This window comes from Gobius niger (assembly GCF_951799975.1).
Source record: "Gobius niger genome assembly, chromosome: 13".
NCBI classification, from domain to species: Eukaryota; Metazoa; Chordata; class Actinopteri; order Gobiiformes; family Gobiidae; genus Gobius; species Gobius niger.
Genome location: NC_136864.1, coordinates 31,251,426 through 31,395,604, shown reverse-complemented (window position 1 = coordinate 31,395,604; position 144,179 = coordinate 31,251,426). Strand labels below are relative to the sequence as shown.

Below are 144,179 nucleotides of genomic sequence, written 5' to 3'. Positions count from 1 at the left end.
CGGACACAAAGAGTCTGAATGAGACGGCCAGTACCCTCAGCGGTGTCCCCCCTCAAGAGTCCCCAAGTCCTACCGTTAGACTCTGCAGCCAGCGCTCGATACAGGCGCCTCCTGGTCGATATGGCTCTCCGGCATGGATTAGTCAGAGACACTCAGAGAAGAGGACATGTTTTCTGCAGAAAAGGAGACTTCGGCACACTTAACAGCGTGTTTGAAAGCGGACAAATGCAGAAGCTCCCATGAGAAAAGCTACTTGGTAAAATGTTCAGATGATACGGCGCTGTTGTCTTTTTTCAGTGGCCATGAATTACATTTTGACGCTGTCTTGATTAGAAGCGCTGTGTCGGGAAACCGAAAAAGCATGTGGCTAATTAGCATATGTAAGCATAGATGAGCTGGTTTTATGCAATCAATCCTGTTCTTTCAACAGTTACATACGCTACTGCGAGGCATTATGAGTCTTTGGCCTCAAGTCCAAGTTTAGTCTGAAATCACAAACAGCAGGTCCTGAGTCAAGTCTTTTTGGAACTTTGGTCAAGTAAGTCTCAAGTCCCGAAAATTGCAACTTAAGTCTGACTCGAGTCAAGTCATGTGACTCGAGTCTCCCACTTCTGCTTGCTGGTTTCAAAACCTTTCACTCGGGGAGAAAAACAGTCTCAATTCAGTTGTGAAAACTTGATCTAGAATGAGATCAGTTAAGGGATCTCTCTGCTTTCTGTGACCAGCGGTCTCCGGGAGCCAACACAATTCTAGCTTCATCAGAGCATGTTCTAAATTGTTCATTCTACTTGTTGCCTTCAGGATGTCATGTTTCCTTGTGCTAATGTAACCAGGTGGAAGTTAAGGGTTCGTGGTGGTTTTTTCCCAACCTAAATGTGCCCATTAACGCACCACCGAGAGGGGCCGTTCCCCTCCCGTAGTGACGTCTGACTCTCACTGATGACTACATTTATTAAAGGCGTGCACACCATGCCGTCGGGACAGTTGGCTCGTGTTGGTGCGGCGCGTGTAAGTAGGCACTTTCAAACTTACAATTTAGAACTTGAGCAGCATTTACTTCTGGCTGTTTGGTTTGTACTTGTGGGATGAAGGTGGTTGAACACAGCATGCTTGGGGGACTGGTTGCTGCTGAAGGCACCCTCAGCCCCAGCTAGAGCATGGTCGACTAAGTGTTAAGGTCAATGTGGTGGTCCTGATCATTTTCATTTTTCCGTGTGCTAGCTATTGTACTTTGCTGCTTAAGCAGTTAGCCACTGCTGCTCAGTTATGCTCTCTTTAGCTCTTGGGAACATGTTTTTCTTAGGCTCTCCCCAGTATATTTGTCTGTAGGCTATGAACTGCAAGTTGCTGTAGCCTGATGGGCTGGGTATAATGGTTGGTTGTTGCTAGTGTATATCCCTAACTGTGCGAATTTGTATATGTAGCTGAGTGGAGGTTACTATAAAATAATTAAATAAATATGTTGCCACAACGCCACCCAGTATAACTGGGAAATACCTTACAACAAGTCTAAGGCACACAAGTTCGTTAAAAGGACCGGGCAGAGGCAAATGATTTACAAAAGCGTGTTTTGTTTTATTATACAAATTAAGTTTGGTTTCTTAAAAAGTTCATTTTGGACGTTTCGTTCTTTAAAAGCTGGATCCAGGACGTACAGAAGAGAACAGGTTGACAGACATACAGGCAGGGGAGGCATGATGGTGCTGCCAAGACCCTGCAATTACATTTAACATGAGTACAGAACAATGCATTTTACAGGTGCCAAAAACAAAACCAAAAAGATCCTACCAGGTAGCGAAAGCAAAACCCTACGAGCCCGCAGACCCCGGACCACGTCCAGCTATGCGACACCACTCGGACCGGCATCAGCAGCGCTATGTGAACAGTAGGAACTTACAAAACGTACCCGCATGACAAGACACAAGCTGCGAACACGCTTACCATGGAGGCATGGAAGTTGCATACAAAGTTGAGGGCCTTAAGCCTACGTCGCCGGCTTGACGCTCCCGACACGACGCACAACCAAGCAACCCCAACTGTATGCACTGGATATAAGCACGTTTTGGCATTCTAGCTCTAGATCTTTAAGTAAAGGATATATTTTGATTGTAAAACTTAAATAAAATTGTAATTATTTTTCCACTTTCTGCCTTTCTTCACTTTTAAGCCAGACTTACCTGTTGCAATTAAAGGGGCCATAGCGCTGCGGTTACACGAAGAGGAACTTCCTTCATCCCTGAGGCTATACGACTCCTGGACTCTCTTTAATTTGAGGTTGTCTCTTACCGGTTACTTTGCAGATTGTTATCCATGAGTGAGCTCCATTTGCTTGTTCGTTTGTTTGCTGTTTGTGTGACTTTTTCTATGTTTTTTTTTTGCTGCCGCATATGAAGCATCAGAGCTATTACTGCTTTAAAGACACCTGTGTAACTATGCGGCTGCAACAATACCTCGGATATTGTCCTTTTCTTTATGTACCCAAACGTTTCCAATTCTGCTCATGCTCTGTTCAAATGTTCAGACCAAAAAGAACATTTCTCTACAAGTACATTGCAAACTCAGACATCAGTGGGGAAAAGCAACGCTGTGCCTCCAACCATAGAGCATTTGTATCAGTTTCATTCTTTCCGGCCGGGACTTAAAGGAATAGGCCACCGTGTTTACATACTGAGATATGTTCTTACCTCACTTTAGTCGAGTTAATATATCCCCGTCTGGTCTTTGTCCGTGCGCTCTGTCACGCAAACGGAGCACATACGCAGCCTCTCCCACATGTCATATAGCTCCAAAAAAGCTCACGATAGAAGCTACCAAGCTCTTCCACGTGTTCCCTATTTAAATAAAGTTACGTGAAGTGTTTTCATGCGAAGTATATTTACACAGAAAGATAAGATAAGATAAGATAAGATAAACCTTTATTGATCTCACAAAGGAGAAATTCACTTGTTACAGTTGGCGTTACTTCACAGTCTTATTGTACAGTCTGACAGCAGTGGGGATGAAGGCTTTGCGGTAGCGCTCCGTCCTGCACTGAGGGTGTCTCAGTCTGCCACTGAGAGAGCTGCACAGCTCTTCTACAGTCCCGTGCAGTGGGTGGGAGGTGTGGTCCATGATGGAGGTGAGCTTGGCTAACACCCTCCTGTCCCTCACCTCCTCCACGGAGTCCAGGGGGCAGCCCAGGACTAACCCAGCCGCACTTACTGTGGTCGGTCCGTGAGGTAGTCGATGGTCCATGCAGTGAGATGTTCATCCACTCCCGCGTCCTCCAGCTTCCCCCGCAGCAGCGCCGGCCTGATGGTGTTGAAGGCACTGGAGAAGTCAAAGAACATGACCCTCACAGCGTTCCCGGCGTGCTCCAGGTGCGTGAGCGCCCGCTCCGACAGGTAGATGACAGCGTCCTCCACTCCGATGTTGGGTCTGTAAACTGCAGCGGGTCAAGGGTGGGGCTCACCACAGAGCGGAGGTGGGTGAGGTCCGCTTCCGCGCAGTAACTCCTAAAGGTTATTGACGGAAGTGAGCGGGGGAGTCTTTAGGAGTTACTGCGCGGACGTTGTGCTCCTCGTATCATTACGCCTCACAATATAGTCCCCCTTTTTATTTGCTTATAAAATCGACACGCTACATTTCTGTGTAAATATACTTCGCATGAAAACACTTCACGTAACTTTATTTAAATAGGGAACACGTGGAAGAGCTTGGTAGCTTCTATCGTGAGCTTTTTTGGAGCTATATGACATGTGGGAGAGGCTGCGTATGTGTGAGCGCACGGACAAAGACCAGACGGGGATATATTAACTCGGCTAAAGTGAGGTAAGAGCATATCTCAGTATGTAAAAACGGTGGCCTATTCCTTTAAGTATTTGCTCATAATATTGTGTGCTTCTAGGAGCCGTTTACGTTACAATTTTTCATATAAATCTATGAAAAACAATGAATCGCTGCACTAATGAAATATGCAGTGGGTTGAAAAAGTATCTGTACCCCTTTTTTAGTCATTTTGCCACGCTATGGTCCACAGGCATAAATTACAATAGTTGAATTTTAGAGAGATTTTGATTTCTTTTTCTGAATAAAATCTGAAAAGTGGGGTGTGCACACGTATCTATACCACTTTCCTTTTAGTGCTACCAATTGCCTTCAGAAGTTCCCTGATGAGTTCTGAAAGATCACATGTTGACCCAATGACTAAACAGAGTCTACCTGTGTGTAAATCTAATGTCAGTTCAAATACAGCTGCTCTGTGATGGTCTCAGGTCTGTAAGAGACTATTGTGGAGCAGAAGCATCATGAAGTCCAAGAACACCAGACAGGTCCGGGATAAAGTTACTGAGAAGGATAAAGCTGGGTTAGGTTATAAAAAGATTTCTCAAAGTACAGTTAATAAACCATCCAGGAATGGAAAGAGTCTGACATCACTGCAAACCTACCAAGACCCGGCCGTCCTCCTCAACTTACTGACCGAACAAGGACAGCACTGACCAGAGCTGTTACCAAGAAGCCTATGATGACCCTGGATGAACTGCAGAGAGCTACAGCTCAGGTGGGGGAAACTGTCCAGTCGTACATTGCACAAATCTGACCTTTATGACAGAGTGGCATTTTTAAACGGAAACCATGAGATGTCCCGTTTTGTGTTTGCCAGAAGCCACATGGGGGACACAGCAACATGTGAAGAAGGTGCTTTGGTCAGATGAGGCCAAAATGAAACCTTTTGTCCTCAATGCAAAACGCTATGTTTGGTGTAAAAGTAACACTGCACATCACCCTGAAAACACCATCCCCACTGTCAAACATGGTGGTGGAGCATCAGGCTCTGGGGGGGCTTTTCTTCAGCAGGGACAGGGAAGATGGTTGGAGTCATGGGAAGATGGATGGGGGGTTAATACAGGGCAATCTTGGACGAAAACATGTTGGAGTCTGCAAAAGACTTGAAACTGGGCGGAGGTTCACTTTCCAGCAAGACAACGACCCTAAACAGAAAGCCAGAGCAACAATGGAATGGTTGATCTGAAAACTGCGTTCACAAGCGCTCTCCATCTAATCTGAAGAATAATTCATGATTGTGTGTCAAAATGTGGAAAAGTCAAAGGGGTACAGATACTTCTTCAATACCTCATGCTTTATCGTGTGGGACTGCCAACATGTGTTTTTGCATGCTTCTATACTTCCTGTCTCTGTCGAGTGCAGACGCGTTTTCTAACTGCTCCCGGCTTTCGTGCTTTTTTTCCTGCTTCTTTGTCTGACTTTTGTTTCTCTTTGACCACCTGCTCTCTGTCCTCCCGCACCGGAATGGAATGGAATATGGAATTGATTAAAGGGGGGGGTATTATGCAAAATTGACTTTTTCAAGCTTTACATCATGTTATTATGTCATTCCCTCATTAAAAACATGCCTGAAGTGTTGCCTTGGCACATTCACGTATTTTCGAGTAATCTGTAAAAACTCTGGTGGCGGCCATTTTAGGGATAAAACGCCTGATTCCTTCTGGGAACGCCTCGACCGCCTGGAGACGCCCCGATCCTTTCGTCACCAGCCGAGTAACCAACCACTGCCCCTCAGCAGAACCCCCTCCCCGCAGTGTCTAGCCCTAGGATGTAAACAGAACCTCCGGAGAAAGCTAATGCTAAGCTAAACCTCGAGTCACCACGTGAAAACGAGAAATATGCACACATAAAGTCAATAAAACCACCACACACATAAAGAACCGTTTAACAATGATCACACACGGAGCCAGGCTTGTTGATTTGGAAGTTTATTGCTCACATTTCATCTACAGTGAGTCGTAGCCGAGTGGTTTTCTCCCGGAGCTAACAAGCTAGCCGCGACAAGCTAACGGGAAAATTCACTGAATACAAGCAGCATATTATGCACTAAAACGTCACTAAAACAGGCAACTGCTTGAAGCAGCCTTTATGATGATCACACACGGAGCCTGGCTTGTTGATTTTGTAGTTTATTGCTCACATTTCATCTACAGTGAGTCGTAGCCGAGTGGTTTCTCCCGGAGCTAAGGCACTATTAGCCGCGACAAGCTAACAACCTTCACCTTCACAACATTCATTGAAAACAAGCAGCATATTATGCACGAATAACGTCAATAAAGCAGCAACTACTTGAAGCAGCCTTTACGATGATCACACAATGAGCCTGGCTTTACACATTTGTGGTTTATTGCAGACTTTTCATCAACAATGAGCTGTAGTCGATTATAACAAGCTAACGGGTAAACTCGAAAAACCATTGTCCACCTGCACAGATAATGTCCGTCTTTTGAGTCGTATGGGCTCCTGCAGATGGTGTCGTCCATGGGGGTATAGTTAGAGATCCATAGGGCATGGCAGTAGCAAAGAGATAGCCTCCAAACAGCAGTTATTTTTCAGGCAAGAGCCCCTTCCAAGCGTCCGGTGTGGAAGGTTCGTCTCCAAATAATATCCTGTGTGGCCATTGTTCACAAAGTGATAAACAGCAGCTCCTTTCCAATAACAAAAATTAAAATGCACCGATCGTAGTTTCAATACTGTTGAGACAACGACCGGAGTGTTGTGATGCCACAGACAGCGTGTGGAGGGGGCGTGTCGGAAAGGGTCAGGGAGCGTCTTAAAGAGACAGGGCCTATTTCAAGCCATTTGCTACAGCCATTTTGAAAGAGCAATTTTATACAAGGCAGTTATTCTAATTTACTGCATTTACAGACCAACAGAAGGTTTGGTCATCATTGTAGTGTGCTATAGACTGGTGCTATGTGGCTGAAAAAAGCATAATACCCCCTCTTTAACTGGAATCTCAGCGCAATTGATAAGGTTTTTCACAAAGTGAGGCCACAGAGGAGGTCGACTTCCCTGACTGGACTTTCACAGCTACAGTGGACGTGTGGAGTAAGTGGATCGTTTGCCTCGCGGTCCTGTCGGTCGGAGACATCAAAGATATTCACTTATTTGGACTCTTTATAACAGGGTACGGACTTGGCTTTGCCCTGGTTTATCGAAAAGTCGGAAAGTTGACAACTTGCAATCGGACCCCGCTGCAGTCGCTTGAAATGAACGAGCACTTTGGAGCAGGGAGTGAGCGAGTGATGGACTTATACAGGAAAGTAATGCACAATGATGGACTGTTCTGCACGACCTGGCAGCTCACTGTGGAGACGGACAAAAGGAGGGCGACATCTTGGCAGGAAAAGGGATGAACTGTGAAGGAACTACCTGCTCTGGAGAACTGAACTTATGCTGAGACCAAGAAAAAATAAAAAAGCAAATTTATTATAAATTGATGAAATAATACTGGAATAATTCTTTTCCTCCTTATCTCTCCTACACCGTCAGCGTTCCCCACTCCAGGTCAGTCACGGAGCTAAACCAGATACGGACTGACGCTTCTGTGACTGTATTTACAAACATTCACTCACAACATTCATTTCAAGGACTATGCAAATAACTGCACACACATCCCCTCCCTAACCACACCCCAAATGCCTCTGCGTCTGTGTTCACCAACTTGTTTTTTAACTCCCCCCCCGCCCTCCAGTCGACAGGCGGGCGCCCCTCCCCCTTTTGGGCGGGAGTTGTTTTTAATCTGTAAAGCACTTTGCACTATGTATGAAAAGCATTAAATTAAGTTTTGATTGTGTGTGTGTGTTTATGTCTGTGTGCGTGTGCTGTGGAAGAGCAGTGTGTGTGTGTGTGTGTGTGTGTGTCAGAGCGCAGTGTGTCACAGTACAGAGCCTGTGATGACTCATCAGCTGCAGTTGTGTGCAGTGTGTGCGTGTGTGCGTGTGTGTGTGTGTGTGTGTGTGTGCAGTGTGTGCACGGCTCCGTTGTTATTATTGCTCACAAACAAAACTTCCCGTGTTTGAATCCTGTCCGTGTGCAGCCTTTACGTGTTCTCTGCGTGTCCCTGGTGCTCCTCTCTGTCTCTCTCTAAAGCAGCCATGCAAACAATGAAAACACTTTGTTTCAAAGGAATGTGTGACGTTTACATACACATAGTAATGGCAGCCGGCGAAATACTGACATAAAGAAGGATGTTTGTGATTAAAGTAGGTCGTTTTAATATACATTTAGATTTCAATCTATTTTTCAATGCACTTGTTTAGTAGGAAGACTTTGGGGGCCCCTCCAGAGTCTACAATAACAATATTCTTTTGGAGGCCTCAACATGCATGCTTATGGAAGGACTGAGGGGCTGGGGTGGAAATGATGCGTTGTGCAACAGTGAAAACAAGCTTTCACTTTCAGCTAAGAGCATACTAGCAAATCTATGTGTGAACACATTAGAGCACATGTTAGTCTAACATGATGTGTTATGGGCTGTAAAAGTGTCTCAGTTAAATCCAGGATCAGAGTGCTTATGCAGAAGAAGAAGACATGGCCAGGATTACTCAAGAAAAAGTTTAAACGGGGTTTTTACGGGGTATTTAAATTTAAAACAATTCAATGAAATGTGCACAAATCAAGGCCAGGCCATAGTTTTTCCACTCTGAGATATGTTCTTACCTGAGCTTAGACGAGTTGATGTGTAGAATGGTAAATGGACGTTTTTCTGCCTTTATCAGGCCCAAAGCGCTTTACAGTAAGGAACCAGTCACCCATTCACTTCCTGATTTTAACACCAATGTTCGCAGACTCTGGAGACAAGTAGGGTGAAGTGTCTTGCCTAAGGATACAACGACAGTGTGCATTTGCTGGAGCTGGGATTTGAACCCACAACCTTTCAATCACGAGACAACCCACTCTATCAGCGCCACCATCGCCCCGCGTACCTGTCTGGTCTTTACATGTGCGCTCAGTCACACAAAAACACCACAGATGTTTCTAGCATGTAGCCTGTAGCATGTAGCATGTAGCATGAGTAGTTACACGATAGTATAGCTACACAAAATTAAACATGTGGATGAAAAGGGGTGATATATTGTAAGTGCACCTAAGGTGTTATTACAATATAATACCCCTTTTTATCCGCTTAGAAACTCAAAAAATATCTTTGAAAAAAAAAAAATCTATTGATGATAACATGTTGTCCAGGGCCTAAGGCAAAAAACAGCCCCACACTATGATTCTCCTGCTCCAGACTTCACAGTGAGGAGAGGGTTTTGATGTTGGTGCTGTTCCATTTGTCCTCCACAAAGGACGTTGTGTTTTCCTCTCAAAAAAATCAACTTTGGTTTGTGAAAGAGCTCTTGGATGCTCCACGGCACTATTGAAAAAAATGTGCTGTGGACTGATGAACCCAAAGTTGAATAGTTTGGGATAGGAATAGCCTCAGCTGTAGCATGTTGTGGCTATTGAAAAAGTAAACGCGCTGGCATTGTCCTTCAAGCATCAAGTCCCGGTGACTCGCTACAATTACTAGCGTATACTCGCTGAGTGGCGGTTTTTAGACATTATAGACTCATTACAGACCCATCTCATGATGTGGAGCCAGGCTGATGGTCAGAATCAACTGGCTGGAGGCTTCACCTATTGCACATGTTTTAAGTGGTAGGGGAAACTGGAGTACCTACGCAGACACGGGGAGAACATGGAAATTCCACAGAAAGGCCTTGTCTTTGTGGGAATCGAACCCGGGACCTTCTAGATGCAAAGCGGAAGTGCCAACCTCTGTGGTACCGTGCCTTTATGTCATCCAAATATCTTACAAACAATTGTACTGAACAGCTAAATAAAGTAACTAGTTTTTATAACTTTATGTTTCTGTCCCTTTCCGCAAATGAACTTGTGTGACTTAAATGTATGAGGATAAGTTCATTCTTGGGTTCTCTTGGCCCACAAATCAAGGGTAGTGTTGCAACAACAACTTGAGGGTCTGCATTGGTTAACTAGCCAATTCACTGCTGACACTTTAAGAAAAAACTAACCTTGCTGCCACTCGTTATGTCACTAATACAAGATGTTCTGCTCACACTGTAGATCATATGAAGTTGCTGAGAGGAACTGATTTGGTAACTATAGTTTAGATGGTGTTCATGGCTCTAATGGTCGCTGCATCTTTTAAAGGGGTCTGTTCATTTAAAATGACTCAATCTGATAACTGAGATCAATTATAGACCCTTTCCAAACCATTAGAATATATCATGGAAAAGTGTATTTATCCATAGAGTATAGATTCAGGGCCCACAACTTAAACCATTTCAAGTATTTAGTTTATTTATACATAATTTGGGCTTCCAGCTCACAAAACCCACGAAAACTGGATATCCAAAAATTAAAATAGTGTGAAGAAATCACCATTTACTTCTCAAATTTTGCAGGTAAAAAAAAAAGAAATTCAAACTTTCAAAATGATATGTCAATCTGCAATACGTTGTATGGAATCCCACTGCCTCATTCTTCTGGCGGTATGGCCGGGGGCCAGGTCCTGCTGAAGATTAAATCTGCATCTTCAAACAGATCCTCAGCAGAAGGAATCATGAAGTCCTCTAAAACACTCTGGTAGACTGATGTGGTGACCGTGGATTTAAGAAAGCAGAGTTTACCAACACCTGCACTGGACACTGCACCCCAATCCTGACTGACTGCGGATATTTCACACTGGACCTCAAGCAGCTTGGGTTCTGTTCCTCACCCGTCCTCCTCCAAACCCTTGGACCTGGATTCCTGAATGAAAGCCACACTTTACTTTCATCAGAAAAGAGGACCTTGGACCACTGGCCAACAGTCCAGTCCTGTTGGCTGGACTGTTTGTTTGTTTGTTTGTTTGTTTGTTTGTTTGTTTGTTTGTTTGTTGCAAACCTATCTGTTAGAGAATTAACAATGGTGTTTGAGAGGATAGATGAAGAATAGGCTGCAGTCTGGATGTCTTATACGAGTAGTCGCCTGAGCACCACAGTCAAGGCTATGACAGAGATAGTACGGCTGGTGCTTGGCTTTAAATGACAGTTCATACCAGTGAAAGGTAATTCCCTGCGTCCCATAGTGACTGTCCTTTGATTAAAACAGTTCCTCAGTTGCTCAGGAGTCTTTGCTCGGGTCGTGAGCCTTAAACCTCCTGCCTGTGGGCTTCAAACCCCATAACGCTAACAACCGCTAACGACCGCTGACAACCGCTAACTACATAATGAAAGGTGAAGGCGGCCTACAACACGGCCAAGCATGACATGTTTCACTGTATTTATATAATTTACTGTGATTTCTTTATCATGTACATATCATAAAATAACCATTGGATGTTTATTAGTGAATCCGACCCACAAAAAGCAGAGATGTGAATGGGATTTAGCCATTAGCATTTAGCTCGGAGGACACTTTTAGACGCTAGTTTCTATCTAAAGTAAATCCAAAGTAACACCGTTTTGAGTGACAGTGCAGGATTTTAGAGGCAGTTGTAGTGAACCGGCCTGAGCTCATTCTACGCCTTAGGACATTGTTGGAACATGTAGGGGGAGGAAAATACATAATTTTAACATTTTTAAACTCTGTATACTAGTCCCTTTAATGATATCGAACAAGGCTATGCCCCTCTAAATGTGGTTGATGGGTTGACAATAGCTGAAAACATCTGAATCGTTCATAATTTGAGATGTTTGGTGGCCAATGCTAACGGCTATAGGGAAAATACGGGGCCGGCCCATTAGTCCGACGTCTCATTGTTCCAAAAATGTCCCATTGAGTGGGGGTTGAAAAATAAAATTAGGTTCAGGCAAGAGTCCACTGACCTTAAGGTTAGGGCCAGTGTTTGTACATCTCTAATGGCACCTCTGCTCAATGGTACATTTTTGTAATGATGAGACGTCAGACTAATGGGTTGTCGGACCAATGGCATGGCACTGAAAATACATTGATCAGGCTAACAGGATCAGACAAGTCTACCAGACTAGCTCATTTGCTAGCTTAACCATTTGCTATGGATGGAATGACGCTTCTCATGTTTATGTCTATGAACCTAACTGTCCTTATTGAATGTTGACAACAATCCAACTTGGAAAGCAACAGTTGCTAATAGCCAAATCATTTTAGGGCTCAAATACAACGACTAAAACAGATCTGACACTTTAGTTGCAGGAAAATTGACAAGTATTGGAACAATTGCGGGAATGTCGCGATTTATTTTGGAATATAGCTACAGCCCCTCCTCCATCAGGGGAGGATGGATCACGCAATGGCCCAGAAACGACAAGTGTTTTTGGGACAGACGCACCGGCAGACTGCTCCTCTGAGGCTGCGCCTGGCACCAAACGTCTGTGGGGAATATGGAAGTGGAATACAAACGCTGCTCCATAAAACTAGCCCGCAGGAAAAGAGGCAACATCCTCGTTACAAATCCACAAAAACGTGTGCAGAACGTGAGAATCCAGCCTAAATATCGAAATGAGTGGACACGTATGATAAAGAAAGTGAAGTCTGAAAGAGTGGCTAAATCTCACAGTCTTTTGGTTGACATATGAAAATGAAGGTCCAGCTCCACAGGAAACTTTTTAATCAAACCACTCAAACTCACTCTAACCCGGATCAAGTGTGGTCCCGGACACAAACTCCATGTCACAGCTGAGAAATCTGATCCCGCGCAATCAGATTTGCTGATTTGCGTCATGTGTTGTTCACAAGCAGCGTCTCTCACGGGACACGGAAGTCCCTCAACACCAAACTACGAACGGCACACGAGAGAGAGAATCGGCGGTAAATGACCAAAAACACATCGACAGTAGGTGAGTTTCGTAATTCCTAAAATCCTGCGCAAATATTAACCTAAAACCGATAATAACGCCACAGCAACGGCAGATGCCCGCCCTTCGCTGATTAATTGACTTCCTTTTATATATTAAAGATATATATTAGAGAGCCGATCACACATGGGGAAATCTACATATCAATTTCTCCTTATTTTATTAATCAGTCATAAATTAAATCAATTATGTAAGGATGAAACTACTCGGAGCCGTGCATTAGACGGTCAAGAACACCACGACGCGCAGCACAGTGAAGGGATCATCTGATGTAGGTCTGAAAATAATGGTAAATGGTAAATGGTCTCAACTTATATAGCGCTTTTCCACCTACATTAGGCACTCAAAGCGCTTTACAGCAAGGATCCACTCACCCATTCATACACCAATGTACGCAGACACTGGGGGCAATGTGGGTGAAGTGTCTTGCCCAAGGACACAACGACAGTGTACACTTCCAGGAGGTGGGATTAGAACCCCCGACCTTCCGATCACGAGACGACCCGCTCTACCGTCTGCGCCACTGTCGCCCATAATGTCTATTTCCTGGTGACAACATGTGTACAAAAACACTTGTAAAGTTCAAACACATATAAACTTACAGCCATTGCTTACAAAGGTGTAAATAAAGATGTAGAACACAGGAGGTCAAGTTCTCACATAGACAGTTTGACTACTGCTTCTGCAACTCATAATGCAATGCGACTACTTAAAAAAAAAACAATGCTGATTATGTAAAATTCCTTTTGCCAAATTACCGTTTTAAGCATGAATTGTAACAGATGAATTATGACATTTATTTCAAAATAATCATGAACCATTTAATGATAATATTATTATTATTATTATTATTATTATTATTATTATTATTATTAATAATAATAATAATAATAATAATAAAGTATTTTATAATGCTGTTTTTTACCTTTTCAAGGAAACTCATAGGGCAGAACAGTGACTATTCAATATTGACAAGACATTAAATTGAACATCTCATTAGTGCACAATTTCAAGGAGGCTCTTGCACATGTGCATATTTTAAAGCAGATTAAACATATTTTGAGTTAGAAAGTTAGGCCTGGCTCACTTGACAAAAGCTACTACTTGACTCGACCAATTGACTTGACAGACTTGGAACTTGGGAATTGGAACTTCACGATTTGGACTTGACTTGAGACTTAATCCCACCTCTGACAGATACCTGAAAGCCAAAACCTTCTAATTTCTAAAAGTTCATGGGCCCGATCTTGTGCATCAAAACGGAGACGATAGCGTGACATTTTGCGCTCAGTAGGAGCACTTTGTGATCTTGCCACTCTAGACTTAGCGCATTTAAGTGGGTGGAGACACACATTTTCCTCCAACCAGATCGACTCCGCGTCCAGGACAGTGGTTGTGTGGTGTGTACATGTGCTTTTGTTTTGCTTCGCGTTCAGGCCAAGTGCGGGCCGATCCGCGCCACAGCGGACGCTGTAGCTCTTTTTCTCTCGAGACGTGAACATGGTTTAGCTCTCGATGGGGTAAATAAAGTTTTCAGTTTGACCTGTGAGAGCCTCAGGGCAAGACAGCGCAATGAAAACGAGGAAGTGAATGTCAGCCGTGTTTCCATCAGTGCATTCACCTCCTCTTGTGACGCCCCCTCACAGGTGGCGGAGGCGAATGGCACATATAGCGCCGCCACTCGGAAAATAATTCGCCAAGAGCCTGCACCGCCCCGTGCGCCGCCACAAGATCTGGCCCCATGTGTGAGGGGAACACAACTTACATCACATTTGTGACCTAATCCTAATCAGAGCCATATAATTAGGACCCCTGATCCTAAACCCAATCATAGCCCTGACCCCTGATCCTAAATCTAATCACAGCCCTAACCCCTGATCCTAAAACCCAATCATAGCGCTAACCCCTGATCCTAAAACCCAATCATAGCGCTAACCCCTGATCCTAAAACCCAATCATAGCGCTAACCCCTGATCCTAGACCTAATCATAGCCCTAACCCCTGATCCTAAACCTAATCATAGCGCTAACCCCTGATCCTAACCCTTATCACAGCCCTAACCCCTGATCCTAGACCTAGTCCCAGCCCTAACCCCTGATCCTAACCCTTATCACAGCCCTAACCCCTGATCCTAACCCTAATCATAGCCCTAACCCCTCATCCTAGACCTAATCATAGCCCTAACCCCTGATCCTAACCCTAATCACAGCCCTAACCCCTGATCCTAAACCTAATCATAGCCCTAACCCCTGATCCTAAACCTAGTCATAGTCCTATCCCCTGATCCTAACACTAATCACAGCCCTAACCCCTGATCCTAGACCTAATCACAGCCCTAACCCCTGATCCTAAACCTAATCCTAATCATAGCACTATCCCCTGATCCTAAACCTAGTCATAGCCCTAACCCCTGATCCTAAACCTAGTCATAGTCCTATCCCCTGATCCTAACCCTTATCACAGCCCTAACCCCTGATCCTAACCCTAATCACAGCCCTAACCCCTGATCCTAAACATAGTCATAGTCCTATCCCCTGATCCTATACCTAATCACAGCCCTAACCCCTGATCCTAAACCTAGTCACAGTCCTATCCCCTGATCCTAAACCTAGTCATAGTCCTATCCCCTGATCCTAAACCTAGTCATAGTCCTATCCCCTGATCCTAAACCTAATCACAGTCCTATCCCCTGATCCTAAACCTAGTCATAGTCCTATCCCCTGATCCTAAACCTAATCACAGTCCTATCCCCTGATCCTAAACCTAGTCATAGTCCTATCCCCTGATCCTAAACCTAATCACAGCTCTAACCCCTGATCCTAACCTTAATCATAACTACCTGATCTAGGGGAGCAGCAAGTAACAGTATGGGAAAGAAAGGTGGTAGAAGAGCGAGCGCATCCATCACGCTGAGTAAGTCACAGATGGCAACGGAGAGCAAAAGCAAACAAAAAAAAACACGCAAACTTTGATCTACGACTAAATCTAAGCTTGGTATATAAAGCAGCTCAAAGGTATTCTTTTCGCTGAGGTTTTTCATGCCGGTCGGGCCCGTGCAAACAATGCAGAGTGAAGAAATGTGCAGCCTCTATCCACCTTATTCCGGAGGCTCGCGTGGGCGCCGCCATGAATTGTGCCCGCCCCTTTTCTCCTATGTGTTAACTTGGGGCTGGAGAAGTCCAAATAAAATCAGTCACTACACAAAAACAAAGCCGCTTTTCGGCCGCGCAGAGAAACGGTGCAGTGTTGACATGTTGGTGCAAACGAACATTGGACATTTTAGACAAATCAATCGACTAAACATCAGATTTGAGCGGAGAATATTTTCCCTCTTTCTCCGTTAAAATGAACGGGCTTCGCGCTCGACCGGAAGTGTCTGGACAACGAGCTGCCGAGACAACGCAAAAAGTGGCAAAAGTGGGCGGGGTGGAATAAGTTGAATAACTATAACTATCTTCTTACTTACCAAGTTCAGTTGGTAAGTAAAAAGATAATCTGCCAGAGGGACAAATATGTTTGCACTCAAATTAAGAAAACAAAAATGAATCCAATAAATTAGATATGTTGCAGTGTGGACTAAATCTACACTGTAAACCCTGACAAGTTAGTTCAACTCAAATAGATTGATGAAACTTATTACATTAAAAAAAATTGAGTACAAAAGAATCTGATTTTGACTTAATAAGCAGTACATTTTTAAGTAGAATTCGCTCAAAGATTTTATGTTTTTTGTCATTAACATTTTCAATTTATTTTGACTAAAACCTTCAGGTATAAAAAACTTAAATAAAACCTTTTAACCATTAAAAAACAGAATGTTTTTGTTGATATTGACCTTAATAGTTTTACTTGTTTTTACTAATCAACAACTCAAATATTTCAAGTTAAACTAAACTAAAAAATATTACTATTAAAAAGTAAACCACATTCATTTTAAACAGCTTCTTTATTTAGCGATTTGTGTAATAAAATACAAATTCTTTACAAATACCCTCAAAAAAAGTGCAAACAAAAACAAAGAAAACAGAAAGGCCAACTAAAAACATTGGCCTACTATTGATTCTAAAAACAAAAATGGTTTGATTTCTTTAACCTAGGAACACAGAAAGTGATATCGAGGAATACAATTTTTAGATAAAACTGCTCAAAACTGCCAGCTACTCTAAACACGTCACAATGGCTTGGGTACAGCTCAGCAAAGTCCAATGATTAAAACACTGCATGAACAAAAAAAAAATGTAGTAAAAAAAAGGGTTCAAGTGCTCTTCACTCTACTCGAGGTAAAGGGCATTTCTTAAACTCAACACCCTTGGTCTCAATTTTCCAGTTTCAAGACCCATGACAACTTTTTGTATGAAGTCAAATGTGTTGGCCAGGGCATTTGGGTAACTTAAATGCAACGCATACATCAATCCAAAAAGCATGACATACCCATCAGCCAGTGAAGATACATCCATGACAATGTTACCCTCAATGACCACCGCAATTCTTTCTGGACACAAGGTCGACACGTCAGCTTCATTGGCATTGACCAATAGAAGACCCACAGACAAATTTTCAATGTCTGGTTCATCAGACACGGCTGTCTAAAGTGAAAAACAAACATGGTTTTAGCCTCAACTGAAAGCAAAAGAATAAGATGCCAATACAAATGCAATTAGGATTCTTTGCACACTTACTTCCCATGTCTTTAAAAAAGTAGAGTCGTCTTCGTGCAGGTAGCTCGGGAGAGCACGAGCATAAGAAAGAAGACAACAGAGAAAAGTTGCAGGAGAGAAGACAGAGAGGAGAGAAAGGCAGAGGGGAGGAAAAGATGCTGATGAAGGAAGAGAAGACAAAGAAAAAGCGCAGATGAGAAGGAGACACAGGTGAGAGGAGGAAAAAAGATGCAGGTGAGAAAAGGAAAGACGAAGGTGAGAGGAGAGAACGCACAGATGAGAGGGGGAGAGAAGAAACAGAGTGGAGGAGAGAAGACACAGATGAGAGGATGAGAGAAATCGCAGGTCATCTGCATCTTCTCTCCTCCTCTCACTTGCGTCTTCTCTTAACTGCTGGAAGCAGTAGAGGAGACGAGATGCAGATGAGAGGAGGAAAGATGCAGGTGACCTGTGTCTCCTCTCTTCTCACCAACGTCTCCTCTACTCTTCTCACCAATGTCTTCACTTCTCACCTGCGTTTTCTCTCCTTTACTGCTCCCTGCAGTTGAGAGGAGAGAAAATGCAGGTGAGAGGAGGAAAGACGCAGGCGAGTGGAGGAGAACGGAAGGCCAAAGGAAATAGAACAGGAACTTACCCGGCGGTCATAGATGCTGAACAACTGGGTCAGGACACCAGACACTTTACCAGACCGAGCTGCTTTCTGTCTCAGAAGGTTCAGGAGACGTCGGATATGTCGGTCAAATGCACCAGAAAAATGGTTCCTCAGATTGACATTCGTTATTCTGTGAAACTCTCCATAGATCTGCACACAAATAATACATTGAAGACATACATAATCTTAGCCATGCTAAAATACATAATATTTCTTATACCTTACCTGTGACTCTACTGTAAGCGCAGGCCATCGCTCCAAGATTTCAGCAAAAGACAGGTCATATATCACCAGTAACCACCTCTTTTTGTCGTAAGGCAAAGGTGGTCTGCATCATCTGGTTTATGTGGGTGAGGTTTTTGTCTGTCTTCTTTGTCTCATTAAGCATCTCAAGCCTTATTTTCTCCAGTGTAGTAGCGTCTTCACCTTGCAGGAAATTCTTAAATTCTTACATTTCTTAAATTCTTAAATTCTTAAGCCTTAAGTCTGGGAACACTTCTTTCAGACATTGTCTATGCTCACTGATTTTTGCCTGCATGTAGTGCAAGGAGGCGTCTGTAAAAGACGGAGATAACACCAACTGGACAATTTCCTTAAGATCCATTAATATGGTCCATGCGTCATCTTCTTCAGGGACTCTGTCTCCTATCATAAGGGGTAATAAACGCAACAGTGTTGCATTTTCGTGGCCATTTCCGCCAATGCTGAGTTTGGTTGCAAAGGTTTTGGGAATTGTTTGGGGTTTGTCAAGTCAGTCATAATGTTCATATGGAAATGTTCGTATCAAATGGTCAAAAGTAAAATACTTCTTTTGAATCATCTGACGAATGCACAAAGCAATCTCAACAGGTACTACTCCCTCAAACAGATCGTGAAGAATGTCAGGCGGAAAACCACTTATGGGATGGAAGTGTTGTAATGTCTTTCTCAAGCAACAATCCCCCGTCACGCCACAGTATGACACACTGTCTCCTTGAGTGACATTTTGCACATGAAGATCATGAATGTCTTTGGTTCTCATAATAAACTGTCCATGGGAAACCGCTGTAGTTTGAATCTCATCTGATGTACCGCAACAAAACGACACATATATGGTCCTCTGAATGACTGAACAAAACCTGCAAGACCATGAGCAGCCAAATTGTCCACTGCAACACAAAAGACAGTACCTTTGATACACTGACCAAGTGTTTCAATGAAGACCCCATCTTGCTCAAGAATCTGCAGGTCTTTCAGCAATGGAAACAACACCATTTCATAACCACATCTGCGCACATTACTCACTTTGCATAGCAGGGTCAGCTGTATCACATGTAGACTGGACCTATACTGACTTGGTAAATTGCCAAGTAACCAATATACTGCACATAGCTTATGAATCTTTCTCGATGTGCCCAATGGATTTGCAAGTTCAATATCATCTAAATACAGGATTAGTGATAACTTCAACTCATCAGCAGCAGACAATAACTGGTTTTCTTTAAAGTATGCTCCATCTTCATGAGACACATATGTTCCTTGTGACCGTTTTTTTTTCTCTGATTTTATCAAGAATGTCTGTATTTTTTAACAATACCTGAAGCATCTGTAGTATTGGAACATAGACTGCTGTGCATGCACATCACAAGTGGGTAGTGACCCCTTACAATTTTTTTCCTTCGTTTGGTTGTGGATAATTCTTCACCTTCTGCCGTAGCAGCTAAAAACACATTACTATTCATGATCACTTCAACCAACTGATTTAAGAGATCCTCACTGATGGACTGGTTGTGCTCTTGAAAAACTGTGATAACCGAGTCTCTCACTAGAGGTCTTGACAATGAAAATATAGTTACAAGACTTTCAACAATGTCTTGTGTTGCCCGCTCTGACACATGCAAAATACTGTGCATTTTCAAGAACAAAGCAGCCAGGTTATTTTTAAGTTGGGATTGCAATTCGGCAATGCCAAACGCAGGCTCAGAATGGGTACAATCAGAGGAATCCAACTCAGCTTTGCTCTGAGAAGAACCAGCTATATCAGAGCCAAATTCAATAGGAATAGGATAACCATTATCTTCTCTGACTATGATGGTATCCTTAAAATCAGTGACATCAGTGCCCGAATGACTCCTACTTTTGTGAGTATTAAAAGATGTGTATGAATTTGTGCGGTAATGGCAGTTGTTAAAAGGACAATCCACTGCTTCATTACACTTAAGATGTGTTCTCACATGGCTGAGTAGTGTGTTGTTATCACAAAACTGTGTAAATCCACAAATGGGACAGAGAAAGGACACATGTTGCATGCGATTTCCATTATTCACTACAACCTCAGTATGAACCTGTGTGACCTTTTTAATGATTTTCTGAGTTTTACCTGTATGCTATTTATTTATAGACCATCACAACTCACCTTGCCATCTATTTTTTTGCCATCCATCCCCGCTTTATCAGGGGCCGTGTCGCGGGGGCAGCAGTCTCAGCAGAGATGCCCAAACTCCCCGATCCATGCACACCTCCTCCAGCTGTTCTGGGGGGACCCCGAGGCGACACCAGGCCAGCTCGGAGACATCGTCCCACCAGCGTGTCCTGGGTCTTCCACAAGGCTTTGTCCCAATAGGACATGCCTGGAACACCTCCTGAAGGAGGCGACCAGGAGGCATCCGGAACAGATGCCCTAGCCACCTCAGCTGGCGCCCTCTGACGTGAAGGAGCAGCGACTCTACTCCGAGCTCCTCCCGGGCAACTGAGCTCCTCACCTGATCTCGAAAGGTGCGCCCAGCCACCCTGCGAAGGAAACTCATTTCGGCCGCTTGTAACTGTGATCTTGTCTCTTCAATCTTTCGATCTCATGATCATAGGTCTAAAGATCTCACCTATGTGACTCAGCTCCCTCTTCCCACAAGGCGAAGAGAGAGCTGAGTCCCTCTTCACCTTGTGGGAAGAGGGACTCAGCTCCCTCTTCACCAGTCCGATACAGCGACCGCATCACTGCGGATGCCGCACCGATCCGTCTAATGATCTCACGCTCCATCCGTCCCTCACTCGTGAACGACAAACAACACAAACCCAAACCCCGAGATACTTGAACTCCTCCACTTGAGGTAAGGACTCCCCACCGACATGAAGAGGGGAAGCACCTTTTTCCGGTGGAGACTCAGATTTGGAGGTGCTGGTCCTCATCCCGGCCGCTTCACACTCGGCTACAAACCGCCCCAGAGCAGCTGAAGGTCCTGATTTGATGAAGCCATCAGAACAACATCGTCTGCAAACAGCAGAGATGAGATCCTGAGGCTCCCAAACAGGACGCCCTGGCTGTGCTTAATTCTGTCCTTTAAGGTAATGAACAGAACCGGTGACAAAGAGCAGCCCTGGCGGAGACCAGCACGCACCAGGAACAGGTCTGACTTACTGCTGGGGCGCATTCGCCTAGCCACAGAAAACAAACATAAATTTACTTGAAATAAGTGGCAGAACTGTCAGATTGTCATAATCTAGCCAAATGAAATCGCCTTGGTCACCTTTTTTTTCATTTACCCTGAATCAGTTTTAGTTACTTTTTTGTATTTATTTGAACAGAGGGGGACCTATTGTACACATTTAAGGTACACTGCACATTAAATGGCTGCCGTGGAAGAGTGAAAGCCGACTCAAACATGACAGAGTCCAGGTATGTTTCTGATGTGGGAAGAACATGGTGGAGTTGCTCTTCGGATGAGAGGCGCGTCTGATTGTTCATTTTTAGCAGCAGAGGACGTGATGTGAGCGGCCAGTGTCTGCGCTCTCATTCAGCCTCATTTAGCCCGGGCGCCTCAGGGCCCTCTCTCTGTGTGCGGGTAATGGAGTGCACGTGGCGCCGCCAAACACGTCTCATCTCCGCATAAAACAAGCGTATGTCCCTTTTCAGAGCGCCGCGGGGCGTTCAAGTGCTGAGGGTGGGAGATGTTACCGAGCTCATATGGACCGCCTGAGGAACGTTTGAGGACACTTGACCCAAAAGCATTAGCCATCGTTTGCTTCATGTGACTTCACAACAGCAAGAGCCTGAAAAAGACTTTGAATTACATCAAACTGTGGTGCATGCCCCCCGGGTGATACTTGGGCTACTTTCAGGTGGTACTCAAGGTCATCTGCAATTATAGACTTTATTCAGGTTAAAGCCAGGTGATATTGACATGAAATGAATATCTCAATTTTTGGGGACTTTCTCGATAGCGATGATGAAGCAAACCATCAGAAATATATGCAAAAAAAAAAGCAGGAAACATCTTAATTTGCATGGCTTTGTCGCTCAAAAAGATAATTGTCCTGAAAGACAATTGTTGTCCCCATTGTTTTCTTTTCTTTCCCCATTAAAAAAAAAAAAAGAAATCCCAAATGCTTCCCCCATATTTAGCATTTTTTTCTCACATCACAAGATTTTCTTTTGTTTTTCTCCCCAACTTTCACCCCAAGTTTTACTTGTTTGATTTTACCCTGTGCACACGGTCGCTGTATCGGTCTGTCGTGGTGAAGAGGGAGCTGAGTCGGGGCAAAGCTCTCGATTTACCGATCGATCTACGTTCCCACCTTCACCTATGGTCATGAGATTTGGGTAATGACCGAAAGGACAAGATCGTAGATACAAGCGGCCGAAATGAGTTTCCTTCGCAGGGTGGCTGGCGCACCCTTCGAGATCGGGTGAGGAGCTCAGTTACCCGGGAGGAGCTCGGAGTAGAGTCGCTGCTCCTACACGTCGAAAGGAGCAGTTGGAGTGAATAAAGTATCATACTAGACCAGTGTGCATTTGAATAGGGCACAATATTATAATACAGCACCATTGTTACAGGTTATCAGTCACACTAAGAAATAAATATGCAAACAAATAATTTGTTTTATAAAATGGTGTTCGTTAGTCCACATTTAGCAACTTTTCAGTGTATTTTTTGTTTAATGACCCAATCAGGAAGGAGATACACAAGTCAACCAGCCGGTTGACTTGCCCAGTTAGGGTAATTCTCAGCATATAGTAACTAGTATTAGGCATTCATGGATTTTTTTTTCTTGTGTGCATCTGAAGTTTAATTTAATACTATTACCAACAGTAGAATATGTTAACAATATCATCAATTTATTTTAAAAACATGTTCTTATTACACATATTACACATAGAATAAAAACATTGTAAAGTGCAACAGTAAACATAATAGAAATCAAGATATATATATATATATATATATATATATATATATATATATACATATACATATACATATATATATGTATATATATATATATATATATATATATATATTTATTTATTTTTTTAAATTGACAATGTAATATAATAAATAGATCAGTGGGTACAAGTGCAATAGTGCTAGAGGTAGATCTGGGGGGTCCATAAAATGTACGGCCGTCCATTCTGTCTGAAAGAGATGGAACATAATAAACATTACTGTACAGTGTAGGGTCGCAAATCAGTGCATCAGGTACATCTATCCATAATAAATGCACAATTGTCATATTGATAAACTGTTTACACTAATTGGGCAACTCAACCGAGCGGTCAGAGCAGAGAGATCTTATCATCACATTTCTTCCATTCAACAAAAATATAATCATTAAGAAGTCTAGAACATGACATCCAACCAAAAAAAATATCTTACCTTAAATTTTCGTGCCACTCGCAGCCATTGCTTGAAGACGTGTCACGACAATACACTTCCGGTTCAGATTCAGCTCGTCTCCGCAACAAATATTATTAAATGAAATATTGCCACCCATTATGCACGGTTACGATGCATGTTAACGGGTTTTAGAAAACTTTCTAAGCACTTTTTTCTTGTTAATTCCTCTGTAATTACCAACTCTGTCCACTTGATATACAGTTATCCTTCAAGTTCAGTGAAGTGGTTCCTCTGGAGCGTCCACAGCGGTGCGGCAGATCCATACGGCTGCATTAGGAGCTGACAGTAAAGGTCTGGGTCGATGAAGGAGTCTAAAGACACACTCAAAACTCCTCAGGGTCAATATCTCCGCAGGCTCTGACATTTCAAACACTCGGTCATATGTACAAAACACTAGAAAGGGTCTCACACTGATTTACTGTCTGCATGACTCTAAATATAAATGTGCTCCCCATGTGACTCTGTCCACTTCTATCTGACTGGAAGGTTTACAGCAATGGTCATGTGGTTCTAATGTTAAAAACGAATCCTTCTGTCATCATTATAAATCATTATAAAACATCACTTAATAAAGTGTTCTCCACAAGGGCCCTATATTCAGCGTTGGTTGTTGGCGGATGCGATCTTGCGCACACTGAGCCTTTTGCATTTGCCGGTCACCCGAAGTCGTCGCTTAAAGGGACTATACAGAGTTTAAAAATGTTAACACTAAGTATTTTCCTCCCCCTACATGTTCCAGCCATGTCCTAATGTGTAGAATGAGCTCAGACCTGTTCACCACAACTGCCTCTAAAATCCTGCACTGTCACTCAGAAAGGTGTTAATTTGGGTCTGAAGTGCCGTCATGCATGAGCTTAAAGGGATATTTCAGGATTTTTGGCATAGGGCCTCATTTCCTTATCCAGAGTGTTGCTGATTTCTGGAGATATTTTTTTTGTAATTCAAGCAGTTCTTATATTTGAAGAGTTTCGTGCTGCATTCCTTCACTCGATCGCCTCCAAGGTCTCACTCTCACTTGTCCATCTGAAAGCCCCTTGACCGCGATTCATTTGTGTACCGTGAGCACAATCAAACCGTGCTCAGGTCCATCTCGGTTCCGAACTTCGGTCCATCCTTAGCCAATTGGTTCACTCCGCCTCCTGTTGGCTCGACACGCCAGAATCGTTGGTGCGCGAGTGCATCGGGATTTCCAGGCAAGAAGATGGAAGACAAACATCCACGGCTTCATCCCCCCGGTCCAGTTGTTCAATATTCAACTTTTCTTTTCCTTTTCTGTTCTTTTATTAGAAACATTGAGAGCCAGTTAACATAATGGTTAGCTGTGGTCTAAAGTCATTCCTAACTTTCACAGTCGCGCCATTGCGATTGACTGCGGAATTGCGGGAAGCGAATGCAGAAATTGCATAAACTCTTCAAATTGCATAAATTGCTTAATTTGCATAATCTAATTTGCATAAACTGGTAAAATGCATAAAATGTCATGTTGCATAAACTGTATAAACTGCATAAAGTGGTAAAATACATGAATGGGTTAATTTGCATAAATTATGTAAATTGCATAAACTCTTTAAAATGCATAAATCCTAAATGGCATAAACTCTTAAATTGCATAAACGGTTTAAAAGGCATAAAGTGGTTAATTTGCATAAATTGTTAATGTTGCATAAACTTTTATATTCCATAAACTGGTCAAACTGTTGAAATGGCCTCAGTGCTTGATTGGCAGAAGCTGCACAAATGGCTGAAAGGCCTGGAGTTTCCCCATTGGCTGGATTCCCCCCATACACACCAATGCAAAAATTTCAAACTCTCGTATAAAAAAACTGGAAAACTGCAGAAGGCCAATTTTTTCTCAAAACCCACAAGTTGCATAAGCTCAACATGCACAAAGTGCAGAAATTGCAGAAAATGCAGAAAAAAGTGCAGAAAAGCATGGATTTGCGGCAGCCCCATTATAAGTCAATGGGAAAAATCTCCGACATTTTGGCCGATTGCGGAAAAAACGTAAATTGCAGAAGTCCCAAAAGTAATAGCACCCTTCTCCTCAACATGCGGAACATTTTGATGCATAACTTGCATAAATTGCACAAAGCATGAAGGTGCTGAAAGCTGGAGAAAATCGGGAAAAAGATGGAAGAGGAATAATAACTAGAAATGCAATGGCTGTGCCATTGCGATTGACTGCGGAATTGCGGGAAGCAAATGCAGAAATTGCATAAACTGTTCAAATTGCATAAATTGCTTAATTTGCATAATCTAATTTGCATAAACTGTATAAACTGCATAAAGTGGTAAAATGCATGAATGGGTTAATTTGCATAAATTATGTAAATTGCATAAACTTTTTAAAATGCATAAATCCTAAATGGCATAAACTCTTAAGTTGCATAAACGCTTTAAAATGCATTAACTGGTTAAATCCCATAAAGTGGTTACTTTGCATAAATTATTAATATTGCATAAACTTTTATATTCCATAAACTGGTCAAACTGTTGAAAGTGCTTGATTGGCAGAAGCTGCACAAATGGCTGAAAGTCCTGGAGTTTCCCCATTGGCTGGATTCCCACATACACACCAATGCAAAAATTTCAAACTCTTGTATAAAAAAACTGGAAAACTGCAGAAGGCCAGTTTTTTCTCAAAACCCACAAGTTGCATAAGCTGAACATGCACAAAGTGCAGAAATTGCATAAAATGCAGAAAAAAGTGCAGAAAAGCATGGATTTGCGGCAGCCCCATTATAAGTCAATGGGAAAAATCCCCGACATTTTGGCCGATTGCGGAAAAACCGTAAGTTGCAGAAGTCTCAAAAGTAATAGCACCCTTCTCCTCAACATGCGGAACGTTTTGATGCATAACTTGCATAAATTGCACAAAGCATGAAGGTGCTGAAAGCTCTAGAAAATCGGGAAAAAGATGGAAGAGGAATAATAATAAAGAACATGAAAACCAATAATTGACTGCGGAAGAATTCCGCAGTTAATCAATAAAGAACATGAAAACCAATAATTGACTGCGGAAGAATTCCGCAGTCAATCAATGAAACTCATGGATGGTATCGTGTCTTGGGGCTCTATGAATCACTGACAATAATCTCAGAGACCTGGGATGATTAGTTTTCTGGTTAAGCCCAGTTAAGGGAAAAACTACTGAAAAAGGGTGTTCCACTTTATTATGCAGATCATCATTTTCAAGCAATATGGGAAAGAAAAAGGGTCTTTCTGCTGATGAAAAGCGTGAAATAGTTGAATGCCTTGGTCTAGGTATGAAAACATTCGATATTTCATGAAAGATTAAGCATAATCATCATACAGATAAGAGATTTGTGGATGATTCAGAGCACACTCTCACACACACTTTGTGCACATAATGGCACAATATGGACGGTTTCTGCCAGACAAACACATCAGATTAAGAGAACAGATGCTACAAAGCAGCAGACAGGTATTTGAAGCTGCTGGTGCCTCTGGAGTCCCCCAAACATCAAGGTGTAGGACCCTCCAGAGGCTGCAGTTGTGCATAAACCTTCTATCCGGGCCTCTCCTAAACTGTTCATTGAAGCTGATAAACAGAAACGGCTGCAGTGGCTCAGAAATACATGAAGACTCATTTTCAAACAGTCTTGTTCACTGATGAGGCCGAGTAACCCTGGATGGTCAGATCAATGGAGTGGTGGATAGTTGGTGAATGGCCACAATGTCCCAACAAGGCTGTGACCAGTCAGTAAGGAGGTGGCGGAGTCATGTTTTGGACCAGAATCATGAGGAGAGAGCTGGTCGGCCCCTTTAGGCCCTTTTAGGCTCCCTGAAGGTGTGAAAATGACCTTTGAAAAATATGTGGTTTCTGACTGACCACTGTCTTCTATGCTACAAAAAGAAGAGCCGAGCTTTCCCAAACAAAATCCTCTTCATGCATGACAACGCACCATGTCCTGCTGTAAAGAATACCTCTGCATCACTGGCTGTGGGAGGCAGTTTTCATCCAAACGGCAGCTCAGGGAGGCTATTCTAACATCCTGCAAAGAAATCCAAGCAGAAACTCTACAAAAACTCGCAAGTTTAATGGATTTAAGAATTTTGAAGCTGCTATCACACAAGGGCTCCTTTGGTAAAATATAACTTGACCTGTTAATATTTTTTTGACTGAAATAGCTTTTGATTTCAGTAAATATGACCTCCTAATGCTACAAATTCAACAAAGGACTATTTTCAGTTAATTACAAGCTTTAAAATGTATTGAAACGATGAGTTGCATAATAATTTGGAACAGTAGATTTTGAGGTTTTTACTATATTTATTTTTGAAAAAAATACTGTTATCACTAGGAAATTTTTTCCACCACATTTAAATAATCCTCTACCAGTTAAAGACTTAAAAATTATGCTGACTCTCATTTGAGTTGACAATTTAGAAAATCTTAGAAAAATGTCATTTGCATAATAATTTGGAACGCAGTGGGAGGACAGAAATAATTTCTTTGCACTACTAGAAAAAAGCTTTGGTACTTAAGCCCATGGTCCCCTGCCGATCCCTTCCTGTCACGGACCTGCTGATGGATTAGTTTCCCGGCAAACGCATCTCTCTATTTGGAGCTCTGTGTATTTTTGTTCACTGTGTGTCTGTCCCGTCCCAGTGCACCAGGGTTGGGCGGAGAACAAGCCCCGTCTGAGAGAACGACTCGAGTGTGCCCCCTGTGGGTGGAGCTCGGCAGATACCACCTCACACGTCTCTCTGCTTACAGTAATATCATTCAAAAGGTCGGATTTGACTTTGTAGCACTCAGTTACATTCATGCGCTTGGAGAACTTTCTGAAGTAACAGTCGGGGAGAGCGGTGAGGGTTGGGCCACATCAAACATTTCTTTGCTTTGCTGCCAAGGCTTTCAACATTTTTGGCCCATTACTAAGTCGGCACACTCTCCAGAATGTGCAGAGAGGCTTTAATGTTAAACAGTGATGTGAAAGCAGTAGTGTTGGTCGTTACTGAACCAGTGCAGGTTTAGTAGCTAACTTTTGGATTTTGTTTTGAAAACGAATTGAACCACCTCGAACCAGCGGGAAGCCAACCATTGCGTGTCTGGAAAATGTGTGTGAACTGTGAAACAACGGAGAAACGTGCGGTGTTGCCAATGAATGGACATTTGCCAACCTGTTTTACCTTTTTTTTTGTTTAAGGCACAAACTGAACTGGAACCGAAACAACTGAAGATTTAAACTTAACTTAAATTATAAACCTGAAAATAAATTGGATTAAATTATTGGAACGACTTCCCTCTTCAATGAACAAACCTGTGGTCCTTCTTAAAAACTGTTACTGTGCTACTCTTCCACTCTGTCACACATACACACAGATATAAAAGAAAAAAAAAACTGTATACCATTGTTTACAGTTGCCGTTTTCGAAGAATATACATGATATAAATAATATAAATGGCCTTAATATAAGTTACAGCAATCAGCTCTGATTTTGAGGCATATTAAATTTGTTTTTTCCTTTTTTTTCCTATCAACAGCCGCTGCATAATCAACGCCAATTCACAATATTCATGTACTTCCAATTTCTTTTATAAACCGTTTTTTTGTCAAAGTCAAGAAATGGAAGTTGAGTTCTTCAGTGTGAAAGCTGACTCTCACTTGACAAACAAAAGTTTTTTGCTTTGTTTTAAAGACTTTTCCGGAAGCTGCTCGAGCTTCCATCAACTGTAAGTGACATCACCCTCTATGACCGCGACCTCTCACTTTAGCCTAGGCTCCCCTATTAGCTCTAAAACACTTTAGCCTGGGCTCCCCTATTAGCTCTAAAACACTTTAGCCTGGGCTCCCCTATTAGCTCTAAACACTTTAGCCTGGGCTCCCCTATTAGCTCTAAACACTTTAGCCTGGGCTCCCCTATTAGCCCTAAAACACTTTAGCCTGGGCTCCCCTATTAGCTCTAAAACACTTTAGCCTGGGCTCCCCTATTAGCCCCTTAAACACTTTAGCTTAGGCTCCCCTATTAGCCCTAAAACACTTTAGCCGTAGCTTCCCTATTAGCCCGAAAACACTTTAGCCTGGGCCCCCCTATTAGCCCTAAAACACTTTAGCCTGGGCTCCCCTATTAGCCCTAAAACACTTTAGCCTGGGCTCCCCTATTAGCTGTAAAACACTTTAGCCTGGGCTCCCCTATTAGCTCTAAAACACTTTAGCTGTAGCTTCCCTATTAGCCCGAAAACACTTTAGCCTGGGCCCCCCTATTAGCCCTAAAACACTTTAGCCTGGGCCCCCCTATTAGCCCTAAAACACTTTAGCCTGGGCTCCCCTATTAGCTATAAAACACTTTAGCCTGGGCTCCCCTATTAGCTCTACAACACTTTAGCCTGGGCTCCCCTATTAGCTCTAAACACTTTAGCCTGGGCTCCCCTATTAGCTGTAAAACACTTTAGCCTGGGCTCCCCTATTAGCCCTAAAACACTTTAGCCTGGGCTCCCCTATTAGCTCTAAACACTTTAGCCTGGGCTCCCCTATTAGCTCTAAAACACTTTAGCCTGGGCTCCCCTATTAGCTCTAAACACTTTAGCCTAGGCTCCCCTATTAGCCCTAAAACACTTTAGCCGTAGCTTCCCCATTAGCCCTAAACACTTTAGCCTGGGCCCCCTATTAGCCCTAAAACACTTTAGCCTGGGCTCCCCTATTAGCTCTAAACACTTTAGCCTAGGCTCCCCTATTAGCCCGAAAACACTTTAGCCGTAGCTTCCCTATTAGCCCGAAAACACTTTAGCCTGGGCCCCCCTATTAGCCCTAAAACACTTTAGCCTGGGCTCCCCTATTAGCCCTAAAACACTTTAGCCTGGGCTCCCCTATTAGCTGTAAAACACTTTAGCCTGGGCTCCCCTATTAGCTCTAAAACACTTTAGCTGTAGCTTCCCTATTAGCCCGAAAACACTTTAGCCTGGGCTCCCCTGTTAGCTCTAAAACACTTTAGCCTGGGCTCCCCTATTAGCCCTAAAACACTTTAGCCTGGGCTCCCCTATTAGCTATAAAACACTTTAGCCTGGGCTCCCCTATTAGCTCTACAACACTTTAGCCTGGGCTCCCCTATTAGCTCTAAAACACTTTAGCCTGGGCTCCCCTATTAGCTCTAAACACTTTAGCCTAGGCTCCCCTATTAGCCCTAAAACACTTTAGCCGTAGCTTCCCTATTAGCCCTAAACACTTTAGCCTGGGCCCCCTATTAGCCCTAAAACACTTTAGCCTGGGCTCCCCTATTAGCTGTAAAACACTTCAGCCTGGGCTTCCCCTATTAGCTCTACAACACTTTAGCCTGGGCTCCCCTATTAGCTCTACAACACTTTAGCCTGGGCTCCCCTATTAGCTCTACAACACTTTAGCCTGGGCTCCCCTATTAGCCCTAAAACACTTTAGCCTTGGCTCCCCTATTAGCCCTAAAACACTTTAGCCTGGGCTCCCCTATTAGCTCTACAACACATTAGCCTGGGCTCCCCTATTAGCCCTAAAACACTTTAGCCTGGGCTTCCCTATTAGCTCTAAAACACTTTAACCTGGGCTCCCCTATTAGCCCTAAAACACTTTAGCCTGGGCTCCCCTATTAGCTCTAAAACACTTTAACCTGGGCTCCCCTATTAGCCCTAAAACACTTTAGCCTGGGCTCCCCTATTAGCTCTTCAACACTTTAACCTGGGCTCCCCTATTAGCCCTAAAACACTTTAGCCTGGGCTCCCCTATTAGCTCTAAAACACTTTAGCCTGGGCTCCCCTATTAGCCCTAAAACACTTTAGCCTGGGCTCCCCTATTAGCTCTACAACACTTTAGCCTGGGCTCCCCTTTTAGCCCTAAAACACTTTAGCCTGGGCTCCCCTATTAGCTGTAAAACACTTTAGCCTCGGCTCCCCTATTAGCTCTACAACACTTTAGCCTGGGCTCCCCTATTAGCCCTAAAACACTTTAGCCTGGGCTCCCCTATTAGCTCTAAAACACTTTAACCTGGGCTCCCCTATTAGCCCTAAAACACTTTAGCCTGGGCTCCCCTATTAGCTCTAAAACACTTTAACCTGGGCTCCCCTATTAGCCCTAAAACACTTTAACCTGGGCTCCCCTATTAGCTCTACAACACTTTAGCCTGGGCTCCCCTATTAGCTCTAAAACACTTTAACCTGGGCTCCCCTATTAGCTCTAAAACACTTTAGCCTGGGCTCCCCTATTAGCTCTAAAACACTTTAGCCTGGGCTTCCCTATTAGCTCTAAAACACTTTAACCTGGGCTCCCCTATTAGCTCTAAAACACTTTAGCCTGGGCTTCCCTATTAGCTCTAAAACACTTTAACCTGGGCTCCCCTATTAGCCCTAAAACACTTTAGCCTGGGCTCCCCTATTAGCCCTAAAACACTTTAGCCTGGGCTCCCTATTAGCCCTAAAACACTTTAACCTGGGCTCCCCTATTAGCCCTAAAACACTTTAGCCTGGGCTCCCCTATTAGCCCTAAAACACTTTAGCCTGGGCTCCCCTATTAGCTCTTCAACACTTTAACCTGGGCTCCCCTATTAGCCCTAAAACACTTTAGCCTGGGCTCCCTATTAGCCCTAAAACACTTTAACCTGGGCTCCCCTATTAGCTGTAAAACACTTCAGCCTGGGCTTCCCCTATTAGCTCTACAACACTTTAGCCTGGGCTCCCCTATTAGCTCTACAACACTTTAGCCTGGGCTCCCCTATTAGCTCTACAACACTTTAGCCTGGGCTCCCCTATTAGCCCTAAAACACTTTAGCCTTGGCTCCCCTATTAGCCCTAAAACACTTTAGCCTGGGCTCCCCTATTAGCTCTACAACACATTAGCCTGGGCTCCCCTATTAGCCCTAAAACACTTTAGCCTGGGCTTCCCTATTAGCTCTAAAACACTTTAACCTGGGCTCCCCTATTAGCCCTAAAACACTTTAGCCTGGGCTCCCCTATTAGCTCTAAAACACTTTAACCTGGGCTCCCCTATTAGCCCTAAAACACTTTAGCCTGGGCTCCCCTATTAGCTCTTCAACACTTTAACCTGGGCTCCCCTATTAGCCCTAAAACACTTTAGCCTGGGCTCCCCTATTAGCTCTAAAACACTTTAGCCTGGGCTCCCCTATTAGCCCTAAAACACTTTAGCCTGGGCTCCCCTATTAGCTCTACAACACTTTAGCCTGGGCTCCCCTTTTAGCCCTAAAACACTTTAGCCTGGGCTCCCCTATTAGCTGTAAAACACTTTAGCCTCGGCTCCCCTATTAGCTCTACAACACTTTAGCCTGGGCTCCCCTATTAGCCCTAAAACACTTTAGCCTGGGCTCCCCTATTAGCTCTAAAACACTTTAACCTGGGCTCCCCTATTAGCCCTAAAACACTTTAGCCTGGGCTCCCCTATTAGCTCTAAAACACTTTAACCTGGGCTCCCCTATTAGCCCTAAAACACTTTAACCTGGGCTCCCCTATTAGCTCTACAACACTTTAGCCTGGGCTCCCCTATTAGCTCTAAAACACTTTAACCTGGGCTCCCCTATTAGCTCTAAAACACTTTAGCCTGGGCTCCCCTATTAGCTCTAAAACACTTTAGCCTGGGCTTCCCTATTAGCTCTAAAACACTTTAACCTGGGCTCCCCTATTAGCTCTAAAACACTTTAGCCTGGGCTTCCCTATTAGCTCTAAAACACTTTAACCTGGGCTCCCCTATTAGCCCTAAAACACTTTAGCCTGGGCTCCCCTATTAGCCCTAAAACACTTTAGCCTGGGCTCCCTATTAGCCCTAAAACACTTTAACCTGGGCTCCCCTATTAGCCCTAAAACACTTTAGCCTGGGCTCCCCTATTAGCCCTAAAACACTTTAGCCTGGGCTCCCCTATTAGCTCTTCAACACTTTAACCTGGGCTCCCCTATTAGCCCTAAAACACTTTAGCCTGGGCTCCCTATTAGCCCTAAAACACTTTAACCTGGGCTCCCCTATTAGCCCTAAAACACTTTAGCCTGGGCTCCCCTATTAGCTCTTCAACACTTTAACCTGGGCTCCCCTATTAGCCCTAAAACACTTTAGCCTGGGCTCCCTTATTAGCTCTAAACACTGAGTGACCCAACGCTCCCTGCTCTCCAATACTTCGTACAGTGTAGTTTTACTGTACTGTACTTTACTTCTGAAAGAGCAATATCAGAAAGAAAAGTTGTTCCACTGTGAGTGAATCAATACATCGCAAAAGTTTCAGGTCGACAGAAGAAATATATTCTCTATTCTTTGGAATGTTAGGCATTTCTGAAACATATTGTTGCTCAGTCATTATTGTAGTTGTATTTATTTCACTTCCACTTGAGTAAAAGGATTTTAAAGTGATGTTTTTCTTACTTGAGTAAACATTTCTTTGCTCTATACCCACTTTTGCTTGTTTCTTGTCCACGGATGTGCTGTATTATGTGAATAAAAATGAAAGGGAAAACACGAAGGCTTAAACCTGGCTTAAACCAGTTTGCAATCAACATGAAAGGACTGTCTCTGAGCTGAATAATCAGAGGCTAAAGCTGTCAGTCAAGTGCAGGCAGAACACATTCTCTATCCAAATCTATTTCCTTTTGAAAAGTGTTATGTGTCTTTGTGAGTATATAGTACACCTCATGTTTTTCATTGTTGTCAATTAGTATCTGTTTGACCTAAACCACTTTTGGTTTGGTCCCGAACGGTGAATGCTGGAGCCGTTCAAGATGCTTCTCTTGTGTTTGTGAACAAGTACTGCTAGAATTCAGCTTTCAGTTTTCGTTTTTGAGTACAAAATGTCATAAAAATGCCAACAGTCGCCCTCCTTACACTTAAAAGACAAATCACATTAAAAATTACACTCTATAGAAGTCAATACTGATCAGAACACTTTCTGTAGAAGAAGAAATGACCATGGGCGTAGGTCCACTTTAAATACTGTGTACTTCCTGGTGCAGTATACGCTCTGGCTCACACTGAGGCTGAGCCGAGAGCGTCTGAGGCTACCGCTCGTCTGCTGCAGTCTGGTCCTCTCTCCGGGGAGCCCCGCTCTGTTTCAGCCCGGGCCGGTGCATCAATCCTGGGGCTATTTCTGCCCGCAGCCCTGGGACCCTCTCCTCCCGCTCCAGTGTCACTCCGCCCCTCCCGCTAAACCCAGACAGGCCTGAAATAGAACCCAACCAGAGACCGACGCCGGGATTAAGACCGTCCCACACCAGCAGCAGAGGGGCGTGTGCAATAGTGCTTATAACGGTCAATATGTTATCGCCAAAGGAACACAAAATATGATTGTAATATAAACCAGCTCATTTATCTTTAGAAAGTTAGTTCTTTATGAAATGAAACCAAATCCATGTTCTCAATCAACCCAGTCCAGTCGACGAGTTTTTCACGTTTCACTGATACTCAAATACAAGATAAATCTCTTATATACAGGTCATTTCCTCTCCCTCCCCTGTCTTTTTTCTCTCTCTCCCTCCCTCCCTTCTCACTCCTCTGCCTCCCTCTTTTTCATTCTCTCTTTCTTTCTACAGTGCCTCTCGAAAGTATTCATACACCTTGAACTTTTGCACATTTTGTCATGTTTACAACTCTAAACATAAAGATTTTATTTTGATTTTTTTACTGAACGTTCACACACAAGTAACAGACAACTGTGAAGTGAAAGCAAAATGATACATGATTCTGTTATTTTTAAAAAAATAGAAAACCGAAAAGTGGGGCGTGCATAAGTATTCATACAGCATGAATGAATACTTTGTGGAACCCCCTTTTGCTGTAATAACAGCAGCAAGTCTTTTGGGGTTTGACTCTACAAGATTTACACATGTAGAGACTGACATTTTAGCCCATTCATCTTTACAAAACAACTCCAGCTCTGTCACATTAGAAGGAGAGCGTTTGTGAACAGCAGTTTTCAGACCTTTCCACAGATTTTCAATAGGATTTAGGTCAGGACTTTGACTGGGCCATTCTAACACATTAATATGTTTTTATTGATCCATTCCATTGTAGTTTTATCTTTGTGTTTAGGGTCATTGTCCTGCTGAAGGTGAATCTCCGCCCCAGCCTCAGTTCTCTTGCTGACTCCAGCAGGTTTTCCTCCAAAATGTCTCTGTATTTGGCTCCATCCATCTTCAAAACTATTCTCACAATCTCCCCAGTCCCCGCTGAGGAAAAGCAGCCCCACAGCATGATGCTCCCCCCCGTATATTTGACACTGGGGATGGTGCACTCAGGACGATGAGCAGTGCCAGGTTTGCTCCATACATAACGTTTTGCATTTGGGCCAAAAAGTTCAATTTTTGTCTCATCTGACCAAAGCTCCTTCTTCCACATGGAGCTGTGTCCTCCATATGACTTCTAGCAAACTTCAAACAGGATTTCTTATGGCCTCCTTTCAGTAATGGCTTTCTTCTTCCACTCGTCCATGAAGGCCAGATTTGTGTAGATACGACTTATAGTTGTCCCATGTACAGATTCCCCAGCTCAGCAGCAGGACTTCACAGCTCCTCCAGAGTTATCTTGGGGCACTTGGTTGTATTTCTTACCAGTGTCTCCTTGTTCAGTTTGTTAGTTTACGTGAACAGCCGTGTCTTGGTAAGTTGGCAGTGGTGCTTTACTCTTTCCATTTCTGAATGATGGATTGAACAGTTGCTCCGGGAGATGTTTAAATCTTGGGAAATCTTTGTATAACTTAACGCTGCTTTAAACTTCTCCACAGCTTTATCCCTGACCTCTCTGGTGCTCCTTGACCTTCATGATGTTGTTTAATGACCAATACACTCCGACCACAGCTCTGAGGGCCTGAAAGAACAGCTGAAATTATACTGAGAGTAGATTACACACAGGTAGCCTCTATTTAACCGTTAGGAAGTCATTAGGAATGTTATAAAGGCAATTTAATGCACTCAGAAAATGCTGTATGAATACTTATGCACGCCCCACTTTTCACTTTTCTATTTTTTGAAAAATAACAGAATCATGTATCATTTTGCTTTCACTTCACAGTTGTCTGTTACTTGTGTGTGAACGTTCAGTAAAAAAATCTAAATAAAATCTTTATGTTTAGGGTTGTAAACATGACAAAATGTGCAAAAGCTCAAGGTGTATGAATACTTACGAGAGGCACTGTATCTATCCCCTCTCCTCCCTCTCTTTTATCTCCCTCTTCTCTATCTTTCAGTCTCTCCTTCTTTCCCTTTCCCTCTCCCCATCCTCTCTCTCCTCCCTCTCTTTTCTCTTTCACTCTCTCCGTCTGTCCCTGCCCCTCTCTTTTCTCTCTCTCTCCTCCCTCTCTTCTCTCTCTCTACCTCCTCTCTCACCTCCCTTTCTTTTCTCTCCCTCTCTTTCACTCTCTCCTTTCCCCCCCCTCTTTTCTCTCTCTCCTCCCTCTCTTCTCTCTACTTCCTCTTGTCTCCCTTTCTTTTCTCTCCCTCTCTTTTCTCTCTCTCCTACCTCTTCTCTCTCTCTACCTCCTCTCACCTCCCTTTCTTTTCTCCCCCTCTTTTACTCTCTCCTTCTTTCCCCCTCTCTTTTCTCTCTCTCCTCCCTCTTCTCTCTCTCTACCTCCTGTCTCACCTCCCTTCCTTTTCTCTCCCTGTCTTTCACTGTCTTTCTTCTTCCCCCTCTCTTTTCTCTCTCTCCTCCCTCTTCTCTCTCTCTACCCCCTGTCTCACCTCCCTTCCTTTTCTCTCCCTGTCTTTCACTGTCTTTCTTCTTCTCCCTCTTTTTTCTCTCTCTCCTCCCTCTACCTCCTCTCTCGCCTCCCTTTTTTTCTCTCCCTCTCTCCCCTCTCTTTTCTCTCTCTCGCTCCCCCCGTGTCATGTGCACATCAGTATTAGCGTATTACTATAAAAGTGTAAACATGCAGCAGTAGTGCCGTGTGTGTGCCATCTGTGCGCTCGGCTGTAATGAGCTCAGAGTTCACTGGCCAAACAGCAAAGGGCCTTAAAGGCTTAGGCCCCGCCCCCCAGCCGCTCAGGCTGAGCTGGACTGAACACTGGGCAGTTTGTCTCACTGTAGAAGAACGGGGCCCCACAGTTCTGATCATTATTTAAAGGAAAGTCTATGCCTGAAAAACTTTGGCCTGGAGCGCCCACCGCTGGCTGAAGTGGGAATGACTTGTGAATAAATGGTAAGCTTTCACTTTAAGCCATGGGCATGCTCACAAATCAAGGGTGCCGCGATGAATGGATTCAACTGAACTTAAAGGGTCTGGCCATGATTTAGTGGGCTTTAAAACGTAAAGAGCAGGGTGTTTTCATTTTGAAATCAGAGCACTTTTGCTGCTGAACATGAAACTTTCTTCTTTTATTTATTTATTTGTTTTTGCTATGCTCTGCTATACTTGAATCTTCTTTGTGACAAATTAACTTTCTTTTGTGATCAGTAACACCAATGGGGAGAGTATGGTAAGTCAAGCCACTGGGTCAGAACCACTCATTTTCTGTTGGAAATAAAACATTTGTATTTAATTAAGATTACAGATATGATTTGAACAGGCCTTTTAAAGCATGTTTCTGCAACCCAAAGTGTGTGTTATGATCTCAAAGACAATAGTTACAATAAAAAAAATAAAAAAAATACAGGTCATGTATTTTTCAGATGTTGGTTGGTCATTTTGTTAAAAGCAGATAAATAGTTTAAGTTCTTCTTAAGAATGGGCTGTTTGACCTGGGGGTTCGGGAACATAAGAAACAATAAACCCTTTGCAGTATTGTTTTTACATTGTTTTTTGGTGTTGTGGGTTTGGCAGAGACACACTAATTCAAATTAAATATGACACTTAAATTTGCTGTTTGTATTTTATTATTTAAATTCAAATTTCACCTTTAAATCTGTTGGCTTAACTGACCCTGCTCCAGGTGTAAAGCCAGGTCTGAGCCACACAATTATGTTTTATTTCTTTAAAACCATATATTCCTGAAGATTTTTTTGTGAGATGCCGACGAACAGAAAACACCCCCAAACGTATGTAAATATACCTTTTCTATGTGTACTGTCTTTACACAATAACCACCAAAGCAAATAGGAGGCTTAATTTACCCCACTCTCCCCTATTTATTAAATCTAGATGTACAGGTAATGTTTATTGAATAACAAAAAGAACATGGAAGCAATGCAAGTGCAACATGTTGGTATGTGCAGTCGTGTGCTCTGTCTGCCTGTGCCTGTCTGTACAAGCTTATACCTATGTGCGTGTGTATGTGTATGTCTGTGTATGTGTATGTCTGTGTATGCCTGTCTACATGTACAGTCTGGCCTATAAATATTGGGACATCGACTCACTTCTTGTTTTTGGCCCTATAAACCACCACAAGCGATTTCAAATGAAAGGCTATTTACATCCAAATCAGATGAACGGTGTAGGAATTACAAGTGTTTGTATGTGAGCCAGGCTCTCCAGGCCTCTGCTGTAAATGTCTTCAGTTCCTGCTTGTTCTTGGGACATTTTCCCTTCAGTTTGGTCTTCAGCAAGTGAATGCTGCTCAGTTGGATTCATGTCAGGTGATTGACTTGTTGCCTGGCTAACTCCAGGCTGCTGTGTGCGCTCGAATCATTTGGAACTGCACAGCAGCCTTGGGACCATGGCCGAAATCTTCGCCTGGATTTGGGAACCAATCACAGAACGAGGAGGGACGGTAAGACGATGATGTACTATTCAATATATGGAAGCTTGTAGTTCATATACGGATTTTAAAAAAAAGTGTATTTACGGATCCAACATGACAGCTGCAGACGCAACGTCATTTTTTGATCAAGCTTTAGGCCGTGTTCTAAATAGTTTAGCTTAAAGGTTTACAGCAGGTACGTCATACGTCATCGGATGTGATGATACGATGGCTATGGCTACGTGCAGACACATGACAGACATTTAGCGCCCTATAAACGACTATGGGTGATCGTAAACCACACCTCTCCAACGACAAAATTAATTGATGGTCCCAAGACTAAATATAACTTGTGATATTTAGTCTGGCGTTAGCCTAATTGACTTGGCCATTGAATAACATTTGGACAACTTTGGCAGTAGCTTCGGGTCATTGTCCATCTGTACTGTGAAACGGCGTCTGAGCGTTTAGCTGAATATGAGCTCATAATATTGTCCCAAACACTTCAGAATTCATCCTGCTGCTTTTGTCGACAGTCACATCAGTAATAAACACAAGGGAACAGTTCCATTGGCCCAAACAAGCCCAGGCCATGATGCTGCACCACCATGTTTCACTGATGAGGTCGATGTTTTCAATCATGAGCAGATCCTTTATTTCTCCATATGTTTCTCTTCCCGTCACTCTGGCACAACTTTGTCTCGTCTGTTCTAGGATGTTGTTTCAGAACTGTAAAGGCTTTCTTAGATGTTTTTTTCCTGCTGTTTTTGAGGCTCACCAGTGGTTTCCACCTTGTGGTGAATGGTCTGTATTCGCTCTGGTGAATCTTCTCTTGATTGTTGACTTTGACTCACACACACCACCTCCTGGAGAGCGTTTTTGATCTGACCTATTGTTGTGAAGCGGTTTTCTTCACCAGGGAATCAATTCTCCGCTCATTCACCACATTTGTCATCCGTGGTCTTCTGGGTCTTTCGGTGTTTTTCAGCTCACCGGTGTGTCTTTCTTTTTTATAATGTTCCAACCTGTTGATTTGGCCACACCTATGGTGTTTGTGTTTGCTATCTCTCTGATGGGTTTGTTATGATTTCTCAGCCTAATAATGGCTTACTTCACTGATAGTGATAGCTCTTCAATTCATATTGAGAATTAACCGCAACATTATCCAAAATGCAAATATCACACTTGAAATGAACTCGCATACAAACGCTTAATTCCTGCACCGTTCATCTGATTTGAATATTTCTGGAGCTCATGCCTAGTGTATGTGTCTTCTTGTGTTTACCCGTCTGCCTTTGTGTCTGTCTGCCTGCCTGCCTGCGTGTCTGCGCCAATCGCCTGCTGCAGAGAGGGGTGTGCGCGCCACACGCTTCCTTCCGTCTGCACTCTGACCGCGCACCAGCAGCCAATCAATGCGGTGAGTGTTTAGGATCAGCGAGCCCGTCCTGCTACCGCCTGCCCGCAGGTATGTGCCTCTGCCTCCTATCCTTCCCCCTCCCTGCTGCCCCCCCGCCGCTGTCGCCCCAATGCCCCCTGGAACGTCCTCCCCATGTCCCACCGCGTCCGCACCAGCCGTGAGCGCGGGACTCCGGCAGGGACTTTAGTGTCGTTAGCTGCCGAGGCTAATTCCACTGCGGCTAACTCCAGCTCGCAGGCGCAATGTCAGCCCGTCTCGACCTCATCTCGTTCGGAAACGCGCTTCACGAGCACCGACGCGGTCACGGGGGCTAATCATGTGCCTGTTTGTTGACGCAGGGTCGTCGTCTCACGGACACCAGCGATGCTAAGCGGAGGCTAACCGGCCCGGAGTGGACCAGGACCGACCAGGATGCCCGCGGGTAAGCGGCGAAGGCGCGCGGCTGATAACGCTCTGTGTGGGGGGGTGTAGGAGTGGGGTTGGGGGGGGGGGTTGGCCCCGTTTCCCACGAAAGGACCGCACGAGCCACTGAAGTTTGACACGAGTGACATGCTGAGTTCACGGCCGCTGTGTGACTGACTGCGCTGCATTCACGTGCTCGTGTTTACCTGGGTGTTTCCTGTGCTGTCGGTGTTGTTGCTGGTGGTGCCTGGTAGTTTTCAGTCTAATCTCATGTGAGAGGGTCCGGAGTGTTGCGCAGTTAGAGTCTCGTGATGGTGCCATTCAAGTGAAGGTCGTTGTAGGCAGATTAAATTGGCATTCCATCATGGCAACAGCATAGCAACAGAGACAAATGAGTGGTCAGCCTATTGCTGGGGTAGGCAACGTCAGGCCCGGGGGCCAAATTCGGCCGTCCAGCATAAAACCTTTGGCCCCCAAGAGAATTTTGAAGAAACATTTATTCATAAATCAGAGACCAAATACATGAAAATGACTCTAAAATGTGGAAAATACTGTCAATATTTTCACATTTCCCAGCAAAACACCCCCTTAGGTCATATATCATGAGCAAAACGTATATTTGTGGAGAAAAAGTGCGTTACTTTGGGCTAAAATTGTGAGTTTTGGCCCTTGGTGTTTTGGAAATGAAGAAAAACGGCCCTCCATGACACAAACTTGCCTATACTATTATATAGAGGAAAAATTATTTTGTTTTTGAGGAAACGTTTGGTCTTGTACAGAGAGATCATGGACCCAGTGACTGATATTAATGATCATTTTTGTAATTCATACATTTTCTTTTGTGCTACAACTTGTGGAAAAACTGGCTCCTGCCCCCCGCTGGGTCCAATGACATCATCACATTCTAGAACCTGCAACTCAGCAATTTGATTTGATACGGAATGAATATTTCGATCGTTCTCATAGTGTAGAGTGTTTTTTTCGGTTGTGGAATGATCAGCTCCTGTCTCTAAAGCCACACTGCGGAACATTCAAGGTTAGACGGTATATAACACTGTGCGTTGGTCAAGCCAAGTTGACGATCTGAAACATGTCCACTTGTGTTACTGAGTGTGTTTAGAAGCACTCGATTTTCCCGTTTTTTAGCCATATTCCGGTTAGAGCAGTTTATGGGATACAGTGTGTGTCACTGAGAAACGGAGAAAACTCAAATCCCCTGTTTACATGATCAAATAAGGAACCAGCTTCTCGTATTTAAGCCACATCATGCACATACATTATATTTTTGAGCACAATACGTGGTTGTATAAGCTACGCAGCGGCGGAGGGATCTGCTAGAAAATAGTCCCTCAAAATGCGATCATTCATGTGGAGCAAGGTCAGTTATGTTCCAAACCTGATTCTATCAATACAGACATTTCTATGGTTAGTCTGGTGTTATAAGTGATTTGCCTCAGGTGCTGCGTGGAGCGGGTCAGGCTGTTTTTAATGCGGGCTAGCTGATACCATAGAAATGCACTAGCCTAGCGCCACGTAACTCTTCAAATATAAGAACTGCATGAATTACAAAATAAAAAAATCTCCAGAAATCAACAATACTCTGAATAAGGCCCTATGTCAAAAATAGAAAAAGAAGAAACAGGAGCTCTTCGGACGTGTCTCTGCCGCCATGTTTGTTTACGATTAACGGCACAAGCGCAAAAAATGGGACGTTTTAAGTCGTCTCATGAATCGGGAGGTGGGGGGTTCGAGTCCCGGCTCCAGCAGGTGCATGTGGTCATTGTGTCTTTTGCCTCCAGTGTATGTTAGTGAATGAGTGAGTGGTCAGTTTTGGTGAATGGCCGGCAGCAGCTGAGGCATCCAGGCCTCGAGCGCTGTTTTATAACATCACCAATCTGTGACAGCACAAGAGAAGCAAAGCCAATCACAGAACTATTATTCTGATTTATTTAAGACATCAGCCCCCCGGTCTTATCACAATACTTTTATCAGTAACTTTTATCAAATTAAACATTGTGTTTTATATTTATTCATTATTATGAATTTGTTATTGTGGGTTTATTTAAATATTTCCATTCAGTTTGACAATTACCCCAATAAACACCCACAGCTTGTGCTCGAGTAACTCATGAGTCCAAAGGGCGAGTACTCCTTTGTTTAAGAGTACGCAGCCCTCGTGACACTAACACTTTATTGCTGTTCCATGTCCTTTGTAAAATCTTTATTGTGCTATTACAAGGTGATTGACTTCATTACCATTGGAAAGTGGATGTATTGTATATTAACTGGGAAGGGGACCGCCCCCTCAGACGGTTCTTATTACTAAACACGTGTTCTTTCTAAGTCATCTATTCGGATTAAGATAAGATAAGATGATACTTTATTGATCTCACAGATGGAGAAATTGCAGAAAGAGTACAAAGAGTAACAAAATAAAAGCATTAAAATCTGATGTAAATTCTTCAGCAAAATACAGGTCCTGTCCTGTTCAGGTTTAAAATAAGCATCGGGCCATCGATACTTGTTACATGTCTTTAACTGTACACAGCCAGATGACAGATGAAGGGGAAAGGGGAAGTGAGTGACTGGAGGAAGTTGGCTCAGCTGAACCCAGAGCGAGATCAGGATGAGTTCAGGTTTAATGTGACTTTTGAGTTTTCTGTTTGACAAAAGAGGTTTGGTGTTGATAAATCCTATGAAAATTACAATTTGTTTTCCCACTCTTTTAGTTTTCAGGTTTCCCCTACCACTAAAAACATGTACAATAGACCAGGGTGAAATAGTGGATGTGTTTAATACGGATCAGTATAATGTGTCTTTATCAAAGTCGTGGTCTGTAAGTTTAAATGTTTTACAAATGTCATGGATTACACATTATTTGAACGCCTGGGTCTGAAACCTGATGTAAACCATTTTTTTTTCTCTCAAGTCCCTCCCCCTTTGCTGATTTTAGCAACTAACTAGAATCCCTGGGCTGTCAATTTGACCAATGAGATGAGCTTATCCTGTGAACTGACCTATCAGGTCCAATCAGGAGGAAGGGGGAGGAGCTTGAGTGTAGGACTGTGAGAGAGAATAGATGGAGCAATGGCTACGTCACATCAGTGGCGCCAAAAGGTTAACGCCCCTTTTTGGGGGCAAACAGAAGCTCCCGTACCTTGGAGTGAATGAGGAAAGATCGTCTCAGAACCTTTAATTTACATATAAAAAAAGTTTTCTTTGTTTAATTTATTAATTAATTTATTGAAATGAAAAGGAGGCCATGGAAGTGACCTGTTGCTTCAGATAATTCACAGAGGAAACATTTGAAAACTGAGCGAAACCCACTGTGATCATGACTTGTCAGTGACATTTGCCTTTTCGCTGGTTGCTTTATAATGCCATTACAGCTTTTAGTCGTTTTATATTGTTATTGAATTAAAATCATGCAGCGATGTCGTTTTGTAGCTTATGAGAGCAAGTGGTTCATGGTTCATTCTGCAGCTAGCCTACTGCTGCTAATGCTAACGTTAATGACATGGCCCTGACAGATGTTAGCAATCGATAAACTCGCTCAAATATGTTTCCACAAAAAAAAAAAAATCTTCCAATCGTTTTCTTACAGTGAGTTGATGTGTCCGTAATCCAGAACGGCCATTTTCCTTGGGTTCTTATCACTGGTTTAGAATATTTTAGCTCCAGAACGAGAAATATTCCTTTTTCCACATACACACTAATGCAATTTTTAGCTCTCGATTCCTCCAAAAGGGGGCGCTGCGCAGTAAAAGTTCACGGATGTTGCTCTCCTCTATGGGAATGCATCTTTGTCTTTGTAGGCTGCTGAGTGTCATTATGTGTTCATGATTGTCTTTGTAGGCTGCTGAGTGTCATTATATGTTCATGAGTGTCTTTGTAGGCTGCTGAGTGTCATTATATGTTCATGATTGTCTTTGTAGGCTGCTGAGTGTCATTATGTGTTCATGATTGTCTTTGTAGGCTGCTGAGTGTCATTATATGTTCATGATTGTCTTTGTAGGCTGCTGAGTGTCATTATGTGTTCATGATTGTCTTTGTAGGCTGCTGAGTGTCATTATATGTTCATGAGTGTCTTTGTAGGCTGCTGAGTGTCATTATATGTTCATGATTGTCTTTGTAGGCTGCTGAGTGTCATTATATGTTCATGATTGTCTTTGTAGGCTGCTGAGTGTCATTATGTGTTCATGATTGTCTTTGTAGGCTGCTGAGTGTCATTATATGTTCATGAGTGTCTTTGTAGGCTGCTGAGTGTCATTATATGTTCATGATTGTCATTGTAGGCTGCTGAGTTCCTAGTTGTACTGAATAAATGTTGCAAAATAAGCAAAAGCTGCATGTTTTGGTAGTTATGGAAGCTCGTTTCCGCCATGTTTAAAAAATGAAAACCCAACAGGAAGTCGAAATTACGAGATTTAAAGTCATAATTCCTTGTTTAAAACACAAAATGTTGAGTTTAAATCTCGAAATTATGAGTTTAAATCTCGAAATAACAAGTTTAAATCTCAAAATTACGATTTTAAATCTTGAAATGACGACTTTTAAAACTAGAAATTTCAAGACTTAAACTTGGAATTACAAGTGATAATAGCTGGCTGGGCAGCCAAACCCTCTTGTGGTGAAGAGGGAGCTGAGTCGGGGCAAAGCTCTCAATTCACCGATCGATCTACTATGTTCCCACCCTCACCTATGGTCCTGAGACCTTTTAATTACTGAAAGGACAAGATCGCGTATACAAGCGGCCGCAATGAGTTTCCTTCGCAGGGTGTCTGGGCGCACCCTTCGAGATCGGGTGAGGAGCTCAGTTACCCGGGAGGAGCTCGGAGTAGATTCCCTGCTCCTTCATGTTAGAAGGCGCCAGCTGGGGTGGCTCGGGCATCTGTTCCGGATGCCTCCTGGTTGCCTCTCTCCTATTGGGAGGAGGCCTCGTGGAAGACCCAGGACACGCTGGTGGGACTATGTCTCCGAGCTGGCCTGGTGTGGCCTCGGGGTCCCCCCAGAACAGCTGGAGGAGGTGTGTGTGGATCGGGAAGTCTGGGCATCTCTGTTGAGACTGCTGCCCCCGCGACCCGGCCCCGGATAAAGCGGAAGAAAATGGATAGATGGAACTGATTCCAGTTTGGCCTCTGATCGTTTCAAAAACACAACTTGCAATGACTAAATACAAAAAAGTGTAGCTTGTAGCAGCATGCTAATGCTAGTGGCAACTAATCAAGGCTGGGCTAGGAACTATGGTTCACCTAAAGCAGGGATGTTCAAAGTGCGGCCGCGGGGTAAAATGTGTCCCTCAGACCAAGTTTTGGTGGCCCTCAGGCTTCTTGTTGAATTGGCACGCGCCAGAGAAGACACACTTTACGCATGTTTCTTAAGTACACAATTATAACCTCAAAAACGAACATTTTATTATGAGAAAGAGCTGGTTTTAAAGTTCCATGTTCCATTAAAGGGACTAGATGGAATTTAAAAATGTTAAAATTCTGTATTTTCCAGTTGCTCCAGCAATGTCCTAATGCGTAGAATGAGCCTGCACTGTCACTCCACACTAGGGCTGAAATATATATCATATCGCATCAATATCGAGATATCTGGCATGAATATGGAGATATGAAATTTTGTCCACATCGTTGAGGCCTACTCCACACACCATATACCAATGAGTTTGGACACCCTTGATAAATAATAATATTGGCCAGCAGGTCTCTATGTTTGTATTTTAGTTCATGAAATTTGTAATGCACAGTTGATCAGATCACTTTATGTGACTTGTTTATATTATTGTAACCTAATAGCCTCATGTAGCCAAGGATATTTAGTCCAACATAACATGGTGTTAAATAAAGGGAACATAAGAAAGATAACAACAACAAAAAGTACAACATAACTATTCCTTCTTTCACTGATAGCAAGCAAGCTACCTATAGAAAGTCTTGTATCAGTTAATATCGAATATTGGTATATCCTCAAACTCCCAATAATGGTTTTGGAAGCAAAAAAAATGGATCGGTACCGCTCTACTATACTTCTACTTCTCTTACCTGTGAATGTGCATAGGGCCTCAGGTGAAAGGCCCCTCGAGTTGGTTGTAAGTGTGAAAGACTGCTTTTCCCATAAGGCCTTGTGTGCCTAATTACTACAGGTGTGAAGAGCTGATTCCATTAGTGCTAATGCGATGGCCCTGTGCGGTCCCCAGGCCGCTGCAGTCTTTCATTCATAGTTTTCATCCGACCTCATTGCTAAATGTCAGTGCTCTTGGAGGGCGTATTTAAATGACAACATTTGCCTTGAGGCCCCAGCTGGAGGGCAACAACGCCACTGGAATGCCAAGCGATGTCCCTGAAAACCATGAATGTGACGGCCAAAAGAGAACGGAGGAATGGATGGAATGGTTGTGTGAATCAATACATTCACAAAAGCTTGTTTTGATGGGGAGCGAGGGAGGCGGGTCTTATGTGTAGGCCTGGGTACCGTCAAAGGCTCATTTCTGCTCCCATTTCATATGTATAGATCCGTGCATTCCAAGCGGAGTTACTGTCTCTGCATTTATGCTTCCACACGTTCCTAATGTCCAGACTGTGTTATCGATACTTACCTCCGGTGGGTGCTGGACCTGCGTCAGAAAATACAAAACAGGAGAAGAAATGTAAACAGTAAGGCACAACCTGCGAGGCTTTTACCCCACATTTACTGGAGAATAGACACGAGGACAAGGTGAAGCAGTGATGGTTTCTGATTGACAGTAGGTTACGTTCATGTTCTAGAATGTGAAGATGTCATAATGTCAGGTGGTGGGCAGGTGCCAATTCAACCCTATGGGACAAATACAGTTTTTGTAAGAAATCTCCAAAACAAAAGTTGACAAATGTTGTACCTCATCATTATTTGATAGTGACTGGATTCACAAACCTGCCACATTAATCCTATGGCTGAAAGTCCTTTCTACTGCACAATATCACACTCATGTTTTAGAATTTTGTCTCCACTTTTGGACGCCTTTCAGAGAAACTAATTGGACATTAGTTTATTTGTGCTGACAGAGAAGTCAATGAACTTTCATGTGGATTCTCCAGTAATGACTGAGATAAGAGCCAAAAACGAATACAAAAAAATCTGCAGTTCGTCAGTTGTCCTCCCAATCAATTTTAAAGTATTGGCTTTTTAGAATGTTGTGATGTCACGTGAACGTTGTAGAAGTTTAGCTGTTCTGCTTCACCTGTTGATCTGTGCAGTAGTATCCCCAGTGGTTAGATGCTCTCAGGTTGCCCGGCCTGCCAGACACTCCTCCTTTCTGTTCAAAAGAAGAACCGTCTGGGCGGCTACTCTCAGCCAATCATTTCACCATTTTACCCACATCGGTCCAATCATGTACCAAGAGACGGAAGCCGTCACCTGTCACCACCACGCGGGGTTGCCAGGTCTGGGCAGCCAAACCCCCCGGCTGCAGGCGGGCGGCTGCATGTCGGCCTGATGCTCCCCAAGAGAATGGTGCCTGCAGCGCCTTAGTCTGCCTGGCTCCGCTTAAACACACCTACTGTTTTCATCTGTTCTTTTGTCTGTTTAAATCATTTGGAAAATATGAAATCCCTAAAACTGGAGCAAGAAACAGCGTTCGAAGCGTTCCTTGTAGAAAAGGATGTTTTTGAAAAGGCTTCCTGCCGCTTGTTACTGCGACTTATCTAGTGTTGCTCTAATTCAGGGCTCCTCAAACTACGACCAAATCCGGCCCGCGAGACGATTTAATCCGGCCTCTGACTTGCAGAGCACAAATCCATGAGTATGTCAAAAAAAAAGTCTCTAGCCCATTCCTGTGCGGAGTAATTTTTTGCTTTATTGCAGTGGGTTAGTGCAAATGGATATCGAATATTATTTTTTTGTCCCATATCGTGCAGCGCTAGTTTTATGCCATTTATTTTGGATAGCTCTTGTTGAGAGTGGATTTTGATCTTTGTTTGAACCCGGTGTAGTACACACAAAATGAAACCAAAGAGCATCATGAAGATTCCAGAAGGCTCTGTGTACTGTGACGATAAGAAAGCTCCAAAAAGTCTCTTCATGGTCTTTTTAGAAATACTGTCCGATCACAAGCAATCCCAATCATTGTCAGAGAAAGTGGCGCGCAGACGTACGCCAGAACAAAGTGCCAGCTCCTTCATGCGCCGCGATAGCGCCGGGTCTCTGATGAAGAGGGAACACAGAGGAGCCGCGCTTTGAAGCTATATTTAGGTCCAAATCCTCCTTCACACCGCGGCACGCCGACTTGATCTCCCACACAATTAGCCCCGCATCACAACATTGCAGCCAGAGCCGGGGCAGAGCTGCGGGCCGGAGCACACTGCACATTCACCACAGCAGATTTCAGCCCATTTGGCAAATATGCTATGTAAATAAACATAACCTGAAGTTTAACAAATAGGGACACCACAATTTGAAATCTTTGTTTCTCAAAGGTCATGTTAAAAAGAGTTCTATTTATTTGATGAAATGTATTGAGCGTGAGGTCCAGTAAACCATAGAAATGCCTTAAGCTACCTGAACCTGTTCTTACAAATGCATACATTTTGTATCTGTCTCTACAAGCCTTCTGAGTGAGACAAAACCAGGCTAAAATGGAAGTAGACTGGGACAAACATGACCAAGACTTATGTAAATAGGCCTATGAGTGACAGTAACAATTTAAATAGACTAACCAACAGTTGATACAATTACTTTTAAACCAATTATTGACCTTTTACAAATAAGGAAATAAGCCAGTATGTTCTTTGTAGAGAGAAACAGTTGAGATTATTGCATGCCATCGACACTTGGATTACATTTTCCAAACAGCAGATGGCGCTGTCTTGAAGAACAAAGATCCTAAATCTCTAGCGGTCCTGAGTGCGCAGCTGCTCCGGTCTGCAGGCTCATGGTTTTGAGCAGCTAGCCCACTCCGACTGACAGACTTTGATTCAGCAAACACCACCTGGGACACAGATGCATGCTGGGTAGTATAAAAAAAAGTCTCGCTCTTCAGCACTTTGAAGTTTTTACATGCAAAGTGGGCGGCTCTCTCACAATCCGTGTAACTGGGTGAAAACAAAAGAGGAATCAAAAGGGCTTAAGTGCCACTGTTACACAACGCTCAAGAAGAGATGTGAAAGCAGAGAGGATCGCCACGAACTTTCATGGGGAACAAAAAGTGGTGGGACGAGGGTGGCCACGTGAGTCTGCACTGTCAGCCCAGGCACTAGGGCTGCACCATTTTCACAAAAAACTGATTGCGATTCGATTTGCAATTTTAGCATTTTATATATTACATTTTATTTTTAACACAACTGAGCTACATATAAACTTATATAAACATCCTGGTGCTCATTTATTACAGTTCAGTCTCATGCAGCAACAAGGTAAAGAGGCATTTTCTGGAGTTGTCAGAAAAACATGCTTAGTTTGAATAATTCTCTAATAAACGTGGGGCTCTCTCACTCTTTCTCTCTATTCACTATTTATAGTTAAGAAATCTGAGAAATCCATAGCTAAACAGAGGCTAATTTAATCAAAATCACTTCTTTTTTTTTTAGATTCGGAGATAATTAGTGTTTTATGCAACACTCTCCTTTCTGATTAACTCCTCTCACCCCTCTTCTCTCTGGACGGACACTAACATTATAGGACGAGGCAAATGCCTAAATATATTTGTTTCAAGTCAATTTTCAACAACAACATTGTTGACACGTTTTGAACCACCGCGTGTTGCCGCAGATCGATCGCCTTTTATGGCGTGTGCATTCAAACAGCCTGGTTCTCGACTTGAAGACTTACCCGGATGTTTCTCAGTCGTCCTTGGACCGATTTTGACCATTTAAAAATTGAGAGAACCGTTGAAATTTCAACTGTTTGGATCTGTCCATGGGAAGCCGCTCTGCTTTGTCAAACATGCTCCAGAGAGCGAGAGATAAGTGTCGGGTTTACAGCTGTTCACTACACAGCACCACGCCCGCTCAGACTAAAAAAAAGAAAAAAAAAGCAACAATATATATAAAATGTCCATTGTGACTCTTCACAAGTTTTTGATCGTCATTTGTTTCCCTTCTGTTCATCACAGAGCTGCCAAAATCACTCACATACAGTGTATTAGTGTCTAGTTTCTTAACTCATTGACTTATGCAATGACGTCTATAGACGTCTATTGTAATCCAAACGTTGACTGCCAATGACGTCTATAGACGTCGATTGGGATTTCGAATGAGAACAGCTGCAGCGAAGACTCAATAAAATGACTAAAAGTTCTGTTAATGAGTCACTAGGTGGCAGCAGTGCTCTTTCATTTTCTCAGCTATTTTGTCAGAAAACTGCATTTTGGGTGATTTCACCTATTTTCTACGGACGATTACTAAAGAATGGAAAGAGGTACAAACAAACTCCTTATTTTTAGATGAAAGAAGAGAGTCTAATCTTTCTTTTGGTGGGTTTCGTGTTGACATAGACCTAGACCAACATTTTCTGTGGGTCTTGAAAAAACAGTCAATATCCTGAAAAAACTCTGACCGTGGGGAGCTCTCTGATTTGAAAATGGCTGGCAGTCAATGAGTTAATAATAATAAATAAAAAAAGAAAACGAAATGAAAATGCAAAGTTTTTCCGATTTTTTCTGTTTTGGCGCTCAATTTGTTAAAAGTAAACAAGCTAGCATTTGCTAAAGACATTTGAGGTATACTGAGTTCTTCTTCTGAAACACTGAAATCTTCTCTCCTACCTTCATGGCTAATGTTTGTTCCCTGGAGAATAAGATGGGTTATATCTGTCTGCCTAGTCGCCTGTTCCAGGCATGTCCTAGTGGGACAAGGCCTCGTGGAAGGCCCAGGACACGCTGGTGGGACTATGTCTCCGAGCTGGCCTGGTGTTGCCTCGGGGTCCCCCCAGAACAGCTGGAGGAGGTGTGTGTGGATCAGGAAGTCTGGGCATCTCTGCTGAGACTGCTGCCCCCGCGACCCGGCCCCGGATAAAGCGGAAGAAAATGGATGGATGGATATTTGTCTGCTACGCTCTTCCTAGTAGATGGTGAAAGACTTTTGTATTTTTTGGCTCAACTGTGGTGGCGGCGTTTCACAGTTGACGCGTTTGTTAGTGGGGCTGAGAATAGTTTGCGCTGAGCGAGACACACATGGAGTTTGTTTACTGTATAGAGACAAACATGATTGTTCTGCACCTCTTCTGATTGGCCGGCAGCCTAAGGAAGCGAGGCTTGATAATTCCGATTGGCAAACATGTCTTTCACTCAAACAGCGGACGTGCAAAGCAGGAAAAAAACAGACACAACCTCAGCCCCTTGAGGCTCGGTGACTGCAGCTAAAACCGCAGTTTTGATTTGATAAAGGTTAATCCAGCAGCAGATCTAGCGTGCACGCGTGTCAACATGGAACGTCCCACATCCTGGCTCTCAAAAAAGACTTGCGAGGAGGGGTGTGTCATCCTTGATTCACCACCTGAATGTAGTGCGAGGATGTGTCAGCAGGAGGACGCTGTATATTAGTGAGAGACGCACTCAAGTTCCAACATTTGTTTCTTTCCCCGCCTCTGCACAGCTCTCCGTCCAGCTCTTGAGAAGGAGACGGACAAAACGCTCCACCCCGTCATGCTTTTACAAGGAAAAACATGACATTGTTCAAAGATGAATGTCACTACAGAACCCAGACAGGACGGAATAGCAGAACACAGAAACGGACTTGTAAACTCGAATGTGGCGCACTCATTGCTCATGCTCAGCGTTGTTTCTGTTCATAAGTGGTTTATCTGGCCGCTCGGATGTCGCTGTGTGGCTGCAGTGTGGTGCAGTGTGAAGGGCAGTGTGACCTCCCAGGCTTCTGCCCCCTCTCCGCTCTGAACGCTCTGCGCCTGACCCGAGGCTCGCACATCCAGGAGCGTTAACATGCTCGCCTAACACACGAGTCCAGGGCATTACAGAACATGGTTGCGGAGGTCTGAAGGGTTTACAGTTGGAGACACAGATCAGGGAGTGGGAGGGACACGCGGTGGAAACATCACCTCAGGGGCAGAGCCATGGACTCGGAGAGCGGCTGGTCTGGTAAGGCAGTACAAGCTGATATCCGTCCTGCATTAGCATTAGCACCGCGGTGTATGCAATGTGTTATTCTCACCGGATCCGCTGTTTATTGCAGTATAGTTGGGAGTTTTGCGGTTTTGCAGTTGCCCTGATGAACCTATTTCTGACATTTGGACAAATCCTGCAATATGTGGGTCATAAACCTGCTTTTTTTGTAAAATAATGTGTGTGTGTGTTGATTTGGATCTCAGTGTGAACTTGGATCACCCAGTGGAATTTCTACATGCGGAAGAGTTTATCCGAGCAGTAACTTTTAGCTAATGGCATACTTACAAATGGATACCTCTGTAATAAGTGCTGTTTGAGCGAAGAACTCCACACTCTCTTACTTTAGACAAGTGTAAAATAATGATGGAAGCTCCTTTGTATGGTAACTCATAACCATAAAACACAAAATGAAAAGCTGTGAGCATTTAGCTGTAGTTTGTTGGCTGGAGCTCTCTAATGAAGGGGTTATATGGTCCTACACTGTACCATGCTTCTGTGTGGTTTGGTGCTTGACAGTACAATACAATGGTGCTCCTCTTGACACCCAAATAAACATATTCCTCATGGAGACATTTTAAGATAAGATAAGATAAACCTTTATTGATCTCACAACGGAGAAATTCACTTGTTACAGTCGGCGTTCGAGAAGAAGAGTTAATAAAGTGCAGCTGATGCAGAGATTATTGCACATGTTACTTCACAGTCTTATTGCACAGTCTGACAGCAGTGGGGATGAAGGCTTTGCGGTAGCGCTCCGTCCTGCACTGAGGGTGTCTCAGTCTGCCACTGAGAGAGCTGCACAGCTCTTCTACAGTCCCGTGCAGTGGGTGGGAGGTGTTGTCCATGATGGAGGTGAGCTTGGCTAACACCCTCCTGTCCCTCACCTCCTCCACGGAGTCCAGGGGGCAGCCCAGGACGGAGCTGGCCCTCCTGACCAGCTTGTTCAGTCTGTTCTTGTCCCGCTCTGTGCTGCCCGGGGCCCAGCACATGGCAGCGTAGTGGAGAGCAGAGGCCACCACAGAGTCATAAACAGTCCTGAGCAGAGGCCTGCTCACTCCGAGGGACCTCAGTCTCCTCAGAAGGTGAAGGCGACTTTGGCCCTTCTTGTACAGGGCGTTGGTGTTGTGGGACCAGTCCAGTTTATTGTTGAGGTAAACACCCAGGTACTTGAAACTGTCCACCTCCTCAATGTCCTCCCCCTGGATGTTCAGCGGTGTGTGCGGTAGTGGCTTCCTCATGAAGTCGATCAGCATCTCCTTCGTCTTACTGATGTTCAAGCACAGGTGGTTGCGCTCACACCAGTCCACAAAGTCTAGGATGACTGACCGGTTCTCCAGGTCGTTCCCCTTAGACACACAGCCCACGATGGCGGAGTCGTCGGAGAACTTCTGGAGATGACAGCTGTCCGTGTTGTATGTGAAGTCCGATGTGTAGATGGTGAAGAGAAACGGTGAGAGGACGATGCCCTGAGGGACTCCGGTGCTGCAGACGACCACCTCAGACTCACAGCTGCGCAGCCGCACATACTGTGGTCGGTCTGTGAGGTAGTCGATGGTCCATGCGGTGAGATGTTCATCCACTCCCGCGTCCTCCAGCTTCCCCCGCAGCAGCGCCGGCCTGATGGTGTTGAAGGCACTGGAGAAGTCAAAGAACAAGACCCTCACAGCGTTCCCGGCGTGCTCCAGGTGCATGAGCGCCCGCTCCGACAGGTAGATGACAGCGTCCTCTACTCCGATGTTGGGTCTGTAGGCAAACTGCAGCGGGTCGAGGGTGGGGCTCACCACAGAGCGGAGGTGGGTGAGGCTGAGCCACCCACCTCCATAATAATCCAGAAATCACAATGAGCTGCTAAATGTTTTCAACTGCAGCAAGAAAATAAAGTCAGCGACGTGTATTCCAGCAGCTCCGATGAGTGTGTTTGTTTTTCTGAGAGCAGCAGCATGGTGCTCTTCCTGGGTACACAGGGTGGCGGCTGGTACATTAGATAGACCTGTTCAAACGAGCACACAATGCACAAAGGCAGCGCAGGATTCCTCAGACATGAGTGAATCGATCATAACTCTTCCCCAAGTCAGAACAGACCATAGCCAGCTTAAAACTAGACCAATGTGGGTTTTTCTAAGGTCAGTGACGATGTTTGGAGATTTTTATTGGCCGATGCCGGAAAAAAACGTCCCAATATAAAAGCTGGCCGATTTATTGCTCGACCTCTACTTAAACCCAAACAAACTGGCACCGGCCCAGAACCGGCACCAATGGCGGCTTGGTAGAAAAGGGATATGAGAGTTCATCGGCTTAAGCCACGGCGTTTGACGAAGGTCTGCAGTTGGAGTCCAAACACGACATCTGCTCGACTGCCCCCAGCTCTGTCCGCCCGACAACAACCTTCCACTGACCGCACCGCTCCGGGCATTCTGGGTTAAAATCACACTACTGCTTTTTCCAAAGACATTTTTTAGCAACGTTGTGAACCAGATTTGGAGTTTAAGCTCCTGTAACAAGTTCTCGAACAGAATGGAGGACTTTAAACTCTTTTCTAGCTCTCGCCAACGCTCCTGCGCATCTTCACATATTACTCTGACTCTGCACAGCTTCAAATTAAATGTGCTTTGTCCTTCGGTATATTTAAGAGCAGACAATTGTGCAGTGCATCTAATAAAATCAATGTGAACTTGCAGCTTTAACATACCGGTGACAGTATTTCTCCCTGAATGTTTGGAACAAAAGTAAAAATGTATTTTGTAGCATGTTCTATCAGGTTTAGGGCCTTAAAGCCTGAGACACGTTGTAAGCTTTGTTCATGTGTTCTGCCGATATGACTCGACCTAACCGCTAAGCCTTAAAACAGCAGCTTTGTGTGTGGTGCTCCTCTGCTGTGTCCACTCATGCTGCTCAGACGGACAGCCATGAGGACAGTGGACAGAGGACGAGACGCTGTAGTCTTCACGCTCCACTGGGTTTCTGTGCTGTGCTCGCTGACACAGGGCCTGGAGCTGTGCGTGAGAACATGTCATCATGGCTCATTCACAAAATGTCCCCAAAACAATTTGCCAATATTAAGTAATTGGTGATGAACATCCGTGATGAGCTGCACCTGCGTAATGTTTTTCTCATGCTTCAAAATGGCTGCTTATTGAATTCATTGTCCTCAACGGTGTTTTTTCTGTGTGTGTTTGTTGCTCTAATGTGCTGAAGCATGTCTGCACCATTGGTTCTGATCGGTGTAAAACTGATGAAACCGTCCACAAGATCTGAAGGTCCCAGTCGGCCAAACACCAGCAGTTTGTGGTTCATCGGAACATTTTGTGGACCAATAAGCTGTACATTATGGCTGGTGGTCCGACTCTTAACAACACAAAGCCTTTCCCTGAGAGTTGTTTGAAACATGTGCAGAAGTTGCCTGGCTCTGCCATACTCTGCCCTATCCATTCCACGCAGGGAATGAGTCTGGTCACGGAGCAATTGGAGCAGGTTGAAGGGGCGGGCCTGACCCGCTCAGATTGTCAGTGAAATAAACCAATTAGAAATTAGCGGACATGACGACAGCCATGTCCAATTCAAAAAATGTGAAGTGAATATAAACTCACGCAGAGGCAAAATCCTGGACATCCATGATTAGTTTTGTCTAATGTTAATGTTAATTGAACTAACAGCACAGTGGTGCAGCGAGTGACGTCACCTTGTCATTTCTCTGTGACGGTCGTGATTGGTTCGGCCTCAGCCGCCAATCAGCAACTTGTTTACCGTGTGTGACCAGAGAAAGAAGGCGGGTCTGTTTTTTATCAGGCTAGTGCAGAAGCTCAGGCCAGTGTTGGTCGTGATAATCGTCTCTCAGCAGTAGAGATGCACCGATACTGATACTGGGGGTATGTGGGACTATATTGAGTTTAAAAACTACATTTATTATTAGTTATTTCCTAATGACATGAGCTCAGACCTGTTCACCACAACTCTAAAACTCTAAGATCCTGCACTGTCACTCAGAAAGGCTGGTATGAAGTGCCGTCATGCACGAGCTTTATATAGAGGCTGCAGTTATGCATAAGACCTGAGGTGGCAGTAGCGAGTATAAAATGACCAACTTACATCTAGTCCCTTTAAGCAATACCAAGCGGTTTTCTTAAAAGTTGCTGCTGTGAGTGAAAAAGTGAATTGTCCCCTTTCTCCAGTGTGAGATCAATAAAGTGACGTTACATGATCAATTATTTTTATTCATAGAATAAAATCTTCAATGAAGGTTCTTGAGTTATCTTCTCTGTAGTTGAAGTGTCAAAGGGCTTTGTCAGCGCACTAAAGTTTCAGCTCAGCCCGTAGACCAGATAAAGACCACAGGGAGGAGTTTAGCTTGGCTCAGTCCTACTCTGTTAGCATGACGTAGCCCTCCAGGCCTGGAGTGAAGGAGGAGACATGTGAAATCTACGTCCTCCATTCCTGTTCATGGAGGGATTTTCAAACATGGCTAGTCTGTCCTGTTCCTTTGGTCTTCATAGATAGATAGATAAATGACCTCTTGTACCTTTCTGTTTTGCAGCTCGTGGAAAGGAATGTGTGACTGTGGCGACTTTGCTGAGCGACCACAGTGTGGTGCAAAGGGTGACTACTGTTAGCCTTCATCATGCTCTCACCCTGCCACAGAGACCACCCCTCTCCCCATCACTGAGTCCTTCCTGACTAGTTAGGTTACAGAGTGGTGCGCACTGAATGGGTGCTGCTGCCGGATGCTCTCTCATCAAATGCAATTTCTCCATCTGTGAGATCAATAAAGTATCATCTTATCTTATCTTATCTGAATATAAACAGCTCACATAAAGGGATAATCCTTACAACTTACAAACAGCATTTTATAAACTCGAATACAAACAAGTGGCCAGTTTTATGTTATTACGTGAGGTGATCTGTTGCTAGCCACGGCATTTTGTGCAGCGATCATTAATACATTTGAGAAGGTTGAAACTTAACTCAGCTTTTCAGAATGAGGTGCATGTCCATATTCACTTAAATTTAGTTAGTGAAAGTTGTAAAACGGTGAGAGCCAAAACCGGTATCGGTTCAGGGTATTTTTCCCGTAGGTTTCGATATCAGACACCAGTACTGCATCACTTAGCAGACCATACTGGTCACTTTAACAACACAAACAATTGACTGTTTTATACATTCGACGCAGCATTTGATTTTTAAACACTACAGACCGAGGTAAAATGTTGTCATATGAGGCCAACAAAAGTGTATTTATTATTAAAACATTTTCTCATTAGGCATATTTTGGCTTGTGCATCTTATACCCTGGAGTGAAAAAATACGTTACTAAAAATATGAAAAATATATATAATAAAAAATTGATCTTTATTAAATAAGCTATAGGCCTAAATGTTTATGACGGAAAAAGTTTATGAAATTAGACCACATTTAATAGTGTGTGGTAAAAAGAGAGTGTGGATGTCACGCTGCAGTCAGTCCAGTCTGGACCATGAACTGAACCAGCGAAAAGCAGCTCTGGTCTGCTCCACGGACTCAATGCTGGAGCCAGGCGGGACTACACCTCTCTCGGCCTGAGCAGAGTTTCCTCTGGGAGGGAACAGGTGCCCGGAGAGCAGGCAGCCCACCGGAACCTGACGAACCCGTCCGGACTGAAGACAGCCCTGTGACAGCTCACGTACAGATTGATCAATGCCAAAACAGGCGGTGATTTTTCATGCACCTCACATATGCTCTAATTTTACCGTATGCAAGTGAGAGATGAATGAGAGCCAGTGCCTCTAAGTGTGGCCACTCAGATATACGTCACAATGTTGCCAACAACTGCGCTTGAGTTTGAGGCAGCAAAGGAGTTTAAAGTCTGTGCTCCGTCACCAGATGTCAGACTTTACGCTCTGCGGGTGGATGAGCGCCTTCTTCTGGAGATATGTAGATCAGTATTTCAAAACAACTAAGTCCAAGAGATATTTTAAGACACCCTTAAATGTTTGATAGGCTCGAAATCCCAAGGCGACGTTGTCCGGAGCGGTTTCTGACGCCTGAATATCGACCGGTGTGGGACCTTCAGCCTGGCCTCTTCGGAGCCTTTAACCCTGGCCTGTGCGGGGCAGATGATTGATGCTCGTGCAGCCTGCAGAGGAGGATTCTCATTACGAGTGTTGGTGTGTGTGCGAGCGGGAGACAAAGGCGTGTGTCCCCTCCTCTGTGTGGGCCTGGATGAGATGCTGGAACCAGGTGGGAGCGAGTCTCAAATATCATCATAAATCTGTGCGAAAATAAGCCACAGTTACACAACGCACGGCCAGGCAATAACTCCAGAGCAGAAGGCGTCGTATTCATCTCTCCAGCCTCCTACGGCAAATATCAGGTGATGAGGAGCAGCCAGCTGGGGCGGTGGGGCCCAACTATATAGGTCTGCACGGTTTATTGCAAAATTGTTATTGCACTGGGAGGTGATGCAATATACAAGGGACTGACTTTATCTTAATGCTAGATGTTCAATTTGACTGAAGCATACACTTATATGCCACTCAAAGGGGGGACAGATGGCGAAACGTTCTGTTGTCCAATCTTCAAACTCATACCTGGTGTTTTGCTAGCCTGTCCTGCCAGAATACACACTTTTCCTATTCTTTACAAAGGTGTGTATCTGGGATCGGGGCTTATTCAAATGTAATGTTTGTTGTTATTATCGTCCATGGCGCAATTTAGTTTGCAGTCAGCAGTCACATGCAGCGCACCATCAACACAATACAAAACACGTAATAACATTCATTATAATTAAACATGAAATGATATTGATTTAAAGGCCAATCGCCCTTGGAATCATAGACTTTTTGAACCGATTGGTGTTGCACCTTGGAACATTATAACGGCGTCCGGATGGAAGCAGTAAAAAGGGGTGGGAAAGGTCAGCAGTTGACGGCCTTAACCTTCTTCACACGTCTGACCCCTGTGCACCTTGCTGAGGTCATTTAAAAGCAGTGCCGGCAATTTGACGGCACATGTAGAGGCCTGGAAATATGTTAAGTAAAAATAGACACCGTCATTTAACTGTTAGAGAAATAACAATGGTGTTGGAGAGGACAGATGAAGAATAGGCGGCAGTCTGGATGTCTTAACACAGCAGAAGTGTATTTACCATCGGTGCGGGACCCGGAGACAGAGGGATAAATACTCTCAGAGCGTCAGACTGATGCGCAAACAATCAGAGGCTGAGAGCGGCGCCTGAGCCCCACAGTCAAGGCTCTGACAGAGATAGTACGACGGTACAGCCTGACCCAGAATGATAAATAGCCATTTAATGTTATCCTCTAACATTAACAATTTTATTTTTATATAAAAACTAATTTGGTTCTCGATCTCTTTAGAGTTAAATGTAATCCCTACGCTAGCCAGTAGGTGCCGCATGTGGCGCACTGATGGAGAATAGCTGAGACATCGCAGAGGAAGAACAAGCCTCTTAAAGCAGCTAAACACGTGTGCTCTCTCTTATTCTTCATCACAGGTTGGTAAACACTAAACGCTCACACATTTTATTTATATTGTCTGAGTCCTAAGGTGTTTAAGGTAATATTGTCAAGTGTGTGTAAGTCCAGGACAGGGGTCTCCTAGTGCATTTCCCAAAATATATCGGGAGTATATTGCCGGGGTCCATAAACAAAAGCTCCAGTAATATGTTTTAATTGGGAAAATGCTATTGAGGAAACGTTTTTCAATAAATGAATGATAATGAGCTGGACTGTAGCCTCATAAAAACAGTTTGCACTTGTATTGCACTTACAAGCCTTTGTCACAAGTTTCTGCTCCACTGCTGTCATTATTCATTCACTCAGTACTCGGTGGTGGTTAGCTACTATTGTAGCCACAGCCAGCCTGGGGCAGCCTGAACATTTACCACGTGATTATAATGTGTTGTTTATGTCAGTGCCCTCAGCTGGACATGTGTGGAATTATTTCCTTTCTTAATTTAAGCTGCCCCCTAGTGGCTGGAGTGAGCATTCTGGTTATTTCTTTACAAAATCATAACTCCGCACAGGACTGGGCTAGAGACTTTCTCTTGCTCTGGAATTTGTGCTCTACAAGTCAGGGGCCGACTTGAATCATCTCCGGCTGTTGGAGACCCCGGTCTAAAAGACAGGATGAGCACAGAAGATGACTCAAGAACCTTCATCTGAGTTTGTCCTTTTGTGTGCATTGATACTTAAAGGAATAGGCCACCGTTTTTACATACTAAAATATGTTCTTACCTCACTTTAGACGTGTTAATATATCCCCGTCTGGTCTTTGTCCGTGCGCTCTGTCACGCAAACGGAGCACATACGCAGCCTCTCCCACATGTCACATAGCTCCGAAAAAGCTCACGATAGAAGCTACCAAGCTCTTCCACGTGTTCCCTATTTAAATAAAGTTACGTGAAGTGTTTTCATGCGAAGTATATTTACACAGAAATGTAACATGTCGATTTTATAAGCAAATAAAAAGGGGGACTATATTGTGAGGCGTAATGATACGAGGAGTAAAACGTCCGCGCAGTAACTCCTAAAGGTTATTGACGGAAGTGAGCGGGGGGAAGTCTTTAGGAGTTACTGCGCGGACGTTTTACTCCTCGTATCATTACGCCTCACAATATAGTCCCCCTTTTTATTTGCTTATAAAATCGACACGTTACATTTCTGTGTAAATATACTTCGCATGAAAACACTTCACGTAACTTTATTTAAATAGGGAACACGTGGAAGAGCTTGGTAGCTTCTATCGTGAGCTTTTTCGGAGCTATGTGACATGTGGGAGAGGCTGCGTCTGTGCTCCGTTTGCCTGGCAGAGCGCACGGACAAAGACCAGACAGGGATATATTAACACGTCTAAAGTGAGGTAAGAACATATCTTAGTATGTAAAAACGGTGGCCTATTCCTTTAAAGAGGGGGTATTATGCTTTTTTCAGCCACATAGCACCAGTCTATAGCACACTACAATGATGACGAAACCTTCTGTTGGTCTGTCAATGCAGTAAATTAGAATAACTGCCTTGTATAAAATTGCTCTTTCAAAATGGCGGTAGCAAATGACTTGAAATAGGCCCCTGTCTCTTTAAGAACCTCTGACCCTTTCCGACACGCCCCCTCCACACGCTGTCTGTGGCATCACAACAACACTGCGCTCGTTGTCTCAACAGTATTGAAACTACGATCGGTGCATTTTAATTTTTATTGTTGGAAAGGACCTACTGTTTATCACTTTGTGAACAATGGCCACACAGGATATTATTTGGAGAGGAACCTTCCACACCGGACGCTTGGAAGGGGCTTTGCCTGAAAAATAACTGCTGTTTGGAGGCTTCTCTTTGCTACTGCCATGCCCTATGGATCTCTAACTATACCCCCATGGACGACACCAGGATCTGCAGGAGCCCATACCATTCAAAAGACGGACATTATCTGTGCAGGTGGACAATGGTTTTTCGAGGTTACCCGTTAGCTTGTTATAATCGACTACAGCTCATTGTTGATGAAAAGTCTGTAATAAACCACAAATGTGTAAAGCCAGGCTCATTGTGTGATCATCGTAAAGGCTGCTTCGAGTAGTTGCTGCTTTATTGACGTTATTTGTGCATAATATGCTGCCTGTTTTCAATGAATGTTGTGAAGGTGAAGGTTGTTAGCTTGTCGCGGCTAATAGTGCCTTAGCTCCGGGAGAAACCACTCGGCTACGACTCACTGTAGATGAAATGTGAGCAATAAACTACGAAATCAACAAGCCAGGCTCCGTGTGTGATCATCATAAAGGCTGCTTCAAGCAGTTGCCTGTTTTAGTGACGTTTTCAATGCATAATATGCTGCTTGTATTCAGTGAATTTTCCCGTTAGCTTATCACGGCTAGCTTGTTAGCTCCGGGAGAAAACCACTCGGCTATGACCCATTGTAGATGAAATGTGAGCAATAAACTTCCAAATCAACAAGGCAGGCTCCGTGTGTGATCATTGTTAAACGGTTCTTTATGTGTGTGGTGGTTTTATTGACTTTATGTGTGCATATTTCTCGTTTTCACGTGATGACTCGAGGTTTAGCTTAGCATTAGCTTTCTCCGGAGGCTCTGTGCATCATCAAGGCCCAGCGCAGAACCATACACTGAAATAAGTGTTCTTGTCACCGGTTTTAATCCTGGGTGTTTCGGTAACAGAAACACTGATGTGTGTCTTTGTAAAAGTCTGCTGTGGCTCCGGTTCACAACACATGAAGCTAAACCTCCATGATGACTCTGTTTACATCTTAGGGCTAGACACTGCGGGGAGGGGGTTCTGCTGAGGAGCAGTGGTTGGTTACTCGGCTGGTGACGAAAGGTCGGAGGCGTATCCTGGAGGTCGAGGGCGTTTCCTGAAGGAATCAGGCGTTTTATCCCTAAAATGGCCGCCATCAGAGTTTCTACAGACTACTCGAAAATACGTGAATGTGCCAAGGCAACACTTCAGGCATGTTTTTAATGAGGGAATGACTTAATAACATGATGTAAAGCTTGAAAAAGTCGATTTTGCATAATACCCCCCCTTTAATTGATACCTGGTTCCGATGCTTGCAAAGTAGCTGTTTGTTGGTTTAATCGATAATATGGCACCGCAGTGGCAACTTCTACAATATTCCTGGTATAAAGAAATGCTTTCCTTACCTTCTGATCTCTTGCAAAGCTTAGCTCTCTATCACAGGTGCAAAAACATCTTGTATCCCCTGGATACAGGACATTAAAAATATGTTGAGATGTGCATAGGTAAAACCAGTAAAAGTCTTTATTTTAGAGTTTATCATGGAACCATTCATTTGTTTGCCTGCCATTGGCTAAAAATGGTGGTTTGTGCCTTTCAACACTTTAAACAACTTCAAAGACACTCATCAAGTGTCTTTTCCAAATGCGCACGGTTTAAGTTATGGTACACATGAAATATCAATGCGGAGGCTCAGGACACGTCTGCTCTAAACTGATCGTTTTAGTCATTCTTCTTTGTTCAGTCTCCTTCGTCGTGGCACTGTTTGACTTATTTTATCCCCAATGAAATGGAACTTGTAAATAAGGCATATCTTCATTGCAATATTCACGCTATGAGGAAGCATTCATAATGACGAATTGTAAACTAAGCGTCTCTGGTGAGGATTCTGGGTGAGTTAATTCTTTATGAGGCAGCTCAAATCACAGGCCTCCAGTGACCGGGCCCAGGGCACTTTCCATTCAGAGCTATTCGAGAGCCAGTTAAAGGGCCAACATGTGCTTGATTGTGTTTTTATTCAGGGCAGCATGTGCTTTGTGACGTTTAGCAAACAGGCATATGTTTGTCTGAGTGTGGTTGTGCATGTGGATATGGGCGAGCTGCTTATTACCTGACATGTGTTTGGAAAACTATTTAACTTACTCCACAGTCACTCACTTTACAGATGTTTATCTCTTAACATCTTCATCCTTTACCCTTTTTATTTGATGACTTTTTGTTTGACTTGCGATTGTCACAAAATCACTACAATACCTCCGCTGTCTGCCCTTAAAGGTCCTATATCATGCAAAATCGACTTTTTGGAGCTTTTAGCCATGTTGTTATGCTATTTCCTTATCAAAAACACCCCCAGAGTGGTTTGCGGCTTCATTCACGCAGCTCTCAGTAATCCTCCTGAATCCTGCTCTCTGAGCAGCTGCGCCCTCTCCTGGTGAACGACTGAGTGTTCAGTTGTGTCGTCACAGCGGAACGGAAGTGCTCGACGTCTGTAATGTAATGTCTTAATTCTATGCTTACGGCCGGATTTTAATTTGTAAAACAGCTTTTTCATTATTTCTGTCGTAAGAGAGAAACAAAGAGAAAAAATAAATAAAACAAAAAATAAAAAGGGTGTGCCCAAGGTGCTTCCAGGTCAGCTGTGGCCAAAACAAACACATCGTCCTGAGCGTCTGAACAGATCAGTCATGTTTGCGCTGCAGCTGAAGATGGAGCTCGTTACCTACTCTGGACACATCTGTTCTTCATCCTACCTAACGATCATGTCACGGACGGAGAAAAAGAAGCGCGTTTGGCTACGGAGTTTATTCAACCTTTTTCAAGAAGAGGCCACTCGTCTAGCTGTTTTTTTCTCCGGGATTCAGCGACTATCAGCCAAAATATTGTTTTTCTGTGACTGTCTTTGATGGATGTTTGGTGAACCTTCGCCAGAACCAAAGTGGATTAACTTTTATAACCAACGCAAGTCCCACAATGTAAACAGCGATGGAGCAGAGGGTGAGTCAATCCAAACGCGGGTTAGCTTGTGTGTTAGCATATTAGCTTGTGTGTTAGCCATTTATGAAGCTGTGTTGCAGATGTCAACTCCGTATAACTGCATCGTGAAGTAATTTCACTTATTGCTGTTTATTTATATTACGGTAAAGTTGTATGTGCGGAGAGAGGGGGCGGAGTTAACTGAATCGAAGCGTTGTGTCTTCCGGGTTTGAAAAATACCTCCAGAAAACACTTATATTTATCACAAAAATGAGTGCTCCATAATGGTAGAGGTACAATATATCATATACATGCCTATACTTAACTTTGGAATGGCTAAAATAGCATGATATAGATCCTTTAACATCGTATCCATCCACAAAAGCATGGCTACGTCCTTCAAATATCGTCTTTTCCTTCGTGGAAGATACCAACCATCTGCGGGGGGATGTTCTGCTGGGGCATTAAAACCTATGACATGAACTGCCTTAAATGTGATTAAATCTCATCAGCATTAAATCTAAATTTCTTGGAAAATATCGATATTGCTTCACTAATTTGCTGCATAAGTTCATCAGAACCACCAGAACACATCTGCTGCAGTTTTGGCTGGAATTCTAGTTGTTTCCCTTTTGCTTTTGAATTTCAACATTTCATTACATTACAGCAAAGGTTTCATCAATGCATTTGTGGCATTGAACACATAGTAAAGTAAGTAAGTGGGTGCTTTATTTGAAATAGTGTAGATCAGGTGTTAGTCCTGAGCCGCTGTGACTGAACACGCCGCCATTGTGAGCCAACCTGAGCAGCATGTTTTTGGAGGTCGGGAAAACCGGAATGCTGTACTGTTTTTTCCTGTGTCAGAGCGTGGTGTCCTGCACTGGTCAGCTCCTCTTACTCCTGCACAGCTCCCTCCGCTCCACAACAGTCAGACAAATATAATCCGTCTTATTATTCAGTGAACGCACAGTATTAGTATAGAAGGCATTTGTGGCTTAGCTGTCAGTCTTGCCTGGATACCTCCTTGTTGTCCCTTTATTTCCTCTATGGCGCCTCTTGTGCTGCCTCCTCTGTGCTGCAGGCATGGGGGGCTCTTGGAGTCTCTTCGAAAAGACACTTGGAGGTCTCAAATGTCTTTAGCTCATGAGCTAGCTGTTTCTTTAAAAAAAGTGGTTTCCTTCATGGCTAGTCCGGACTCTGCTGTAAAAAAATCAGCTGAACCTCACGAAAACAAAGCAAACATGTACAAAAGTATCCTTTACACAACAATGTGGAACACAGAAACTACCAATGCTTTTTGCAGAAAATGTCAAAACTACTACTTGTAGTAGTTGGGCTTTAAATTGTATTTAAAAAGCATTAAACATTACTCAAGATTAACAATCCCCTCATTTAGATTCAAAATCCCCTCTGAGCAAATATTTTTCTCACATTTATGTCTGTAATCAAGTTTCAAATTGACATCTCTAAACCAGCTGCAGTGTCTCGCCTTGAATCTGCCATATTCTGTGGAGAAATACAGGTTTTAAAGGGATATTTCAGGATTTTTGACATAGGGCCTCATTTCCTAGTTATCCAGAGTGTTGCTGATTTCTGGAGATATTTTTTTTGTACTTCATGCAGTTCTTATGTTTGAAGAGTTTCGTGACGCTAGGCTAGTGCAAGGCTAGCGCATTTCTATGGTATCAGCTAGCCTGCCTTAAAAACAGTGTGACCCGCTCCACAGAGCACCTGAGGCAAATCACTTATAACGCCAGACTAACCATAGAAATGTCTGTGTCCATAGAATCATTTTAACCATTTTGCATTTAAAATAACATAATAATTTAAAATCAGCTTTGTGTTTGTATAAGCTACGCAGCGGTGGAGTGATCTGATAGAAAATAGTCCCTCAAAATGTGATCATTCATGTGCTGCAGGTCATTTATATTCCAATAATTACTCTATGGACACAGACATGTATATGGTTAGTCTGGTGTTATAAGTGATTTGCCTCAGGTGCTCTGTGGAGCGGGTCACACTGTTTTTAATGCAGGCTAGCTGATACCATAGAAATGCGCTAGCCTAGCACTAGCCTAGCGCCACGAAACTCTTCAAATATAAGAACTGCATGAATTACAAAAAAATATATATCTCCAGATATCAGCAACACTCTGGATAACTAGGAAATGAGGCCCTGTGTCCAAAATCCTGAAATATCCCTTTAAAATGGTAGATTACAGGTTCAAAATGCTCTACGTTTCATGGGTTTCACCAGTTTAGAACCACGGGAATAAATGATCTGATTGTAACTATTCTAGTTGCAATTAGAGTGACCACCTCAAAGCAGCAGTGAAAGTGGGACAGGTCATGGGGGTGAACCGACTTGAGAAATGAAAACTTAGATTGAATGAAATCCTGTTTTAGCCGAAAATCACTTGCACACAGATAGAAATTGGCCACAGAATAATATGATGTGGAAAGTTAGGTTTTCAATGCCTTATCTAAAAAGGTTGGAACTTCACAACTTCACAAACCCAAATGATTCCACAACATTCTGTCCACGGCCCGTCCACAAGGGCTGACGTCACACAGCGAACACCCGAGCTTTACTTACTCCCTCCCGTCTTTTTCAAACAGGTCCTGTTGTTGTCACCCGATCTCCGGTTTGCCTGTGTGTCCGGTTTCGTTTGCATGAGCACAGGACTTGAAACCCGAGCCGACGGCCGGGTGCGCCCGCCCACCGCGCGCTCTCCGGAGCCCGCGATTGGCCCGACGCGCCCGTCCGTCAGGCACCGGGAGGGGGTGGGGCGGGCGGGGCGGGCCGGCACTCAGAGCAGCCGGGACGGGACAGGTGTGCACTCTGCCCTGCGAGCTCAGCCCTGAAGGATTCAACAGCAAACTCTCCTGGCGAGGCTCCGGCGCGTTCAGAAGGTTTCCACGCCACATGCGGGGGATTTTATCTTTTGTTTTGAAGAGACGAGAAGACGCATGTTGGAGCAGGTCGACACGTTTGTTCAGAGCAGGATTTGGGAAAGTCATTTGTGGAATAAATTATTATTATTTTTTTTACTTTATTGCCTTTGAAGACAGAGACAGGCAATTTACATTTTAACAAACAACATGTGGAGACTGGACTCAAAAACTTTGTGAAATTTTGAAGGAGATGTGTGAAGCATTTTTGAACTGGTTGAAGTCTTGACCTGCGCAGGGTTTTAGATTGACGTTTTAAGAACCCAGTCCAAAAATAATCAAAGTTAACATTTAAGATTATCCCACTTATTTGATGTTCCTTTTTGAACAATATTCTTTTTTAGGTAGAGTTTTTTCCCTTAAACCTTGAAGCAAACATGCATTTTTGACCATATTTTCTTAGTTTGAGAAAAAATTTTGGGATTAAGATTTATCTCAAATAAAACATTCATAATAGAAATGTGTAAAGATGCAATGTCCCCCCTTTTTTTTGGCAAATTATTGATCTGAAGCTTAGTCTGTCTGACTCGGGTGAGACCACAGGAATCTTTTGTGGGGATGTCGGCGTTGTGTGTGGGCGTGCGTAGAGCGCTGCTGCGGAGGTACAGGCAGGTGCCCAGGACTGAGGCTGACGGAACCTTTAACCTGCAGAGGAACACCACCCGGACGGGCCTGCTGCAGTCAGGTACTGGGGCACGTCATGCTGCACTGACTCACTGCTGGGTTCCAAAACCATCCTCATTCACACAGCCTCTTTACACTGGTGGTTTCTTCTTCTTTTTCGGAAGCGCTCAGATATTTCTTGGATTTTGTTGCGTCGTATGTGAAACACTTCTGGAACCGTTCTGCCCTAAGGAATATGTTCTTACCTGAGCTTGGACGAGTTGATCCGTACCTGTCTGGTCTTTTGTGCCCGTTGAAGAGCTTGGTCGCTTCTAACTTCACCCTGTTTGGAGCCATAGCAATACATTGGGAGAGGCCAAATGCTAACAACATCTTTGGTATTTTTGCGTGACCTAGGACACGCGCAAAGACCAGACAGGTACACATCAACTCGTCTGAGCTCAGGTAAGAACATATCTCAATGGAAGAACGGTGAACTATTCCTTTAAGCGTGTTCATTGCGGTGCCATTGATTTGCTGAAATGTATGGTTTGTATTTCAGAGTTTCATTCCCAAAGATGCAGGGTTTCTTGATAGTTTGATAGTCAAAAGCATATAGAAATACATCAAATAGAGGCACCAGTGATCATTTTTGCAATATTTTTGGAAAATGTCTCGTCTTTGATCCTGTATACGATGCTTCTAAACATGTCAGTGTTGAACTCTGACGGGGGCGCTGTATGAGAGGCATAGGGCTGATTTATTCAGGGCACTCATGTTTAGTCGGTACTTCAGGTTATACGCGAAAGTCTACAACATAAAATACATACAATAGGTAACTTGTGACTGATTTTCACCGCGATGTTTCTCTGCTCCCCTGACGTCTAGAACGTTGTGGGATGGCCCGTTTTGAATGTGCTCTTTCCAATGCAAATGGGATGTTCCGGAGATGGAAATATGCAGATCTGGTGATATTGCTGATATGGAATGAGAGTGAGCTGTCCAGGATGACACTCAGACTCTTAACCTGAGGGGAGGACTGCTGAATTATCAATGTGTAATAATAACCCCATTACGTTGAACACTTGCCAACGTTAGCTGCTGACCTTTAGCTTGAGCTGATGAATGACTGACCGTCCCCTCAGGTAAAACGGTCATCTCTTCCAAGACGGTTTCTTCATTAATGTAAATGAAGTATGGAGCATGGATACTAAAGTATGAAATAAAATACTACTCTAGGTCTGTTTTTTCCCCCCATAAATATAGTTTAACATGGTCCAAGCTTCCATAGATTTTTTTTTTATTGCTGCCCTTTACTTTGGGCACATCAACTGCTTTGAAAGTGTGTCATCTGAGCCTATTTCGGGAGCAATGGGCTCACAGATTGCACCTTTCAGACAGTGGAGCCAGTGGGTTCAGACAGGGGCAGGTAATGAAGCTAGTGCCAAACTGAGCCTGTTTCCTTGGAGACACACGGGACTTCATGTAAACTCTGGACCCCACATCCGGCAGGTGCAGGTGTGAAGTGACCTGAAGAGACTGGAGCGTTGTGGGGAATGCGGGCTGACAGCCGTCGACTGAAGGTTCTATATTAAGTTCTTATTAACAGGGAGTCACAGTTTGAACCCGTGCATGGATCAATCGCTGGCTAGAACTGGCCGCACTGATGATGGAGCAGTGATGCAAATAGCCTCCTAGTGATTTGTTTAATATTTGTTTGCATATTTGCAAGACAAATCAGAAGGATAGGTCGACTCCTTTTGTCTGAATGCAGTGGGTTTGGCTGCGTAGTTTTGGAAAACATTTCTGATATGTTTAAGAATCAAGTGAATATTTTAAACACAGCCAGGATTAGGGCTGGGCAATATTGGGAAAGAAATAATCACAATGCTTTTCTCTCATATTGATCAATTTTGATTCGATTACATTTTTTCATGAAAAATTAAAATACATCTTACTGATTCATAAAATTAGGCACATCTTTTATTCAAACCTCACCTCAAACAAAAATAAATGCTTTCAGATCAGTCTCATTTAATGCACCAAAGTCTTCACTGTCCCGTCCATACTCCCAAACTAGATACTGTTTCTGCCAAAGAAATTGCTGTAAACAGGTCGATTATAAAGTCCCAAGATGATTATTGAGATTGACCAAAGTAGAATTTGCGATTTCGATTAAATTTTGATAATTTTACCCAGCAGAGGTGGGAGTAAGTCACTAAATGCAAGTCCCAAGCAAGTCCAAGTCAATCGGTCATGGGGTCAAGTCAAGTCAAGTCAAGTTTTGCTTTAGCCGGCAAGTCACCTCAAGTCACAAACGCCAGTGTGTTTACTTTTCAAAATGTGTTTAATCTTGAAAATAACAAGTACTTTCTCAAGATATAGTAATTTTGAATTTAGGCTAAAATCAAACTTTTTAAAATCTCGTGGATTTGGATTTAAAGTCTAATTAATATTTAATCGCCAAAAAATTCAAACTATATAGATTTTAAATGCTCCAGTCTATGTACAAAATTACTGGGACAGCATTTTAAGGAAGGGGGCCTGGGGGAGCCTACTTAAACATGAGCTGCATTTCCTTACAGTCTGAAATATAAATATAAAATAATATTTTTTTATTTTTGTTAGTTTCTGACAGTTTTTCTGTCAGTGGTTCCCCTGTACTGCCCCAGCCCCTGTAAACTCAGATTCGCCCCTGCTCAAAATAGATTCCGTGTAGCCTTCAGTCCCGCTGTCACTGGGCTGTGTGCGGATGCGTAAAATAACCTCTAAATGCTGTAAACTTTGTGTGAACGCCTTAAAACATCGATTTCTGTTGATTAATCCAGTGGAGGCCAACATGACAGGGAAGGACTTTATTCCAGTCTTAGACTTCATGCTTTATGGAAGCTTTCAAAACAATGCACTTTTGTGGGATAAGAGACTTCTGTGGAGAGTAAAACATGTTTTATGGTGTTAGCTCCTCCTGCTTTAGCTGCTATTAGCCACATACCGCTACATCATGACACAAGCACAACAGCTCCGAGTTTGCCCAAATGTGGACCTGGTTTCTTTGTTTACCTCATTAATGAGTACGAGTATGAGTACAAGCGTGTGATATCGTTACCCTATTCTGTTATCAGTGCATCCATACTTGCTGATGAGTGTACAGTAGTTCTGAGAGAGTACCTAACTGTGGTGCAGCGAAGAGTACCTCTGCACAGACCTAACCCTTGGCCCTGTATGTTCCAGGGGTGTGTGGCTGCTGCGGTCCCCTCAGGCCCCGCTACAAACGCCTGGTGGACAACATCTTCCCTGAGGACCCCAAGGTGAGTCTGCAAATTCAATTTCAAATCTTTTATTTGTCAAACCATGGGAATGATTTGAAATTATATTTCTCTCATCTTTGATTGTGGAGCGGGTTGTGAGGGAAGAGGGGTGGGAGGGAGGGCAGGGAGTTCAGCTTCCCGATGGCCTTGAGTATGAAACTTTTCTTAAGTCGACTGGAACTGGCCCGTGGATTCTGCAGTCTCCTCCCTGAAGACATTACCTTGAAGCGACTGTGTGATGGGTGCGAAGGGTCCTCTTTGCGGTTGAGACGCTCCACCGATTGTCTCCGCTGCTCTCATGATGCGCTGGAGGCTCCTTTGGAAGGAGGTAGTTGAGCAGATGCTCTCTATAGTCCCTCTGTAGAAGAACCACACAGTGATGGAGCTGGTCAGGATGCTCTCTATAGTCCCTCTGTAGAAGAACCACACAGTGATGGAGCTGGTCAGGATGCTCTCTATAGTCCCTCTGTAGAAGAACCACACAGTGATGGAGCTGGTCAGGATGCTCTCTATAGTCCCTCTGTTGAAGAACCACACAGTGATGGAGCTGGTCAGGATGCTCTCTATAGTCCCTCTGTTGAAGAACCACACAGTGATGGAGCTGGTCCAGATGCTCTCTATAGTCCCTCAGTGGAAGTTGTACATAACAGAGGCTGGGACTCTGACTCTGGCTTCGCACTGTCTCCATGTCCCCTTAGGTTCAGTGCGTTTTGCAGGCCGCTCGGGCCTAATAATGATATTTTCTGCAAAAACAATATCGTCGCTTTCGCGACTACAACATATTATACATTTTTGGAAAGCTCTCAACGACGCGCTCGTCATCCACCTTTCATTTTCTTGCAATAATAAGTATAAAGGGCCCACACCAGAGGTGAGGTGTTACGTTGGACATGGGGACTGTTTTCGTGCGCTCCGCGCACCTTGGTACAGTGCGCTTCGCGCTTCACTGCGTTGCGATTACAATAGGCCCTTGCGACACCAGGCCACTCGGGCCTTGTCAGGTATAGCTCTTTCATGTGCATGAACATCTTGTTGGTGTGGTTTGTACTCCTGAATCCCCCGGTGTGCCTTGTGCAGGATGGCCTCAGTAAGTCGGACATGGAGAAGCTGACCTTCTATGCTGTGTCCGCCCCGGAGAAGCTGGACCGCATTGGGGCGTATCTGGCCGAGAGGCTGAGCCGGGATGTGGTGCGCCATCGCTACGGGTAAGTGTCCCATTCCAGCACGGTGCTCCCAGCCAAGGCCTCGCATTGGCCGGTTCTGTCAGGTGTTGCACTTTTGAATAGATTAGTGACTGATGTGTATTTTGAACTAGCCTGGCCTTAGCCATCCGTAAACTGATCAATTATCATTTTCCTAAATGTACGTCTGGGTCTGATCTCAGTGACCGCGTTATATCAGTTGAATTTCAACCTACCATTCAGCGAGTGGTGGAGGCGGGGCTTGTACACAAATGCGGGTTGTAGTTTGGCAATGGCGGTGGATACGAAAGTAATAGAAGCTCTTCAATCCGTTCTGGCCCGGCTCCCAAATATCCAGAAATTAAAATTGAAGCCTTGGAATGTGTGCTTCACTCACTCGGACGCATTACATACGTCACCACCAAACGCTAGCAAAAATCAGATCCAATCGTTTCAAAAGAGTTCACCCCTCCCACCTGAAAACGGAGCTCAAATGTGAAGGCCCAGACCCTTGTACGAAATGCAAGGAGTACGAGGGTCTGGTAAAACCAGGCAATTTTGAACATGTCCAAGAGCACAAACACATGGAGAAGACTCGGAAGACTCTAGAAGTCTACTCTAGAAAAGCTACGACAGGACAGGTGACAAACGTGATTTTCATGCAGTGGCCAATTAGCTTTCTCCTGTACCATTGTAGTTTTAATGTCACAGAAAAAAGTAGACCAAACTCCAGCAAGCGCTCCGCCATATTTGGGGTGTGTCTGCATTCACACTGCTGCCATGTTTGGCATCCATGTGACAAGACAAGAATCTGTCGTCCACATTAGGGCTGGCAATAGGGCCAATGGTTGTTGAAACCATTGAGAAATGGTTATTTATGTTAAATATTCCTTGTCTGTTATTTTACACAAATCAATCTACTAAACATCAGATTTAAGCGGAGAATATTTTCCCTTGTTCTCTGTTTAAATAAACGGGCTTCGCGCTCGACCAGAAGTGTCTGTACAACGGAAGTGCCGAGACAAAGCAAAAAGTGGGCGGGGTGAAGGGGAAAGACTGTGTGTCTCGGTCTCCGCTCAGGGTGAGAGAAGGCAGAGGATCAGACAGACGGGGGAAACTGTTTTAGTGGAAGAAATCTCTATTGCGCCCCCCAAAAACACAAACACTTTGTAAAGCAGCAGCTCATCGGAAAGTCGCTGGGTTCTCCACTGGTGTCATTTCCAAAAACCGTCGCTGCGGAGCGTCTGAAACGCTGCTAAATTGGACATGAGTGACGGACCAAGTTTTCGATTTAGCCGTTTTCCACTGTCTGTGTTTGAAAGCATGAATTAAATTAAAGGGATATTTCAGGATTTTTGACATAGGGCCTCATTTCCTAGTTATCCAGAGTGTTGCTGATTTCTGGAGCAGTTTTTTTTTGTAATTCATGCTGTTTTTATATTTGAAGAGTTTCGTGGTGCTAGGCTAGTGCAATTCTATGGTATCAGCTAGCCTGCATTAAAAACAGTGTGACTCGCTCCACAGAGCACCTGAGGCAAATCACTTATAACACCACTAACCATATAAATGTCTGTGTCCATAGAATAATTTTTTTGAATATAGCTGACCTTGCTTCACATGAATGATCGCAATTTGAGGGACTATTTTCTAGCAGATCATTCCACCGCTGCGTAGCTTATACAACCATGAAGCTGATGCTGCTCAAAGATAAGGTATTTTAAATGCAAAATGGTTAAAATTACTTTATCGACAAAGACATTTATATGGTTAGTCTGGTGTTATAAGTGATTTGCCTCAGGTGCGCCGTGGAGCGGGTCACACTGTTTTTAATGCAGGCTAGCTGATATCATAGAAATGCGCTAGCCTTGCACTAGCCTCGCGCCACATAACTCTACAAACAGAAGAACTGCATAAATTGCAAAAAAAAAATCTCCAGGAATCAGCAACACTCTGGATAACTAGGAAATGAGGCCCTATGTCAAAAATCCTGAAATATCCCTTTAATTTGCTTTATCGCCCAACCCAAGTCCACATATACGTATTATTACTTTGTGAAAAACGCCAGCCATGAACGTCCACAGGAATATACACGCACGTCCCAAAACTTAAGGGCTGTTTCCACAGAGTTAGGTTTTTATCATGTACTTTTGTAGCTCCTACAGACTCTTAACCTTCTTCAAAAGTTTTTTTCAGTATCTAATACCTGCCTGAATTTTGCTAATTACTATAATATGTTGTGCCAGTAATCTACGACAATGTTTTAAATTGATATCTCCCTCGGACACATGTCTCTGCGGAGAACACTAAATTACCTAAATAGCTTCAGCCTTTTGCGATTTGCCACTTGTTTTTAAGATTTGATTGCGTCTCATCTTGCAGATCTCTATTTAGTGTGAACTGTTGCCAATACACCGTAGTTTTGTTTTCAGAATAGAAATTCCAATCTGCACAAATGAAGTTTTCAAGTTCTGAAGTGTGCTCCGGAGCCCAGAAGTCATTTTCCTACAAAGAGCTCATTAAAGTCAGGTCCCCGGTGTTCGTGTGAGAGCGACTCGAAGACAGCTCTTCACCACAGCACATCAGACCCTCCTTCAGACGGCGCCCCGGCCCCCCGCACGGCCCCACCTTCCAGGGCCAAATGAAGCAGTTCCAGTCTGGTTCACCCAGGACTGTGTGTGAAGTAAGCGCACTGGAGCAGGGCTGTCACCCCCCGAGGACCCAGTGTTCAATTTAACTTCTGAAAGAACTTCATCAAGCTGCAGAGATATGCAGACGGAGATTAAGGCCGTTTTCTTTTTACATTATGGGAACAGTGGTCGTGCAAAAAGCTCTTCATAATGACCATGGCTTTATGAGCAAAATTAGAGAGAAAGAGAAAGAGAAAAACACAGCCTGTATTGGATGTGGACCATATTGCCAACGGGAAAGGAATGATTTATTCTTGCCTTTTGACTTTGTGTATTTTTTTTTTTTCCTATTTGAAGTTAACAATTTAATTTATGTTATTTTGCTTGTTATAATGCTTGTTCCAATTGGCAATCTTATTTTTAGATAATCCAAACCTGCTCAACCTCCATCCAGCCAGTCATCTATCTAATACAAGCTGACAATGTTGATTCCATTGCGATTAGTGTGAGAGATGCCAATATTCAGATTTCTGAAAGCTTTTGTTTGAAAAAGTAAAAATGTATACATGCTAAGAGCATTTTCAGAGCCTGTATAGATCTCCAAGTGGTACCATTAAACAACGTGTTACAAAAATGATGATCAAATGAATAAAACGCTTTTGAATCAGTTTTGTTTTTGACTGTAGTGAACTATAACACCTTTTATTCAGGACAATAGCGTAACTGTGACAAACTAAAAACGGCTTTTTGGCGACTAAATCATGACGAGATGTTTAGTTTTCCTCGACGAAAATGTTGGAAAGCGGCTTGTCAGATGTTCGCCATCCGGGCATGGAGCGGGAAAACACACCCGGGCCACGTGACCCCGAGAGGCGCCGTTTGAGTTTCCCCTGCGGACACCGGGATGTCATCTTTTCTCAAGTCAGGGTTTTTTCCCAGCTAAATACAACAGCGATATGAACGCAGAAAGCACGTTGATGAACGAATGTGGAGACAGCGCTGTGAATAAACAACCTCAAAGCGATGATCAGAGGATCAGAAGAAAATGGAAAGAGAGTCCACACTTTTGCTTATTGCTTGTGTAATCTGTGTGTCAAAAGCTTGATACAGCCTTGCCTGGCCTGCCAGACACTCCTCCTTTCTGTTCAAAAGAAGAACGGTTTCTCGCAGCCTGTCATTTCACCATTTTACCCACATCGGTCCAATCACGCACCGAGAGGCGGGACTTCATTCCCCCAAGACGTGGAAGCCGTCACCACACTCTACCAAAACAATAGAGACGGCGTGTGTGGCGAGTGATACAATGTTTTCTTCGGCTCTTTCGTCTGTTTTAAATCATTTGAAAAAAAATGTAATCCCTAAAACCGGAGCAAGAAACAGCGTTCGAAGCGTTCCTCGTAAATAAGGATGTTTTTGGAAAGGCTTCCTGTCGCTTGTTGCTGCGACGTATCTAGCGTTGCTCTGATTGGTTGATGCCGTTTGACGCCCACCGGGAAATCGTTGAGATCATGCTGCTCCCAGACTATGTCTGAAATATCTATGAAAACCTTCATACTTATCCACCTAAATTCATTTGCTGAAAACGGACAGTGGTGGAAGGAAACAAATTGCATTACATAATTTTTAGTCATGTAATTGTACTTTTACTTGAGTAAAGTTGTTCTGTAGTCTTTCCACCGCTGCACCGCTTTCAGGGGGTCAGGTCTCCTCTTGTCTGCTCCATCTCACCTGCTCAGAGCAACTTCGACACTGAAGCAGCCTGAACCCGAGACCGAGCCCGACAGATGCACTGCGGCTGCCATTCATTTGTTTGTAGTGGACGTTTAGTTGTAAATGTAAACAAAATGGCCTTCAAGCACTGTGGTGGTCGTCTCTGGCGAGTGCGCAAAATTAATGCCAGGAAGCCAAATTTAGAGAATTTAATAACACAAAAACACAGTAGAAAAGCTCTCCTTCTAATAGCCAGATGATTCGCTGCCAGCCAGTAACGCTCGGCCAATCACAGCACTCCTAGTGTGGCGTCACGCAATCGGCCAAAGCTGGTTTCACCAATGCCCACAGACCGCGTCTGTGACCGGCGTCTGACTGCCGTCTATGACCGCCGTCTATGACCGCCGTCTATGACCGCCGTCTATGACCGCCGTCTATGACCGCCGTCTATGACCGCCGTCTATGACCGCCGTCTATGACCGCCGTCTATGACCGCTGTCTATGACCACTGTCTATGACCGCCGGCTATGACCGCCGTCTATGACCGCCGTCTATGACCGCTGTCTATGACCGCCGTCTATGACCGCCGTCTATGACCGCCGTCTATGACCGACAGTGCTGTCCACCAAACACACGCGTCCTGACGATGGCCCAAACCTACACGAGCACTCCCGACTGCCGATTATCACATTGGTGTGAAAGGGCCTTAAAACCTTTTGGAGGTTTCATCGACTAAAACTAGACTAAAGTCGATTGTGATGTTTCCCTCGTACAGGAACGTGGTGATCGCGATGGAGGCCTTGGACCAGCTACTCATGGCCTGTCACTCCCAGAGCATTAAGCCGTTTGTGGAGAGCTTCCTGCACATGGTGGCCAAGCTGCTGGAGTCTAGAGAGCCAGACCTGCAGGTGCTGGGGACCAACTCGGTGAGTCTGAGCAACATTTACATCAGCGAGGCAGTTTTGTCTAAAGCAGAAGCTCCATGACTTCCTTCTTCACTTCTCAGTCTGTGACTGAAGAGCAATGACGCCTCAGACTTTTTACTGGAAACAAAGAGCACATTGTATTTAGCGTCATGTTACTGTCCCTCATGGTGTCTGACCTACAGTCTAACTCTGAAGAAAGTCAATTCACATTTACACTGAGAAGGTTGGAAGGGCGCCCCCTTGTGTCCAATTGTGTCCAAATGCCCAGACCAAAACTAGCACCCTGAAGAGGTTGAAAAGTTGTGTGAAAGTAAAAAGGCAAATGCAACCACTTAACTCAATTTTATTGCTTTTATTCAAGGAAAGACTTATTACAGTGTACTGTCAGCCTGTTGGGTCTCCATGACCCTACTCTTACCTGACTCTCAGTCTCATTTTATGTACACACAGAACTAGATGGCATCTGGCCAGTGGACACATTTTAAAGATGAAAGAGTCTAGTCTTCTGTGTAAAAATCCTCAAGATTAATATAGTAGTGTTTGAATGCGTGGCCGATCATGTAACACAGCGCATTTCTTTAAAGGGACTATACGGCAGTAGTGAGTATAAAATAGCTAACTTGCATCTACACACAGCCTCAGGAGGAAGCTCAGGGAGGGCTGACCCTCTTTCCAATGCAAATGAGACATGTTCATCACTTTTCGTTTCAGACATACAGTGTATTTGCAAAAATTGTCAGCGAATGAATATTGGTCATCCGTGTGCCTGTATCAGTCGTTAATATTGGCTGATTTATCAGTCTAATCTGGAGATAAAATCACTACCATGTTCATTTGCTGAACATGTTTTGGTGAGTCCGAACCAATGGCTGCTGGCTGCTCTGCTTCGTGATCGCGACACGAGGGGCCGCCATTGTTCTGCCATGCTGTAGTACCTCCATATAGCTGCTAGTCTCCCATTAGAAAGCATTGCACTTTAGACATGTTAAAAACAACTTTAAAGCCCAGTGCTAAACTTTCTACAGCCAGTTACAATTAGTTAGTTACAATTAAAGAAACCAGGCTGGTTTTCGTAAGAAACATTTTACAAATCTTGCATAGTTAATGAGGGCCTGACTTTGATGGACAGGCTGTTAGCATTAGAGCTAATGGCGCGGGCGTGGACACGACTGAACTCCTGACCCTGTGAGGACAGAGTCTACAGTGAAGATCCTGCTCTTTTGCCCTTTTTAGGAACATGCTCTGTCAGAGCTGGGGGGGAGGAGTCTGTAAATCCGCCATGATTTCCCCCTTGAACGTGGTTGTTATGGCAAACGGGGAGGAGTGAGGAGGAGCGGTCTATTCTTTTTTACAGTCAATGGTCCAAACCTGCACGCTCACGTAGATTGTGTCAGTGTGTTTGGATATGACTCCAGTGGATGTGTATTTCCTAATCAGTAACATGCTGAGGCTAACACCACAGTCATGATCATTTTTAAAATTACTATTACAAACCTGAGCAGAGGAGACATTAGTGGTGGTGCTGGTAGGATTAGTGGGTCTGACCTGTCACCTGTTTGTAGTTATAGCTTGAATTAGTTCTGTGTTTCCCGAACCTTACATTACATTAAGATTGTCTGAATGGCTTTGTGTTGCTGCTGTTTTTTTCTGTCAGAGCTGAATTTGTGTATGTTTTACAACATTGATAATTGTTTGTGTGGAGCTTTTATTTATCAGGAAGATGTTTTTAAATTACAGGAATGATCAATATAATGGCTTGGACTTATTGACTCATGTGCCTCTCTGATGAATAAAATAAAACAATAACAATTTCTGCATCTAAATCCACATTTTCAGTGTCAGCAGATAGTCCAGGCATTGTGTAAGCTCAGAAATACTTTAGCTTGTTTTTGATTCCTGATTTGCAGTGATAGAATGTAGACGTGAGGCTAAGGTGTTGGTGGAGCCCATAGCTGTGCATTGAGTTTGTCTCTTCGACAGAGCCAGCCCAGGTTTGCTCCTAATGACCTGCACTCGTCCTCATTACTGCCCCTTGTGCTCAGACACTGTCAGACCTGCAGACAGGAGTGCAGGGCTCAGCAGGAGGGTGAGGTAACCTGCTATGTAATGGTCTGCTTCATCTGTTCGTGGGTTGTGAGTTGGAGCACCAGTCTGGCCAATCGAACTGACCATCATTACTGGCATTTCAGTACAGTACATTTCAGTGTTCCTCTCCAGATCAACAGATATTTCTTCAATATGAACTAATAAGTAAAACCAGGCTGGGCATAGATGTTACATCAGATAAAAAAAAGGAAATTCTTTTTAATAATTTTAACATTTTTAAACTCCATATAGTCCCTTTAAGACCAGGCACTTGGCCCCAGATGTGTAAACCTCAGTCCGAGGGAAGACCTCTGTGAACTTCTTGCGTTAAGGATTTTGTTGGGATGCACCGATCCGATACTGGTGTCAGGTATCGGTAGCCTGGCTAACCTGGGGACCACCAATTCATTTTCTCGTAGGAGAGGTGTGGTTTACGCTCGTCCATAGCCGTTTATTAGGCGCTACGAATGTCTATCATGTGTCTGCAGTAGCCGCAGCCAATCGTATCATCGTATGAGATGACGTGTGACGTACCCGCTGTAAACTTTTGAGCTAAACTATTTAGAACACGGCCTAAAGCTTGATCGAAAAATAGCGTCGCGTCTGCTGCTGTCATGTTTGATCCGTAAATAACCTTTTTTTTTTTAAATCCGTAAATAAACTACAAGCTTCCATATATGCAATAGCTCGTCATCATCTTGCCGTCCCTCCTCGTTCTGTGATTGGTTCCCAAATCAATGCGAAAATTTGGGCCATGGTCCCCAGGCTGCTGTGCATTTCCAAATGATTTGAGCGCACACAGCAGCATGGCGTTAGCCAGGTTAAGGTATCGGAGCAGGTAGTGGAAAATTTGTGTATCGGGTATACCTGTTTTGGCTCTCACCATTTTAAAAACACAACTCTCACCAGTTAAATCGAAGTGAATATGGGTATGCTGCGCCTCATTTTGAAGCTTACAACCTGGAGAATTGGTTTTAACTTCAGCAAACGTACATTTGTTCTCCGTGCAAGCTAATGCTAACGGCAACTAATCAAAGCTGGGACAGAAACTATCATTGGATCACCTAAAGTAATCATACAGTTGGCCACTGCTGGAGCGGCCATGTGTTTGTATTTTAGTTTATGAAATGCTGTATGTATATGCTGCATATTAATGTAATCGGAAGCCTGCCATATACATATAGCCAATGATATTTAGAGTAGAAAAGTCCTTGAATCCTTGTTTAAAGTTTTTACATTAGTTTATTAATAGATATATTTGACATATTGTGCAGCCCTAATGTCTGTCGAGCTTCTCTTTGACGATCGAAGTTGAACTGATGTGAAGACGTGCTGTTCCAGACCTCGGGTGTCCAGTGTAGAATGGTCGGCCAGGGACTGTCACTCCATGACATAACAAATGGTGTGGACGTAAAGTGTCTGAAAGCAGCATGAAAACAAACCGGCTCATTTGACTGTCTTTATAATAGAACTTAAAATGTGGCCTGAGGGAATTAAACATTGCCTATTAGTGTGGACCAAATTTAGCTCCTCACTCACAGGCCTGCTGTTTAGTCTGAGTGTCTTTCTCCTGTCCTCACGCTGGAGTGGAGAGACTCCACAAAATCGAAGAGAATCACTTTGAGTCTCTTTGATTTTTTTCAAAGTGACTTGTCATTATTTAGTGAACATAATGTCCTCTGCTGTAGTGCCGCTAGCTCAGGGATAGGGCTGGGTTACAGTTTTTTCAATACCACTCTTTTGATGATACGTAGTTTTCGATATTATACCTGAACGACACCTATACTGAAATATGTGTCATGTAGAACCAGAAAAGAGAACAATATTGTGTGGTTGATCTGCAAATATACAACATCGGGTTTATCTCCAATGTCAAGAAATGTGTGAAAAATGGGAGACATTGTAGCAAAAAATAAAGAAGAATTGTGAACTTCAGCGACTGGGACTTCATCGGGGATAGGAGGTAGGATTGATGTTTATTTAATGTTTTTTTCCAAACTGGTTTAAACTCTAGGACCTGGCAACAAGAGTGGAGCTAATTCTGTTTTCTAATCAGACAATTGGCCTGAGACACAGACAGATAATGTCATTTACACAGGGCTGTGCAATTAATCAAAATTCAATTACAATTTCGATTATTACACTAAACGATTACAACACCAGCATACTTTCTTGGCAAAGCAGACCTGCATTATTTCATGGCTCATGCTTTTGCCTGACATAAAAACAAACAGCTCTGTGTGATGATGTCATCAGGCCACGCTGCTCAGTTTACTTGTGCAGGTGTGAGGGCTGGCCAGCAGGGGGCAGGTGTGAGACCTCTCCTTAATCGAGGCAAACTGGAAATCATTTGTACTTTTATGACTGGTCAGAAAACAGAAAATATTCAGCATAGTTTTTTCACTGATAATTATATAAATAAATAAAATAAAGACATTTTTTAAATTACCAATCGTCGTGAACTTTTTCAATAATCGATTCGTTGTTTCCAGCCCTTTGTAGGTCACACGCCAAACACTTTTCACGTTTCTAAACAGTACGCTTGATGACTGCCAACATTCGGATCAATATGGTAACTCCAGTTATGTTCTTTGATCTTCATCTTGTCTACTAATCCCCCTGGTGAATTCCACCGAGGTCGCATATTACTTGAGTATCTTTGAGTCATAGGTAGCTCTCTGACGTTTTTGTTGTGGATAAAAAAGCGTGTGCAAGACCCTGCACTAGCTTCTCTACAGTGCACAAGCTGCTAATGAAACCAGCCTGATGCCGTGGTCGGGCCTTGAGTGACAATGATCCTCAAATAATCCACTTCACGCTTGAACCTGATTTATTTCACCACTTTTGTTTTGTCAGTTTGATGACTAAATGAACTACTCATTTTAGTTCTGGAATAATGCAGTTTTCCTGTGTTTGTTGTTCATATCCGTCCTCTCTCAGATGTTTCTGTGAACTCCTCTATACTGAATCAATAACTGCAGCTTTTATCAGAGAAATGTGTTTGTGGTGGAGTGGTTTTGAGACATTTGGCAGTGTCACTGTGCAGTTTGGAGGTGTGTGTCACACACAGTCCTCCGGGAGAGTCAAGACTAAAAATAGTCTGCCATTTACAACATGCATCATTTATTAGCTTAATTAGAATGCACTGTTTCATGTTAATAACTCAGCGGTGGCTGCTCTGTTTACCACTGCCTCTGGAAGCACTTATTTATTCATAAAGGAATGTACACAGTCACATACAGGCGACCGACCAACAAATGGTTCACAGCTGGTTTATTAAAAAAAATGAATGAATTGTGCCCGCCTCTTTCATGGCCGTATCTACCATTGAGGTCCGGACCTTGATAAGATTTTAGCTTTTTTTAAAGCATTGAATCCATTACTGTGCAAAAGAATGTTGTGAACACACGCTTATACAGGCGGAAGAGCCTTCTTATTCAGACGTGGATGAGCTGGTTCTGGATCTAAATGTGTCCACTGTAAAAGCGAACCTCAAGAGCCGCTTCGGACCCGAGTGTAAAACTCTGCGGAGACTGAGGGCGCGTCTGCGGCTGCGTCAGCCCTCGCTACAACAGCAGCGCCTTTAACCAGAGTTTGATCTTTACTCTGTGTCATAGAGAGAGAGGAGCCTGTGCACACGGCATCTACCTGATTGTAGTCTTCGATTTGCAACAGTTTTCCTTTCATTCTGATCAGAGGAGCGAGAGGAAGAGCCGTGTCTGCGGCCGTGTCATTGCCTCCTCTGCCGCTCGACCTCTGGCTCACAGACTTTTCATTTACGAGCTGATGCGTGGCGGCCGCTGTAGTGGCACGTGCGAAGACTGTAATGTCCTGCGTATAAATTATCTTCGCTTTAATGAGAGCTTAAACCAGCGCATTCACATTTTAACAGTGGTTTGACACTATACAACCAAGGCACAGAGGGGGCAGGGCCAGAGCGCAGAGTCCAAACCAGTGTCTGATGTTCAGAATGAACTGATACTGGGACAAAGCAAATCATTCAGCTTTACCCATTCAAAAAATAATTAATATTTTAGTATTTATTTAGGACAACATATTCTTAGTTATAGTCTATCACTCAAATGAGTGGAGTTGAGTTGGACACCTGCTTGAGTTCACTGTAACAATGGATGAAATAGATATTTTGTTATGTATGATATTCATAGTGTCAGAGTAGAGTGTGTGCGACTCATCAGTCAAAGCTTCAGGGGGGGCACAGCCCCAAAACGTTTGGGAACCACTGGCCCAGGCGAAAAAGAGCTGCAGATGCCCCGCCTCAGGGTGACAGCAAAAAAGAGAGGGAGACAGAAGAGGGAGAAAGTGCAGGGCGTGTCCATGGCGTCTCAATAAAGTTTATTTCAAAATGTGCTTTGACAAATCTGGGGTTGACGTGTCACACTGGGTTTGGAACATAATCCTGTCTAGTCTCACTCAGTCCGGTCCTTAATAGTCCTGGTTTAGTCCTAGTCTCACTCAGTCCGGTCCTTAATAGTCCTGGTTTAGTCCTAGTCTCACTCAGTCCGGTCCTTAATAGTCCTGGTTTAGTCCTAGTCTCACTCAGTCCAGTCCTTAATAGTCCTGGTTTAGTCCTAGTCTCACTCAATCCAGTCCTTAATAGTCCTGGTTTAGTCCTAGTCTCACTCAGTCCAGTCCTTAATAGTCCTGGTTTAGTCCTAGTCTCACTCAGTCCAGTCCTTAATAGTCCTGGTTTAGTCCTAGTCTCACTCAGTCCAGTCCTTAATAGTCCTGGTTTAGTCCTAGTCTCACTCAGTCCGGTCCTTAATAGTCCTGGTTTAGTCCTAGTCTCACTCAGTCCGGTCCTTAATAGTCCTGGTTTAGTCCTAGTCTCACTCAGTCCGGTCCTTAATAGTCCTGGTTTAGTTCTAGTCTCACTCAGTCCGGTCCTTAATAGTCCTGGTTTAGTCCTAGTCTCACTCAGTCCAGGTCTAGACATGTTGTTGGTTTTGAAATAGCTGTTTAATTAAAGCTTTATATTAAATATAAAGTGCATTTTTTTATCTGAGAGTGAGTGAGCCTGACTGGGAAGTGCTGTTATTTAGTAAATAAAGCTGTAATATACAGGAAAATAATAATAAGGCATTCGTCTTGTATCTCGCTTTTCAGATGCTCAAAAGTTGCTTTACAATCTTGTGCATTCATTCACTCCATACTCAGTGGTGGTAAGCTACTATTGTAGCCACAGCTGCCCTGGGGTAGACTGACGGAAGCGAAGCAACCAGTCTGCACCATCAGCCTATCCGACCACCACCAACCACTCACTACATTCACCCAGGCCGGCAGAGCTGTTTTTTCCTACAAGCAGATTACACAAGTTGCGTAGGGCCCCCGCAGCCGCAAGGGCCTCGCATCTCAGTCAAATGACGGTGTTGTTTCTCAGATTAGTGAGCACGGTGTTACATCTACAGGCTGTCTGACAGGCAGCTCACTCACTCTCCGCCTACTTTGCCACATACAACACAGAAATGTGAGAGACCGGCCTTCCTCCGTCACTCCCAACGAGTGAGCGTCTTCACTCGGTCTGTCTCCCGGTGTTCGCCTCGCCTCATACTCGCATCCTGCGCTGCTTTCTCCCGTCTCCAGGCCCGGGCGCTGCTCGCCTAATCGGACCGGGGGCTCGGACCTGGGCTGCACCAGCCACACACTCATTTAAACTATTTTCTTGATGTTTCGAGTGTCAGGCCTGTAGTTCGGTGAATAGAAGACAGAAAAAGCCGTTGTATTTGACTCAAATGGGAGCCTACTTTCAGTAACTCTAGTTCTCAGAATGTGCTTGGTCTAAAACTAATTATTATAGGCTAATTCTCAGTGGTATGATAAAAATATAACAGGTGCAGGTTTCAGTTAGTTTGAAGTCAGTGGTTCCCAAACGGGGTCAGGGACCGGAGATGAGAGAATGTGACCATTTACCATTTAAAAAAGTGGGGGAAATAGACTAAAACAAATTCCTGGGGGTGGCCACCCAGACCCCCCGGTTTAAAAAATTATCTGGACCTCACTAGTTTAAAATTCCTGGCTACGGCCCTGGCCCCTTTTCTCCTATCAGTCAGAAGTCAAAATTACATCGGTTACTACACGAAAACAAAGCGGTTTTCAGTCGGCAGAGAAACTCTGCAGTGTTGACATGTTGGTGCAAATGAACAGTGGACATTTTACACATATTCATCGACTAAACATCAGATTTTAGCAGCAAACATTTTCCCTCGTTCTCCGTTTAAATGAACGGACCTCACGCTCGACCGGAAGTGTTAGGACAACGGAAGTGCTGAGACAAAGCAAAAGGAGGCAAAAAGTGGGCGGGGCGGAATAAAGTGATTAGCCAATCCAAGATCACATTTACTAAAAAAATTAAATAATAAAAAAAGTTATCTTATTAAATAGGCTGTAGGCCTAAATATATGTAAGAAAAAGTTTATAAAATTAGACCACATTAAAAAAATTGTGTGCGGTAAAAAGAAGAAAGTGTGGATGTCTGGACCATGATCTGAACCAGTGAAAAGCAGCCGTGGTCAGCTCTGTGGACTCAATGCTGGAGCCAGGCGGGACTACGCTTCTCTAAGCCTGAGCAGAGTTTCCTCTGGGAGAGAACAGGTGCCCGGAGAGCAGGCAGCCCACCGGAACCTGACCGACCCGTGCAGACCGAAGACAGCCCTGCGACGGGACACCCTTCGATGAGAGTGCGCGGTCAGCAGACTCGGTTCCGCTGCTCAAACCCGGACCTTACAAACCCGGTCGGACTGAAGAAAGCTGTGGCGCTGTTGAAGGATTTGTTTGATGCCCGGGCTACTCGCATCACGGAATGCGGTCCACAGACTCGGAACATGAACCGGGGCCTCGCTCAGACCCAGGTGAGTCCCGGTGTCCCGGTACACGGAGCGGGAAGGCCATCCACACAAAGTGTGCGCTGTGCGCTCTTTTGTGTTAAAAAAAAACAAAACACCATGAACGTCTCTGGTCCGTTTCCCGGGTTCTAGTGTCTCTGGTCCGGCTGATAGAGCCTCTGCGCTCGGCCGGTGACGCGGAGGAGCATGTCCATGAATCACGGCCTTTTCATGGACCTGAGTCAATCCATGTGGAGGCACACATTTACTGAGCTGGCTGGATGTGGATATAGCCTTAATTAACCTTTTACCCCCCGCCTGAACCCAGCACATTTTCTCCAGTTAGGCTTTACCCAGATCTACAAGCATCTTGACGGGAGAGCAATTTGTGAAAAAGTGATTTCATTCACTTTTTGTGAGCAGCTTAAAAATTCAAATGAGAATAACTTTTCTGCACATTTCTTCATCAAAATTGCTGTTTCACTGAAATGAATGTTAATTATGCAACTCATGAACTTGCTGCTGATGTTACCCTTCTACATAAGTCATATTTTCAGAAGCATTAGAACCTGTCATATGCACTTTAATGTTCAACAATATTATTCCCATGTGGAACTCTCTCTTGTGGACCTCTTTTGTGTCTGTGAGTCGTCCAGCCAATAGCCCTGGTCATTGTCTCCAATCATCCCTCGGCACGGTCCATCAGCCGCTTAGTCCCGCGGTCAGCTGCAGATGTGTGGAAATGACCCCCGCTGATGGGCTGAGAGGGCTCTCCTGGCCCCTCTCAGACGGCAGGAAATTACAGGCTTCACAATGTGCCATTATTGAGAGCTCCAAAGGGCCCTTCACCACAGGGCCACTCCTGGGGCCTCCACAGATGATCCAAATCACCTGTCCAGCCAATATTCCTGACACCGGTGTAGAAAGAAATCTGCAAACAGAATATCTGCAAATATTGAACTTTGCGTTTGGATTGAACCTGACAAAGCCGCTCTGATTCAAAGGCATAGCAACAGCATAGCAACAGCATAGCAACAGCATAGCAACAGCATAGCAACAGAGCAAAACGAGTGGCAAGTCTGCAGTGTTGTTCTTTGATTTGCCACTCAATTTGACAATATTGAAGGTTCTGTTTATTAAAACCCTCTGTCTCTACGGTTATTAGATTTGCAAATGAATGAATAAAGATTTGTTTTAATCTGATATGCCGCACATCGTCCATAGAGGCACCGGGGAAACAGAGCAATGACAAATGTTTAAGTACACCACGTTCCAAATGATTATGCAAATTGTATTTCAGTGTCAAAAAGGTAAAAAAAAAACGTTTTTCAATGAAACTCATGGATGGTATTGTGTCAGTCTCAGACGCCTGTGATGATTAGTTGTCAGGTAAACCCAGTTAAGGGAAAATCTACTACTGAAAAAGGAAGTTCCACATTATTAAGCAGACCGTCATTTTCAAGCGATATGGGAAAGAAAAAGGATCTCTCTGCTGATGAAATAGTTGAATGCCTTGGTCTAGGTATGAAAACCGTCGATATTTCATGAAAGATTAAGCTTAATCATCGTACTGATAAGAGATTTGTGGCTGATTCAGACACACTCGTGTTTGTGTAGAAACTCTCCAAAAACTCACAAGTTTAAAGGATTTAAGAATTTTGAAGCTGCTCAAAGAAGGGCTTCTATGGTAAAATATAACTTGACTTGTTAAGATTTTTTTGATTGAAATGGCTTTATATTTCAGTAAATATGACCTCCTAATGCTGCAAATTCAACAAATGACCATCTTCAGTTAATTACAAGCTTTAAAATGTATTGAAACGATGAGATGCATAATAATTTTGGAGATTTTGAGTTTTTTACTATTTTTGAAAAAAATACTCATCACTGGGAGATTTTTTCAACTACATTTAATTGATCCTCTACCAATTAAAGACTTGAAAATTATGCTGACTCTCATTTGAGTTGACAATTTAGAAAATCAGAGAAAAATGTCATTTGCATAATAATTTGGAACGCGGTGTATGAATATAACAGCGTGGCCTGATTTGCATTAACTGTGTAGTCCTTACGGTTCTGTAAATGAACTAAACTGTCTTTTTGGCTTTGTTTTCTAGTTTGTGAAGTTTGCCAACATTGAAGAGGACACGCCTTCGTATCACAGACGCTATGACTTCTTTGTGTCGCAATTCAGCGCCATGTGCCACTCCACCCATGAGGACCCCGACACGCGCACCAGGTACGTCCACTCAGGCTGTAGGATCGAGTCAGGCTCCAGCCTTTTTAACAACAGCTGAGTTCAATACAAACTTTTTATGAGCATCAACATCACAACATCAGAAACTAGCTTCAGAATTTTCCCACGCTTCACCAGTGTTGTCAAATTATATTGATTTTGAATAGCCCAATATCAGCAGGAGTTGCTCACAGGGCTGCACAAAAGGATGACTGATTTACAAACAAGAGCAGTGTGGAAACCAGCAACAACAAAACAAATGTAATGACCAAATGAACAGTCAGCAGCAGATCTGGGGGTTCACAGTCGTATGCTCTAAAAATGTGCAGTCATTTTCAATGTGAACCTCGTGTTTGTAATAATGTTTGATGATAATATAGAGCGCGTTTCTTATGCCGCGTTCAGATCGGTCTGAACGCGATGGAGACAAACGCCAGGCGTTTCTCACTTGAATATTTGGGGTCACTCGCTTCTATCGCAGGGATTACTCACTCCTGTCGCCAGAGTAAATTCGCCTCCATAACATCTACTACGCCTGCGCAGTTCAATGACCAATTTATTTATTTTCTCCCTCCACATTCAGGGCCAAGTCCTGAACAGGCTGCTCTCGCTTATTTTGTTCAGATTATTGTTGTGAAAAGTAAAAGTTGTGTAGCTGATAAATATAAAACTTTGACTGTTCCGACTCCCTACTGTTGGCGCTTGTGTCTTCCCGCTTCCCCTCCTGCCTTCAGCGGACACTCAGCCACACACTCCCCGCTCTGCAGCCTCTGCTGATCTATTGCATTGTTGAGGGTACACAAAATTAGTTCTGCTGGTCAAAAATTGTTCATCACAATGCTATTGATTTGTTAACATGCCGTTAGCTGAAATTGACAGCTTGTATTCACTGTTAAATCACCTGTCATTTCCACTCCTGCCTGTACAGGGCACTCCAGACAAGCTTCTGATTCTCATCTTTTCCAAAATTTCTATTCTAGTTCTAAGTGTAAAACATTAGCACTGAGGAACCCAAACAAATGTTTCTAGGCCCCCAATATGGGAATTGCGCTGGTTACATTAAGAGTCAACCCACTTTGGTTCTGGCCAAGGTGTTTTTGATAAGGAAATAGTGTTACAACATGGCTAAAAGCTCCAAAAAGTCTGCATGATATAGGACCTTTACAATGTATTGGTCGGTAAAAGATAGGACATGGGAGAAGAATTTGTCATGTGTCCCACAAATGGGAACCAAATCACAAGTGTGTCTGGGGGAAACCGAGTCTCGAGTTCATGACTGAGGCCCTGGGCCTCTGGTTCCTGTAAATCCCAGAGGAGTTGAATAATGCATGAAAGAGAAAACCAGCTTTGAGTTTCTCGACTTATGCATTATTATTACAATTCATTTGAGCCGAGACACTGGAGGTGAAAACATGGCTTTTTCATGCAGTGGACAAGTTTTCTCCCTTAATATTTTAGTTTTAATGTCAGAATAAAACACTGACCATACTCTCCCGTTACGGTTTGTCCACTTGGGATTTTCTGAAAGTTTGGTATCTATGTAGTAAGGCATGGAATCCCTCCGGCAGCACCCTGTAATCCAAATATGGTCATTTCCATGTTTGTGCCCAGCCAGAAAAGTCCACAGAGAAATACACGCTCATGCGCTGACGACATAAAACTGCAGGGCCCGTTTTCATTCCACTCAACATCACAACACAACATCTCCCTTTTTGGAGCTCCATTTCCACTCTTGGAATTAATGTTATGTCTTATTCCTAGGTGGACTGATTGAGATTTATTTCACTAAGAACTAGCTAATTTGAAAGTAGTGTAAGGCATTCAACGTATCCACATTCCCCTCTGAAAAAAATCTTTGTTTCTAATATATCAACAAAATAAACCCATAATTTCAAACCTTCCTTTGTCCTTTGTCCTTATCAAATATATATTTCTGAATATTGTTTTTTTCCCGTTCACTTGCAGTGTGTCGCCTTAACCCTGTCCAGCTAACTCTGTCATTAAAGTGTGATTATGATTCACAGTAAAATGAATGAATCCTGACTTCTCTGTTGAACCCTCTGCAGAGCTGCCCCTCCGGCTCTTTCCGTCTATCTCCCCGTCCACCTGTGCGAGTGTGCGTCCTCGCTCTCTGAAGATAACATGCTTGTCAGGGGGGGGGCCCGGTGGAGGCGGCGTTCACCACGTCTGTCCTGTTCCATATTTAATGTGCTGCCTCCCCGCGGCGCCCTGCGAGGACTCTCACTGCGCGCCGGGCGAGTGTGAAGCGCGGCGCGGATCAAATGGACCGTGAATCTGAGCACATCTCACCTGAGCAGACGGCTCTGTTTAATGTGAGCTCTGCAGGAGGCGCGTCTCGCTTCACAACAGTGAAAGTAACTCCGCTATGAGCACGAGTAACACGGCTGACTCACATGCCTGTGCAGGGCAGCCAGCAACTGGCATTCAGCAACGGGCAATGGGGATTGATTTCAGAGAACGTGACTTAGATGACGTGAATCCAGGACTGACGCTTTACGTTGCTCCTCACATTAGGGCGGCATGGTGGCACAGTGGTTAGCGCTCGTGCTTCACAGTTAGAGGGTCACAGGTTCGATTCACACCTGGACGGGGCCTTTCTGTGTGGAGTTAGCATGTTCTCCCCATATCTGTGTAGGTTTCCCCTACCGCTAAAAACATGTACAATAGGTGAATCCTCCAGCCAGGTTTCTGACCATTAATCTGGCTCCACATAATTATAATAATAATGCATTGGTTTTATATAGCGTTTTTCTGGACACTCAAAGACGCTTTACATTGCATTATTTGTTCATTCCATACTTGGTTGTGGTAAGCTTCTATTTTAGCCACAGCTGCCCTGGAGTAGACTAACAGAAGCGAGGCAACCAGTCTGTGCCATCAGCCCCTCCGACCAACCACTCACTCACTCACTACATTCCCCAGGCTTCCTGGTGTTCCCAAACGGTCTCCCATCCAATTACTGACCAGGCCGTCCCCTGCTTAACCTCCGAGGTCTGGAGGAGCGGTCTGGCCACAGTCATAGCGACAGGTCCCCAGGAACAGCACGGCCGCTGCCCACTGCTCCCTACAGGTCGTCCAATGGCGATCGAGGGATGGGTTAAATACGAAATACATTTTGTTGTACAGTTGTGTATAATGACTAATAAAGCAACATACAATTAACCGGTTTTACAATTACCACAGTTCTAAAAGCTCATGGTAGATTCATTATAAGAATGCTAGGACCCACAGTAAACCGCTGTACGGTGCCACTCATCGGTGAAGGCTGAGGAAGCAGCCTAGTGTGAGGCCCTGTCCACACAAAGTCCAGGTCAGGACTAAACGTAAACATGTTTGATCAATCCAGCATATCATCCACACAAAACCAGTGTTTTGGGAGTCTGTAAACAACATTTTCCAAACCAGATCCCAAAGTGGAAAGATCTCAAAACGCCTTTTTTGTGGCTCCATCTTTCCGGCGTCTCCACAACTTTTACTAAAACAATGACATCACAGACCCAGTGTTGTGTCTGTTTTCCATAACCTACTGCCCTTATAATGAGTTTTATTCCACTCCTCGATGCTCCACAGCGGTGACAAGTAGAAAAACAGAGTTAGCCTCCTTCTTGTCAATTTATTCAAAATGTGTTGCAGCGGTCGTGACTCTTATGCTGTGTGCAGGATCCGTGTGGCGGGGATCAAGGGTCTGCAGGGCGTGGTCAGGAAGACGGTCAACGATGAGCTGCAGGCCATCATCTGGGAACCTCAGCACATGGACAAGCTCATCCCCTCCATGCTCTTCAACATGCAGGACAGCGAGGACATGGACAGGTACCGGCTCCTCATGTTTCCCCTCAGAGTGTGCCGATCAATATGTTTTAATAGACTGCTTTATCCGACAGACACCCAGACACTAGAATGTCACCAACATTTCCATGGCAAACAATCATATCATTGCTGTAGTGAACTTGTGTCCATTTTACCTTCTTCATTGCATTTATCTACATTGATTGTGGAACATTCAGCACACGTTATTAGTGGTTTATTTAGTACCACGTTCTTTAAAAATCATTATTAAAGGTCCCATTTGTAGTTTGAAATCCAATGCTACCTGCTGCTTACAGCTAACCATTGGAATGTTTAGGAATGCTAAGCTAAGGTTTGTAACAGTCCAATTGGAATTAGGGCGGAGCCAACATCAGTGTACAAAATCCCCATAAACACCCTCCTAAACTCAGTGGACTGCCTTCTCAGGAGAGCTGAAGCTGTCATATTAAAACCTATGGGACAGAGCCGTCCGGAGGGTAGCCCGGATATGGTTTGAATCCAGGCCATGCCTGGGGCTCCGTCCAGTGACAAAAAACTGTGGATGCTTTCACTATAATGAGAGCAATAAAAAGTAAGTCCATTTGAACAGTTTTAACCTTGAAGATGGAATCAAATGGATTAAGACTGGGATGGCATTGTGTATATATGCGAGTCAAGGTGGCTGACCGACCCAATGACCTGCTTTGACGACACAAGCCGGTCCCCAGCTGGATTCTTGAACCATATGTATTCAGTATTTAGTTTAGTACCTTTCCTTGTAACTGGTTTCCAACAATGCTTTAGTTTTCTTTAACTCTTTCCAAAGGTTGAGATCCAGATCTGGTCCACTGCTGCTGAGGGTGTCCCAGTGTGGAAGGATGGGTCAAATGCGGAGGATGTATTTCCCTATGGGGACAATACCTTAGCCCTGACCATAAAGCCGGGTAGAGCTCTTTTTCAGGCGGGTGGTGATCATTTCAAACACATCTTGATCTTTCAGTTTGTTCATTAGAAAATGCTGTATTGATTCAAAAGGGCTTCTTTTATATCACTTTCATTTAAACCCAGAGAGTCGTTTCTTGTCTTCCCTTCACCGTGTCTTCCACACACGCTCATGTTCCTCCCTCTAACCAGTGATAAGCTTTTAATTTCTGTGAATGCTGAGCGGGACCAACATAATTACATTCTTTTCCATGGAGAGCCACTGCCTGTGATGCATCTGCCTTTCCTCTGTGTGTAATTATCAAATAGTGACTATTATTAATAATGGAAGAGCACAGCTGTTTTATTCAGTTTGTGACAATGAGAAATGCATTCCTCTGAATAATTGGAGCAATTGGAGTATAATGAGCCAGTGTGAGGATTGACCAAATGGACCATTATCTTATTGTTTGTTTTAGAGCTGGGGGCTGCTTTAGCTTTCAGCTTATGATCTATTCAATATTGATTAACTCAGGTTTTGTGAATGGGTTAAGGTTTGCATATAATTTTTATTTGACTGTTAAACAAGACTCACAGGCATTTCAGAACAGATTTGAGTTAGTCTAAACTACAGGATTTAGGGAGGTACAATATATCCCTAAATGATCACAATCATAATAGTGGATGATGCCACACATGTCCTCTGTGGATCACACGCTTCAGCTACATTTACTTCACTGTCTAACGCTCGCTCCGAACGCCACACCGTCAGCTCCAGAGGCGACTGTTTCCAAAGTCAAGTGCAGCAGTTTGCTTGACCAAAGCACCGCTGTGGAGTGGACAGCCCTGACCAGTGTGAAAGCATCCATCCACATTTTCCTAATTCACCCCCATTTTAGTACTGTTTTAGTCTTGTTGGTATTTTAATTTTGTGTAAGCATACTGTGCTTTAGCACGGTGCAGCACTAGCAGGTTGTACATGTCTAATCCCAGTGTTTGACCTTAAGAGCTCATTTTATATCACTGATTTAAAGATCTTTAAAAAATGTACTTTTAAACTTCCAAACACAAGTGCCCTAGTAACTTACTGGGGCTCTGATCGCCATGGGATTAGTCCATTGTGTATGTTTTAGGTTGGTGTGAGAAGTGTGTTACCAGTGTTGGCCCGTTGTCGGGTGTTAACATCCGGCCTTGTGTGTGTTCCAGGCTGGGCCACCCCTCGTCCCCCTCTGCAGCGGTGCAGGAGTCCGAGGAGAACCCGGCGGCTCTGGCTGAGAGCTGCTTCAGAGAGCTGCTGGGGAGAGCCGCCTACGGCAACATGAACAACGCTGTTCGGCCTGTGCTCGTGTGAGTATCCTGGGAGTATCCCACATACAAGAGAAGCGGCTGTGGGATACAGGCTCATTATGTGGACACTATTATGCAAATATTATATTTTATTCAACGGTTGAAACTGTTCGGGACTTCTATAATTTTTTGTTGATCTTTGGGACAAAATGAGGCATTTCTGCAGAGCTGAGACCCTTTACTGTTCTTGTTCTTCTAGTTCTTTGCTGTTTAAGTCCCTTTACGTGCTTTCTAAGGAAAGGACCAGGCACTGTTTCAGCTCCTGCTCTGAGGCCAGTGTTTTCAGACCAAGAAAGCTTTTAAAGTAAATGTGCATCCCTGCATCTGGCAATTGCCTTTAAATATTTAAAATTGAGGAATAGCCAGAGGTGCTCACTGGATCTTAGGTGAAGTTAAGCACCAGGTGGTTCTCAGGAAACACGGGCAGAACAGCAGATAAATGTAGGAAAGGAGAAATCCGAGGCTTTATTCAACGGCCAACACACAATCCACCCACTGATTTAAAGGCTGTTTGACTCATCTTCTTCCATCTTGGATGGCAGCTCTTCTTTGCTCCGAAGCAGTAAAACTGTGTGAATCCTTGTATTTGCGTAAACTCAAAGCCTGCTCTTTGCATGCTGCATGCTATTATCCATGTAGCATGTTCAAATGTTTGCCATGCCAGCGGTGCAGCTGGTTGTTGTGCTGATGTCACACTCAGGCACAGGCATAGCAGATGTCACTGTGCCACTGTACTGCGGTATTTGTCAGAAATATATCCATAGTATTTAATAAATCACTACATCAATTAATTTATTTAAGATATTCATGTATTATATGATATGAAGATATACATTAAGATATTTAAAGAAACATGTAATGGATAGATAAATACTGATCTAATTTAGTTTTTTTCACAAGAACATAGTTAGAGTTCAAATGTTGATCTATCCACTTGTGTGATTTTTATCATTTCTCCCTATCGGAAATGAACACATAATGTGTCATAAGAAGAGGTAAATATTCCAGAACTGTTGCTGGGCAGCAATTCTGTACCTAAGGGCCATGAGTGAGTCCCAGTTCTATCCTTGGAATATGAAACACTTGCTTTCACTTTCATCTTTCCCCGTCTCTCCTTCTTAAATAGTCACTTTGCTGATGTAAACCTGTGACACCTCACACACCCAGACATTTCCGGATGAACACTTTCACCTTGACTGTTAGGCTGTACTTATATTTGAAGTATCTGCTTTTAGGACAAATAGTAAGAAAAGTCAATTAAAAGTGGACTGTTCCTAAAGTGTCCCTTGTGTCCTTTCGACTCTGCGTTGATGGCTGCAGTCTTCATGTTTATCCAGAACGGCGTTCCCTCCGGTGCTGCACAAACGGCCGTGACTTTAGAGTTTGAACACTTTGACTTTGCGCAGTTCTCTGTAATGCCGTTAGCGCCGCCGCAGGAAGGCTTACCGTGCTAATTGTAATAATTGTGTAGAAATGGGCTGGTGAATTCTCTGAGGAGGGTTCCCAGGCTGAAAACTCTGGCAGGGAGTGGATTTAAACGATTAAGCCCCACACTTCTTAAACTCAGCCTTTCAACTAGTGAAGTCCATCCTATTAGTTCCAAATATTTAATAGTCTGAGAAGTTGTTAAAGAATGGCATATGTTTATCGTCCCGTTAGACGTGGGGTTTGCGGCCTCTGGAGAGTGGGTAAATGAAGAAGGAAAGAGCAGAACATGGTCACAGAGACAGAGACTGTAACTGCAGCGAGAGGTCTCACTCTGACAAGACGATACTGCTCCTCTGAAACCTGGCAGGCAGATGTTGAACCATGACACAGATGTTTGGTCTGACGCTCACTGCTTCGAATTACGGCTGCGAACCGTACATTTCCAAAACTTTGATGGGAACTTTAGCTCGGAAATCTGTTTATTACTTGAATAAACAATTAGTGAACCATTAGTTACCCATTAATTATGTTTTTGAACTATAACATGCATGTCAGTGTGAGGCTCCATGTTGTCAGGTCAAAACCGAGCACAACTTTCCTAAATCGAAATTCTGATTAATCCTCTTTAAAATAAGCATTTGGAGGAGAAAAAGTAATCTGATTTTTGATTACTCCTTGACTTAGTTACTTTACTGATTACTTGGGCGTGTGGAGTTGCCTTGTGTACGAAATGAACGGTATGAATAAACATGCCATGCCATTACTTGATTACTACTTTTAATTACTTGATTTACTAAGTCACAGTCAGGATTGGCCGACCACACCTCCCCTGCCTCAACAGACAACAAACAGGTTTTCCAATACTCACTTTATTGGAAGTGCATTTTAACAGAGGCATCAACAATGCTGACACAAACTCATTGTTGTTAGCATGTGGGTCGTGAGCCGTTAATCTGATAACTGGTTTGGAAATAGCAACACATTCGATTATCTGTTTCCTGGAAAAAGTACTGTGATTAGAGTAATGCGTTACTCGGTGGCTTCACACTGTTATTGGTTACATTCACCAGAATATGTCAAACTGTGACCAATACTCAATACTGTACAAGGAGTGGGCGGGGCCTGTGTCTGACACAGAACAGACCTAAGTTACAGACTCCAAACAATATAATAAAACATGGACTGTTTGTCTGTTCAGTTTCCAAAAGCTTGTCTTTGTATCGGCCACAACTTAAAACAAGGCAAGGCACGTTTATTTGTATGGCACATTTCATGTACATGTACAACTCAATATGCCTCACAGCAACACCAGACACCCATATTTATTAGATTATATATTAAATATATATATTAAAATTTGTTAAAATACAATCAATTGCCATAGGCAGCAGTAAAAAGGCGTCCTTTCAGCCTGGACTTAAACATAGTCAGGATGCTTTTTCACGTCCTCACTGAGGCGGTTCCAGACTTGCGTGAAACTGAAACGCAGCCTCACCATGTTTGGTGGTGACTCTGGGAACCACCAGGAGTACCTCTCCCTGAGGTTCTCAGGGCCCGAGGTGGTTCATACGGCTCTAACATGTCAAAGATGTACTTTGGTGCCTGACCATGAAGAGACTAGTACACAAGCAGAGCTACTTTAAAGTCTATTCTCTGAGCAACAGGAAGCCAGTGCAGAGACCGGAGCACTGGACTAATATGGTCATGTTTCCTGGTTCTGGTCAGAACACTGTCCTCTTCAAAGCCCCGGTGATGGTGATTTCTTTCAGACCTTTCATCTCTGCTGTGATTGATATTTCAGTGTATAACTGTCATATATATCATACAATATCTTAACCCCCACCTTAACCAAGCACATTTCCTCCAACTTTACCCTAATCTAAAAGCTTCTCAGCTGGAGAGCTTACAATGTAACGCCTCATGTGAAAGCGAAAACTCATCTAAGCTTCTTCCTCACGTTTTAGTCATTTTTGGCGCGTTTTCATTCATTTGTGTTGTTTTTTTGTCACATTTTTGTCACATTTTCATTGCTTTTTTATTTTTATGTTTTGCAGACCTACTTAGAATGTGGGTCTGCAGCCCTGTCCTCAATCACACTCGCTCACTGACTCTGGGTGAACTATTTTAGAGCTGCTCCGCCCCCCGCTGGCCACCTGGGGCATTGCATTTCTTTACATTCCTCTTCACGTTCACACCGTGGTCGCCTCTGTTTCTCACCCTCTGAGAGACATAATGTGAGGTTGGACCAAACTCAGCTGTAGTTAAATGAAATATGTTTTTCCCTTACGCTTGATTTCGCAATAACCAATAACGGAACTGCGTAAGCGGGGGGCTGCCGCAGACAAAGGCGGCATTAGGTTCTATAAATAGCTGTGTGGGGTTAACAGGAGATCAGGCTGTGACGTGTGAACAGCAGCAGCCTCGCAGTGCAGCACCAGGCGCCTCCCAAACGCAGCTCTGCCAAAAGACCGTGCATGGGACATTTTTGGGAAGCGTCGGCGGTGCCGCAAAAGACCAACAAAAAAGTCACAACAATGAATGTGACGACGCTCAGATGAGGACGGGGACTGAGAACTTTGGGGATCTCCTGCATTGTTCTTTGTAGGACTCAATCAAACATTTGTCTTATTTGATCCAATGCTCATATTTGGGGTTGATGCACCTGCCGATACAGAACACTATTCTGAGAGCACGGTGTGAATAAAAACAGCTTACAATATGTAGTCTTTCATGTGTGTGCTCAGATACAGATGTGTGCTTGCTCAAAACATGATATTATTAATCGTGAGTATTTAAAGTAGTTGCAAGTTGGTCATTTTATGCTCACTACTGCCACCTCAGGTCTTACACGTAACTGCAGTCTCTATATTTAGCCGAAGTAACAACTTTCTGAGTGACAATGCAGGATTTTCGAGGCAGTTGTGGTGAACAGGTCTGAGCTCATTCTACACATTAGGACATGGCTGGAACATGTAGGGGGAGGAAAATACTACGTATAGTCCCTTTAAAGGAACAGGCCACCGTTTATCCATACTGAGATGTGTTCTTACCTGAGCTTAGACAGGTTGATACGTACCTGTCTCTGTACATGCCCATGAAAGGGCTTGGCCGCTTCTAAATTCACCCCTATTTGGAGCTATAGGAATACATTGGGAGAGGCCAAATGCTACAAACATCTTTGGTCGCTTTGCGTGACTGACTGCACAAAGACCAGACAGGTACGCATCAACTCGTCTAAGCTCAGGTAAGAACATATCTCAGTATGATAAAAATGGTGGTCTGTTCCTTTAAAGCTTTAATTTTGACAGCCCTTTCTAAAAGACGCTAAACCCAGTACCACATGGCTCATTGTGTATAGTAAACAAAGTTTGTGGTAACATGGACTCTCTTTGGAGATTTTGGAGTATTTAAACCGCTCTGGGTGTTAGCTGTAGCATTAGCCACACAGCCTCCCGTCCGCAGCTTTATGAGGGTATTGGTCTTTGGATTAATGCTTTGGTTTAGGGACCGATACGTTCACCCTCTGACTCTACTGTTGACCTTCTCTGCCCTCAGTCACCTCGACAACCATCACCTGTGGGACCCCAACGAGTTTGCCGTGTCCTGCTTCAGGATCATCATGTACTCCATACAGGTAATCTCACCGGCCCGCTCCGGACTGCCTTCGAATGATAGCAACATCAGCGCCTACTGCATCGGTGTTTTAGTCCGTCTGGCACCTCTCCACCAGGCTGCAGATCCCCGAGGACCTCCAAGAGTGCATGTGAATTAATTCAAAGCCATTTATAAGTAACGAAGAGAATCACGTTAAAGCTAGCTTCTTCTCTTCCAATTTCACAATTATTTGTTTTTTCTCTAGCATGGGACAAAGGGGCAGAGAAAAGTTACGACATTGAGTGCAATAAAACCTTAATTTGGTCGTTTTGTGATAATCTGGGGTCTCATTTATAAAGCTCCCTGTACATATAAAATGGGTGAAAAAGTGACATATGTAATGCAAGAATCTCACCATTTTATAAATGAGACCCCTGAACTGTCGCATTAAATGGACCTTTTGTCAGAGAACAGTGTAGTGGCGGACCAGGCGTCAGCAGCCAGTCTCATTCCATCCATCCATCCATCCATCCATCCATCCATCCATCCATCCATCCATCCATTTCTTTTTCTCTCACAATCCTGTTGGTCTCTCATAAGGGGCTTCTGAACCGCTCTTTGTCTGGCCCGTCACCTAGGACCTGTTTGCCATGGGAGACCCTACCAGGGGCACGAAGCCCCCTCACAACAGAGGGCCATTCGGGCGCTCAAACCCCTCCACCACGTCAAGGTGGCGGTTCCAGGAGGAGCAGTCTCAGCTCAGTCCTTGCTTCCATAATGCATTTTTGTGATGTACATTACAAGTCCCCCAACTTTCACAGATCAAAGTGTTAATGCTAACAACAACTAGCCAGCTTCACTCTCCATAAAACTGCTTCAGAATTCGGGCGTTCTGCTCTCCCAAAATTTCATCCGATGGGCGGGGGAGCGACTGAATTTTGCGGTGCATTATGGGTAGCAATAGTCTTCACAAGTTCCGGTTCTGCCGGAGCGTTTTCGTTCGCTCTGCTGGCTTCATCTTCTGCTAAGAGAGGAATACAATTCTTGGGGCTTGTACCTCCCGCCCCCCCTCCTGCCTTCAGTGGACACTTTTAGCCACGCACTGCCCCGCTGTGGCCGGGCAGGATAGCTAAGCGTTGCCCTGGGGTCTGTGAGCTGTCCCTGGGAGACTATAGTAAAAAGCACTGACAGCCTCTGATTATCTCTCTGCCCAAAACAACTTTATCAAGTCTGTGTTTTCACCGTGAGAACATCAGCCATGTCAAAAAATAAGTCTGTAGCCGAGCTGCTAACCACTCACCCGGAGCTAGCTAGCTCCTTAGCAGCGCATAGATCCGATGAAAACAAGTATTATGCAATAATAACGTAACTATATAAAGCAGCCTTTGAGACGATCACACACTGAGCCGGGCTTGATCATTTGTGGTTTATTGTGGACTTTTCATCAACAATGAGCTGTAGGCGATTGTAACAAGCTAACAGGGCTAACCTGGAATAACCATCGTCCACTGGCACAAATAATAGTCCTTTATTCAGACATATGGGCTGGATATGTGCTTAAATACTGGGGAGATCCTTGTGTAGATCGTGTGTATAGCTATAGTTGAAGATCCATAGGACATGGCAGTAAGTTAGAACCAAAACAGCAGTTCTTTTTCAGTCCAGAGCTCCTTCCTGCACTTCAGAACACATTCAAAATCACTCGCCCCTGACGTCTAAATCAATCAGTGGCCAAAGCCCAATATCACAACAGGAGTTTCCTCACAGGGCTGAACAAACCATGAAGGCAATAAAACAGAACAGAAAAGTCTCCATCGCCTTCAGTCTGAATGCAGTATAATAGCAACAGGAAGTGCGCTCGGACACAAACGGTGTCATTTTTTCTCACAGCGCCGCTCAGTGGATGAAATTTTGGGAGAGCAGAACGCCCGAATTAGATTTGTGTTTGTCTGATTTTACAATATGCTGAAGGTTTAAACAACACATTTCATTTAAAATTCAGGGTCAGGGCTGCTGCACACAATAACCTAAACTTTTCAGTTTTTAAATCCAACAAGTTGTAACTAGGGCTGGGTACCATTACAATAATCGATTAATCTGGGGGAAAAAAAAGTTTAAGTGCGGCTAGTGTCGAAAAAAAACAAACATATCTAGTTACGTTGTTGTTTTATCTAAAAAAAAAAATACAAATTTAAAAGAAATAGTCTATTATGGAATAAATGCAGATTATTGTTCCGTTTTTTGGTGGTTCTAGATAATATTTCTGTATTTGTATTGAGAAAAGGATCGTTCAGGCATCGTTATGGAAAGTCTTGATAAAGTCCCGGGATTGAAGAAAATGTAACGGTTCCCAGCCCTAGTTTTAATGCAGCACAGCTCTTGGTCGGCCCCGTCTGTGGGAGAAACATCTGGATCATGGCTGTACTTGTTTTCTTGTGCACTAGGCCCAGCACTCGCACCATGTGATCCAGCAAGTGCTCAACCACCTGGACAACCACCAAAAGGACACTCCGCGGGCGAGGGCCGGCATCGTGCAAGTGCTGCTGGAGACCGTGGCCATCGCTGCCAAGGGCTCAGTCGGTCAGTCACAAACACATAACCGGGATCTGGTATCACTGGATACTCTATTGACCACAGATTTCAGGTGCCCAGAGAACCAGAATTCTCCAAACAAAGTAAAATAGAAGCAAAATAGCAGCAGTTATGCAATAGTTTCCTGTCAGTGAAAACATTTCGGTTTTTTACCCTTTTTAGCCAATTGTTACCGGATGTGGTCATGTTTTGGGGGCTGGATTGAAGGGCCGCATTTGACAGCTCCTGCAAACATCAAACTTACCGTGACAAATCTCTATGAATAAGAGTTATACTGTATTTCCTATCTTGGAAATACCCGCAGTATAGGTATTTCATTCAAACTACATAGAAAATATGTCTTCAATACGAATGATCGCCATTTGCCACCTCGCAATTTGATGTTTTAAATAAATAAAAAATGTTCTGTGATTGGCAAAAACAATGTCCACAAACAGAGCATTGCTTTCTTTGCGCTTCAACAGAGCAACATTTTATGAAATGGCGTACGCCCAGATTCCACATCTTCAGCCTGTTTGCTCAGCTCCAGACGCCTCCGAGTAAACGTGACATCAACGCCCACTACCTCCTCTTCAGGCGAGCTGTAAACTCCGCCCCATTCACTTTCAGCATCACAACTTGTTTGGGTTTTTTCTCTCCAGCCAGTGAGGGACAGAGGAGCAAAGGAAAGTTCTGTGAATGGAAGCCATAAAAGATGGATTAGGTCGTGTGATTGTTTTCATGGCCTAAAATGACAACAAATGCTACAGCCCTACAGAGGGAAATATGGATTATTGTGTGACATTTTGGTTCAAATGAAGCCTGTGCGTAGGGTATTCACTTTGACAACCCAGATGTTGTTGCGGAGAGAGAGAATTTGGATTGTTTCTTAACAATTCACCTCTTACCTTAAAGCCACACTGTGTAGAATTTTACCCAATAAATAAAATTGAAACACAAGCCTTTATTTTCTTGAAAAACCTCATAAAATAAAGTAATTTTGCTGTGATCGGCTCAGCTCTCCTCAGACATGACTGTAACTTTACCAGGAGTGGGTACATCTCCAGCTCGTCTCCATGGAGATGTGACTAAAGTCAGTAGAATTTGAGATTTAGACAGGTTAGTCCCTCATATAAATCCATTCTTTGATTACCCACTGCAAAAAACAGCATTTTCTGTGTTCAGCTGGTCATTAAGATCAAGGTTTGTTCTGATGGCAAAAGTATAGTACAAAATGTTACGCAGTGTGCCTTTAATCAAGCACATTTTCTCCAGTTCGGCTTTTCCAGCCTCTAGGTCAGGTTGGCCCAGGTTGAGAGCCAGCATGGTCAATATCATCATATCGTCATACATGAGTGGTTTCTTCTACTTGCCTGTACCTAAACTAGTCAGTTCAAACCAAAGTTCAAACAAAAAGAGAAACCTTGGTTACAACAGATGAGATGATGTAATGATGTAATTCATTGCTTTCACTCATCTTTCCACCATGACGCACTACTTTAATGAATACAAAAACCTGAGGCACTTATGCTTTGTGGATACTTAGTAACTGGGGCCTTATTCGGAGAACACTTGGGACAGTTAGTAATAAAGAGGATTTTCAACACAAAGAAAAGAAATTCAATTACTTTCCTCTTATACTTTTCTCTACTTATCTTGTATATTGGGGCCTTTTATGCGCAATACCTTGTTACCTTATCTACCCTGTTAGATTCAGCTTCAGGTTCTAAACTAGCTTGAAACTGAATACTACGGTAATTGAATATTAGTTTGAAAGAAAACTTTATTCGGGTGTATTTGAGAGTATTCAATATTTGCAAGTTTACCCTTCCAAGTGCTTCCAGGGGTCCCTGTACCCCTGATTGGGAAACACTTCATTACTCTATTAACTAATTTGCCTTTTGCGTTCAATGTGTTGATGACTCATTTCTCTGGTGCATTATAAGAAAATGCTTCTGTAAATGTGACTTGTTGCAGAAAAAATACAAAAATCAGGGTCAAAACACGGCTGAAGTGGAACAGAAGTCGAAAAGTTTATGCGCTTTAAAAGTTCTCATGCGTTTTAATTTTTGGTAGTGTTAGATGGATGCTTCCTCGTACTATGTAAAAAAAAAGTTTTTTTAAATCTGCTTTCCTCCAACCCTGCATTACATGATGCTTGTTATAGAGAAGCTGTAAAAAAAGTTTTAGCTGAAAATATTGATATTTAGGACTTGCTCAACTCTATTGAAGTTTTTACCTTTTAAGTCACATGGCGCCAATCCAAGATTCAGACATTTTTATTACTTTCAATTAAATCAAAACAAGCTCAACTATATATGGTCTAAAAAGACTACAGTTTTGGTGTCAGGTGGTAAAACCGATGTAAATATTGGAAAATATTACTTTAGTTTAAAAGTCTTCAGTTGTTTTAAAAGAAAATGTTTACCCATGCTAACAAATGCTAACGCTAATGCAAGAGTCCACATAAAAGCCAATTTAATTTGAAATTAGTTGCTAATGTCAGGTGGTGCAACTGCAAAAAACAGCAAATAACCATCTGAAAAATATAGGGATGCACCGATCCAACACTGGTATAAGTTATCAGAGTCAAAACTAGAAAAAAAAATCAGATATTGGTTTAAAACATCCGATACTGAACCGATCACTGTTTTGGGCTGACACTGAGCACTCTGTCCGTGGTCCTCTGGCTTTATTGCTGATTCCAGCATCAGTCAGTTACAAATTACTGATGAAATGTTCAGCGGAGAAAGGCTGTCTAAGATATTCTTGGCAAAGATTTGACTTTGTACAATTTTTTTGGAAACTATTTAAATTTTAGAGAAAACTCCACCTGACACTTTTTATACAGAGAAGCTACAAATACATCAAAATACATTTAAATACTTGTTAAATGTTATTTAACAAACATAACTTGTTTAAACACAAAATTATCGACTCAAAAATATGCATGCCATCAGTTTTGAAAAAACTTTTTGAAAATATGCTTTTAGACCCTAATACAACATATCCATCCATTTTCTTCCACTTTTCCGTTCCGGGCTGTGTGGGCAGCTGTTGGAGCTGCACCAGCCCCTATGGCTCCTCCTGCAGGTGGTGGGTCCACAGAAGGACGGCCTCATGGTTCTGACCGGGCCTGTTGGTCACTCATAAGGAGCTTCTGAACCGCTCTTTGTCTGACCCGTCACCCTGGGAGACCCTACAGGGGCACGAAGCCTGTGACAACAGAGCTCCAGGATCATTCGATTCTATTATTTATATTTTTGAACATTAAATCGCATTGAGCAAGTTCTAAATATTCTTTGAATTAAATAATATTTTGGCTACTGAATCTTTATATGACCCATAGGTGCATCCCTATATTTTTCAGATGGTTATTTGCTGTTTTTTGCAGTTGCACCACCTGACATTAGCAACTAATTTCAAATTAAATTGGCTTTTATGTGGACTCTTGCATTAGTGTTAGCATTTGTTAGCATGGGTAAACATTTTCTTTTAAAACAACTGAAGACTTTTAAACTAAAGTAATATTTTCATATTATATATTATATAATATGAAATATATTTAATAATATTTACATCGGTTTTACACCTGACACCAAAACTGTAGTCTTTTTAGACCATATATAGTTGAGCTTGTTTTGATTTAATTGAAAGTAATAAAAATGTCTGAATCTTGGATTGGCGCCATGTGACTTAAAAGGTAAAAACTTCAATAGAGTTGAGCAAGTCCTAAATATCAATATTTTCAGCTAAAACTTTTTTTACAGCTTCTCTATAACAAGCATCATGTAATGCAGGGTTGGAGAACACTGCCCTGAAACTTTCATTTTTTAGAAGCACCCTAGTCCCCGTGATTTGGTGATGTATCCTGGTAATAATATCAATATTGTGCCATCTAATTTTGTGCCATTTTGTGCAGTCCTTATATCTGTTTATCTTCCATGTGGTCACATTATTGATAGACCTTATTTCTGTAACTGTATTTGTCAATTTGAGGTACTTAATGTTGTATGATGAGTATACTTTCTCTTGTGAGGAGAGAATTGGCCTGTGCGAGACTCCCATAATGCCCCTTGCCTGTTTTGCCATTACGAAAACCTTTGTTATTGCCACGTCTTTTAAGCGTCCGTTTTTCCAACCTGTTTTGTTGAATGTCACTGTGCTGTTGGCTCCTCTGATGTTTCTGTCTTTGTGAGTGAGTGCTAATGAAGTGAACAGCCTCAACACCTTTTTAATTAGATGTTGAAAATAGGAATTGATTTGCAAATAAGCAGGCCCTTGATTCAGACGGAGTGTGAAGGAGGGCTGAGTGAGGCGCTCTGAAGGCAGGCCTCTTAGCAACACGTCACCTCGGAGGGCCGTCAGTTTCTATGTGGGCAAAGCAGGGCCGGTAGTACTGGGGCCCGACACGCTGCTGGGGGGCTCGATGACTTAAAGTTTATTCTATTGCTAGAAGGATTGCTTCAGTGCAAATACCTGTGCATTTAATTATGCCAAATTTCTGGGTTATGTGGCTGTACGATAGATCGCAATTTAATGAAAATGTTCAAATCACAAAGACTGCAAATAGTTATTTACACATGATTACAATTACAATGATCCTGTCTTCATGGGGGGCCCTATACTAAAGATGGATGGTTTGTTTATCAGTTTTCTCTAAATTGTTCAATTTGCTTGATGCAAAGAAAAATATCCACTGTAGCCTAAATCTTTAATTTGAAATGTAAACATTGTAGATCTATTAACCAGTCCCTCCAGGATTTTGCGAGCATTTTTTGTGATTGTATCTGAAATGCCTAATTTTTACGGAAGTTGCGATAGAAAGCGTTTTTAAAAATATATATATATATACATTAATATCAAAATCAAACATGTCTTTGGACACAGAGTGAAGGGAGCACACAGCGGTGCTCGCTGTAAAGTCCGACTAAAGAGATGCAACAGTCCTTGCTTCAGTCTGAATGACTTAAACCTGTGGAGGCGCTGGGCACCATGCACAGTTAATGAGTCAAACTGATTTCACTGACTAGAAACTGTCACTTCAGTTGCTCAAAAGTTGCAGAATTAAGGTACAGTTGCAATCCCGCGCTTATCGTGAGATCCTGGAAGGACTGATCGACAATATACAGTAACATTAAAAACAGTAGATAATCAGAAACTGGGTGAGTCTTTGGGAGATCTTTCTACTCTTTGGAGGAGAGCTCAAAACCACAAATGTCATTACCATTGATTGAACAGAGGAACATGTAGATTCGTCAAAAAAAGCAACAAATCCAGTCCAGTTGATGACTCCACTGCAAGGGAAAACTCAAGCCCTATTGCAGGATTAGGTCCTCTCCGGTGCAGTGTATCAAACCAGTGCACCTGTGCCCCCTCCCCCAACAGTTTATTTCCTGAAAAGAAAATCGGCCCTGTGTGCTTGTGAATAGGGATCTTGCTTCCGGAGTTGGCCAAAAGACGCGACACGTTCACCTTTGAGACAGAGAGCCTGATTCCTCCAAACCTGTGGCTGGGTACGATCAGTGTGGAGTAGAGGAGAACGTAATGGTGTGTTAGAAACTAGAAGTGTGTGTACCCTTGCTCTCACTGGGGTCCCCTTGTGTCACCTGAGAGTCTTTTCACAGTCGCCTTCTGCTATTTAAAGGTCCTATATCCGATAAATGACTTCTTTAAGCGTTTAATGTTTTTCCATCACAAACTACCCGGACTTGTGTTTTGTTTCATGCAGACGCTCCAAATGGTTTGTGGCCATCCAAAGAGATTAGCAGAAACTAACATTAGCTGAGCACAATTATAAAAACAGTATATTAGTGCTCTGCTGCTGGTAAATTCATCTACAGCCCATGGTTTATTATTACGGAAATCCGATTGGCAGTGATTCCAAATGAGTGTAAGTGGACATTTACAGTGCTTTTATGCATTAGAAAAAAAAACAACCAAAGTGAACTGGAACTGCGTGAAGCAAAATGCTACTCCAGGTATATTTTTGACGAGGGAACATGGGTAAAGTTGGATATGGGATGCTTTTTTGGTTTTCAGTGTAAACCAGCTGGACCAGTGGCTGTCAGTTTCAGGCCTTGGGTGACAGGGTTGTGATACATGTTTCTTTTAGACAATAGTGTAGTGTGGTCTACTTGGTGTGATAGCTGACTTCTGTAGGCCCCCCCTCTGTGCTCGTCTCTGCCCCTGTATGTTCCTCTGTCCTCCTCTATGCGCCGGTATCCTCCTCTATGCCTTTTTCTCCTCTTCTATGCTCCCCATCTTCCTCCATACCCCTGTAGGCCAATAGTTGGAATGTATCTTTTTGACCCATGCAGGCCCCACCGTACTGGAGGTCTTCAACACTCTGCTGAAGCACCTGCGCCTCAGTGTGGACTTTGAGCTGGGGGCAGACTCCAGGAGAGGGTCCGCCATCAGCGTGTCTTCAGGACAGAGGGGGAAGGAAAGCGAGGAGCGCATCGTGCAGAACGCCATCATTCAGACCATAGGTAATGTGTCCAGTAAACAGACCATTGGTAGCGTTCTCCATTAACTCATTGACTGCCAGCCATTTTCAAATCAGAGAGCTCCCCACTGCCAGAGGTTTTTCAGGATTTTGACTGTTTTTTCAAGACACACAGAAAATGTATGTCTAGGTCTATGTCAACACGAAACCCACCAAAACAAAGATTAGACTCTCTTCTTTCATCTAAAAAAAGTTTGTTTGTACCTCTTTCCATTCTTTAGTAATCGTCCGTAGAAAATAGGTGAAATCATCCAAAATGCTGTTTTCTGACCAAAAAGCTGAGAAAACGAAAGAGCAATGCTGCCACCTGGTGACTCAATAAAAGAACTTGTAGTTCTTTTATTCAGTCACTAGGTGTCAGCATTAGGCAGCACAACTAAGATTTTAACACCAGACAAGCTCAAGGCTTTGCTGCAGCTGTTCCCATTGAAAAACCTAATTGATATCTATAGACGTCATTGGCAGTCAATGACTTAAACCGGCCATAGGCAACATGTCCATCAAACTGACCATAGGCTATGTGTCCATCATTCAGACCATAGCTAATGTGTCCAGTAAGCAGACCATAGGTAACCCGGACACTGGGATGTGTCCTGTGCTGTAGGGTTCTTCGGGGGGAACCTGCCGGACTATCAGAGAGCTGAGGTGATGATGTTCGTTATGGGGAAGGTGCCTGTGTTCGGGACACCCTGCCACACTTTGGACACAGTCAAGATTGGGTAAGTCCTCCATTATCCACACACTGCACCGACAAATGTCTGCCTGTTTTACAGTTGCAGTACTTCATCCTTGTTCACTGAGGTTCCCTAATGGAGTGGATTTGATTTGCACTTTACAAGCCTGTCAAGCTTCTTAAAGGAATAGGCCACCGTTTTTACACTGCATTTGAAGTTATTCTGCAAATATTATTTCAGTGTCAGAAAGATTTAAAAAAAAAAAGTGTTTCAATTAAACTCATGGATGGTATTGTGTCTCACTGACATCAATCTCAGACGCCTGTGATGATTAGTTGTCAGTTAATCATCATTTTCAAGCAATATGGGAAAGAAAAAGGATCTCTCTGCTGATGAAAAGGTGTGAAAATGACCTCTGAAAAATATGTGGAGTTTCTGACTGACCACTTTCTGACTGACCAAGAAGAACCGTGCTCTCCCTAACAAGATCATCTTCATGCATGACACGGACTTGAAACAGTTGCATATTAAACATAAATCTAGCTTATCTTTATGTTTTTTTCTGTTTGGTGCTCCTCAGAAAGAAAAAATGGAAGATAAAGTGGTCCTTGGGCTGAAAAAGTTTGAGAAACACTGGTGTAAAGCATGCTTGAATATTTATGAAACCTTAACTACTTACACTGAAAGTATACATTTAAATACACAAGGAACCACATTTCCTCCAGTCAGATTGATCTTTCACATTGTAGCTCAATTTCATTATAAATTCTAGCTCTGTCATCAACTCTTGATGCTTTGCGATTATGTTTTCATACTGGAATGCGCCCTAAAATTTGATTGATTGAGCTCAGTTATTTTCAAAATGTTTACTTGAATAGCATCAAGTATGTACCATGAGTCATGTTATATATTTTGACATTTCAGATGTAACTGATTCGCAGTATTTTCCCCTAGAGGGCTATTTACACAGAAAAACACAACATACAGTTAAGATGTGGGCGTGTGTCATTGGAATTGTGCGTGCATTTTTTATTTTTTTTTCATGTTTAACAGAACTATGTGTGTGCAAATTTCCATGTTGTAGAAAAAGATCAACGGAAAATGTCCAAGGTCTATGCACAAGTCTCTTTTACACTTTTGACACAGTCCTGCCTTGTCAAAGTCGCACCTAGGATGTGTGCGTGTTTAATCTGATGTGTGCATGTGTAAAAAAAAATGTGTGTGTGTATAAAAAGATGCGTAGACCAGATTACACATGCACACAGCCTAGGATATGCTGGAGACTTTGACAAGGCAGGACTGTGTCAAAAGGACAGTCTGTTTGAGGTAACTGTGTTCTAAATACCCTTAAAATTAAGATAAGAATCAAGTCAAAGTTAGAAGTAAGTAAGTGTTTTGCCACACTCTCAAACACAGGCTCACTCAACCTGGCCTATTGTACATGTTGTTAGTGGTAGGGGAACCGGGGCATCCAAAGGAAACCTAGTGCACAAAAATTGTGACTTGCTTCTGCCTGTGTAAACCCTCCACATTGAAAGGCCCCATTCAACGCAGGAATCGAACCAGGGACCTTCTAGCTGTGAAACACAACATTAACCCCTTCACCACCATGCTAGGTGCCACTTTTTAGCAAGACAGTTATTTGCAGCTGCCGTACAGGTCGTTGTTGCGCGTACAAGAGTGTATCGGATTGGAATCATTTTTTCATTCATGTCTTAAAGCCATCCCTCTTCAGGAACTATCAAACACCATTTATTTCATTCCTCGTTAAAAGAATCTCCTCGTGGTTCTGTTTAAATAGCTCCATGGCTGTTGTGTGTTGAGGGGGGGGCGTCTCCTGCAGCGCCCCCAGCAGCAGTGCACCGCTCTCAGGCTGCAGTCAGCGGATTATGTGCCCCTCTCCAGCGGCTCCTGGATTACTCCGAGTCCATGCAGTTATTTCATTATTTATTTCTTATTTTTGGAGCCAAGCCAGTGGTTGTTAGGGCGACAGAGAAGGGTGAGGAGAGGACAGTGAGGAGCTGCTCGGCTGAAGCTTTGGTGGGGATTTTAGAGGCTGTGGTGTGATCAGGTTTAGACCAGTCATGTTCTGATGCGAGGCATTTCAAACTTCGACTCATTAAGACTTGGTTCAGTTCTGGTTTAGTCCTAGTTTAGACGGGGCTTGGCAATTAATCACTGAATTGTTTCAACTAATTAATGCTTTAAAAAAAACTGGACAAACAAAATTGTAAAATGGGGTCAGTGGCATCACGTCTACCTCACATGCACTGCACGGATAATTGATCGGCTCTGACTCCACAGCACCGTTTTCCCCTGGGGTGCGGGTCAGTCACAGAGCTGTGCATGAGGTTTGAGAATAAAGTTAAACTTGATATGAAAGTTTTTTGTCATTTGGAAGATGAGCTGTCCCTGTAACGTTAATTTTGAATCAAATTGATGATAATCATAAAACTAGAGACTTATCCTGGTTAAGTCCTAGTTTAGACCTGGTTCTAGAGAGGCTCTGGTCTTTGTATCAACTTTACATGGTTAGAAAGTGTGTTCGAAGTGCCTTTGTGTGTGTTTGTGCAGACACCAGGGCACCAAGCGCATCCAGACCATGCTGCTCAGCTCCCTCATCATGGTGAGTGCTTTTCCTTAGATCCATCATTTGTATTGTCTTGTTGTTATTACTATTGACTAGGGCTGGGCGATTATGGAAAAAAAAAATCACGATTATTTTCCCCATATTGATCGATCTCGATTTTCGATTCCATTTTATTTGTTTAAGAGAAAAAAACAATAAATGTGGTCTTTCCTGGACGAGCATGTAAACAGACGCTGGAGCAAACTGAAAACTGCAGCGGACTCATCAGCAAAAGCTAATCCACGGCTGCAGCCTCAAAACAAACCAACATGGTCCCAAAGCGTTCCATCGTTTTTCTCTTTGAAAGTTTAAACTCTTCGTCCTGGGCCTCTGGCAGCTCCCTCGTGTTTTTGTTTTGCCCATAGACGAGTTAATGCAACTTTGTAGCTGACTTTACACGCTAAATCACCGGGTCCCCTCCTCTGGCTGCCGCATGTTGCTTCCTGTTTGTTTGAGCCGAGTGTTTCCCTGGGATTGACCTGACAGGCGCTGCAGCATTGCGCCGTCCATATTTTTTTCCAGAATTTCGACAGGCCTGGCCAATTCTCCTCAGTTAAAACCAATGGCCGCTGGCTGCTCTGCTTTGTGACGACGACACTAGGGGCCGCCATTGCTGTAGTACCTCCATATCGCCGCTAGTGTCCCATTGGAATGCATTGGACTTTAGACACGTTAAAAACAACTTTAGCGTTAGTTACAATTAAAGAGACCGGACGGTTTTCGTACTAATGAGGGTCGGACTGTTCGCATTGGAGCAGCGCGAACTACACATCACACAAGGGCGGAGTCTACAGTGAAGATCCCGCCCTTATGCCCTTTTTAGGAACATGCTTCATCAGAGCTCAGGAGGGAGAGTCTGTAAATGTGGTCGAGTGTGGTCATTATGGTAAACGGGTGGAGTGACTATTATATTTACAGTCTATGATTAAAACACACCACGTGATTATCGTGATCGACCTTTATTAAAATCTTGATTAGATTAAAATTTGATTAATTGCCCAGCTCTACTCTTGACAAGGATCACAAACACACCCTCCACCCCTCAAAGCTGCCCAATGGCCAATGAAGAGAAAGTCAACTTACTTTTGTCAGGACACATCTTTGATTTGAAGAGTAGTCACATTACTCTCCTGTTTGTGTGTGTGTCAGGTAACCTCTGGGTTCAAGTCCAAGTCCATGTGCACAGCCCTGCCCTCGGCCTTCCTGGACCCGCTCTTCTCCCTGTCCCTGATGGAGGACAGTGAGCTCAGACAGCTGGTCCTGGAGATCCTTCACAACATCATCGACCGACACGACAACCGCGCCAAGCTCCGAGGCATCAGGTCTGCACAAGCCCACGCTGAAGCCTTTTCACTCTGCAAGATGTAATGTGATTCTTGTGTTTCTCAGAATCATTCCCAATGTTGCTGCTCTCAAAATCAAAAGAGAGAAGATTTCCAAGCAGGATGTTGCTTTTATGAAAAAGGTGTGTTTTATTATTGCGAACAGTCTACTCAAAAATAGTTTTAAACAAGTTTATAGAGAGAGAATGAATCCATGATTAATGATTTGATTTTCAGCACGGCCAGCAGCTGTACCGGCACATATTCCTGGGCTGTAAGGAGGAGGACAACAACCACAAGAACTTCGAGCTGCTTTTCACCACGTTGGCCGTCATGACCATCGAGCTGGCCAACGAGGAGGTGGTGATCGACCTGATCCGGCTGGCTGTGGCTCTGCAGGTCAGCACAAGTTACTCTGTGGGAGACGAAGCTTCTTATGTGAGAGGCGAAACGACTGCAACACTAAAACAAGCCAGAGCAAACAGGGATCACAAGATGTTGAAAGGCATTAAACAACGAAGCCCAAATGAAGGACTTAGAAGACATTAAAAAGGATTCAATGGATTAAAACTGACATGCAGTCTACATTTCCTGGAAAATAGTGCATTTTTTATGGCATAAGTTTGTCAAAAGTACTTACATTTTTGTCCAATACACATGGATCTAGTTGTTTCCCATTTTTTGCTTAAATGTTGCCTGTTGTATCCAATTTACTTTTGCTGCTACCAAACCCAGTGAAAGCTTAAGAACTTGTTTTTTTAGAGAGATAACATTCAGACAGGGCTGATGGAGAACCACCGTTTGTGAGGACAAAAGCAAGAGAGAAAGAAAGAGAGAGTCCTTTTTTGACCAAAAACAAGATTGTATCTAAATCCAATTGACAAAAGCCTCTTCAGACCTAAACAACACCGCCAGCATGGCCATTCAGGGCAGACTAACAGCCTCAGGAGACCAAACGACCTGACGACTTTGAGACTCAGGCCAGTTCAGGACAATAGGTAATTAAAAAGCTAAAGCTGTCTTTATTGTAAACAAGGGAAGGCCACTGTAACCTCGTCCAGATGTCTCCTTTTTGGAATCCTTTGCCTGAACACAGTTGTTTGTTCTCAGGACATGTCGCTGATGAACGAGGAGAACCTGCCCATGTGGACGCGCTGTGCCATCATGGCGCTGGTGGCTGCGTACTTTAACTTCCTGAGTCAGATGATCGCTAACTCCGCCGTCTGCCAGCACGTCAGCAAGGTGCTCCTCCCAGACCAACACACCACTCTAAAGGCTTTCCTACACAGGCCCCAATAACATCATAGACGTCCTTTTATTCTGCACTGTTTTAATTTACAAGGGTGGGTGGTTGGGTGGGTGGGCAGCAGTTGTTTGTAATCTGTAAAGCACTTTGTACTACACTTTTGTATGAAAAGCGCTCTATATATAAAGTTTTGATTGATTGATTGATTGATAACACCACACAATCACACATCAATCAATGGAGTTGTTTTGTAAAGCCCAATATCAGGAGCCGCCTCACAGGGCTGCTCCAAACATTATACAATGAAACAAAAAGCATTGTAAATGTGTGATTAAGCGTCATCAGCAGATGGAAACGTGCCCCGAGGCGTCCCCCATCCTTAGACTCCCCTACACGGCAAGAATAAACTCAATAACCCAGCTGAAGAAAAGAGAAACCTGGAACCACAGAAAGAGAGAGCCACTGTCATGGACGGAGCCCAAATACACAGTCCTATTTCTACAGTTAAAACTCACATTTCACTATGATCTATAAAAATCACAAATGTTACAAGAGAAACTACCAATGATCAATAATTGATGGTTTTATAGTGTGATGGCAGAGCAAAGTGAAAGTCATCATTCATAATGAAAGTCAATGGGGCATAAAAAGCCACGAACGTAACATTGGGGAGAACAAATAAAACTGACTTTACATAAAAACTCATTTAAATCAAAGTTGTCCCTAGTCTTTGACAGACCCAAGAGTGTAATGAAAGGTAAAAACAATTTCAGCCCACGCTCACTTTTATATGGAAATGAGCCATTAGGTGTGCTATTTTTGTTTTGTTTATTTTTTAATGTGCTCTTGCTTTTTCTATCTTTTTTCTCAATGTTTATGTGACAAAAGTTCAGAAATTTTTTTTTGGGATTGTGACGGCCTAACTTGTGTTCCTGCAGGTGATCGAGCTGAGGACTCTGGATGCTCCATACCTGCTGCCCGAGCACATCTTCAGAGACAAGTGTCCGTGAGTGTCTAAGATCAGCTGGTGCAGCAGTGAGTGTGCTGAACCAGGGGCTGTGAAAAGAAATCTTGGCAAATATGAGGCCCATAACTCTGCACAAGGCTTGAAGTGTGTGCACAGATCACTGAAGGGACACCAGGTGTCCTTCCACATGAGCAGGACAGGATGGAGTGGTGTCAGTTTCCACTGAACAACGGTGCACTGATTGGAGGAGAAAGAGCGCACACCAGCTACAGGAAGCATTACAAATAGAGTTGTCATATTTAACCAAGTGTTTACGTTCATACTTGATCTTCACAACACAGCGTCACCACCCTGTCAGTCACTCCCACAGTCGTCAAGATCAGATTATTCTCAAAGCCTCTGAAGCCTGTTTAAAAACAGCACCACAACTAGAGCTGAATTTAGGTTGCTTTTAGCTGCAGAGGAGACTCAGGTTTGACTTAAATGAAAAAAATCTGTTCCTGAACTGACAACCGTATCTGCTTTCTGATTGGATAATCATCTTGAGAACGTCAACGTAACGTTTACATAATATGTAATGTTTTGTTTTGAACATATTGACCTCAGATCTGGAGCACAGATAAGTCATGTTTGTGAAGTATTTACAAACAAATCTTGTTTACCTTATGTTTAACATATTACTTCACCTCTGTACCCACAATGCACAGCCTCGACTTCCACCTGCACAGTGTCCGACTGTCTTAGTCTTTCTGATCTCAGTTTGTTTTCCTACAAACACAGATGTCACGTGCTAATCATTTCACTTGCCTTTGTTTGCTTTTGTATTTGAAACAGTCTTCCTGAATGCCTGGACAAGGAGGACAAACAGCTGTACTTCCTAACATCCGAGCTGTCTGAGTGTCTGTCAGGACCAGGCTACAACTCCGAGAGACTGTCCATCCCCTATGTCCCCCAGGTCACAGGTAAGGCGCTACGTCCTCCCCCTGGACGACCCCCAGTGGGAGGCGTTCAGGCGTCAGATGCCCAAGCCTACTCTGTCACTCTACTCTCCATTTGATGCTTTCCCGTATGGGAAGATCAAAACTGCTAGGATTTTACGAGGGGTCTGGCTGCAGAGCAACTCTGTCATGTCCCTCCACTGTCATGTCCCCTCGTGACTCACCACTAAATATAATCCGGTGCTATCTTTTATTTATGTAATACGTGTACGTTAATGCCCAGACTTTGAGTATACAGTATGTTTAGGACTTAAAGCAAGTTAACAACGAGCCCAAAGCACTTTCCTAACTCTAATCATTCCTTACTGGTGCCTAACCTTAAACAGACACAGGGGAGCTACGGCAACACATGCAGGGACAAAATGCATTTAACATGCTATAGTATGAGTATGTTTAACAGTTAAATAGCTGCATAACTTTCATAGAAACATGTTTTTAAAACCAGAGGAACACGAAATGAACTGATTTCCGATCAGAGTTAAGTCTTGCACAGCTTTGGCATGCTTTGCCCTAAAAGTTTGTAAAACATGCTTCATCAACTTAATTAATATCACGCAGATAATGAACTGAAGCTACAGTTAATAGAGAATGTATTCAACCCTTTATATGGAGCCAAATAAGAAAACAGTCAGGCTAACATTTTAGAATGATGGACTCCTATTGGGTAGCGACTGCTATGGAGACACAAAGGGACTTACTCCATCTAATATGCTTTGGACCTAATGTACATTTGTTGGTTTGTTTGATTACAGCAGGGACCGTCATTGACCTGCTTCACTCTAAACCTTTGGAAATGTGCTTTACTTGACTTGACTTTAAATGTCCAGAAAGAAATCATGGTCATATGTAAGTGTTTTTTGCAATTGAAATGATGACAGTGGAGATACATAACAGTGGGACTCTTTGGAATATTTCTGGGATTCTTGGCGCATTCCTTAATTATAAGCGAACAAAGATGTAATGTAAAATACTGGTTCACACAGAGCAATTGGACACTGGAGTATGATAGAGATGTTTACCAGCAGTGACCCAGCAGCTAACTGGTTCCACGGTTTGTGATGTTGTCTTTAGCTCATGATGTTGATGGTAAGGCTGTATTTCTGATATTTGACCCTGGACTTTGTTCCAATGAGTGAGTCTTTTGTCCTGACACTGATGCCGCTTTGTTCTGTCAGTGCTGTACACTGTGGGGAAAATCCTGCACCGCTGCAAACAGAGCTCCAGAGGTACACGCTTAGACAGGCCAGACGCCCCCAGCCCCTGTGCTCCTGCTGTAGAGCGTTATGTAGGACTAGACCCCCGTCCCATGTCCGCTCCTGTAGACGTAGTGAGATAAAGACTAGACCTATGTGACCTATGAACATTTGAAATAAATCAAAGGTAAGAGAAATGGGGTTCTGATCTTCTCTTTGACTTGCTTTTGCTGCGACCCGGGACATGTTGGGGTAAGTGTCTATCCTCTGCCGACGGTGCGACACGGTGGATTAGGATCTATGCAAACGCCATTGGCTTCATGTCTGTGTAAGCTTCTCAGTCGTTCAGGAGTTGTCCATCCTCGATGAAGGTTCTTGAGTCATCATGTCTACTCCTCAACCACAGAGTACTGATGAGGACTCAAGAACCTCCAGCCATTGGCTTCAGTCCTCGTGTCTTTGGGCATTTAGTTCCAGCTCTATCACAGTCAGCGCACAGCAGGTAATCTGGACGCTTTTCTTTCTTTGCGAATTTTAAATGTCTGTGAATTTTAATATTTACCCCCATTTTAGTTCAAAAGCTTCTTGGAGCGCTTACAGTCTATAGGCAGCGTAAGGCCTTTTCCACGGGTTTTTATTACATATTAACACTTTCTTTGTTGTGTTTTCATTGCTTTTTCCTTCCGTTTTTGTTTACAGCCTGTAGGCCGGTGCAATGCCTAATTTGAAAGCTAAGACCTTGTAGTTCCAAAAATAATCTGTGTGAGCAAAACACAATTTACATGGATGGCAGCGAACTGGACTCTCAGACCGCATTTATTACAACTAAAAAGAAACAGTATACAGTATTCACTGTATTATTTTTTTCAATACTACAAATACAACAAAATTTACTGTAAAAAAAAATTCCCACCAAACATCAAAGCATTGAAAAATGATACAGAGACTATTAAAAAGGTCAAATTATTCATTTTAAATTTAAAATGCTTTGAGATAATGGGAAAATTCATGGACAAGCAAATTCAAAGATGCATAAAATTCACAGGCATTGAATTCACAATCTGATTGCACGAGCAGTTGGGGAGATTTTAGAAGAAAGTGAGAAGGGAGGGCGTGTGCGTGTGAAGGGAGGGCGTGTGCGTGTGAAGGGAGGGCGTGTGCGTGTGAAGGGTGTGCGTGTGAGCAGGGGGGCGTGTGCGTGTGAAGGGAGGGCGTGTGCGTGTGAAGGGAGGGCGTGTGCGTGTGAAGGGAGGGCGTGTGCGTGTGAAGGGAGGACGTGTGCGTGTGAAGGGAGGGCGTGTGCGTGTGAAGGGAGGGCGTGTGCGTGTGAAGGGAGGGCGTGTGCATGTGAAGGGAGGGCGTGTGCGTGTGAAGGGAGGGCGTGTGCGTGTGAAGGGAGGGCGTGTGTGTGAAGGGAGGGCGTGTGCGTGTGAAGGGAGGGCGTGTGCGTGTGAAGGGAGGCCGTGTGCGTGTGAAGGGAGGGCGTGTGCGTGTGAAGGGAGGCCGTGTGCGTGTGAAGGGAGGGCGTGTGCGTGTGAAGGGAGGCCGTGTGCGTGTGAAGGGAGGGCGTGTGCGTGTGAAGGGAGGCCGTGTGCGTGTGAAGGGAGGGCGTGTGCGTGTGAAGGGAGGCCGTGTGCGTGTGAAGGGAGGACGTGTGCGTGTGAAGGGAGGGCGTGTGCGTGTGAAGGGAGGGCGTGTGCGTGTGAAGGGAGGGCGTGTGCGTGTGAAGGGAGGGCGTGTGCGTGTGAAGGGAGGGCGTGTGCGTGTGAAGGGAGGACGTGTGCGTGTGAAGGGAGGACGTGTGCGTGTGAAGGGAGGGCGTGTGCGTGTGAAGGGAGGGCGTGTGCGTGTGAATGGAGGGCGTGTGCGTGTGAAGGGAGGGCGTGTGCGTGTGAAGGGAGGGCGTGTGCGTGTGAAGGGAGGCCGTGTGCGTGTGAAGGGAGGGCGTGTGCGTGTGAAGGGAGGGCGTGTGCGTGTGAAGGGAGGACGTGTGCGTGTGAAGGGAGGGCGTGTGCGTGTGAAGGGAGGACGTGTGCGTGTGAAGGGAGGGCGTGTGCGTGTGAAGGGAGGGCGTGTGCGTGTGAAGGGGGGGCGTGTGCGTGTGAAGGGGGGGCGTGTGCGTGTGAAGGGAGGCCGTGTGCGTGTGAAGGGAGGGCGTGTGCGTGTGGGCGTGTGCGTGTGAAGGGGGGGCGTGTGCGTGTGAAGGGAGGGCGTGTTCGTGTGAAGGGAGGGCGTGTGCGTGTGGGCGTGTGCGTGTGAAGGGGGGGCGTGTGCGTGTGAAGGGAGAGCGTGTGCGTGTGAAGGGAGGCCGTGTGCGTGTGAAGGGAGGGCGTGTGCGTGTGAAGGGAGAGTGTGTGCTTGTGAAGGGAGGGCGTGTGCGTGTGAAGGGAGGGCGTGTGCGTGTGAAGGGAGGGCGTGTGCGTGTGGGCGTGTGCGTGTGAAGGGAGGGCGTGTGCGTGTGGGCGTGTGCGTGTGAAGGGAGGGCGTGTGCGTGTGAAGGGAGGGCGTGTGCGTGTGAAGGGAGGGCGTGTGAAGGGAGGGCGTGTGCGTGTGAAGGGAGAGCGTGTGCGTGTGAAGGGAGGGCGTGTGCGTGTGAAGGGAGAGCGTGTGCGTGTGAAGGGAGGGCGTGTGCGTGTGAAGGGAGGGCGTGTGCCTGTGAAGGGAGAGCGTGTGCGTGTGAAGGGAGGGCGTGTGCGTGTGAAGGGAGAGCGTGTGCGTGTGAAGGGAGGGCGTGTGCGTGTGAAGGGAGAGCGTGTGCGTGTGAAGGGAGGGCGTGTGCGTGTGAAGGGAGGGCGTGTGCGTGTGAAGGGAGGGCGTGTGCGTGTGAAGGGAGGGCGTGTGCGTGTGAAGGGAGGGCGTGTGCGTGTGAAGGGAGGGCGTGTGCGTGTGAAGGGAGGGCGTGTGCGTGTGAAGGGAGGGCGTGTGTGTGAAGGGAGGGCGTGTGCGTGTGAAGGGAGGGCGTGTGCGTGTGAAGGGAGGGCGTGTGCATTCTCATCATATCAGTACTCAAATTGCCTCCATTACGCTCCTTGGTGATATTACATTGGCTGCTATATTTCCCAGTACCCTGTAGAAACGTCATGTAAACTAAAGCCAGCCATATGAGGACAGGTCTGACGTAGGGCCACAGGATACTGGAAAAAATATCTTTGCCTCACTTTTCCCATAATGCTTTGCTTTGAGATGTGAGTGCTGCTAAACTGTTGCAAGAATCCCATGCCTTTCACTACATGCTTATAGACATCAAAACAACATTAGCAGAGTCCATGCCTCGTAAAACTCACAAAGACAGAATATTTTGTTTTACCTTTAAACTGCCGCCTTGCACACTCAGGTTTAGGTTTGGTTTGATCCTGAATATCCCTGCAGCCCTAAGGCGTCCAAAGAACCTTCAACAGTTGACCTTCCTCCTGCAGCGTGGAGGTGCTCAGTGTGATGCCGTTCACCTGTGGGACCAGTGTGGGACCAGTGTGGGACCAGTGTGGGACCAATGTGGGACCAGTGTGGGACCAGTGTGGGACCAGTGTGGGATCAGTGTGGGATCATCGTGGGACCAGTGTGGGACCAGTGCGGGACCAGTGTGGGATCAGTGTGGGACCAGTGTGGGCTAAGTCTCTTGTCTCTGTTTCAGATGAAGACCGTCTGACACGCAGGAAGAGTTTTGTGGACACTATCTCTCTCCAGGTGGACATCATGTCCAACAGTCTGCCCGACAAGGTCTGTGTCTACACATCTGTAACACATCTGTAATAAAGTGTTCACAATGACCTTCAAAGAATCACAATCAACAAGAGCCAAATGCAACACCACTTTCCGTCCAACTGTCAAACTCCCTATTCTCCCAACCTTCCTGTCTCATGTACTCCTGGGCCTTGGATACTCCAAGAGAGTATTGTCGAGAGTATTGGCCAAAAGTTAGAAAGAACTAAAACTCATATTCATTATTTCAAAAGACAATGTGTTTTGTTCAAAAGTTCAAGAAAAGTAAAATATTGCTGCTAAGTGTTTGCCAAAGGAAACTGCTATGAAAAGTCAAGATCACTGTTTGCATCAAGTGGTGTGAACATAGGCTGTAAAATGAAGCATGGACTGAGGGAGCGAGGCCCCCCCCCCATAGCGTCAACACAGGCTAACTGAGGCTCCTTCATGTTAGCAATTTGGCTGGCTTAGAGTGCCAAAAAACTTTTTTTTGTTACGAAACTAGACACTCTAATACACTTTGTGTGATTTTGGTCGCTCTGAGATTAACAAAAGTGAAATAGATGACCGTGAAAAAGTTGTGAACAGTCACGATCTGGTCATTTCATGTATACTATTTTGTTTCTTTTCTTTTTTGGGGAGGGATCAGAGGGGGCGTGGTGTTGTGTAGTGAACAGCTGTAAAGCCGACGCTTCTCTCCCGCTCTCTGGAGCGTTTGACAAAGCAGAGCGGCTTCTCATGGAAAGATCGACAGTTGAGATTTTAACATTTCTCTGAGTTTGTAAATGGTCAAAATCGGTCCAAGGACGACTGAGAAACATCCTGTTAAAGTCTTCGATCCGAGAATCGGGCAGTTTGAATGCACACGCGTTCAATCTGCGGCAGCACGCAGAGTTTCAAAACGTGTCAACAATGTTGTCGTTGAAAATTAACTTGAAACGGAGATAATTAGGCATTTGCCTCTTCACATTACATTAGTTCCTGTCCAGAGAGGAGTTCATCTCTGTTTAGCTTAGGATTTCTCAGGAACCGAGGCACGTAGAATTAAACTGTTTCCACCTACAGAGAGCTCAGAGTCTCACCTTTCATACTAAGGGCATGTGTCCATAGCTATAACATAGAATACGCTGTGGTGCTACAAATACCATGAAAAATGGTCTGGATTGTAGGCACTCAACAGCCAAAACAGAGCGGCACTCAGTGTGTTAAGACAACAACGTGGAGATAAGAATGACAAGTATGTGTTAATACTGACTTACAGAAGGGCAAAAAAGTTTCAATGGAAAATCCACTGGAGCCTGTTAATGACATGTTCCAAAGAATGAGAATGTGCCACAGAGAGGGACATGTTGGGAACTGTGCTATATATAAAAAGCGTTGTTGTCTGTCACACGTCTCTAACCACCGCTCTCCCTCAGCAGTCCCAGCTGGCAGAGGAGATCACCTTCGAGACGCTGAAGAAGGCCATCGGTGAGCCCCTCCTCGTACTCACAGCCCTTCAGTCAGTGCTGTACACAGGACTGTAGCTGTGTTCTTTCACAGACACCACGGGTCTGGAGGAGCAGGAGAGGAGGCGCCAGCTCATGGAGAAGTTCCAGAAAGCTCCGTTTGAGGAGATCGCTGCACACTGCGAGTCAAAGGTCTGCACACACGGCTGCTTAAAGAGCAATGCCCCATATGTTTTAAAACACACTCCGCACAAGTGTGAAATGCTGCATGACGTTTCATTCCATGAAAACATGAGGTATGTCCTAGATATAGTTAGCATAAAGCAGGGCATTCGAGCCACAGCAGCTTTGGAAAGTTTTATTCTAGGAAATCTATGAACTCAAAACTTAAGCCGCATGGCTCATTTACATAACCTCTGCTCAGCAGTCGTCTGAACTAAAGGACAAGATTCTGTTGGATATTTGACCAGAACATGATATTTCTGTGACTGAGCTGTAGCAGCAGAGTTTAGGATGAAGCAGTATTTTTAGTTTGTGTGGTTTCATTTGGCAGTGGTTCATGTTTGAAACTCTCAGTGATAATTAAACAGTGCAGTTTAAAAAGTTGTTTATTTAACATATCATTCTTACATTTGTGCAGTTGCGCAAATTATATTTGTCCGGTTGTAATTGCAGGAGGACGTGGAAGCGTCTATTGTAAGACATAACTTCCTGGTTGTTCCTCCGCTGGGTTTTGGATTGTCCTGATTGGCAAAATGAGCAGCTGAAGCTCCTCTTTCTGCTAAAGGTCGACCTCATGACATCAGCCTCAAAGGTTAAGGAGGACAAAGGAGCTATGTTGCCACTTTTTAGATGCAGCCAGTGGCTCTGATCCAGAGTCCAGAGCTGGTGTGGAGCTCCCTCCTCAGGCAGCAGTGGGAATGACGTAAAAACAAACTCACTTTGCTCAAACAGTTAGTTAGTAACTTTTGGCCTGATTTACTAAATTAGCACATTTCATGTGGCACCTGATTTACCATTAGAAACTGAGCGTACTATTAGAGCCACGAATGTGACGTGTAAATGGGATTTACTGCACCTCGTGGCATTTATCAGACACAAAAGTCTCACCTGAACGTGCCCTTTCTTCTGCGTAGTACACACTATCGTGTTAAACACTTAGTAAATCAGGCTTTTGAGCACAGAACGGCTCAGAACAGGTCCATTGTTGGGTTCTGGGCAGTTTCTTTTTTTTTTTCCTATGACACAGTATAAACCAGGAAGTAACTAACAAGTAAGAACTCGGAGCGCTTCAATAGTAGAAGAAGAAACAACCAAAGTGAAGTGAAATACTTCTCCTGGGATGTTTTCATGAGGGAATAATGTTCCATCATGGTTTAAAGCTCAGGTTCAGGCTGTTAAAGCTTTGCTTTGTCCTTGTTGTTCTGACCGGACTCTTGTGTTCACAGGCGAACATGCTACACGACAAACTGGCTCAGATCTTTGAGCTGACCATTCGGTGAGTTTAAGGACAGTATTCATAAATGTAAAGATAATAAAGTGAACATATCCTGTATGTCAATTTCAAACCTAAAATAACGTGTGTGTAAAATGCACTTCTGTTGCTTTGCCTCTCGTACGTTTGGTAATAATAACGAATCGGTTTTATATAGCGCTTTTCTGGACACTCAGAGACGCTTTACATTGCATTATTCTTTCACTCCATACATGGTGGTGGTAAGCTACAATTGTAGCCACAGCTGCCCTGGGGTAGACTGACGGAAGCGAGGCAACCAGTCTGTGCCATCGGCCCCTCCGACCACCACACACTCACTCACTCACTACATTCACTCCAAGTACCGACCAGGCAGTTTCCAAGGTCTGACGGGATTGGGCAGCGGTGAGAATAATGCATGTTCAAAAGATTGTACAAGCAGTCATTTTTAGCTACTGACTCCTAACAAATCAATGCTGCCTTGACAAACACAGTTTGAGCTCAGAGCGGGTCCTGTGAGGGTTTATGGGACATTTCTTGGTGGAATAAGAGCAGACCAACAGGATTACTCAAAAATACAGTCTGTTTTTGTTTATGGAACTACTTTAAAACATGTTCAAGCTCCAGAAAGTGGGTTTTCCATTACTTGCCCACTTTAAGTTGGATGGGCAGACTAATGCTGGGGTTTGTTTGGTTTCTCATGCTTGTGTTCCTCTGGCATAACCTGCGCTGAAATGTGCCCAGCTACAATTGTTTTGTAGTTAGACTTGGTGCTGATGATGATCAGGATGCATTATGGCCAAAGTGCACTGCCCTGATACTAATGCTACGTAAACAGACTTCTGTCCTCTAATATGTCCCAGAGCAGACAGAGCTCCAGGTCAGGCACAACAACACATCTGAGTACTTTGTTTTAGTGGTTCTTCCTTGTGGTACTTTAGGATGCGAGGCTTCACACAACACACCCCACCCAAACTGAAGAGTGTTCCATCTTTGAGTTGACTTGTCCTCGCTAACTTCTGTCCCAACTCTGTGTGTGCAGTCCTCCCCCCAGCCCGTCCGGAGTCAACCTGTCAACGGGCCACCCCCAGCACCAGTCTGTGCCCGTGTACGAGATGAAGTTCCCGGACCTCTGCGTCTACTAACAGCCCAGCACGGGACTCCTCGCTGTATATTACCAGCTTACCATCACTTGTTGTGAAAGTGTTTGGACTTGTTTTCTCGATCCACCGCTCCATGCTAGTATTTAGATCAAATGATTTAAAAGAAACAAGCTTTGATCTGAGCCATTGAACGCACCACCAGCTCATGTTAAGAACCCCGTCGCTTTAACTCGTGAGCGACTGGTTACTTTCTCAAGACGCCACTAAAGAATTCCGACAAAAGACAAATGCTGGCAGATTTGCACATGAAATACACGGAGCAGCTTTACTGCAGTATTCCACTGAGTATTACGAGTGTGGATGTATGGTAAGTGATCAGCTTACGGAATAACTGCTGTATGTTAAAGTTACGGGTCGAGTCCGGTACTTTGGGGAGAAAGAGGATTCATTTCACTTTATGCATTTGGTGTTGTCATACGCATCAAGGGCTGCCATTAGCAATAAGACTTTAAGACTAACGCTATGAATGTTATGCTATATAGTTCTTGCTAATGCGAAGAGAAAAATAATGACATTTGTATCTGCGACTCATAGGAATTTAACGCCTAACTTTGAAACTGCCAATGATATAACCCCAGAATATGAATATTATTATGAATAGGTGAGAACAGTTCCTGTCGTCTTTCTGACTGAGACCATGGCTGTGTCGACGATAACGATGTGTTTCAGTCACTCTCAATCACGCTGGAAAGATCGCACTTATCCAATCTAATCAAAAGATGCAGTGATTTAGGCCGTGCAGGATTCTTTGTCTGTAAAGCCTTAACTAGAGGTCGACCGATATATCGGGCCGATAAAAGGGTATTTTACAATATCGGCTATCACCTGATGCCATGCCAATTAAAGGCCGATGGTTCCGGAACCCAAAGTGATGACGACTTCCTGTTTTTTGCAGCTCAATCAGAGCTTTGAAATGAGACTGAATCTGCTGATTTTTAAACAGAGCCCGTATAGTAGTATCTATCTAAGTATGTATAAAAACATGAATGTCTGGAATAAATCAGCCCAATATGCCTCTAATGAAGCGCCCCCTGCTGTTATAGTTCAACACTGACACGTTTGATGGTTTAGAAGCGTCATACACAGGATTATAGACAAGACATTTTTTAAAAATCAGCCAAAAATATTGGCGTCGTATATCGGCATCAGCCTTAGAAAGACCAATATCGGTCGACCTCTCGTCTTTACTCGATGGAACTGGACTGGACATTGATTTCGCTGGTTGTAAACAAAAGCCAGAGTTGACCCAGAGTCAACTAAATTTGAGTATTCAAATACTTTAACACTAATGTAAAAACGCACTGGAATAGAATTTACAGACACCTGCTGATGTAGTGATGAAAAAAGGGAAAAGTGTTCATTATTATCGACTTGTATAAAGTAAAGTAACATTGGTACTTTGCCGTTCTGTTCTGATGATGCACCCATGGGCTCAGTCAGTTCTATTTACTCCACTTCATGCTTTATAATCCAGCGTACTCTGGTCACGACGTCTTCCGTGATTGAAAACCTCCATTACCTTTGAGGATATTACTGTGGCTGCAGAAAGTTTACGTTATCCTGTCTTATTGTGTAGCTGTACTGGTACTAAAACTACATTTGTTTTCTATATCTAAGAGTTCTACACACTCCAGTGACCACTTCCTGTCCCTCTGTGTTCCTATGGAGGGTCAACGCAACGATCTGACTCTTTACCGTATTCAGAAAGTTCTTCTCATTATTTTATGAATGAGAATAAATTCCTTCAGTTTGTGAAATGTTATCACTGATACACTCCTTTTGGGGATTTTGCTCAACTATTACTCCTAAAACACACAGAAGTTCACACCACCTCATGGTAAATTAATATGATTAAGAATGAATGTGTACCAGGATCTAATCCAAAAAAGTTCATTTTGTCTGACCAGTGTGGTTTGTTCATACCTGACCGTTTCCACTGGTCACTTTCTGCAGTCTTCCTCAGAGTTGGTCACATGATGCTACTGTGACGTGTGTTGTCGGTTGATTTACTTGATTTACTTTACTTCCTACCTGTGGAAATAGCACTAAAGCGCCGTCCGCAGTTCGACATCTTGCTCAAAATGCCCCACAATAGGGTGATACACAACAATCACCCTCTTCTGGAGGGGTTTCCCCGACATTCTGAGTACCTCTGGGGGACGGCCACGTGACTAAAATAAGTCCAGGATGGAATCACTGTCGAAACACAGGGTTCTGTTGCTCTAGTGCACGCCCTTGCAGCCTCCTCCTCGCATTCTGTTTTATGTTCCATTTTTTCCAACAAGTCAGACACGCCACAGCACAGTGACATCATGAGACCAACTCTGAGGAAGGCTGCAGAAAGTGTGCAGTCGAAACTTTCGGGGATGAAAAAACACCTCACTGGTTTGATTTAAAAGACAATTGTTCCATCAGTATCTGCGACTCCTGCACAGTCAGTCACCTTCAGAGGATCGCAGAGGCACAGGACGGGGTTCTCCCTGGTGTTCGGGTGAAGTGGAACGGGCCTAATGCTGTGGGAGAAAGGATTGTGATACTGTATATTAGAAATGGACATTTTACCAAAAAAAGAAATTCTAAAATTCCTTGTGACAGCAGTATTCCAAAAACTCCCATCATCCCACAGGAGTGAGCGGTGGGCTGCCGGTGCAGACGAGGTTAAGGGAAAGTGTTGAGAAGGTTTTGCGTGAGACTTTGATTGATGGAGACAGAAAGTGTTTTTTTGGAGTGACATTCCTGTACGAGCTAATGCTTACTAAACTTTTGACTATGGAGAAATTAGAAATGACTATGTAGTGCAATGTGTCCAGCTTTGACTTTTACTTCAGATGGAAATCCATATAATGGCGTACAAAATGCAGTTTATTTATGACGTGTCCTTTGGTGTCAGCGGAGCTCAACAGCAGGTCGACTTTCAAACGGCAAATTCCCATTCAGTTTTCACACAGACACATTAGCTCTGGGACGACCACACAATCGTTCATTCTAAAGGCTAAAATACTGGATTGAAAAGGTGAAATACAAGGTTTCATTTTTAATCTTAACGGCACGCTAGCAAATCAATGGCGGCGTAATGAGCACATTGCAAGCGCAGAACTGCTCCGAAGGAACTGGGGATGGGTTATACACGTGGCATGTTTCCTGACCAGAGAACAACATCTGGGTTTACCGCTGTGCTGCTCTTAAAACTCTCCATATTTGTAGGGAAGTCTCTGGGAAACTGAATGGGACTATGACCACTCCCTCCCTCCTGTTGAGCTCCTGTTTTCATTTTCTTTGATGATTTGCCGTGTGTGCGCCGTCGTGCAATGTTTTCATGAGGATCGCTTCATGTACCGCGTGTCAATCATTTCAGACCGATGTCGTGCAGAGTCTATCACAGATGAATATTTTAGTAAAACAAAGCTAGATTTTTTTATTTTTGAGATGTATGTCCACAGATGTGCTGAATGTTAGCCTTATGTGTCGTGTGGAGGTCAAGCTTCAGCCCCAGGATTCGCACAGTGAACTTAGGAAACGCCGGCCTATTCCTCGACTGTTAGCACAATATTCCTTTCTCGACTTCATAAGGCACGTGTGTGATCTATCAATGTTGCGGATAACGACTAATGCGGCTGAGATTCGAAGCATTGAGCATCATTTCCAGACTCAACGCTGCTGTTTTGTTCCCTGTTTAAACCGTGGGGCTTTATAGATGTTTATGGGCATTCTGAATATTGTATCATGTTCAGTAACTTTTAGTATGAGGGGTCTAAAAGCACTTTAAAAACACTCCCTCTGTCCGCGGCGGGGTTTAAACAATGATATAATGGACAGCTGCGTCTTCTATATGATTTCTACATTATGTTGGTCCACCTTATATGCAGGTGCTCAATAGTCCATAAATTACGGTAAATCTTGGACAAACCAGAGATACCCATACAGCGCAGAATTCGACAGATTTTGTAATGCCGGGGCTTTGAAAGATTTTGGTGATGCACATTTGGACGTCCGAACTCAAGTTGGGTTTATCTTGTGCCATTTGTCAAATGTCAATCATCATTCTTTTTCTCCAGCCGTTCGCAAATGGGGGACTTGGATCTGGTGTCCCTGATTTCAGGCCCGTTTATGCTCTCCAGATTATGCATGTAGCTTTCTGTCCGTCCAGAGTCACAGCAACGAAGCAGTACTTCAGCTGACTGCTGGGGGGGGCACGATATATGCCGCCATATTGGTTTGGGTCCCAGCTCTCCCTCTCCCGTTTGGGTGCATTTTCCAGCGCCCTCTGGTGGTCACTTTCGATAATGCATGCGGGATATTAGAAATCAAAATGGGAGCATAAATGAGCCTTTAGTTCTGTACTGTCGAGTCCTCCGGGTGCAGAGTTTAGACCTGGTTTAGCCCGGTTCAGATCATTAGCTGCTGACGAAGCCTCATGAAGTCAGAGACAAGGACAATAAAGTACACACTTCCCCCACCAAAGATTTTCTATCCCAAACTATCTACTATATCTGAAATACAGAAGCATATCCGCGTCTGGGGCTGAACCTTGTGACTCCATTAGAACTAATATGACGTGCTTTTATGAACAATGTTTGCAGAGGCAGGCGGCATGCAGTAGAGACCAGCGCCGTGTCCTCTGTCATATTCTTTGACGATGTTCTAGAATGTGATGTTATCTTTTTTGTGCCAGATATAGATTTTTGAAAAGTATGAACCACTAAAACACGCAGGCTCCGCTCAGAAACAGAAGGTCGAGGTACGGTTTTGCTTCATTCGGGTTTAGAGCTGTAGTTTATGGACAGACCATGAGAACCCATGAGGGAGATGTGATCACCTATCTTATGACAAAAGATGTTCATATCCCCTGGCTCTAAACCTGGCTGTTTGACCTGGCTTGTGGTTGGATGTTATCTCTTTGTGGGAGGAGCCTGTGTGTTATATATAACATGTGCAATGTTTAAGAGACTTCAATAAAACCAAGCTGCAAAAGTGATGCTGAGTTTTTCCTTCTTTGATATAATGAGAATGTAATAATAGAATGAAACAACCTTCTCCCCAGGTTTTTGTCCCAGATTTACTGTGTTAAAGAGACTTTCCAGGTTAAACCATACATGCTATTAGTGAATTGTCTATAAACTGTTTGAATATTGTATTGAAAATGAATTAGTGCATTTGCTTCTGTAATTCAAGTTAAAATGTGTAAATGTGTCCTTTCATGTTTTACATTGTCCCTGTAGTGTGAGTGTTTTTGCAGGTGAAGCTTTCACTCACAGCCACTGTTGCCTCAATGAACAAGAACAAATGTACTACACACATCCAGTAATACTCTCATTACAAGCACAGTTCATCTCTACAGCCGTCACCGGGGCCGTAATTATTAAACAGGACGCTTTTATCTCTGCTTTTTCAATTTGCGGCACAGTGAGACATGATTTCACTCATGTTCTCTCAGCACCGCTCTTTCCAAACGCTTTCCCGGGCTGACAGTCTATCGAGGCACTTTGGTGATTAGAAAATGACATCCAAACAAGCCGGCTTTCCCACACAATCCAGAATAAATGATATTATTATTCACTACCTGCAGTGGGCCTAGTACCATCATCAACTCTCAGCTTACAACAAACACTTCTTATGATTTGGTTTGGCTTTGTTGAGCTCCTGTCTAAAATATCTCATTGATATTTTGTAATAAAGAATTTAAAGGGAAGAACCGAGTTTGCTACAGATTACTGGCAGATTAAAGAGAATAAGTCCAGGAGAAATGTGTGTAACAATGTGCGCTACTCCCACTGCTGCCTGTGGAGGGCGCACCAAGGAACTCTTTTGTCCAGTACAGAAATGTTATTGCAAATCTAAAAAGTGTGACGATGCACTTAAGTCATTCCACAGATCTTTCATTGAAAAAGCACATGACAAACTCTGGCAGCCAGATCATCTTTTTTTTTTTTAACCCAGTGCAATGAAAACCAGTAGGAAACACCACTCAGTTTTGTATCCTTGGCATTTTTATTTATTTAAACAGTAGTGTAGACTTTTTGTGATTGTATGCCTAAATTTGACATAGATTTTGATGAATATCTATGTACACTTTAACACTCTATTACAGGACTATACATTGACATCATATATGTAGTAGGCTAAATGCACAGTTTCCCCACGGGACAGTCAGCCAGACGCTGGACTTCCTGTCAGCGGTCGTTTACATTCACAACTAGCAGGTCCCACACAAATATAGAGATAGCTCAGGATCTGGTTAAGGACAGTGAGTTACTGGCGCATTGAGTTGCCTTGTGTACGAAATGTGCGGTATAAATAAAGTTGCCTTGCCTACTGATGGACAGTCACAGCAACCTGTCACAAACATCATGTTCACTGTGAATCCTTGTTCAAAACTTTGCACTAGTTTTAATTTTTATTTTGTTAGCCGCGTTAGCCTCAAGACAAAAACATCCACGTTATGAACACGGAGGTTTGTCCAGTGAAGTCCTTATGTCTCACGTAATATTTTTTAACCTGCTCCGTCACATCCAAACTTTTACTCACTGTCCTTTACCAAATCTTAAGCTATCGCTTAAAGGGGCTAGATGCAAGTTCACTATTTAATACTCACTACTGCCACCGCAGGTCTTATGTGTAACTGCACATTCTGTATTAAGCTCGTGCATGACGGCACTTCAGACCCGAAGTAACACCTTTCTGAGTGACAGTGCAGGATTTCAGAGGCAGTTGTGGTGAACAGGTCTGAGCTCATTCTGCACATTAGGACATGGCTGGAAGATGAAATTAAAGGGACCAAACAGAGTTTAATTTCTGTGGGACACTGCTCATTTTTAATGGGAAGAGATAGCGGACAGGAAGGACAGCGTCTGGTTTACTGTCCAGGTGGAAATCACGTGGGCTCACTGTGCATAGAGCCCATTGTATTGAATTTTCTTACATAACATAAAGCAAATCAGGGACGGACCAGACCTTCATGGGGCCCTAAGCACAACTTATCTTGGGGTGCCTTATGACACTGAAGCCAACTGAGATTTGATTGGCCTCTGATTGGCAACGAGAGAGTGGACGGGCCTCACTATTGACCCACAGGTCAGACGGATTAAATATTGTACAACATCATACCGCTGTGCTAAAAGGGGAATTTGCCGAAATTAGCATTTAGCCGCTGTTAGCGCAGCTTTAGCTGGTGTTAGCATAACAGTTGCATGTAGCTTACCTTCATAGTTGTATTTAGAGGTTTCTTTAATACTGTTTGGCTCCTCTGAATGATTCCATAACTCCACCAGAGGGCAGCATTTGTCCACATTTGTTCTCATCACGGCTCTAAAAACTTCAATAAAGGTTTGTACAGCGTGCTCCTCTGTGGGGGTGTTGCCCACAACAACTGCGTGTGTGTGGTGGTGTGCGGTTGGAGTCGGTACGTGCACATAGATTGTGGCGAGCGCTGTCAGGTGGCACTACGTGGAAGGACGGCTTATGTACAGCTGAATGCTGTACTAAAATACACATCATTTTGCATGTTCTTGCTCAGCTGCTTACCCTCGGCTCATATTTACTACAGTCCGAGTCCCGATCCAGTGACTGCGGCTGACACTGCTCCGCCGACGCCTGACCCTGCGCCAGGCACAGAAACAGCACTCATGAGAATACTTACATACATACTTTTCATGCAGATTATGTTATGTATCATTCAAGCACTTTGATGCAAAGTAATGCTATATGGGTTGTGATGATGACAATGATGAATAACAGTAATACTAACATGGTAATGTTAGTATTACCATGGGTGGGGGTAAATATGTTTGTCTTCTTCCTACTCCTTTTCGAGCCAGAATGTTATTGTTTATTTGCTTTTTTTTGCCTGTGTTTGTGTGGCTCGAAATAAAATTCAAATCAAAGTGCATGAATGGTGTCAAAACCCACTCCTTTATACTCACAGTGTAAACACACAGAGGAACAGAAAGAGTCTGATAAGAGAAGTTTGTATGTGTTTGCTGCAGCAATGAAAATTCAGTTCACTGTTATTTTGGTAAATTGCCCTTTTTATTACAACACTTAACCATTATAATGATTTGACAGTTATAATGGTTGATTCAATCACAAAGGGAGGCAGCGCTCTTGTTCAGTGTACACGTTTTTTGCGCAGATAACCTCTTTCAAAGCAGTACAGGGCGAACAACATGACCATCTCCTGATACAGTATTTGTTGCAGTTTGTGTGGCTGGAACACAACGCAGCTCTTTATTCCGAGCTTATATCACATTAAATGGATCATGGCCTTGTTGTGCACTTGTGAAATGGCATTTTTCACTCGTGTCAATGCACCAACAAAACCCCATCATCCCAGATCAGTGTTATGTGTCTTACCACAAAGCTGGCTGCCACTGCATGATCCTTATTTGAATTTGTTTAGGTGTCAGACGTGTTTGGGAAACCTTGGCATTAGCAAGGTTTTTTTGATTTCCCATGGGACAGTGGTAGAGCCTGAGAGGAACAGGTTAGCTCGGGACGAGACTGCGGGGCGTGACGGATCAGTTTACACATATCGACAGAATCATTGGCAGGTTCACCTTGGACAGATGACCTATATATGTGCAAGGTTTAAGAGGTAACACTACAGGCTTGTTGCCTCATTTTCATTTCATTAGGATCCTACTCAACCAATACTGTTATCAGGGGAGTAGCAGAAGTAATACAGATAATACTAAGTAGTAATAAGAAAGAAAGAAAAGTAAGAAAGAAAGAAAGAAAGAAAAGAAAGAAAAGAAGAAAAGAAGAAAAGAAGAAAGACAATAAATGCCATCAAACTGGCTAATATTTGTTGAAATGGGGGCTTAACAGAGACAGAAAGCCTTCCCCAGTCTAGTGAAGAAGCGAGATGACATGGATTTTGGCCGGTTCAGGAAGGCTCCCAGCTCAATCTTCAGATACTTCACCACATCTTCTTCAAAAGCCTTAGTATCTTCAGCTGCAGCCTTCAGGAGTGCGGTGCCAGAGCCGTGCTCCAGCACCAGCTGTTTAGCTGCTTTTTTCCCGATTTTTTGCAGGTCTTCTAAGCTGATGTCCCATTCTTGACCGTCAATCAGCAGTTCCTTCACCATGTCATGTAGGTTCATCGTCATTTGTGCACTGTCTTGTCTTTTCTGGGACCTGGCCAGTTTTAACACTTTCTTCACCAGCGCGTGACAGAGAATGTACGACACTGGACGTTCACTGGAAGCGGTAGGCGGATCACTCTCTCCAGGAACGGGGACACTGTCCTCTCCAACATCTTCAGGTTGGAGAGCTTTAGTGAGGACGCAAGACTCTGGCCGTTCACTGGAAGAGGTAGGCGGATCACTCTCTCCAGGAACGGGGACACTGTCCTCTCCAACAACTTCAGGTTGGAGAGCTTTAGTGAGGACGCAAGACTCTGGACGTTCACTGGAAGAAGTGAATAAATCACTCTCTCCAGGAACGGGCACGCTGTCTTCTCCATCACTTGCTACTGGATCAACACCAGCCATGCTGATCACGACAGTAAATCTAGTTCTCTTCACAACTGATAGCGTTCCCTCATTATTGTTGTTCGGTACACTATTCACATCAGTTGTGTCTGGTAGACTGGCCTCTCTTTTTTCTATCTTGAGTGGAGTTTCAACTGTACTGCAGTCATCCAACTCTTTATTAATGAGGTTGGTTTCCACCCCCATGAAAGCCAACAAGGGATGGACTTCTGCTAACAGCTCCTGCAGTTCATGTGTGAGCTGTGCATTCAGTTCGTCTTCTGAAGGCTCGTCATCAGCCTCAGGTGACTGTTGCTCTTCAACCGTTTCTGTTTCTTTCTGTGGCACTGCGCTGACTATTTGTGAATAGTCCATCTGAACCTCAAGCTGAGCATCATCCAGGGAAACGTCTGGTTCATTTTCGGCTGTAACACAGACAGTTTCCACAGTCTCCTCTTGAGTCAGATTCGGTGTTCTGTCCTGAGGTGGTGCTGGCTCTTCTTGGATGGCAGCTGTTCTGGTGCTTTCACTAACTTCAGATGCTTCCTCTGGGACAATATCACAGTCTGAATCCAGTGATAACAAAGGTCCTTCCAGTTTCGCTGCTACTTCAGACTCAAGCAACATCCTTCCAGCGAAGTCACGTAGGGCATGCTCTGGCATGGTCTTGGCATCTTGGCGAGTTGTGGATGTGTCGTCCTGAGATGTCATCAGAGGTTGGGAATCCTCTGACGGAGAAATGCTAACTTCTGGACATGCATCTTTGTGTGTGACCTCCAAGCAGCCCTCTTGAAGAGTAGGAGCTGAGTTTTCTTGGGTTAAAAGTAAAAGCTTTTCGTTTGTATTTTGGGGTTCAAAACACAGAAAGCTGTAACCATATCTGTTAAGCACTTTAGATGCAGCGTTTCTTTGGGCTTCTTTCTTGGAGAGCCCAGCTCCTATCACTGTTTCTCCTGCTACCGTTAGGCGAACGTACAAGACCCACGGGTAAAATGTTTTGTCCACATGGTCTACAGTGTATTCTGCAGGCTTTCCTTTCCATTTCGTGACCATTTCATGTAGACACGCTATGGGGTTGTCAGTCGGCTTAAATGTAGGTTGCTCTTTCCACAGCTTGTTCTTCTTCGATGAGCTTCTGCCCAGCATTTTCTCTGGGAGAGGAATACTACGAAGATCTGGCAATATCTGCTGTGCTGCTTGCGTTCTGGCAGTAGCTTTGGTCGGCCCTTGTGCCTCTGCAATAAATCTTCCAACCGTTAAACGGAAGTTGAAGATTGCCTCATGGATCGGCCCGTCTCTTTTGAGCTCCAGAAAACGAGCGTCCAAGCCATGTTTGGCTGCTAACTCAAAGACCTCACTGATCTCATGCTTGTAACTAACGTCAAGCTTGGTCTGTAGGGCCATTGTAAATCCTTGTGAACTGTCCATCGAAAAGGTCTCGTGTTCGCGTTCCTGTCGTGAGAAATACGTCTGTTCTCGGCAAAGGCTTTGCACAAAATGAGCTCGCAATGAGAAGCTGTTCACCATTCAGAATTCTCAGGTAAGTGTTGCTATGGCATCATGCTGAGATGGAAGCATGTTTTGGAATGCATCAGCGGAATTATGCAAATAGGCATCTTTGGAATTGTCCATATATGGTCATGTTCGAAGCAGCCAGAGGGAGAAACAATTATTTACAAATCCTGAAGTATAAATAGATTTCTACTAAATGTAGACACAGAAACATGGAGAGGAGCAAAGTGGTTCAACAGCCCATAAATACTTAAAAAACGGACAATGCTAACTAGAAAGCAACGCTAGCTTCATGCTACATGGTAATGTTGGCAACAAGTTTGTTTTTGCTGTATTTGCTGTGAAAAAAACATCTGTATGGACCCAATTTTGGCTTGACTGATAAATATGTTTATGGTCCGCCAGAAAATGGTGAAAAAGTGGGAAAAGTTGTGATTCCATGAGAGGTTTTGTTGCCCCTAGGCTAAGCCACGCCCCCTTGTTTGACATGTTGGCTCTGCATTGAATGTTCTTGGCTGTCTTCCTAGTGACCAGTGGGGGGTAACGACTACTTTCTGTCTACACAAATTAAAAATAAAGTCAGTTTAAAACTATAACTAACTAATCGTAAAGCCGAGTACATTTTGCAAAAGTAGCTCAGATGGTGGCGCTATTTTTATTGTCATTGTACAAGCGTACCACTGTGGCCGGCTGCCCTCAGTCTCCTCTGAAATGGTGCACCACCTCCTGGGTTTGTCCCTGTTGCTGAGCGTGGTGTCCTGCACTGGTCAGCTCCCCGACCTTCTCCTTCATCTTTCTGCTGCAGCTCCGTCCGCTCCATAACTGTCTTTCACCATCTCCTCGTTTGCCCCTTTTTTGTTTCCTGCGGCTCCTCTTGTGACGCCTCCTCTGTGCTGCAGGTGTGGGGGCTCTCGGTGCCTCTTCAGCGTCTCAGAAGAAGAAGATTGTAGGTCTCAAATGGGTTTAGCTGATAAGTTAGCTTTTGTTTACCTTTTAAAAGCTGCTTTCTTCAGGACTATTTTGGACTCTCAAAATAAACAAATCCACCAAACCTCCACATTTTTTTTTAATTTTATGAAGTTGTTTGAAAGATGAGTTATAAGAGTTTCTTTCATGTTTACCAGGGTTTTTTTCTACTCTGACAAAAGGAGAAACGGTTTTGATTAGTTTACTAATAAAGTGAATGTTGAAGTGATCCTGTCCTTGGGTTTGGTCAGTTTTGCAAATGTGGAGAATGTAGTGGGAGTTAGAAGAATCTGAGTCAATGAGTTGTGAAGTTGGACTGGGCAGTTTTGAGAGCGGAGTTATATGTTATGTGAATACAGCATGTTTGAGGGCTTGGGACAGTGAGACCGGATTTTTTATGGTGCATTTTTTGTTTTTTGAGATCCGGGGTGTGGAGATCTGGGGTGTACCAAGGACACCCCAGATCGTCGTTTTTGCTGGGGTATAAGTTGTTTTCGTTCATAATCACTTGTTTCATGATTTGCAAACCTATATTCACCTAAAACATTTTTTACAATCATGTTCATTCCTATGTATACTTCCAAGAGTTGAGTAAGGTCTTGGAGAATTCTTTTCATCTCTGTTGAATTTACTCTCCCCAGTCATCACAAGTCTACAAGGCGCCACACTAATCGCATTGTTTAACAGACGGCCACTACAAATGCAATCAGATTACACTGGGAGCAATCCAATCCAACCGACCACCACCTCCCGGGCCCTGGCGGCATATTTGTTCATCTAGAGTTGCTCTTTTGCCTGATCTGAGAAATTAAACGGCAAAAGGTGTCATCACACTTGTTGTTGATGCCACTTTTTCTCTGGCATCATTACTGTTGATCAGTCCCCTGCTCTAAGTTACATCAGTCCAGTTGCCCAGTTCATGTGATCTCTCATCCTCCATAAATGTAGTCCCTTTTAATGCACAGCATAGGACACAAAAGAGGACCGGACCAGTTCAGTTCACTGGAGACCGGTTCATTTAGGGAGGGGCAGCCCCCGCAAGTTTGTGTTTCAAGTGACTTTAGGGTAAAGTGGTCTGGGTCATTATGAGAGTGGCCAAGGACATTTATGTTCAACAACCACAAACTGAGCTTTAGTCCTGCATCAAAACACCTTTGTATATGCAGAGTGCTCACCTACAAAAATACTTATACGATTATTCTATATTATGCCTTTTACATTGAACAGCAATAGGAAAAATCAAACACAAATGTTTTATTATATTATTTATAAAACAGACTGTAAAATAGCCTATCTCTGATAGGCCTCTAGGCTCCATCCTTACCGAAGTGTAAAAATCAGCGTTGCCATGTGATGTATGTTCACTTTATTCCGTTGCGTCCAAAATAAAAGTGGGAGAAACGTGACCTCGCTGCTGTCATTTAGGCAAAACGAAAAAATGTACAGTTGTGCAAATCAAACTTGAAAACTTGAGCTCTAGACTACAGACATAAATATGAGGTAAAATATATCATTTTATTGAATGTTTCCTCATCAAAATGAGTAGAAAAATGCCTATATTTTCTGTGAACAAGTGATGATAGAGCCTGGTTTAAATGTGTGAAGAGAAAGCTTTGAATTTACAAGCCGACAATTGCCTCTCAACCAATCAGAGAGGTGACATGATCCCTTCCAAACATGATCCCTTTGCAAACCGCTCCAGACCCCATGGCTAAAGTGGTCCGAGACTGGAGCAGTCTGGACCGGTTCACTTTTGGCTGTGGAAACACCCACAAACCACTCTGGTCCGTTCCGGCCTGCTCTAAGATCGCAGAGGCCATACCGGACCTTAACCAGATTGAATGTGAGCCAGGCTTTAGTCTCCTTATAGGCTGGGCCAGCCCTGAACAAAGTTGATCTATTCTTAAATCACAGAAGGAAACAATCATTTAGTTTGTATAATCACAATGCTGAAAGAAGAAAATAGACAATAGAATACACCAATATTTATTGAGTGAACTGGAGAGAGTGAATACAGCAACTGTAGAATGGAGGGTGCACAATAGTGCTAAGATGAAACAGTCCTTTAAAGATCTACAAAACTTGTTTTCCATTGTAAATATGTCTTACCTGAGATATGTAGACTTACCAGCAATACAACATGGGGGTGGGAATTGATAAGTATTAAACTTCACCCCACTCCTTTTCAAGCAGCGGTGAATTGTCTTTGTTTGACTCTTTGGATTATTGTCTGTACACTTTTTCATTGTGTGCTTGAAATAAAAACTAAACTAAACTAAACATAACTGTACCTCAATTTATCAACAACAACCATGTTCCCATGTTCATATGGCTTGTTTTAGCATTAGCCTCACCAGCCAATCACAAGATGGCTGCCATGTCAACGAGCACCACGTCCGATCTAGAGCTTAAAGGATCTGTTTCATGCTATTTTAGCCTGTCCAAAGTCAACTATAGGCATTTATATGATATATTGTACCTTTACCACGATGGAGAACTCATTTTTTAGAGACATAAGTATTTTCCGGGGTATTTTTTTAAGACACTTGGATTCAGTTAACTCCGCCTCTCCCCGAGTTGATGCCGCCCATTTCATGACGTCACATGTGAAGTTATTCCACAATGCAGTTATGAGGAGTTGACATTTGCAACACCGCTTCATAAGTGGCTAACACACAATATCATTTACATTTAGCTGTGTTTTGAAGGACTTACTGCTCTGGCCTCTCCATCGGGTGTTTTTATTGCGTTATCTCTCTCAGACTAACATGTTCTGGCTGGTTAGTCGCTGAATCAAGCATTTCTGGCGATTGGACTCTTCTTTCGAAAGGTCGAGTAAAGTCCTGTACCACTTGCAGCCAAACGCATATTTTGGCAATAAGGAAATAGCATTGCAACATGGTTAAAAGCTCCAAAAAGAAGAACTTAAACAAGATTGATCAAACAAGTGAGAGTGAAACAAAATACTTCCTCAGGTCTGTTTTACGTGGAAAAAGTAAAACTAGAAAAATGCTGATTTTGTAAAGGATGTCTCCTTTAAGCATGATATGGGTAACCTGGGTGAAGTGGCTGCATGGTTGTCCCTGTGTGGGGTCTCCATTCTTTGAAGATGCTGATCCTACATTCGTTCAATCTGGGAAACTCGGAAAATGGCCTCGAGCACAAACACAGAGTCCTATCATCGTGAGAAATTCTCTTCTGTTTTGAAAAAGTTAAAAAAGTTCATGCCGTTTTCTGAGTTTAAACCGTTTACAACTTTATTTTTCTTAACTGCGTGAATGGTTTTGCCTACTGCCTGGAGCTTTGACCAGAGTGCCACATATTCCGTAACTTTGTGGTGATGTTGGTGGTACAGCTCAAATGTTTGTGGCATCTTTTGGGTTATTTATTTTACATAAACATTCGAGTTTCCCAGAACGCATGAACGCAGCCTGACCTTTCCCAGCCCCTTGCTGTGCTGCTGCCTCATGATTAGTTCCTTTTCTAATAAAACATCCATGGTGTCCACTCCTCCTGTTGCACTGGCTCCTGCTCTGGGGCTGCTGGCTCTGCTGGCTCTGCTGGCTCCAGCGGGGGTGCTGGGTGGGCAGGGTTTTCTAGATGTGATGGCTCCTCCAGGTGTGACGGTTCGACTGGATGAGTTGGGTTTGCCAGGTGTGAGGGGTTTTCTTGATAATAGGGGTTTTCTGCATGTGCTGGGCTTGCTTGGTGTGATGGCAGCGCTGGCTGCGCAGAGTGTGAGGGACTCGCTGGAAAGACCGGTTCCGCTGGGTGGGCTGGCTCTGCTGGCTGCCCCTCCACCAGCTGTCCTTCTTTGGGAACTTCTGCTCCTAAAGTCTGGCCCACTATATCTGCTCCTAGCTCTTCCTCCACTCTATCCACCTGCTCTCCCCCTGCCCCTCCGTCCACGTCCAGCCCCTGTTCCCCCGCCGCTCCTCCCAGGACCCCCACATCCTCTCTGGGTGGAATCGTGGGTGTCTCTCCTCCCGCCTGGGGGTTGCCGCCTCCCTGCTGGGCGCTGCTCTCCTCACTGGACGACGGCTTCTTGGTGGTGGAGGTCTTGGTTGTTTTGGCGGTGGTTGTGGGCGTGGTCCGACTGGTAGGGGGTCGGTTGGTGGGCCTGCTCTGGGGCCTGGGTGGTGGTCTGGGAGGGCGTGCGGGGGAGCCGGGGTTGGGTCTCTGGTTTTGAGGTCGCTGCTGCGAGCCGCTGTTAGAGCTGCTGGGTTGGGGTCGGTTACTTGGGCGTCGGCACGCAGGGGAGGGGCCGGTGCAGGTGGGCGGGGTCAGGGTGTGGTTGAAGCGAGCGTTGGCCATGCACACGGCGGTGGTGCGGTCACAGACGCACTGCAGCTTGTCGCAGACGGACACGCCCACACCTGAGGGCAAACACAACTGATCAGACACACGACACAAAACATCTGGGCAGGAAAACCGAGGCACCTTGCCCCGCCTCCAAGGCAAGTGTCCTGCCTTAGTCCAAAATGAGCTGCTAACGGAGCACATTTCAGAGCTAAGGAAGTGACATCACAGAATAAAAAAGGAAGTTGTGTTTCATCCAGGGGAGGATGTGCTGAGGAGGGGGGATTGTAAAGCCAGTGGAGTGAAGTAATTATATTTTTACCAACTACAAATGAATAAATAAAAAGCAGTCAGAGATGATGAAACCTATCTGAAAAGAGAAAATAAAACTCCAAAGGGGAACTAAAACTTTAGAAATAAATATTTCAAAGTGACTGATATTTATTCAGTTCAAGTCCTTTGCTCCATGAAGCAGTGGCAAAATATAGGTTTAGTTTTTTCTATTATTTTTTTTCCTTAAAAAGTGAAATTCATGTGACAAGTCACACAAACCAGCACCACCTTTTTTCCTGGAATGGAATCAAGACCTGATTTTTTAATGGAGATGTTACAGGAATGTCCCATCTGCATCCTCATGCCTTTTGGAGATAATTTCATCTTCTCCACGCTTTCTTATTCACATTGTTCTAAATTTTGAACTGGGGGTAGAAAACTTTCACACCCCAGTATCAGCTGTAAGCTCTGCTGTCAACACGCTTTGAGATTTGAAAATGCATAACTGCTAGACCTAACCCTAAGAGGGTTGGCATACCTGTCAAGTTTTGGACCTGAAAATAAAGGACATTTCTGGCAGCCACTACCATCACCACAACCAAGTAAAATACGGGAGTTTTCCGGGCCAAAACGGGACATTTGAGAGCAATGCAACCTCGCGACAACTGCCACCAAGGTCACTGCAGGCGGCTTTCTCACAAGTCTAGTGGCAGAATTCAGTTTGGAGAGAATCTTTCATTATTATTATTTTATTATAATAGAGAACATTAACAGGATAATACATGACAGGAGGATGGCGGTAAAGAGCGGTAAAGAGCGGTAAAGAGCGGTAAAATGCGGTCGTTTCCCGGCCAAACCACGACACTTGACTGATG

At 43.8% G+C, this 144,179-nt stretch overlaps 1 protein-coding gene across 5 annotated transcripts; it reads left to right on the top strand.

Moving 5' to 3' along the window:
• The first annotated feature begins 40,549 nt into the window (after positions 1–40,549).
• efr3a (EFR3 homolog A) lies at positions 40,550–127,038 on the top strand. Of its 5 annotated transcripts, none has more exons than XM_079570122.1 (24): positions 40,550–40,674; positions 40,965–41,047; positions 72,118–72,194; positions 73,272–73,399; positions 78,488–78,638; positions 89,680–89,801; positions 93,480–93,629; positions 95,733–95,873; positions 100,857–100,935; positions 103,340–103,475; positions 109,787–109,957; positions 110,579–110,693; positions 113,223–113,274; positions 114,427–114,599; positions 114,667–114,742; positions 114,837–114,998; positions 115,710–115,841; positions 116,784–116,851; positions 117,647–117,774; positions 122,641–122,720; positions 124,124–124,172; positions 124,245–124,342; positions 125,599–125,648; positions 126,667–127,038. In XM_079570122.1, exons 2-24 carry the CDS (start codon positions 41,038–41,040, stop codon positions 126,767–126,769), a joined length of 2,451 nt encoding a protein of 816 aa, XP_079426248.1. In that variant the 5' UTR covers positions 40,550–40,674; positions 40,965–41,037; the 3' UTR covers positions 126,770–127,038. The 5 variants fall into 5 exon arrangements, with proteins under 5 accessions (XP_079426248.1, XP_079426247.1, XP_079426246.1 ...); XM_079570121.1 differs by having other exon boundaries at positions 124,121–124,172; XM_079570120.1 differs by having other exon boundaries at positions 122,635–122,720.
• The last annotated feature ends 17,141 nt before the right edge of the window (positions 127,039–144,179 follow it).

Bases quoted from the DNA above. Each gene is read 5' to 3' on its own strand.
- efr3a (XM_079570118.1), top strand. The intron at 73,400-78,487 runs GTAAGTGTCCCA...TCCCTCGTACAG, and splicing joins GTGGTGCGCCATCGCTACGG to GAACGTGGTGATCGCGATGG. The intron at 113,275-114,426 runs GTGAGTGCTTTT...TGTGTGTGTCAG, and splicing joins TGCTCAGCTCCCTCATCATG to GTAACCTCTGGGTTCAAGTC.